Here is a 116,325-nt window from a genome sequence, read left to right as displayed (position 1 = left end):
TAATAACCCTCATCCACAAAGCTCTGCATAAAGATGCAGCTCCCTATCTCTATTCTCTGTCTGTCGCCCAACCCATGCTCTTCGATCTGCCAATGATATTAGATCAATTTCTACCTTAATTCTACCTCAAATCTCTCACACATCTCCAGGAATTCTCCCGAGTCGCATCAATTCTCTGGAATGCCTTACCCGGACTCTGAGACTAATAGCCACCCTCCAAAGTTCCAAACATTCCCCTAAAAAATCACACTCGCTAACGACATGAAATGTCAACTCTCTTTACTAGCTCTTCCTATGTCCTCTTCCTGTCCGTCATCTGGTAAACATCTGGTACATGAGGTACAAGTTACAGGTGTTAGCTGATGTATCAATATACAATATGGGGGATATTTATCAGGACTTCTGCGCCACATCAGTGACATAGAAGCCCTGAGATAATCACAAATGTTAGCTTATTGCTAGCACTTGCAATTATTCTCCCCAATCCGCCACCTTTATGCATGGGCTTGAAGAGAGGGGCGCAGCCTACCAGGAGTGGGCCGGCGCAGGGCATTACTGTCCCCATGCCTCCGCACTTGCTGCAGACTGCAAATTTTCACATGTGAAAATTCGCCGGCTGGCTGCAGGGCCTGGCGTAGAAATAAACGCTGCAGAGGTTTCAGCATCTTGATGTATTGTGCAGCGCAAAAGCAGCGGGAGGGCTTTATGGCTATTTACATTTTCAGCAGAATACCAAATAAGTACAAATGAGGTGTGGAACTGTATAAACATTTAAAAAATAGCAACAGTCTTATCTAAATGTCAATTCTTGTCCTAAATAATAAATATTAAATATGGCATCTTTCACAGACCCAGGGAGACATTATACATTGTAAGCTGAGATTATTTTGGAGACGGCTAGACAATTACAGCAGTGTTCCCCAACCACCAGTCTGCGACCGACTTCTGAAAAAACAAAAACAAATACTCACCTAATAATGCGCTGCTCTATTGACGGCAAGGGCCATGATGTCATCACATTGTGTCGACAATAGAACCATGCATTAATGTGGAAGAGAAGACTGCTGCAGGGGAATGAAGAAGGTGAGTATTTTTTTTTTTTACAGGGTTTGGCTGGGAAAGGGGACATCGGAAGCAAAAAGGACCATTTAAGTGGGGGTGTTTCTTCAGGAAATGGGACAATATAAGCTTGGCACACAGGAAGTTATGGTGGAGCATGCAAACAAACTTTTGACTATTAAACTATGACACCAGACTGGATCCCCCCCACCGGACCGGAGAAAATTTATGTTTACAGCCAGTACCTGGGCAAAAAAAAAGGTTGGGGATAACTGAATTACAGAATTAGAAGAACTGGAGATCCATAGATCCCGTTTGGCATTTGAGTTTACCCCTTTTAGAATTTCAGGGAGAGAGGGGATTTTGTCAGATCCTGGCTAGCTTTGATCTAGTAGCCTGTAGAGTATGTAAGCTTTTCCACTTTCCTCCATAGATCTCTAATTAACCCCTTCACGCTCCGCGGCGGATATATCCGCCACGAAGCGCAGTGACTTAGCGCTCAGTGGCGGATATATCCGCCACGGCGCTTATGCCGGCTCGGCTCTGGATCAGAGCCGAACCGGCATCGGGAAACACGGGGTGCCGGCTGTAACTAATAGCCGGCACCCCAGTGTAACACCCGCGATCGGAGTTGTCTCCGATCACGGGTGCCTAACCCTTTAGATGCCGCGGTCAGCGCGACCGCGGCATCTAACAAGTATCTGGGGGGTCGTTTCTTCATGTCCCATGGTATAAAAGTGAAAAAGTAAAAAAAAAAGTTATTCAATAAAAAAATAAAGTCATAAATCACTAAAAATGCCCCAAACCCCCAAAACATATAAAGAGACATATAACTCAAAAAAAAAGTCTAAATCATAACACAAACCCCACATATATAGTATCACCGCGTCCGTAACAACCCGTAGAATAAAAGTAAATCATTATTGAACCCCCACGATAAACGCCGTAAAAAAAAACTGTTATAAACCCTCCAAAAATTATGATTTTTACCTTTTCAATCCCACAAAAAATGCTATAAAATGCGACCAAAAAACCATATGTACTCAGACATGATACTGGTGCAAAGTACAACATGTCCCGCAAAAAACAAGCCATCAACCAGCTCCGTAGCCAAAAATGTAACAAAGTTATGCCACTTGGAAGACGGCAATACAAAAATTATAGATTTTTCCCCACATTAGGGTTTTGTTTGACAAATTTAGTAAAACGTAAGAAAATATATTCATGTCTGGTATCCCCGTAATCGTATCAACCCATAGAATAAAGCTAACATGATTATTAGTCTATACGGTGAACACCAAAAAAAAAAAGTCAAAAATCCAGTACAGAATTGATGCTTTTCTACTCCTGCCCTCAAAAAAAGTTCCTAAATTTTCAACAATAGGTGATACCAACCCCAAAATGGTAACAATGGAAAAAGCATCTCATCCCGCAAAAAAAATGCCGTCACATGGCCCCAATAACGAAAAAGCGAAAATTTTATAGCCTTCAAAAGGGGCCAATGAGGAAACTAAAATCCTGGCAGCTGCAGCGCCCTCCTTCCCTTCTGCGCCTTGCTGTGCGCCCATAAAACAAGTCACAGCCACATGTGGGGGGTCTTTGTACTCAGGAGAAATTGCAGAACAAATTGTATGGTGGGTTTTCTCTTTTTATATTTTGGAAATGTGTAAATTTTAGTGCTAAATGAACGTATAAGGGAACAGTATGACCATTCTAAATTTCACCGCCATTTTGATTCAATTACTATGAAGATCTCAAGGGGTTAACAATCTTCGTAAAAGCTGTTTCTGATAGCTTGAGGGGTGCAGATTTGAAAATGGGTAGATTATATAGGGGGTTTTGATGCTAAATATGTAAAATTTCATTCAAAACTGTATTTATCCGCAAAAAAGTCAATTCTGAAAATCCGGAAAAGCGATATTCTATTTGTAAGCCGCGTGACATCAAAATAAATTATCCAGACATTTCAGAAATTATGAAAATGTAAAGTAGACAAATGGGAAATGTTATTCAGCAACTTATTTAGGTGGTAAATCTATCTGCCTGAAAACGCAATGATTTAGAATTTCGAAAATGGCAAATTTTTCAAAAAATTTATCATATTTTCTTTTTTTTGTAAATAAACGCAAAACTTATCTGCCAAAATTTACCACTAAAATGAAGTACAACATGTGGGGAAAAAACAATCTCAGAATCGTTTTGATAAGTAACAGTGTTCAAAAGTTATAACCATATAAAGCGACGCAGGTCAGAATCCAAAAAATCGGGCTGAGCCTTAAGCTGTAAAATGGCTGCGTCCTTAAGGGGTTAAAGTGCAATCCCAACAAACGTTAAGTAAGGTTCCTGTCTTTTCGCATCTCCAGCATTGATAAGATGAGGTATAGTATCTTGACAGTCTATCGGGGATCAAGTACCGTTTGTACAGTAATTTTCTATCCACCTCCAAGTGGCTGATGCACTTAGAAACTGAAAACATGGCTGAGTGAGCCGAATACCATTGAGCGTCTGAACACTGATGGCCTCGGTCCTCTTAACACTTTGTTTTATATTTTTGTAATTCATGTGGATATGAATCTATTAACCTGTTAATATCCAAAAGGATAAGCCTTTGCTTAGGGTGCTTTGATTTGCCAATCAGGTTGCCAATTTAGATATGTTATTTGACAAGGGGTCATTGTGGGTTTCATTAGTTGGGATAATTGCAAATATGTGAAGAATTACAATCTGGGAATATTGAATGTCCTGTTTAAGGTGTCTAAATATTTCATGCAGTTATTATCGTAGATATCAGAAATAGTAGTAATATACCTTTGGATTTCCAGGTCCTAAGGTTTAAGTCGGGTATATTAGCCTCTATAACTTCTATGTTAGTTGAGGCAAAATCTTTACAGTATAAATGTTTAGGTTTTATGACTTGATCCCACACCTTGGATACGGTCTTTTTGCGTTAAAGAGGACCTAGGTCTGCAGCGAGGTTTTTATATTTAAAAGCAGAAGAAAATGGGATTCTCTTTCAAAACATTGTTTTGAGGGGTCAGCTAGATTATATGTCCAGAACAGATGGGCATGCTACCTCGCCGTCTGGGATTCTCCTAAATAGTACTTTTACCCTGAATAAATCAAAACTTTTTATGATGTAATTTATAGTCATAAAATAAAAACAGACAACAAAATGTTTCATTATCTAGATTCAATATAACATAATTGCAGATACATTCCCTTTAACAGCATATGTTTGGTTGACAAGTGTCCCAAATGTATTATCTCTATTACTCAAAAAAATATATATAGGAAATAGTGTGTTTATTATTTAGTATACGTATGTTATACTACTCTATAATTTCAAAATTAAAATGCTGAAGCAGATGTGTTGGGCAATATGTTTATCAAAACTCATTTCATGTGTAACGTGACACATCTGCAATAATAGTAATATGGAAGAGAGGGACTATTATGTACAAAATAATTCAGGGGGAAACTAACCCAAGGTTTAAAATATAATCTTATAGGTGATTGTAGATTATGGGATTTGTTATAAAATGTATGTTTTTCTTTTAGAAGCTTAAGGAGCATAACCAGTATAAAGTACATGTACAGGTATGTAGTAGTGATACTTCCGGTGAATTATAGTATTTACTACACCTTACCTAAACAAGACAAAATGTGGATGAGTTGGGTGGGCTGTGTACTACAAGGTATGTTTAATACCTTATAGTAGTACACCTTATCTTTAATGAGGAATCCAGATTACCTCTAAAATCTGAGGAGGCATCCGGAAGTCTTATCCTGCCTGAGCAACCATTGCATATGGCGGCTTGGTTACCCCTAGCGTTGCCTCTTGACCAGTTAATCATGTTGTGTGATATAAGACCTCACCTTGTATGCCAATTGCTCATGAAAGAGTTTGTTTAGATCAATTAGCCCCATGCCCTGCAGGATTTACCAATTAAAATTTTTTTTAAAAATTGTGTATAATAATACTGTACACTTATATTTGTGAAAAGGGAAGACAAAAAAACAAAACAAAAACAGGAAGCGCTGCCAATCTACAGTAAACAAGCATACAACACATGGAAAAGGTCACACCAAAGACTAGAACTGATGAAGATAAAGGGGAAGCAAGTGTTAGAAAGTCTAAATAGTAGATTTGCTAATCAAATATGAAAACAAGGATGCTTTGCCAGCAAAACTAACCACAATGCATTGTGACCATGCACCATGACTGTGCTCTTTAGAGCAGCTGCATCGGCAGGTGGACTGGGGATTGGGGAACAGGACCAACATGATCTGTATCATGGACATATTCTTCCCCCATTTACAAGCCCATGTCCCCTAAATGGCTCAGACAGGGAACATGTGTTAGATTCCTGGGGTCTGACTCCCGTGACCTCATGTGATCATGAGCAAGAAAAGAGCCCCTAGTTCTTGTGCGAAAGGGGCCATTACATGACCGTCACTCTATACATGTCAGAGAGCCCAACTAGTGGCACAGTTCTGATGCTGTGGTCCCATATGTGCATTTCAGGGAACCACCAATTCTAGCGACTGACAGGTGTATCAACAGATATAAGCCCATAACTCCCCTAACCTGTATATGAGCAGTGTCAGGGCCAGGTTTCTAGCTACCAATGTGCATTTGCAGAGCATTTACAGTCCGTTTCAAGCTCCATATATTGTGCAGATTCAACTTTAAAAATCCCTTTAAAACTTATAGAAGTAACAGAGGTCAGAAGCCCAAATACCAGAGTCATCGACAAAGACCTGGAAAAACCCCTTTAACTACATACAACAGTACAAGTGTCCAATAAACCCATCCGACACAAGGAAACTAGAAGGAAACAACTGTAAAACGGGATTCCTTTATTCACTTTGAACATAAGAACAATCCTGCCAAGATTTCTTGGAAAATCCCTGCATTTCCAAATAAATATCAGTGAAGCAGGAACACAGGTTTATATTAAAATTGTTTCAACATATATAATGGATGCACCAATATGTTAATGAAGGCAGCCGCGGGGGAAGCTTGGTCCATAAAAGGAAGGAACACACAACATTTGCCCTTCTTTCCCTCCGATTCTAAGATTTGGTTTTTTGGTTGTATATTGACATGTGAGGGTGCACTCCTATTATACCGCTATATCACTACTGGGAGTGGCACAGGAACACAATGGGGCACACACATAGCAGGTGCTTCTGCAGCGAGTGATAGATTGTTCACACGTGGTCTATGATGACAGATATGTTGAGCTGTCCTCCACATTAATTTGATCAAAACTAGAGGGTTCCACAGCAAACAGTCGCAGCATATCCAGTTCTAGGGGGTGCATGCAGCCGCTGATCACCAGCGAATGAAGAGGACCTCCAAAGTCTACCGTGCTGAGCTGCTGTAGGGTTCCTGCTGCTATATGTTGGTCTGGAGCGCCGACTCGGGCCAGTCCTACACAGATGGTGTTCTCGGTTAGAGCTGGGGAGCAGAATGAAAAAAGTAAGAGACAGTGCAGATTATATATGCAGATCACTAGCACAGCTATTGTGTTACCAATCCCAATGTAAGAAGGGTTACAGTTACTGTGATCATCACTGTATTCAGGTGGTGTGTGCATGTGTGGGAGGGAGTCACACTTTGTGGTAGAGTCTATACCTTGTGTTTTAGCTTCCCACAGGAAATAAATCAATGAAGGAAAGCAGCGACGGTTTCCTAGTCACTATGTGAAAAATACAAATTTCCTTTGTAAACCAAACATGAGGACACTGAGCCATCAACATGGAAACATGGGATTTTTGAAGTTTTTGAAGTTGCAAAAATGATCATAATATTACTCCGGAAGCAGAAAGTATCCAAATGAGCCAGGGTTGTAAGTAGAGAATGTTCATCTAGTCGAACCCCAAAAGCTTCTTCTCGGATGTTGGGAACATTAGCTGGTACCCACAAAGAAAAGTGGACATCTGCAACAGGCTTGTCCCAGAAGTCAATGGGGCTAAGGACCTGCATGCCCTGCACACAGTGGCCCCTATGGTACTTCCTATACACAGGACATTGGCAAACACACTCAGAGCTAGCGTTTTCTTAGAGATGTCCTTTTCGGGTTAATTGTACACAGTTACACGTCCGACCTAAGAGCAAAGTACATCCTTCTCCACTTTCATTATATTTAGCTGGAAGATTCTGCCTATACCCCAAATTAGAGATCAAATATGAAAAAGTTTGGGAAGAATAAAAGCAATGGACATTTATGATACGATACAGTCAGAGACTAGCACATAATATAGGAGGACATCCTTCCTAGTGGAGACGATGAGGGCAGACGTGTCAGCTCCCCTGGGTGATACAGAGGCGTTTATGAAAGGCCATACATTTTCGGCTGAGGTTGGAGGAAGCCCATCCTGTGGTGTCAGTCCGTCTTGAGGACCTGGGTGTGCCGTACACTTTGTGCAGGATGTGGCATTTGCACGGCAGAAGGATGTGAATATAGCATTAAATATAATGTGTCAGATGACCTCCTCTATACTGGCTGGATCCTACACTGAATAAATTGGGAGGAATATCCAAACAGACTGTTTAGATGAAAGGGTCGTGTAGGGTTTTTTTTTTAATATCATCATGGATGCAGCCTCCGTAGAGAATATCTACACTGCATATTATTGATTTACATGTCTGAGCAAGGACGTATTTTACAGGTAAAATGATAGACATCACAGAACACTGTTAAATACAATACTGTTTAACCCCTTCTCAACTGCCATACGGCTATATACGTCCTATTTGCACACGCCCCGTCCAGCGCGTATATACACGTCATGATAGTGTCAGACTTAAAAACTCATATATAGTGAACGTGGCACCTAGAAACACTCTTTTGGTGTGCTATTAGAATATTAGGATTGTGTTTCTACGTGGAACAGAACAGTCTCGCAATCCCCGATATGAGAAGTGTGTTTCTAGATGCCATAGTTCAGAAGATATAACCCTTTCTAGTACGCCCCCCTCCAGCTGAAGGCAGAATGCAGAAGTACATGCACCCCCTGTGTCAACCTGAAAATGGTTATAGCCTGACACTGTACATATTTTGGTGAAAGGTTTATGTAATTTACCAATGTTTATGCAATGTTTGCTAGGCCATGCAGGATTTGTATTCGTCTGAACCAATTGATCTAGTTTCATAAACATTTCAATTATTATTAACTGTGTCAAAAGCTATTGAAGCAATTATTTTTCTATACACATTACTTGTTCTCTTTCTTGCTGTAAGTTGAACACTTAAAGAGGTTCCTTAGTGACATACAAGTTACCCTTTATCCACGGGATAAGGGCTAACTTGCTGATCGGCAGGCGTCTCACTAGATCAGGGGTCCGATGTACCCAGAGGCAGCCGCTCCATTCATCTCTATGGTGCCGACTGAGACTGTTGAGAGTATGACGCTTTGCTATCAGCAATCTCCCTAAGCACAACCGGCCCCCCTCATCTCAAGGTACCACGGACCCCCAGTAATTTTGATTTGTGTCCCCCAACAGTCAGCAAGTAAGCCCCTATCCTGTATGTCACTGGAGAACCCCTTTAACCAGCAGGACACGCATGCTTGGACGGGGTAATGCGGTCCCAGATGTCACAGCTATGCCATACATACCCAGTTCTTCTCCCAGCTCCCTTCTGTTCTGCACAATCTGCAATAGCTGTTCTGCTGCTTGATTCACAGTCATGTAACGTGGGGGCTCGAAAATCTTTTTACCTCTGTTAGAAAAAAAAACAAACTAATAATCCATAAACCTCTCAACACACACACACACTTATATGTGCGCAGAGGTATAACCAATAGTACAGATCTTGTAAGCTACAGACATAAAACACTTCCCAGGAGCTCCTGGCACACAAAGGGTGACCCACTTGTACTACCCCTGTACCTGCCATTTACCTTGTAGTTTTACCAGCCGGTATCCAGCAGTATACCAGACATCACCCAAACTGCATCTCATTGTCCTTTAGAAATTAGTCATTTGATGTCTTGTGACATCAAATCTCTCAACATGAACCCGGGAACCATTCACCTGGCAGTCATGCACACACACATCCAGCAGAGGGCAGTGTCCAGGCGCGAGCATAGCCTCTCACCTCATCAGGTTCTCTATGGATTGCTCCTTCACCTTTATATCTGCAGCAAAACATAAAAAACAAATATGGCAAAAGATATCCATTGGCAGCATAGACTCATTCCCAAGACAGCAAGACAAACAAAGTAAAACCACAGCGCTGTGTATAGAGCCAGAAGTGAGAAATGCAAGGTAGACCCCCACCAGAAACTAAGTTATCACAAGTGGATATGAACCCTAAATTACAATGTCCCACATTACCTAATAAGCACAGCGTGTGCATGCCGCTTAGTCGGTTCCTCCTGATTTTGTCATAGAAGCTCTCAGGTTTCCATGCGTCACTCCAGAAGACTATGGAGACGGCCTCCCCAAAATTGTAAAGCTGCAAAGCAGAAAAGATCAGAGAGAGACTTCAGATTTATCTTTTGTTATCCTTACTAAGCTTGTCAAAGGGTTAAATAGTTTAAATTGGGTTAACAGAGTACCAGAGCAGGTATAGGGCATAGCCAATGGTGGCAATAACCCACAAAGCTTAATCTGCCCCCCTCTTTCTGCAGATTCTAGATTGAGATGCAAGATGTTCCGATATACGTAACATATCCACACAGAGGAAGAAGGGCGCAGCCGCAGAGACAAGCACAATGACATTACTGAAGATCTTAGGAAGTTTCTATGTCACTCCAGTGCTGGATCCACATCTATACTCTCAGTACTGCTGTATAATGTCACTCATGCTGCTCCCGAGGATGATCTATACATATGGTAGAGTAGGATCGCATCCTCTTTCTGTGTTTGGGACACTTTATATAGCGAGAGGTGATTATATATTCTGATATGAAGTACTGAGAAATACAATGTACAAGTCATACAGTAGGTAGAAATAATGTCACTAATCACTTGAAGTGACCATTACCCTGTAAAGCTTCTTATTCCATGAAATCAGAGTCTGTGACAGATGGACAACTGATCGATTTGTTGTCAGACAACTTTTGGATGGTGTCACCACATACACATTGGTGTGCTCACAGAGCTCCTTCACATGTCCACTTTATATGGCTCATCTGTTTGCATTAAAGGGCATCTGTCACCAAATACTAAAATGTCTATAATGCCGACTAGTGCCGAGTGTTTTTGGCCCATGAAGCCCAGTAAATGTAAAGGCGTCTGCTCCAGTATGTGTAAGTCTTCTGAACAGAGCCGCCTTTGACTCTGCCGCCTTCCTCAAGGAGCAGCAGAAGCTCCGGGCGTTACTGACCTCTGTGCAGACATATGGTCATCTTAACCTTACTGCGCCCCCCTCTCTGCAAGGGTATTTTTAGGACTATACAATACAATAAAAAAACAAGTATTTGAAAGATTGGGTAGTGAACAATCAGAGCTCAGAGCCAGACAGCTATATGTAGCACAGCTGCTTCCTGCACACAAGAGGAACACATCACAGATAAAATAGAGAAACCGCACGCTACACAGAAGCTGCAAACATGGCGGCCAAAACTATTAAAAGGGTGCTCACAGGAGAGTACATATCAACATCACATGTAGGCATGTTATCCTGTAGTAAAGGGTTAAGAGATCAAAGCATATTGTGCAATGTTTTAGATATACAAAATATAAGCTTTCCACCCAAATACTCTAATATTACTCCCCTGGGAAGTATACAAACATGTACCACAGAGTCCAGCACAACTAGGGACGTTTCCTTATATATCCATGGCCTTCCAATATAAAGGAATGTGGCTTTCCAGGCAGAATACAGGCTGCAGTGTGTGGCAGTAGACATTCTGGAGAAAAAGAATCCTACAAAACAACAAAATCCAGCACAGATAAACCAGAGACACTAAGGGTGGTGCCACACATGGTGTTTTTAACCCATTTTTGGTCCGTTTTTAAGCAGTCCAAAAACACATGCGTTAAAAAACGCATGCGTTGTTGAAAAAAAGAATGTGTTTTTTTGACCGGTTTAATTAGGGTAATTGGTAAACCTGTCAAAAACGGTTGCGTTTTCAAAAAATGAATGCATTTTTTAACGGACTGCTCAAAAAACGGGTTCCAAACGCCATGTGTGGCATCACCCTTAGTCATAGGTCCGGGCATTGTGACTCTGGCCAAATTCTTATACATGTTATCCTCCCTTTTAAAATAAACTTTTAAGCTACAAGTGGCGTTACCAGAGCCCCTTCAGGCTGCAACTTGACAGGCTGCTACACTGTGTAGAACTCCCCCCCCCCTTCCCCCATGGAGGGGGCTCTGGTAATTTATAAAGTTTTAGAAGGAAGGAGGTGGTAATCATAAACATAAGAAGATTATCACAGTCACGGTGCCTGGATCTATGAGTAAGTGTCCCTGGTTTATCATGATGGGTATTGATGGGAGATTTCTCAAATATTGAAAGGAACTAACAATAAACAGGGAATATAAGTAGTAAGTAAGACAGGATTGTTCCTTCTATGTTTATCATCTTCTGGGATATGGCAGAAAAAACAAAACAAAAAAACAGTAGTGAAATAAGCTTATAATTATAAGTAACCCAAAATGCTGTACCCCATAACACACCCAAATCACATTTCCCCCTGTAGTGTCAGACATATAGTAGGCTGCACTATGTTCCCTCACCACACCTCTATACTGTACAGGCTTAAAGAAAATCCATCACGATAAACCAGGGACACGTTGTACGTGCACACGCTGCGGGCACATCGGGCAAAATTCCTTCCTGAATGTATAAATGTTGTGACTAAAAACTCTTCAGGTCAGAACGTATACATGTATGTGCAGTAGTCTCACCCGATGCGCCTGCAATGTGTTTCCCAACACAACGTGTGAACACAGCCTTACAGAAGGCTCCATCATCATGTAGGCAGAGCCTTACTAGCATTCTCATCATATACTTTTTCAATTTGACCTGGTCTATTGGATTATATTTGGGCACTATGCACCCCATATGTTATCTATGTCAAAACGGTGGCTTAGCGGTTAGCATTACAGCCTTGGAGCGCTGGGGACCTGGGTTCAAGTCCTAGGGTCAACATCTGCAAAGAGTTTGTATGTTCTCTCCGTGTTTGCAAGGGTTTCCTCTGGGTTCTCCAGTTTCCTCCGACACTCCAAAAACATACTGATAGATTGATTAGATTGTGAGCCCCATTGGGGACAGGGACTGATTTGGCAAACTCTGTGCAGCGCTGGGTAATCTGTGTGCACTATATAACTAAAGAATTATTATCATTATTAAGGTAATGTCCACATAGCCCAAGTCAGGAGTATATATGTACATCTATGTATAGAAATAAAGAGGATAACAGGGCTCTGGACTGCACTTATGAGAAGGGAAGATCTCCTGACCTGGAACTGTCTGATATATTACAAGGGCTTTCTGATGCGTGTCCCTCCTGGTTTCTGCCTGTCTTGTGCAGCGCCTGGATGCAAGTATCTCTATCGCCTCTATCAACAGGAAACACATTTCCATTCCCGGGGACCCTGTATATAAGCTACTAACCTGCCGCCCCCTGTTACCAGATGCTCCCGCCATCCCGCTGCTCTTTTCTTTGGGCTGAGCACAGCGGCTATTACACTCGTAGCCTAATTTATGGGCTCACATTTTACATTTGTCTTCCAACACCGTGATAATTATAGAAAATCTATGTAAAGTGTGTATACTGTGCACATTCATCACATAACCTACCATGGCACGAGGCAGGAATCATCCACAACACTTCTATTACCATGCACAAACGTTATCATGTGTACAGACCAGTTATCCATCAACATGAAGCGGTTTGTCTCACAAAACTATGATATCACTAAACAGGAACTTTTGAGAAGTTGTAACCAAATCAATCATCAAGACAATGGAAATTTACTGTATTTTTTGGACTATAAGGCGCACCATCAATAAATGCCTGTTAAAACATCTAAGTTCATATGTAAGGCACACCTGATTATCAGGATGAATGACCAGCTGTTGTGCAGCTGTTGTCTGCAAGTACGGTTCATATATAAAGGCGCACTGGACTATAAGGCGCACCTTTGATTTCTGAAAAAAAAATCAAAGGATTTTTTTGTGCGCCTTATAGTCCAAAAAATACGGTAGGTAAATACAAAACACAACAGATTCTACAGGGTCATTATTTACCAATAATTATGGCAAAAGGCTGAATATGTGCAAAATACAAAACAAGTATACCCTTAGGGTACATTCAGTTTAGCCCTCCCCTCAGAGCAGTGCAGGTCCGCAGGGTAACACGGAGCATGGTCATGGTGCAATGAGACGACGTATACTCACCACACCGTGTCCAGGCACAATAGGGGCAGATCTAGGAGCCCTAAGGTTGATGCCGCATATGACGTTTTTGGTCCGTTTTTAAACGAATTGAAAATGCTTCCTTAAAAACCGACCAAAAACCCATGATGTGTGGCATCACCCTTAGGCTATATTCACACTGCCGTATAGGGGATGTATATACGGCCGATATACGTCCCCCAATGGACGCACAGCGCCCTACGGGAGCGGTACGTTACAGCACACGTGCGACTCCGTACCCCGTGACATGTCCTATCTTTTCCCGGAATACGGCGCCATGCGCCATATTCCTTTATAGAGAGGGGCGGGGATGAGCGGCGCTCACCCCCTCCTCCTCTCAACAGCGCCGCCGTGTGCACACCGTACTACGCTAGGACGGGCAAAGGCAGTGTGAATGCGCCCTTAGGCTCCTTTCCTTGGATTACGTTTTGAAACACAATCCAGCCACAGCAGGAGAAACTTTTCACCAAATCCATACAAGTTTTGACCCAAAATCTTGCGTTAGGCAACTAGCAACAAGTGTTTTGTCTTTTAACATGCATTAAGAAGGCGAGTAGCGGCCAGATGCTGCTATTCAAATGCCTTTGATTTGCAGAAGGTGTGACCTCCTCTATAAAAGTTCTGGCACTTGCTGGTATGAAGCAATTAGGCATGTGTAATAAGAACCAGAAAGACATTTGCACTGATATTAATTTGTGAATTTGCTTAGAAAATTAAGTTTTATAACTTTTGGCCAATAAAATTAAAATATTTTTATTTTTACAAAATTAAACAATCTGTGGTTAAAAAAAGGTCTAATCTTTGCTTTAAAACAATTTTCTTTTAGACCCTAGAGAGGGTGTCATAATACGATCATTTGACGGCTTCTATATGCCTCGTTATCTTACAAAATATTACAAACTGCTATTTGTAACCAGATGTGCCTCAGATTGCTCCTGATGTGCCCCTATAGGCATTCAGCCTTTGGTAAGAATCCAAGCTGAGCCCCCTCCTTATTCTTACTACTCAGATGCCACGGTCAGAACCGGCAGCAGCTTCTAAGAGGTTATACAGCTGAAATCAGTGAGAAAACAGTAAGCGTCCAGGCACAGCTCCTCTGTGTGCATGATCCTCTATACATCTGTATGCAGGAAAGGGTTTTTGTGTCATCCTATTGATAGGGCATGAATTTTGTAGCTGAAAATCCCCCCTTTTACTTTTAATATTTACTTTAAAATCATCAGCGCTTAAGAATTTAGCAGTAATAGATGTGGTTTATACATTTAATGTTGGTTTCAGACAGAATATGAGTTACATACAGATAGATATATACAGGTACATTTATGTACTCACCTGAAGCCCGCAGCAGCCAACAGCGCTCAGTATAGATGCATTGTGAATAACGCGGTGCTGGATTCCTGCCTTAGCTGCTCTTAGTACCAGGTCACTATGTGTTGTAGCCCTGCATAAAAATACATCATACAACAGCTTGAACATAATGAATCAGCAACATAGTATATAAAATAGCATACAATCATAGGCAGGTACATGCCACAGCCCTCCCCTATTCGCTGGTGGTCTTACAGGTCCACCACCCCTTGTACGTATCCCCTCCTTTTCACGCACCTTTCCCTCCCCCCCCTCTCCTTTTCGTTCCCTTTTTTCTTCTATTATATGCCTATGTTTATCAGTTTATATCCCCCTTTTTCTTTGTGCGGCCATATCGGCCATATTGTAATAGTTATTCTGTACGAGACGGCACCTTGGGGTTTCTTACTCAATGTAATACAAGTTGGTACCAACCCCTACTTTACAATTTATAATGAACAAATGCTCTTGCTATTTCTGATCCTGCGCGATCAGCCTTGTACAGTCATTATCTCATTGTATTGTACTGTTCTATATTTTGTCTTGTCCAATAAACGTTGATTATACATAAAATAGCACACAGAAAGTGTACATAGGCTTCAAGTAACTTGCGGTTCCCTATAAGAAATTTTTTTCTAAGTCACAATAAGATCACATTTATAGGATTAATCACAAGAGCATCAAGACCCAGGGAAGAGCTGTGCCAAAACCAGCAGAGGACCCTCTCCTGCTTTTAGGGCCACTCTGCTTTGGGTCCTGACGTTTGTCCATGCAACCAGTGCGAGGAATCAGGACGCAGAGCGGAGCGCCAGGAGAGGACCGGGAAACAGTGAGGACGCAGAGCAGAGCGCCAGGAGAGGGCCAAAAAGCTGTGAGGACACAGAACTGAGCGCCAGGAGAGGACCAAAAAGCTGTGAGGACACAGAACTGAGCGCCAGGAGAGGACCAAAAAGCTGTGAGGACACAGAACTGAGCGCCAGGAGATGACCCAAGAGCAGTGAGGACACAGAACTGAGCGCCAGGAGAGGACCAAAAAGCTGTGAGGACACAGAACTGAGCGCCAGGAGAGGACCAAAAAGCTGTGAGGACACAGAACTGAGCGCCAGGAGAGGACCAAAAAGCTGTGAGGACACAGAACTGAGCGCCAGGAGAGGACCAAAAAGCTGTGAGGACGCAGAGCGGAGCGTCAGGAGAGGACCCCAGAGCAGTGAGGACACAGAACTGAGCGCCGGGAGAGGACCAAAAAGCTGTGAGGACGCAGAGCGGAGCGTCAGGAGAGGACCCCAGAGCAGTGAGGACACAGGGCGGAGCGTCAGGAGAGGACCCCAGAGCAGTGAGGACACAGAGCGGAGTGTCAGGAGAGGACCCCAGAGCAGTGAGGACACAGAGCGGAGTGTCAGGAGAGGACCCCAGAGCAGTGAGGACACAGGGCGGAGCGTCAGGAGAGGACCCCAGAGCAGTGAGGACACAGGGCGGAGCGTCAGGAGAGGACCCCAGAGCAGTGAGGACACAGGGCGGAGCGTCAGGAGAGGACCCCAGAGCAGTGAGGACACAGGGCAGAGCGTCAGGAGAGGACCGGGAAGCAGTGAGGACGCAGAGCGGAGCGCCAGGAGAGGGCCAAAAAGCTGTGAGGACGCAGAGCGGAGCGTCAGGAGAGGACCCCAGAGCAGTGAGGACACAGGGCGGAGCGTCAGGAGGGGACCCCAGAGCAGTGAGGACACAGGGCGGAGCGTCAGGAGAGGACCCCAGAGCAGTGAGGACACAGGGCGGAGCGTCAGGAGAGGACCCCAGAGCAGTGAGGACGCAGAGGAGAGCACCAGGACAAGCAGTGAGGACTTCACCACAGCACCCGTTGCTACATGGCTTCCTGCAGCAACGAAAACTTCCATCAGTTTCAGGCTTAAAACATTGAAATATATCAGCTAGTCGGAGTATCCAGATAAGGCGTATTCAGCAGCGCATGCAGAGAATGGAGCAGAAGGAGAAAGCCTCACACAATGTATAATGTAGAGTTACAGACTTATAGATCTAGAATAAGGCCATGTGCATGAGAAATAAATTGTTGTCACAGATTAAGGCCTCATGCACAAATCTGTGTGCTTTGCCCTTAATTAGATGAAGAAACAGCGGTTAACTGACACCCTCACAGCCTTCTATAGGGCACATTCATGGTGCATCATCACGTGAACGTGCCATCTACCCACACCACAAAAAAATGAGATAAGCTCATATTCCTGCCCATCTTTTCGGTACCATCAGTGCTGCTCACAAACCGATGACAAATTGGTTCTTTGCTGATTCTTTTTTGAACCTTGCAAAATACACACGGTCTATGAGGCCTAAGAGAAAAAGATCAAACACAATTCCTAATGAAACCATAGAAGTTGTACTAAAAACTACAAAAAAAAACACCAAACACATATAACTTGCTTCGAACGCAAATAACTCTTCTTTTCATATGTAATACTAAGTAATATTTGAAGTAGTAAATATTTAAATTATTTTTTTGTGGATGAGATTTTTTTTGCATATTCTATACTCTACATCTAGATTTCCCCATCGTCCGGATTAAAATCCCTCTCAGCTAATAGTTTTGATCTTGCCCAATCTTTTCCTAAGAGACGCGACCACTGACCTCCACAGATGCCATAAAGGTCAGGTGACCACCTGTTCTCCAATGACAAAGAATCCCTCGTTACAAAATAATCAGATATGCAAAATTAAGATTTTAAAATAAATTTAAACGGGTTCAAAAATGTAAAAGAGTGGAAGCAGGAATGTGTTTCAGACACTAATAAGATGGATTTGTTTGAAGATAGATGATGATTACTCCTCCTTATGATGAGATGCCAGCCACGTGGAGGTGAGACCATGTGCTGACCACAGAGCGCCCACCACGGGCATCATTAATCACTGGATACACAGCTGCGGCTGAAAAATGCTCCTTTTATCTATAGTAGCCATCTCCTTATTCTGCATAGGTCACATTTTGTGCAGACAGATAACAAGCCTTCCCCGCAGCATAGTCCACCGGGAGAACCTCTTATCTACTACCATAATTTAATATGTCATCCTTCAATGTCCAGATATAAATTGTGGAGATACATTACAGGCTTATAGATAGAAACGGCTGAACGATTCAGTAATCTGTCATGTAAGGGTGCTCCGGGCCTACACGGCATGCTGGATGCAGGAAGGACCAGTCCATTACCCACCTGTGTGCCATACACTTATGTGTTCAGTCCTCGGCTTGCAGATACATGAAAATAAAATCCCCATAATCTGTTAGAAAACTACAGTGTAATATTGCCACATGTATGCACATGTCTGCATGGCTGCAGTTTTCTGGGAATAAATACTCTTGATATTGGGGTGTTTTATAGGAAGACAAAAGAACAGACTGGAAAATCTGTTAAATCAGCTCTGGACAGGACTCACATGCACTCATGTATATTTTCTGTAAGGAGTTTAAAACAGAGACTACAATATGACATCTAGTAACCAGATTACATGGAACGCCATATGAACAGAGATCACATAGGTACACAATTTTTCTCCTCTTATCAAAGAATTCTCTGTGAAATGTAACGATTGTGCCAAGAAAAAGAGAACATCCCCTAGAAACAACAGGAACCCTCCATAGACAAGGGGTTCAGATAGAAATCTTTACAAAATGATGGCTAATGAGGTGTTACAATCCCCCATGGACCTAAGGAGGCAGCCTGGGAGACCATTATACAATCCCCGCTCTGGCAATAAATAATGATATTTGGGGGTCACAGGTTACAGGCAGGAGGGATAATTTATTACACCGTGTTCACTGCTGATAATGTAAGGTCACACACAGAAGGACAATTACAATAAAACCGGAGTATTGTCCCTTCTCACATGTTAGGCGAGATAAGGAGGTGAACTTATAGATACACAAATAATATGTGTATGTATGGGGGTCTGACAGCACAGTAGAGAAGTATCAGGCAGGTTTATTTCAACATGCCCCATCCTATATGAAAGAGGTCTCTGCTACATCTCATTGGAAAGTAAAAATACATGTCGAGGCTCCGTGCACACAACCGCAAATGGTGGCAGTGAGCTAGTCACAAAATGGCAGCTAGCTCATGGCCGCCACAGACACAAAGGCTAGAGCAGGTCCTTTTCTTGTCTGGCAGAGCCACCCAGCTCCCTACGGAGAAAGGAAGGGTGAGCAGCACCCTTTTCAGTCGGCTTGCGGCTCACGGAACAGGTCCGCTCACACGCTGTGTGCATGGAGCCCGAGTCAGTATGGGGAAAGGTGGCCAAACAGACAACTTATGACAATGGATAGGCACCATTAACACCTCAAAAACACGTGCTTGTTAGGCATCACCTTGTCGCGAAATACCTGTTTTTTAATTATTCCTGGTATTGATCACCGTAATAGATAATTGCACCGAAATGTCTGAATCGACACTTCACAACACATAAAAATTTGAATTTAAGGCTTAAAGAGGACCTGTCACAAGATTGTGACCCCCCTGACTCACAATGCCTGCTGATAAAGGGTTACAAGTCCTCCCCATATCACCTAAAATTACCTGCCAGAGGGGCCCTGTACCTTAATTACAGCCATTTTTCTGACATGCAAATTAGCTTTTCTGACTCACCCCATTATTCTGACTGACAGCTCTGTGTCTCTTCAAATCACTACTCTGCCTCCTTGTACTTAGGGACTGTCTGCCAGCATATTAAACTACAGACAAAAAAACATGTATATTGTAAATATTGTGTCAATTTTTTTTTTTACACGGTGCCTTGTGTTACATTCACGTCATGTGACCAGAGTGACATCATCGCATGACTTTCCACCTTCTAACAACTGTACACCATGTATGAGATCACATGAAATGACAGCAGCCTGCATGGAGACTGGAGAGGAGTAGAAGTCAAAGGAGGCTGCATTGACTTCATGTAGTCATGTAGAGTACAGTACAGGTATAGTTTACTATCGTTAAGAGGCTAAAGGACCTGTGATGATGTCATGCTGGTCACATGACATGCTTAGAAGAGCCATGGGGAGGTGTAGATGGGAGGGGTGGCCAAACAGGACCAGCCTTTTCTGATGCCAGGGAATATAAAAGATAAAAGGTGATTTATGTGGATGTAAGGGAATATTTTTAAGCTAACAGAAGGGTGTCTTGTTATCTGCAAATGTGGTGCCATGTTCCCTTTAAAGTGAAATAGGGATATTCCTATCTGGATCATTTATCCATAGGATACACCATACATGTGATCCAGAACCAGAACAAGCCCCTCCTATGGGCTGCTGTTCATGGTTTGGTGGCAGCATATGCACATTTCTCTCCCATCTCTTGAGAAGGACTTCCAGCTGGGTAACCAGACAGATACACACAGAGAGTTTGAAGAAAAAAACATGCTCATATGACGCTGACCTTAGGTCCGCAGGTTTATAGGCTGCTCATACTTTCATTTTTTTGGTTAAACACCATTTTATGATATATTAGATGTTCATGCATCATATGTACTGCATGCTCTTACCCGAATGGATCACCAACCACTAAAAAGGCCACGTCACTAATAGCAGCATCTCGAAGGATTTCATCAGCTTCTTGTTCCACAGTCTCCCGGTCAGCAAGGATCAGCTCCCGACCATAGAATTCCTCCTGCACACAGAGCAGATACATATTGTTACCATTATTATTGGGGGTTTCTATTGCACTTTACAGAGTATAGGACCTAGAATCTAATACCGCTCTGAAAACACCCAGAAAACCTTTGATGCAGTTTTACCTGCATTGTCTTAATACCATTTACGTATATCTTTGGGATGGTTACAGATGTCCCATGTAAGGGATTACAGATTTATCTATGGATCTTAGTTTATAGTATTTAGTCTTCATCTTGTCTGATGACTCCACCCCCCCCCCCAACAAAAAGCCACACGAGGTATGGAATAAAAGATCAATGATGGATCCTAGTAGACTTGTGGCGGATCCGTAAGATATTTTTTTTTTATCTCAGCAAAACAGCTCAGACAGGGGACTCAATGCTCAATGGAGCCATTGGCAGAGAACGCAAGGTAACCATGACCTATTACACAAACATGTGGAGCCCCTGTGCATGTTATACTCACGATGCACAAGGTCACCAAAAATGGACACAACTGTAACACACATCTGTCTGAGAGGATAACAGCAAACATGCCCTCAAAATTTATATTAGCAAGTGTCTGTATTTTTTCTATACACATTGTAAAGCTTCATTACAAGAATGAAAAAGGTTAAACCCCATTGATCCACCTGGGACCCCTGATCAATCAGCTGCACTGAACCAAGAGTGGAAAGTCACTGCTAAATGATAGGGGTCCCAACAGCTGTTGGAGGGGGTCCCAGGCGGAAAGCCACTACTGCCGTGAAAAGCTAATGGAAGAGGGGGTCCTTAACGGCGAGCCACTACTGCTCCGAACAGCTGATGGGTGCAGGTCCCACGTAGATCACAGAGTCCTCGGTGGGTGCTCTCAACAGCTGATCAATGGGGGTCCCAGGTGAACAATTGGGGGGGTCCATGGTGGAGAGCCACTGCTTCTCTGAACAGCTGATGGATGGGGGTCCTCCACATCAGATCTGTGGGATTTCTCTCATCTATGTAACAAGTGATACCATTTATGAATAGAACAGAACAGCAAAGGTCTGAAGATCTGATGGCGCCGGCCAAGCAGCCGCCAAGTCACTGCCCCTTATGTGCCAGGTGCCAGTGCCTTGTTGATAAAGTGTGTGTCATGTAACCCTGGCACATCTTACGCTTCACAGCTGCCCACTGTGTGGCCGTGTCTGGTCCCCATTCACACACAGCCCGATCATACACTCGCAGCTATTCAGACATGGTGTAAACGCATCGTGTGTACAGTTGTATGTCAATGCCAAGTCCGTACCAAAGCGTCTTTTCCCACAGACAGTATGGACGTGTAGGCTTCCAGATAGACCCGGGAGCAGCTCCTGATCACCTCCAGGCCCCTCACTGACACGTCCTTAGCATCTCCCAGGCCCAGGCCGATCAGGTACAACATGGTCCTCACACAACGATGTCAGCAGTGTCCTGGCGTCTAATATCTTATATCTCACTCTCCATACAGACACGCTGACAGCTACAGCACCGCCGCGGAATACGGCTGTCGTGAGCAGCACCCTATGACCCCCGGTGTTGTCACGTCGTGCCGCCATGATAAGTACTGGCAGCGGGCTATTATCCTGGCTGTCTCCGTCATCTTTGGGTTAGGGATATGAGGAAGAGCAGCGGCGGCCATGTTTAGTGAGGGCAGAGGCTTGTGTACTTTGCTCGTGTGATCGCGGGGTCGGTGTCCAGAGAACGACTAATGTCCGTTTAGGTAAAATAAATAGAAAAATCTTTATTTACAGTTTTTGTTGTAAAAACAGACACTTTTCTAACACCCAATACTTTTTATCAGGAAGAAGGAACATGGAGATTCCCATTCATTTCCCCACTCTGCCTCTTCCTAGCGGCCAGAACATCCCTATCCTAGGACTGGGTGAGTCCAGTACTGAAGATGTGTATTCTGTAGTGTGATGTATCATGTATAACCACCAGCTCTGGTGGAACTACAACTCCCAGAATGCCCTTCTCACACCTCCACATGTGGCAGTAAAATACCCAACACAATTGTTCACATGACCAATTTGCACATTTTCTCATGTGCATTGTTTCAGTACGATCATATACCTTATATGCAATTTCAATCAAGGTAAACGCAGCACTTCCTTTTAAAATCTTTTTTTCTTCTTTATTGAAGACAAAGTTTAAAACATGATAGGCAGGATAAGATTACAGCTGACGCGTTTCGAGCTATTACAGCTCTTAGTCATAGCATGTAAATGTACAAAATGTTTCAGAATTTAAAGGAAGAATCCACCAATCAAAAACATGAGGGGTGTGTACAAGCCAAGCATCACAATATGTTACAGCTGGTGCTGTCTGAATGGATCGCATGTATTGCAGTGTTATACACATCCACATCAAATCAAAACATCTTAATATTTCAAGGCAAGAAGAAAACATTAATCTTAGATAATAAATCTGTAAATAACAACTGATATTTGAGAAAATTCAAAGTTATTAGATCTGGGAACAAAGACATGTTGGATACAGGTGCAAATCAATTCATGGTGATACTCCAGAATCACTGTAAACATTCTCTGTAAACATGGAAAAAGTTAACTACATTGCATCCCTACATAGCCAATAGGCCTAAATCTATAAATGATAACTCATTAGAAAAGGAGATATGAACGATAAAACCATGAATGACAGCTGCCAATAAGACACTTTCAATGTTGTGAGATTTGAAAACAAAAATATGCAACTAAAATCATGATGATGTTTTTAGAGTTTCAATAAACATTCAATATGAGTATTCTTCGTGAACGTAGAAAATTTCTAAAAAGAGAAAAAAGCTACCTCACTGTAAACATTTTTGACTGTAAACATACCTTACTGTAAACATTTTTGTAAACATTCACTGTAAACATGTAGAGGTTTGTTGTATTGTGTTTCTATAAACAATCTCTTTAACACATGTGGAAATTTACTCCATTATTACGAAATGTTCTTCGTGAATAGGGAGAAATTGACTAACTGTCTGTGAACATTCTCTATAAACATACAATCTAAACCTTCACTTTATGAACAAAAGTATGCAGTTACAATTTAGAGTTTGGTGACCAATGTGTATTGCTCAACCTTAACAGCATGAGTAACTTAGGTGAGAGAAATGTTGGTGTCCATACAGTTTCTATGCCAGTGTCTAACAAACAATTCTACCCTATTAATTCCAGAGTCCAAGCTATGGACCAATTTCAATCTACAGTGGAAAGGGATTTATTGAGTTTGTCCAATACCGTACTTTCTTGTCAAACCGACAACTTGACCCCCCGTCTACAACACGCCCTAAACACATTAAAACATAATGACTATATAATAATCAAAATGGCGGATAAGGGGGGTAAAGTTGTGGCTTTAGACAAGGACCTTTATAGATCTCTGGTTATGGACATACTCAGTGATACACTTACGTACAGAAAATTAGACATAGATCCCACTTCTGTGTTTTTGGAAGAAATTAAAAACATAATACAGGAAGGTGTAAATCTGGGCATAATTCCAGAGAAACACCAAACATATCTGTACCCTACCAATCCTGTCACACCAATTTTTCATGGATTGCCGAAAGTCCATAAAGGAACTCCCCCCCCCCCCTTTAAGACCGATCATTTCTGGAATCGGATCAATCAATGAGAAATTGTGTGAATGGATAGATTCCTTATTGCAACCTTTAGTGATTTCTCTTCCAGGCTATCTGAGAGACAGCAAAGAGGTTTTGAGAGTTTTTGAGAATTTCTCTTGGAAAAAACAGTATGTGTGGGTTACTTGTGATGTTAGCTCCTTGTATAGTTCTATACCTCATGACCTAGCCATTATTGCGCTGGCCCATCATCTATATAGATCTAGTCATTATTCAGAGGAATTATGCGAATACATCATAGATGCCACCAAATTTCTTCTCTCTCACAACTATTTTTCCTTTGATGAAACTTTTTATTTGCAGACCAGAGGTTCGCCAATGGGGGCACGATTTTCACCGTCATTGGCGAACCTCTTTACGTCATGGTGGGAAGAGGAGTTCATTTACTCCCATCACAATATCTACAGGGATAGCATTGTCTGGTACGGGCGGTACATCGACGACATACTCATTGTGTGGTCTGGAGGTGTGCCGTCCGTGCCAGACTTTGCCAAATACCTCAATCATAACAATGTTAATCTCAGTTTCACTTTTAACGTGGATGAGGTTGAAGTACCCTTTCTTGATTTACTCTTGAAGGGTTACCCGTTAGAAGGCAAAGTTGGCACTAGCCTATATAGAAAACCCTCAGCAGGAAATACAATTTTAAATGCATCGAGTACCGTATTTTCCGGACTATAAGGCGCACTTAAAAGCATTGGATTTCTGTGGAAATCCAAAGTGCGCCTTATAGTCCGGTGCGCCCTATGTATGGCGCTGGGCACAGGGCAGCGGACCATACTTACATAGGTCCCCGCTACCGGAGATCTCCAGCGGGAGATCTGCTGTCTCCGGTAGCGGGGACCTATGTAAGTATGGTCCGCTGCCCTCCTCCACCTCCCCCTCACCTTCCCCGCTCACCTTCCCCGCGTTCCCCGTCGCGTCTCGGCGTCGCGTCTCGTCGCCGCGTCCCGTCGCCGCGTCACGTCGGGTCTCCGCCACGCCCCCGGACCTCTGCCACGCCCCCGGCCACCGGACCCCGCGCCTTATAGTCCGATGCGCCTTATATATGTAATTATTACATATATAAGGCGCATCGGACTAATGCGCCTTATAGTCCGGTGCGCCCTATAGGGCAGAAAATACGGTAATCACCCTACACATACCATCAAGTCTATTCAGGCAGGAGAATTTACTAGACTCAAAAGGGCATGCACTGACCAAGGGGAGTTTCTCCAACAGGCCAATGCATTACGTCAGAGATTAGCCTCTCGGGACTATCCCAAATGGATGATAGACAGAGGTTTTGAAATTGCCAATAAGAAAGATCGTGACATTCTCTTATCTACTCAAAAAACATCTAGAGCCCACTTTGAAAAGTCTAAAATAACTTTTTCCACCCAATTTAGTTTGGATTTTCCACAAATTGTTAACATTGTCAAAAAAAATTTACCCATTTTATATCAGGATGATAAATTGGATGTCATCTTAAAAGACGGATGCAATTTTGTATCTAGAAAAGGACAGTCCTTGGGTGCTATCCTTTCCGCAAGTCTTTACACCAACATACAGCCGAAAAAAACCTCCTGGCTCAACATTTTAGGTTTTTTCCGATGCGGTACAACAAGATGCAATATGTGCACATATGCCAAATGCAATGATCATTTTTTTTCTTTTGATAGAAAGGAGAAATTTCCCATTAAGTCTTTCATCAATTGTGACTCCACTTATATTGTTTACATCATAGAGTGCATATTTTGCAACATCATGTATGTAGGTTCTACCACACGCAAATTAAAGGTTAGAATTGCGGAACATTTACGAGACAGCACTAAAGATTTCCAAAAAAACATGTCAGGGGCGTCCAGACATTTTGTCAACATACACAAAGGAGATTTATCTTCTTTTCGTTTTTTTGGATTCGAAAAGGTACACTCTCCTTAAAGCAGAAAATTATTACTACAGAGAGAAGTGTTCTGGATTTTTACGTTGGGCACGAGAGCACCACAAGGTCTAAACTTCAGAACAGATTTATCATATTTTTATTAATGGGATATCTGTTTTTGTATTGATTTACAGAACGTTATTGATTTTGTATATACTTCTTCACATCGATCCATGGAATGACATCCAACTTTCCTTACCTATAAAGGGTCACAGACATTCAGATTCATACATGGATATTCTCTATTTCAAATGAATTTCCATTTATGGACCTAAGTTTGTCGTTCATATAGAGATAACATGGAGCAAATTCCCCTATGTTTATAAAGATTGTTTACAGAGATACAATATAGCAAACCGTCTTATGTTTACAGTACATGTTTACAGTGATTGTTTACGGAGATGTGGTCAATTTCTCTACGGTCACGAAGAATTTCATGTAAAATGGAGTTAATTCCCCTATGCTTACAGTGATTGTTCATAGAAATTTAATATAACAAACTTTCCTATGTCTTATAGTGAATGTTCACATAGCATGTTTACGAAGATGTAGTCAATCCCTCTACGTTCACAAATAATACCCACAGGGAATGTTTATAGAGATTCTTAAATACCATTATGATTGGGAATGTTTATAGAGATGCTTAAATACCATTATGATTGTAACTGCATACTTTTGTTCATAAAGTGAAGGTTTAGATTGTATGTTTATAGAGAATGTTCACGGACAGTTAGTCAATTTCTCCCTATTCACGAAGAACATTTCGTAATAATGGAGTAAATTTCCACATGTGTTAAAGAGATTGTTTATAGAAACACAATACAACAAACCTCTACATGTTTACAGTGAATGTTTACAAAATGTTTACGGTGAGGTATGTTTACCGTCAAAAATGTTTACGGTGAGGTAGCTTTTTTCTCTTTTTAGAAATTTTCTACGTTCACGAAGAATACTCATATTGAATGTTTATTGAAACTCTAAAAACATCATCATGATTTTAGTTGCATATTTTTGTTTTCAAATCTCACAACATTGAAAGTGTCTTATTGGCAGCTGTCATTCATGGTTTTATCGTTCATATCTCCTTTTCTAATGAGTTATCATTTATAGATTTAGGCCCATTGGCTATGTAGGGATGCACTGTAGTTAACTTTTTCCATGTTTACAGAGAATGTTTACAGTGATTCTGGAGTATCACCATGAATTGATTTGCACCTGTATCCAACATGTCTTTGTTCCCAGATCTAATAACTAACGCGAGCACACCACAAGACGTGTTTATTTTTCACGCCACCACACTCCCCGAATGGCTGATCTTTGGAAATCATTGGAGAGGTGAGCTGCACGATATTTGTTTTTCTATACTGTATATATACCTTATATACCTTATATACTGGAGTAAAAGCTGGGTTTTTCAGCACAATTTTTGAGCTGAAAAAGCACCACTAGGGTATATTAAAAAAATAAACGTAGTACTCACCCTTCTGACGCCCCCCGCAGGTGATCTTCTTGATTCCTGTGCTGCCGGAAGCACGTGTGTGGAGCTACTAAGTTTATTTTTTTATGGCTGGGCATGCAGGGGCTGGCTATACACTGGGGGGGGGGGGGGTGGGCATAGGCTAGGTGACATGGGCTGGGTGACTATATAGTGGCGACAGGGGTTTGGCTGGCTGTATACTGGGCGCAGGGGACTGCTGGCTATATACTGGGGTCAGGGGGCTGCTGGCTATATAATGGGATCAGGGGGCTGCTAGCTATATACTGGGGTCATGGGGCTGCTGGCTATATACTGGGGTCATGGGGCTGCTGGCTATATACTGGGGGCAGGGGGCTTCTGGCTATATACTAGGGGCAGGGGGCTTCTGGCTATATACTCGGGGCAGGGGGCTTCCTGCTATATACTGGGGGCAGGCGGCTGCCTGCTATATACTGAGGGTGGGGGGCCGCTGGCTATATACTGGTGGGGGCAGGGGGCTGATGGCTATATACTGGGGTCATGGGGCTGCTGGCTATATAATGGGGGCAGGGGGCTTCTGGCTATATACTGGGGGCAGGGGGCTGCCTGCTATATACTGGGGGCAGGGGGCTGCCTGCTATATAGTGAGGGTGGGGGGCCGCTGTCTATATACTGGTGGGGACAGGGGACCGATGGCCATATACTTGAGGCAGGGGCTGGCTTACTATATACTAAGGGCACGTGGCTTGCTGGCTATATACGAAAGGGCATAGACTGGCTGGCTACATACTGGGGGACAGGGGGCTGGCTGGCTATATACTTGGGGCAGGGGGCTGGCTGGCTATATACTGGGGCCAGGGGCTGGCTATAAACTGCGGGCAGAGGATTGGCTGGCTATATATTGGGGGCAGGCACTCAGTGAATATACGGGAGGCATGGGGCTGCTGGCTATATACTGGGGTCATGGGGCTGCTGGCTATATACTGGGGTCATGGGGCTGCTGGCTATATAATGGGGGCAGGGGGCTTCTGGCTATATAATGGGGTTAGGGGGCTTCTGGCTATATACTGGGGGCACGGGGCTGCCTGCTATATACTGGGGGCAGGGGGCTGCCTACTATATACTGAGGGCTGGGGGCCGCTGGCTATATACTGGTGGGGGCACGGGGCTGATGGCTATTTACTGGGGCAGAGTGCTGATGGCTATATACTTGAGGCAGGGGCTGGCTTACTATATATTAAGGGCACGTGGCTTGCTGGGTATATACGGAAGGGCATAGGCTGGCTGGCTACATACTAGGGGACAGGGGGCTGGCTGGCTATATACTTGGGGCAGGGGGCTGGCTATATAATGGGGGCAGGGGGCTGGCTGGCTATAAACTGCGGGCAGAGGATTGGCTGGCTATATATTAGGGGCAGGCACTCAGTGTATATACGGGGGGCATGGGCTGGCAGGAGGCTGGCTGGCTATATTCAGAAGGCAGCAGGTTGGCTGGCTATATATATTGTGGGCAATGGGCTGCTTGTTGTATACTAACAGGCTGGCTAATTATATACAGGGGGCTGGTTAGCTATATACTGGGGAGTGGGAAGGCTGTGACCAATGCATTTCCCACCATAAGCTTATAATTGAGTGAATAGTTTTCTTCATTTTTTAAGTTAAAATTAGGTACCTTGGCTTATATTCAGGTCAGATTATATAAAGTATGTCCTGTAACTTTTAAATAAAACTTAGCAAAAAAATAATGTCTTTGTATCAGCTTATTGTATCAGTAACTTTTGCATACTTGTTTGTACGGGGCTGGGTAAGGTGTCATATTTGCGGGACACTCTGACGTTCTCAATTATTCGATTCTGGGGACTGTATAACCTTTTCATAACCTTTTATATACATTTTTATTGGTGGCAAAATGTTGAAAAAAGTAAAAATTCTGATGTATTTTTCCCTCCTACAGCATTCACCTCAAGAAATAATGGTTTTATATAATGATAGATTAGATGTTGTGGATGTAAAGATACATAACATGTTGATGACATGTTATGTGTTTATTTATATATGAGTTCTTGGGAAAGTGTGTGATTTCAATAAGAAAAATGTTTTTTACCTTTTTTTTTTTACATTTTTTTAGGCCTCCTAGGATATTGAACAATAGGTGGATAGGTGATCACCACTCATACAGTCTACCTTTGTCTCTAAGTCAGTGATGGCAAACCTTTTAGAGACCGAGTGCCCAAACTACAACAAAGACCCACTTATTTATCGCAAAGTGCCAACACAAATGTAATTTGTGATTTATACTCTCTTCTCTGTCACAGTTTTCATTGATACCAGCCCCTGAGGACACCAATAAAGCAGAAAATAGTCCCAGGTAGAACTGTCACTTTAAAATAGCTCTGTGCACAGTAAGTCCTGGGATGTCTGGGACTGCAGGAAGATACCTGGAGTCATCTCTGGTTATGTTCTGGGTGCCCACAGAAAGGGTTCTGAGTGCCACCTCTGGTACCAGTGCCATAGGTTAGCCATCACTGCACTATCAGCAGTTGACACCTGTCATTGTAATCCTGTCTGGGCCGATGATGAGATGACTGCAGAAATGAGATCTGCAGAAAACCGGGAGCGTTAGACTTAGTGGTCAGTGTGAAATAGAGATAGTGAAATTTAAATAAAGCGTCACCAAAATGGTTAAAAATGTTTGACGATGCTTTATTTATTTTTTAAAACGGCAAGAAAAAGTCATTTTCTTATGACTCTTCCCTTTAAGGTTTATTTTCTTTAGAGTAAAGCAAGTGATGGAATATCAGAAAAGGCAATGGCAACCTCTATCACATTCCCTAGATACATAAAACGATCGGGGAAGGAGGGACTAACAATAGTTCATGCTAAACCTGAATTTTGAGATTTGGGTGGAGTTTCTAATGAATGAATAGGATACTTGTTATTTAATCTGCTGTTAGCATCCAGTCTGTGTAGTCAGTGGTTGTAATGTTATGGTTATGGAGCACCGGAGCATCGGAGAGTTCTTATGGGAGCGGTCTTATTTAATCATTGGAGAGGAAGCTCTTTATCTGTATGGGTGTGGGGAGAGAATCCACTCTTCCTGAAACTTGTCACAATTTTACCAACTTCAAACAATGTTTAGAAGGAAACATTAGTGATGGCAGACCCCCAGCCCTTTCCGTGCATGCTGCCATTGGCATTTTATCTGCATATGACATACTACAAGAGGGTCAACTCCTGATAATTGGGGCAATAGGCTGTTCATGGTGATATTTCTGGTCCGTGTTTCCTGCTGCGTGTTTAAACTTTTTTTTATCATAGTGAGATACAGTTCAGGGAGATCCTAAATGGCTGGAGAACAACTTTAATGCTCTCATTGCTCAGCCAAAAGTAATCGAGAACCCTTCTAATAGTTATAATTCCCTACACAATGACCATTTATATAACACCACTGACCCATCATTACATCACTACTGACAATATATGATGTCACAGCTTATCTCCTCCCTGTACAATGACCTCTGTATAGATAACACTGACCTATCATTACATCACTACTGACAATAGATGATGTCACAGCTTATCTCCTCCCCCTCCCTGTACAATGCCCTCTGTATAGATAACACTGACCCATCATTACATCACTACTGACAATATATGATGTCACAGCTTATCTCCCCCCTCCCTGTACAATGTCCTCTATATAGATAACACTGACCCATCATTACATCACTACTGACAATATATGATGTCACAGCTTATCTCCTCCCTGTACAATGACCTCTGTATAGATAACACTGACCTATCATTACATCACTACTGACAAAAGATGATGTCACAGCTTATTTCCTCCCCCTCCCTGTACAATGACCTCTGTATAGATAACACTGACCCATCATTACATCACTACTGACAATAGATGATGTCACAGCTTATCTCCTCCCCCTCCCTGTACAATGACCTCTGTATAGATAACACTGACCCATCATTACATCACTACTGACAATAGATGATGTTACAGCTTATCTCCTCCCCCTCCCTGTACAATGACCTCTATATAGATAACACTAACCCATCATTACATCACTACTGACAATAGATGATGTCACAGCTTATCTCCCCCTCCCTGTACAATGACCTCTATATAGATGACACTGACCCATCATTACATCACTACTGACTATAGATGATGTCACAGCTTATCTCCTCCTCCCTGTACAATGTCCTCTATATAGATAACACTGACCCATCATTACATCACTACTGACAATAGATGATGTCACAGCTTATCTCCTCCCCCTCCCTGTACAATGTCCTCTATACAGATAACACTGACCCATCATTACATCACTACTGACAATACATGATATCACAGCTTATCTCCTTATTTTCTCTGTACAATAACCTCTATATAGATAACACTGACCCATCATTACATCACTACTGAAAATAGATGATGTCACAGCTTATCTCCTCCCCTTGCCTGTACAATGACCTCTATACAGATAACACTGACCCATCATTACATCACTACTGACAATAGATGATGTCACAGCTTATCTCCTCCCCCCCTGTACAATGACCTCTGTATAGATAACACTGACTAATCATTACATCACTACTGACAATAGATGGTGTCACAGCTTATCTCCTCCCCCTCCCTGTACAATGCCCTCTGTATAGATAACACTGACCCATCATTACATCACTACTGACAATAGATGATGTCACAGCTTATCTCCTTCCCCCTCTGTGCAATGACTTCTATATAGATAACACTGACCCATCATTACATCACTACTGACAATAGATGATGTCACAGCTTATCCCCTCCTCCCTGTACAATGTCCTCTATATAGATAACACTGACCCATCATTACATCACTACTGACAATAGATGATGTCACAGCTTATCAACTCCCCCTTCATGTACAATGACATCTATATAGGTAACACTGACCCATCATTACATCACTACTGACAATAGATGATGTCACAGATTATCTTCTCCCTGTACAATGACCTCTATATAGATAACACTGACCTATCATTACATCACTACTGACAATAACAGCTTCAGCCTTTTGCTGCCAATGGTCATGAGGCTAGTGGTTGCTTTTAGAGATCAGATGCAAGACTGCAGCCCCGATAATCCTTGATGAAGAATATCCAAAAAAAGACACGCAGAAAGTCAATTTAAATTTACATTTTTATTCTTCCCATTTACAAACTGGAACATAATTAACTACATAGCAAAGCTTTCTCCATAGACAAATATTGGTAGAATGGCTTGTACTGAAGACCTCAGGGATTGATGACCTGATCTCAATGAAGTGCAAGTGTTCTGGAGAGCGTCACTAGAACCCTTTCTGGGGCTCTTGCCATAAGATGCCCCCTGGAGCACATCTTGCTCACTTTCCTGCTCCCTCGGTGCTCTCACGCGACCCCCGTGTGCCACTGTTGCGCTCACCTTGATGCCAGTTATGTGTCATTGAAAAATGGCAATTCTTACTACAGATGAATTCCCCTCTGCAGGAAATAACAAACTGTGCAGAGGCAAATAATAATAACCCGATGATATCTTAAATGACTTGTATGGAAGGTTTATACATAGAATTATATATATTGGTAAGGGTAGTCTCATTTCTTTGAGATCCTCAGAGTAAGCTAGGAGTGTAATTCCTATTGCACAACCACTAGTCTCTACAAGGCTGCTGATTGAGTGTAGAGATTTATAAAAGTATACAGCGCTGCAAGTTCTATGCATAGTGTTTCTTATACATGCTACTATTCTAAATGAATGAATAAAGGGGCTGGACAATTTAATCAACTTGCCTTCTTATGGAATTCTCAAGCCTTATCCCAATCCTCCTGGGCTATCCGGCAGCATCTTCTTCATCTTCTTGTGCTTGCTGCGTGTACGGACCCGACCTCAGACAGGAGGAACATATCACGTTCCTCCCTTCCTGGGTGCACTTCCGCAACGTAGTCTGTCCTGTGCCATGAGTGGTCACAGCTGTGTTTTTATTGAAAGTTTTTTTTAGTTTTTCCATCCAGTAGAAAGATAGATATAGTAAGTAAATTTACTTACCTGGTCCTGTCGCGATCCCCGCTGTGCGTTGTCCGACAAGGATTCAGATCTGCCGCGATTCACTAAGGTGGTGTGTCCAATTTCCTTCATGTGTCGCTTCCCTGCTGAGGTCCACCGGAGTTCACCTTCTTCTTCCTGGTGCATGTAAGTGCTTGATCTTGCGACACAATTTCGTTTTTAAATTCCGTGGTTTGTCCGAATCAGTTGGTTTGTCCGACGGCACGCCAATGCACTACAATCCGAAATATTCGGGAAACCCGACAGAATTGCGGTCCGCGGACCCTTAATAAATGTGCCCCAATATGCCATTAAGTATAAATCAGAGTAGAAAGCATGAAAAATGGTAAACAACCTTAAGGGATCTTGCAAATTGCCAAATTAGTCCCAGTCCCCAATGGGGCTCACAATCTTATCAACCCACCAGTATGTTTTGGAGTGTGGGAGGAAACCGGAGGAAACCCACGCAAACACAGAGAGAATATACAAACTCTTTGTAGATGTTGACCTGGGTGGGATTCGAACCCAGGACCCCAGCGCTGCAAGGCAGAAGTGCTACCGTACCGCCCATATCAATTTTTGTGCTTCCGACAGGTACTGAAGTGAGACCAATATAAGAAGCCAATGCATCCCTTTAAACAGGTATTTAAGGAGAGTCTTACTTATCCTCCAATGGCAGGCACTAGTGCCTACTTGAGTATCTGAGAGGGCCAAGGTCTGACCATGTGATCGGACCTAGGTCAGATTTTTCCATGAGCCATAAGATTTGTATACACCCAATAAAGAGATCTATCCTTGTATGGGTACCATGTAGTGATGGGCATTTCTCGCAGGGTACCATGGACTATAACTTATCTACCCCGACTTCTGTTTCTGGTGGCAAGACATGATGTTTAGTAAACACCCTTAGCAAAACAGGAACCAGACAAAGCAAAATGGGTTTCCTGTAAAAAAAGCTATGTCTGCCCCACCGTGCTTGCATTTCCATTAGAGCCATGTGTTGCTTAGCATTAGAGTTCCAGCAACTGATGTTTAACATAATGTAACCGTTACAAAGGAAGTGCAGAAGGGAGGAGCACATATTAAGGCTTACCCCATCCTGAAGAGAGTCCCGCCAGGCTTCAGTCCTGGAGAGAACAGGAGGAGGACAAAGAGGTGACAAAAAAATTGCAACATTAATAACTGACTGATATTAAAAGAGAGAAAGACCCCCCCCACAATGTCCGCAGAGGTCAATGACGCTCTCCAGAAAGCGGGGGGCACACTCTGAAAATAGGAGTAAGAAAGAGGGTAAAGAACAGGGAAAAAATATAGGCTATAGGAGAGAATAGTCACAGAATTACACTAGACCCTCCGGTCACCATTGTAACTACTAAACCTTAACACTGGTAGGACAACCAGATCAATCTAACTACCCCTGCGGGGTAAAGAAGACTGAGGCAGCCACTCAAGTGTTTTGGGGAACGTTGAGAGGCTATGTGGGTCCTCTTCCTTTGGACCTGAGTGGTGGCAGTGCAATTTCCCGGTCAGGAATATCTGGGATCTCTAGATCTAGAGCCTCGGATAAGCTGTTCAGGTCTGAATATGCATGCATCTGCATCTTGCAGTAGTACCGTGGGACCCAATGCTACTGTGGACTCTATCAATCTTGATCTTATTAGTAGGCGCTTGGTCCAGGATTTGGTTGAGCCGAGACTCCAGTAATGCCTTAACATCCTCAAGGCCTTTTGGTGCAGGGATGCAGCAAACTCTCACAATTTTGTGGTATCCACGGTTTTCCAGATCCTTTATACGATTATTCAAGTCCCTCATAGTGGTGGCCTGAATAGCAGCATTCTCCTGGAGCTAAGCGACATAAAGTCTTGTGTCATTGCAGACAGACTCCAAGCACTCCATTAGGGAGTGAAAATCTTCCCTGACTGAGTATAGCTCAGCATGAAAAGTATCTTTGATCTTTTCAATAAGGCTTTGATATCAGCTTTAGTAGGTAGACTCTGAAGCAATAATTGCATCTCTGGAGGTATAATAGGTGAGGTTTTTGCAAGGGGATGAGGCAGAGCTACTAGGGGAGCCCCAGGGGTCATTCCTGGAGGCTAGTCCTATTATGGATGGAGTAGTACCCAAGTCTTCCTGTGAGGATCATTTCAGTCTGCCACACCAACGTTGGCAGAAGAAGCCTAGTGGTCCCAAGGCATACATGGAGACAGAACAATCTCCGAGACCCTGCCAGTGCCTGGATATCGATGTGGCAAAGGGTTTGCGGCTCGTGGAAGCTGGTTGCCGCATTCAGGGGGGGGGGCACTGGAGGCTGTAGCTAATCATTGGCAGGAGACGTGAAGGCCCTCACAGGCCAACCACTACCTTCCTGATCCCACAATGGAGAAAAAAGGGACCCACATCATGTCAGGGCCAGGTTTGCAGCAGATGGTGGGATACTCTGACAGGCAGGAGGGCTGGTGCCAGGTGCAGGAGGCAAACCACTCTCTCCTCAAAGATGATGAAAGGGGGATGATGGGCAAGGAGCTGTTGCTATGTCCGTCGAAGATGGCTCTTGGGAGACTCCACGTGACCACCAGCATTAACTGTGTGGGGTGGACTCCTTACTGGCCTGACCTGCATCAGGGATGACTACTGTCAAGAGTCAGTTTGCGGCTCACATGATGTGACAGAGGCCGTCCCTCCAGGCACTATGGGCATTGACCTCCTTGTGGCTTGGGAGCTCCATGTCTTAGGTGTTATGACTTGCAACGATGCAGAGTGGTCGTCCAGGTCAAGCTAGACAAAAAACTGTCCATTGTAGAGCCCGTATTGCCGGGTGGTCCAGGTAAGGTCTGCCCCTTTATATGACCATTTATAGGCAGCCCAGCCAGCTTGGGGTTGCTAATTTCGCCTGAGAGTGATGACCGCGAGTAGGAGCTACAGCTCACATGTCTGACTCCATGCAGTGTCCAGACCGGAAGCTGGTAGGTTTCTTTTAAATAATCTGATGTGAATCTGGGGGGGACAACAAATTCCACCTAATAAAACCAGACCACAGTGGTAGTCACATCTCCCTAATACATTGCTGTGGCCTAGTAATGACAGCTGAGAACAAAGTGAATTAAGGGACATCAACTAAACATATATCAGCTAGTTATAGTTCTCTTTGTACTGGTACCTTTATTGTAACTTTACTGTAACTTTTTGTTTTGTATGGAGAAGTAATTTTATGTACATGTTGGATGTCCAATAGGTTACTCCCCTTTTATACTAATACTTAAGGTGTTTTCTGTGCACTTTGAGTGTTTGCCCTGATGGATGTTCTGTGAGGAATTTACCATTCTGGGGGATCAATAGCTGTAGTACGGATAGGATATATGAAACAAGGGGGCTGGGTAGAAAGGAAGGGGACTTTGAAGTTGGTGAGGGCCTCTCTTTGTGAGTACATATAACCCTTTCACACTCAGGCTGGCATATTATTCTCCATAGAATGAGTTCAGTGACCCTAGAAATCGCAATTGATTTGTGTCAGAGAGCTCCCCCCAGCCCCTCGGTTGCCCTGGATTTCAATGGAAGAAAGCCATCTCTTTCAGCCGTTTCCAAGGAGACTTCTGGGAGCCGTGCATCTGAGAACAATTTGGCTGAGGTGAAGACTCGCCTGAAAATTGGTGGGAATGGAAAGAAGAAAGGCAACCTCTTACATTCCCTCTGGAAAGCATTAAATAGGGGTTTATGGATCGCAGATTGCTGTGTGCTAAACTCTTCTAAATGTGCTCCTGAAAAATATCAGAATTCCCTTCATTTAATCTGATTGTAAAAAAAGGTGAAATACATTGTAGTATTCACTTTATCTCTGGGATGGGAAAGATGTTTTTGTAGTGTTGAAATAAACACAATTCCATGTGTAGTAAATAAAAAAAAATATGTTGATTATATTTGAACACGCAAAATAATGAGGATGGTTAATAAAGGACATCTGCTGTACACATCTACAATGAACGATGAAGTGAAGACATGGGGGCGCTCATATATATATCTATATATCAGGACATCATCGTACTGTACTAAAATACCAGGCATGTGTTGTATGTAAGTGCATTGTCTTGTGACACAATTTGAAAGTTAAATCCTGCGCTCAGTCCAAATCAGTGGGATCTTCTGACGGCACACTCCCCCCCCAATTTCTGTTGCATGAAAGCCAGCGCAGCTTCCCCTAAAATCCGATTGTGTGCAACACTATGCCAGTGCAAACCCCTGTTAAATACCTGTCAAAGCAGTGCAAAACCTGAAAACGTCGGAAAGTCCAACGAAATAAGCCCCGGTATTTTATACTTATTAACTTTTGTGTCGATAGAGTGCTCTAAGAAGTAGTTAGTTATTTGTAGAATAGAAAAAGGCTAGGAATATTAGAAATGAAAAACAAGGGTTTCAGGAATTTAAAGGGGACCTGTCAGCAGAAATTGACCCAATAAACCTCTACCATTATACAGTGTAAACCACATTAACAGCTTCCAGATCATGTGTCTTTCATGGCTCAGTGTCCTGGTGTTGTCCAGAAAATCAACTTCAAAGTGATTTGGAAGTTGGTTTTATAAAGTTAATGAGGTGGAAAGTTTAACACCGAAGTCCAGCTCTCCTCTTCTCAGAATGCCCCCTTCTTTCTATCTGACAGTCCTGCATCCAAGGATATCATAACTGGCTCTCCAGAAGTCTCCTTCATAGTGGATTTGACATTCTATGGTGAGGAGGGCCTGAATTTGTTGCTAAATTCTCCTTGTCTTTATACAATCATTTTACATTTCTCACATCAAAGATCAATTGCTGGATGATGCCACTTCCACAGTTGGAAGGTGTTTAGCTGCTTAACTACATACTGGTAATTGCTTATTAGGTTGATTTCAGCCTACAGGTTCCCTTTAACCTTTTGCTGCCACTGCACTGTCTTTTCACATCCTAATTAGCTGGCAGTTTCTACCAAGACATGAATAGACAGCACAGGATTCACCCTAGGATCATTATCATGGTGCTCCTTCCTTTGTGCACCCTGCCATGTGCCTAAACAGCAAGCTGCATCCATATGTGTGGTGCTTCTGTGCTCAAGAGAAAGAGAAACCACACAACAAATTCTGAGATGCTTGTTCTTTGTGTATTCTATGTAGGCGGGTAGATATTATGGCTAAATGAAAATATTAATGGCACCATTTTAAAATTAAAAAAAAATCACACCAGTAATACCTGCTGGTAAAGGATTAAAAGTCCTCCCCATATCATTCAAAATTATCTGCCACTGAGGCACTGTACCATCACTACAGCCATTTTTCTGATATGCAAATGAGTAGACAGAGTCAAATTCTGAATAAAATTTTGATTGACAGCTCAGCGTCTCTTCATATCTCTGCCTTAGCAGACAGGAAGTAGTGATAAGTCGTTTGTGAATGACCCGGCACAAATAGCCGGCTCATTCATGTGAACAACATGAGCCTGATGGCTCAGTAAACCCTTTAGGGAGTTTCAATTAATAATACATGCAAAACTTCTGTAGAATTAAATGGTCACGCAATGTTGCAGGGTTGTGGCTCGTGTACAAGAATTCTCTGAGGGCATCGTGGTATTAGGCGATTATTTTAATTTTCCTTCTTTAGCCCCTTCCCAAATGCAGAAATTATGGAACTCCCTCTGGGACTTCAGCTGGTAGACATTTAAAAGGTTCCTTCACCCGCAAGCTCGACACTACACCTACTATTAACCTGCACGTTGGTCTAATAGCTGGTTGGAAATGTCCTCACTTGGAAGCCAGAATCTTCTATAACCTCCTCCTTATAGTCTGATCATGCAGCAGTCTCTCCCGCATTGGATGTTCCTGGCCCCCATTCATCACCCTGGTGATAGTGCTGGTGTCAATGGTGGCTCGCAGACATGCGCAAATAAATCTTTGAGTTCCTCACTGTCCACTCGGGAGAGCAACCGTCTCTTGGACTCGTCTGAAGTGAGACGGCCAAAACCATGGCACTCCTATCCATAATTGACTCCCTAGAACAGGACCATAAAGCCAGCAGGTCTCAGCCGGTCCTGAATGAGTTATTAAACACCTGGGTGGAACTAAGAGACACGTACCTGTGTTCTAGGATGGGAATAAACAATTTTTTCTATGAATATTCTAATAAATGTGGGAAACATCTGGCTAGATACCTTCACCCCCGTTCAATTGCCACTTACATACCACACAGGAGGCAAAAAAGAATATATACTGAGGGCACTACTGGACTCGTGAGTTTGAGGTAATTAAACAATGTCAGAATTGCGTTGGTTGTGTAGAAAGCCTTGTAGGAGTAAGGTGGTGCTCTAATTCCATAAAAGGTAGTGGTAGTAGCAAGTGGCAATATGAGAAAACAGTAGAACGGCACTCACCAAATCTTCTCCTTTAGTCCAATTTTATTGAAACATACTCACAAAAAAGTGGTGAAAGATAACATCTTTAATAGGGAGGGAAGACGCCAACAAACTCACACAAGGGTAAAATGCATGACAGCTGTTTCGCGCGTGGTGCTTGAGTTTCTTTGGTCTCTTAGGCATCACTACTTTTTGTCCTTGTTACCTCTTGTACTATTATGTTATAAGCATGAGGGTTCTCTTTTATTTCTTTAAAAGGGATATGCTTTTACACTAAAATGTATAGTATACTAGTGCCCTGTGCTGAGCTATATATCAGGGGTAATATTCCAGCTCTACACATTGTTTGATAAGTTGACATTATAATAGAGTTTTTCTTGCCCTGAGTGTTCTGCCAGAGTCATTAGTGCACAAGAAGGGTCTGTGCCCATTGGCAGAGCCTCTGAAAGCTTTTCATTCATCCCTCTCTGGGTATTATACAGCCAAACCATGAGAAGCAGCAGCTCTTGTGTCCAACCAGTCTAAGCCCAACTCTCGCTGCTGAGAACCTGTCTCTAAGAATAGAAGTGGTACAATTATATAATTCCCTTTTGTGCCATCCACCCTTTTACTGGCAGGGGCAATGGCACACACGCTTTATATGCTCCATATGTTCACACTTTCTTTTGATACACATGTAAGTTTTACATCTACAGTACATACCTTACCTATACAATCACACGTGCACTCAAAATCTAAAACTTCAGGTGTCACTCCAGAAGCCGAGATATGCACAATTGCTTGGTGGTTTCTTTAGACTTGAGAGAAGATTTATTAATGACTAACAAAACAGAGGATCCCAGTTGTAATTTGTTTTTTTTTTTTAATAAAGAAAATATTGTTTATTTCACTGATAATCTACAGCTCTTATTCTGCCTTTGCTACGTTCTGGTTCCTTTCAACCCTCCTTGGGTAAAAACCACTCGGGTAACCACTGGGCACAGAAGTCACCCACCTCAGCCAGTGATTGAAAGAATGATATTTCTTGAGGGCAAACCCAAATTAGAGACTGGTGTAGGACTCAGGAAACAACAAAACCTGAGTGTTTGGGGGACCAGTAAGCTGAATATTGCATCAGTTTGTTTAGTTAAGCATTCAGAGCCCTTTCACAAATGTTTTTATTTGTCTATCTTCTGCCATCTTGCCCGAGCTCTAGTAACAGCATTTAGTGATACACTCTAGCAGCGTTTAGCTCTAATTGTAATGAAGCAAGAGGATTCCCGGTGTATAAGTAGAGTTCCATAAACAGTTCATTAATGTGAGTAATAGAAATGGAATCTCTGGAACTGGATAAAAGTGTATCATACAAACAGTTATTAACAAAATGTGTATCTACCCCATTCTAATTGTGCAACTTACTCCTAGGGATGTCTCATCATGGAGGATATTCCCACAATGCAGTTCTTTATGCCCTGAAATCATGCGGTATTCGGCACATTGATACTGCCAAACGATACGGTAATGAAGAATTGGTGGGGAAAGCTATATGTGAAAGTGGTGTGAAGAGAGAGGACCTGTGGATCACCACAAAGCTCTGGCCAGGAGACTATGGATATGAACATGCCACACAAGCTTGTTTAGATTCCTGCAAGCGACTTGGAGTGCAATATATAGGTATGTACAACGTCTTGCATTACTATATATGCCATATGTGCTTGAAATCTGCATTCATGCGTTTAGTTTAGTTTGAGGGGGGTGGTAGTAGCATTTGGAAGATAAACATTGCTGCATTCTTGCCTAACCTATTGCTGCTCTTTGATATACTGTACTACTTCGTCATGGATCTGATGCTGGTTCAGCTCTTCAACGGAGCTGAAGCATCATTAGGAAACAAGGGGTGTCAGCGGTAAAACTAAGACCCCAGGGCTGACCATAGTAAATGTCTGTAAGGTCCTATCACAGACAGGACCCTACAGACAGTTGGTTAGCCTATGCATCAACATAAGCTGACAGTTCTAATATAATTGGTATTGCAGGGTATTATAAGGAACAAGCAATTGAACAATATTCTCATTGAATACTTTGTTCTATACAAAGTTGAATATGCTGACAACAAAATCACAAAAAAAATCATCAATACAAATCAAATTTATTAACCAACGGAGGCCTGGATTTGGAATCAATCACAAGTGGAAAAACACACTACACGCTGATCCAACTTTGATGTAGTGTCTTTACAACAAGTCAGAATGAGGCTCAGTATTGTGTGTGGCCTCCACGTGCCTGTATGACCTTCCTATAACGCCTCAGCATGCTCCTGATGAGGTTGCGAATGGTCTCCTGAGGGATCTCCTCCCAGACCTGGACTAAAGCATCCGCCAAATGCTGGCCTGTCTGTGGTGTGTTGGATTGATGAAGCGAGACAGATGTGCTCAATCGGATTCGGGTCTGCGGAACGAGCTGGCCAGTCCATAAATTAATGATTTGCAGTAACTGCTGACACACTCCAGCCACATGAGGTCTAGCATTGTCCTGCATTAGGAGGAACTCAGGAACAACCGCAGCAGCACATGGTTTCACAAGGGGTCTAAGCATCTCATCTCTTTACCTCTTTCCATCAGGAATCTCAATTTTACCCGATGACACGTCCCAATGGCCTCTCCCATGTTGATTTTAAAAATTGCCTTTATCTGCATTCTGGCTAGAGTCACCTCTTTTACAAGTTTTATTTACATTACCTGGCTCCCTGCCAACAGCATTAAGCAAGTCCCAGGGGAGGGAACTTCATTGGCCCAAGTCTCTGTCTCTTCTTGTATCCTCTCTTCCTCCATACTCACACCCCTCCCTCTTGCTCTACCCTGTTCACCTGTGCATCTACCTCACTGGGAGACATTTCTTTGGCCAAGGAACTATGAGATACAACCTGGATTTTAGGGGCCATTACATTGGATCCCTGGCAACTACAATCTCACCTTTCAGATGAATCTAAAATTGTGTTTCTAGGTGCCATTGTCTACCATGTAGGTGCCATCCTACCATGAGGAATCTACCTTCAGAAGTAGATCTCTCTGTCTCTCTGTAGATGCCTCTGTCCTAATCTTTAATTTAATTACCCTGGAACCTAACCTAACTTTTAAAAACTTGATTTCCATATTATTACAATAAACTGCAGAGGCTACTGGGGTGTAGAGTAGCCTTATCTCCCAGTGCGGGGCCAGGCTAGTACACACCCCAGTAGCCTCTGCAGTTAATTTACATATTACAAATAGTTTTTAACAATTTAGGTTAGGTTTCAGGGTAAAATGACAGATTAGGGCAGAGGCAGGCAGGACTAATCCACCATCAGATCTACTTATGTTCCTTTAAACTCCTACAATATATTTGTAGGTTTGTTGGGGTTTATTATAATTCTTTGTGATAAATAATTCTTTATGTAAAAAATAGTGCTGGCCAATAACACAACAAACTTTCAGAAACGTCTGGCAGGGAAAGGATTAAGCCATATTCCACATGTATAGCTCTCTCTATATATACCTTATATACTCGAGTATAAGCTGACCCAAGTATAAACCAAGGCCCATAATTTTACCACCTAAACTGGGAAAAACCTATTGACTCGAGTATAAGCTGAGGGTGGAAAATGCATTGGTCACAGCCCCCCAGTAGTATATAGCCAGCCAGGCAGCCCCCAGTAGTATATAGCCAGCCTTCCTCTGTAGTATACAGCCAGCCTGCCCCATGTAGCATACAGCCAGCCAGCAACCAGTAGTATATAGCCAGCCAGTCCCCAGTAGTATACAGCCAGCCAGTCTCCAGTAGTATACAGCCAGCCAGTCCCCAGTAGTATACAGCCAGCCAGTCCCCAGTAGTATACAGCAAGCCAGTCCCCAGTAGTATACAGCCAGCCTTCCCCCTGTAGTGTACAGCCAGCCCCAAGTGGTATACAGCCAGCCCCAAGTGGTATACAGCCAGCCCCCAGTGGTATACAGCCAGCCTGCCCCCTGTAGTATACAGACAGCCCCCAGTAGTATTAGTCAGCCTGCCCCCTGTAGTATACAGCCAGCTCCCTATGGTATACAGCCTGCCAGCCACCAGTAGTATACAGCCTGCCAGTCCCCAGTAGTATACAGCCAGCCAGCCCCCTGTAGTATACAGCCAGCCCCCAGTAGTATTAGTCAGCCTGCCCTTTGTAGTATACAGCCAGCTCCCTATAGTATACAGCCTGCCAGCCCACAGTAGTATACAGCCAGCCCACCCAGCACTTAAAAAAAAACCTCTGGCTGTCCCGATGCTCAGCGTGGCTCCCTGATGTCAGGGCGGATCCTCTTCTGTCTTCCCCGTAGCTCCTCTTCTTTCTTCGGTCTTCTCTAACAGCCGGCATAGATGCGGCCATGTTATCTGCCGGCTGGCTCATACTATGATGCGGCTGCTTATGACGTTACAGTATGTGCCGGACGGAAGATAACATGAACGCATCTAGGCCGGCCGACAGAAGAGGAGCCGCACCGATATCAGGGAGCAGCGTCGAGCATCAGGGCCGCCGGAGGGTGGGTATATAAGTTTTTTTATTATTATTGACTCGTGTATAAGCTGAGGTGAAGTTTTTCAGCACATTTTTTCTATACGCGAGTTTATACGGTACACTGTATACAGACAGGAAAATTTATTTAGACTTTATAGTTCATTAATTAGAATTATTAATGGGCTATCAGTTATTTTAGTTTCTGGTGTAAATGATCCATCTGGACACATTAGGCCACTCCCCTGCAGTTTACTCCCTCATGACCCCAGTGTGTTCATGAAGTTGTTTTACTTTAATGTAAATGAATCTAAAGCTGGACATCTATCACACTGTGCCAAGAGCGTTGTAGGAGTTTCAGAAAGCTGATTGTTCTGTGTAATGTATATCCTTTGCACCTGCGACCCTCAAGTGTTTTCAGATTTTACAGAGAAAGGGCCTATAAAATTCCACTTCCAAACAGGAATCTTACAAAAAAAGCCCAAATGATTACAATGTAGGCCTGCAAATCCTAAAATAGCCAGGACATTATGTAATTATATGTGGACCTTTCATCTCACTCTCTGGGGAGGAAGTTGGTCTTTTCTACCAGCTTAAATTTGCCCTATCCAAAGGAGTTAAATGTGAGGAGCGCTGGACTGCAAAATTCTTTCTATATAAAAAAATAGATGTTTTTTTTTTTGTTTTACTTGTGTAAACATCTTATGTTCAGCATCTGTTACATTCAATTAAGGATACATTATTTTGTCCTGGTAAAGCTGAATTAATTCATTATACAGCATAGCATAACCATAAAATAACGTAATATAAAATAATAATTGAAAATAAAAATCCTCTCATTTAGCAATTATGTAGGGAATTTGTCATAAGGATTTAGGCTCACAATATGCCCAGAGTGTGACAGGATAATCATGGTGTCCTTTTAAGACTATATGAAATGGACCAGTAGGAGTCACAGGGGCGGAGAAGAATCTGGGGTGTTACCTCTTGGCTTAATTCATATCCCATAATCCAAATGTAACACAAGTTGGGGGGAGATGCTGAAAGTAGCTTATGATGATTTACTTGTCTGAAATATTTGTGAAGCCAAAGATTTTTAAAGTTAAAAATAATATAGACATCAGGACCAAAATCCATACACATGGGGTGGTGGTCAGAGACATGCAAGTGACCGCAAGTTTACATTAATGTAAACTTATTAACTACAGGGCGAGCTTTACACCACAATCCAGCTCTGTAGCTTCCAAAACAACAAACCTGATTAAAGGGAACCTGTCATCAGTAAATGACCTAATAAACCATATATATATATATATATATATATATATATATATACACTTTCTAGTTTTTGTTTCTTTCATGATCTAATGTGGTGGAATCATCCAGAAAATCAACTTTGAAGTGAGATGTAAATTGGTTGTATAAAGTCAAGAAGGCGGAGAGTAACACTGAAGTCAAGGTGGGGAGCTCTGAACGCTACCTCCTCTGTGATTGACATCATGCATTGGAGTTCAGGAGTTCTGGTTAGTGATGTCTCTGGATGCAGAACCATCAATTACACTGAAGGGGGCTTTCTGAGGTAGAGAGAGATTGACTTTAGTGTTGACATTATACAACCAGTTTACATCTCACTTCAAAGTAGATTTTCTGGATGAAGCCACCACATTGGGTCATGAAAGAAACAGGATTTGGAAGGTGTTCAGCTGCTTGGCACCATACTGGTCGTGGCTTATTAGGTCAATTTCTGCTGACAGGTTCCCTTTTAGTTTAAGAAAAAGAGTTTTTATTTGTAATATGGACCAAAGATAAGTGCAGCCTCTAAACCTGACTTATCTCAGGCAAAATATGACTCTTCTCATTTTCAGATAACTTTGGTTATTTTTTTTTTATAGCTAAACAGGTGAAATTTTACATAAAAGAGAGAATCTTTGAAAGGACACTTTAAACGCTACCCGAGGGAATAGTAATTTACTGTAAGAGATGGTGAAAGGTGCACTTAAATATTGGGTAAATAACGGTTGAGATAGGTGTCAATTATCTTTTAAAAATAATGAAACTTTTTGGCTTTTCAGCAATTTAATTGTGTAAGGGTACAGTAGTATGTTTCCTACACGATCATGAGATGAGATGAATATTTTTGTACATATGATGTTTAATTGTAGTATAATGTAATGCCAAAATATGTGTCAGATTTCAGAGTAATGTAACAAAGAGCGGAAATTGTAATATGTGAACATTGATGTTAATGAACTCTCCATTGTCTGCAGTAGCTTTTTTAGCTTCTCCGATGCTGGACAAGTTATAGTTGTGCTTGATTTCTCTTTAACATGAAATTGTTTTCTCTTGAATTCCATTGAACAAGTCACAAAAAGGGAAGGATGTCTCCAATTAATCCTGATGCTAAGCTTTGTAGTGGGAGATGGAATTTCAGATAAATAAACTTTAGACAGAGCATCACCCATCAAAGTTAACAAGAGAAAAAATTTGGGCAGACTAAAGAAGAGAAAAACGGACTTAAGGCTAGGTCACATTGACCATACGCTCTTTGCATTATGGAATCAGTCTGTTCATATGACGGGGGAGTGCAGTGACAAATGACCGGCATGGGATGCGTTCATATGCCGAAGCCAACAGCATTCAAGAGCCAAAATACATCAAAGGCATTTTATAGTATTGAAGGGCTACAGGGTGTTCACGGAAAACAGCCGACATAGAGTACCTAATGTTACTGCACTATTATAACGATGGGCCCAATATTATAACTGTGAGAGCTTGGCAGGATTTGACGTGATGTGAGCGGTTGTAAATCAATGATTACTCAATGATCGTGTCCATTTATGCCATAGTCAATATCACCAAGTCCTCTAAGAGCTTCTTCTAACTTCTAAACACCATCAAGCACAGACATATTGCTCATTGCGTATTGCTACATCCATAGCAGCACAAATGACTCTATTTTCAAACTGCAGAGTAAGTTAGAGTACGATGCTGCTCCTTCTCCACCAAGAGCTACAACCACAGTCCCGGATGGATTCAGCAATCATCCAACACATAGCAATCCAGAAAATTCAATCTGACCGGAGCTCAGAAGTAATTGATCGATCTCTTATCCAGCACTGTATGATTCCTTTTTGTTTGTACCAAAAGGCCAACCAGAAGTCACTCTTGGGAATAAGCCACCGTTCAAACATGAAACCGCTGAGTTTTCTCTCTTATCCTAGTCTCCTCCATTAACTATATATAAGAGACATATCCAGACATAGCGTAGGCGGTTTTAGCAAATAAAAACTTTTATTTTCGGTTCTACTCACATAAAAACAGGGTGAAATGCGCATATCAAAACTTATCTTCGAGGAGGCCGGTCATTGCCAAGATGTCCTTTAAAAGGTTTTGACGTGTTGAAATCCAAATGCCTGATCTTATCTATTGTTACATCTTCCTCTGGCCCAGAGTCAACACATTAGAGCAGGGGTCGGGAACCTTTTTGGCTGAGAGAGCCATGGACACCACATATTTTAAAATGTAATTCTTTGAGAGCCATACAATATGCACATGCCCCCCAGTAGATAGGTAGCCATGGCACATGTGCACCCAATGCATAGGTAACCACAGCACATGGTCCCCCAGTAGATAGGTAGCCACAGCACTTCCCCTCTAGCATATAGGTAGCCCCAGTACATGGCCCCCAGTAAATAGGTAGCCACAGCACATGCCCCCCAGTAAATAGGTAGCCACGGCACATGTCCCCCAGTAGATAGGTTGTCACAGCACTTCCCCTCTAGTAGATAGGTAGCCCCAGTACATGGCCTCCAGTAAATAGGTCGCTCCAGCACATGCCCCTCAGGTAGATAGGTAGCACCAGTACATGCCCCCAGTAAATAGGTAGCCACAGCACATGCGCCCAATTAGACAGGTAGTTCTAGCACATTCCCCCAAATAGATAGCCACAGTACATGCCCCCCAATATATTGGTAACCACAGCACATGCCCCTCCCCCCCGTCGATAGGTAGCACCATCACATGCCTGCTAGTAAATAGCTAGTCACAGCACATGCTCCCCCAGTAGATAGGTAGTCATAGCACATTCCCCTAGTAGATAGTTAGCCCCAGCACATGCCCACAGCAGAAAGGTAGCCCAGGCACATACCCTCAGTAGATAGGTAGCCACAGCACATTACCTCCCCAGAAGATAGGTAGCCACAGCACATGCTCCCCAGTAGAAAGGTAGCCACAGCACATGCTCCCCAATAGATAGGTAGTCATAGCAGTAGCCCCATCACATGCCCCCAGGCCCTAGTAGATAGGTAGTCACAGCACATGCCTCCCAGAAGAAAAGTAGTGCCAACACATATTTGCCCCCAGTAGATAGGTAGCGTCCGCACATGCCCCCAGCAGTAGTCAGTCACAGCAAAAAAAATGGGAATATTCACCTACCTGCTCTCCTTTCTGCGGCTTCTCATCACTCTTGTCTGTGACCCAGGCTCCGCTGCCATCATTGCTTAGGCAATGACGCCTGGGTCATAGAGAGGAGTGGATGCTGCTCTATTCTATGACACAGGTGCTGTCACCTAAGCAACAATGCGGCGATGGCACCTTGGTCTCACAAAGGACGCCGGCAGTGGTAACATCCCTGCCTGCATCCAGTGATCATCGCTGTGTGTGTCTTAGATGTAGCCGATCGCTATTTATCAATTATTTGTCTGTGAGCCAGATGCAGCCATCAAAAGAGCCACATCTGGCTCCTGAGCCATAAGTTACCTACCCCTGCATTAGAGGTTCATTTGGACCCACCCAAATACAGGCAGTCCCTGGGTTACATACAAGATAGGGTCTGTAGGTTTGTTCTTAAGTTGAGTTTGTATGTAAGTCGAAACTGTATATTTTATCATTGTAATCCCAGCCAGAGCTTTTTTGGTCTCTGTGACAATTGGATTTTAAAAATGTTGGGTTGTCATAAGAATCAATATTAACACTAAAGCTTCATTACAGACACATTTGATAAATGTTATAGCTGTCTATTGTAGCCTAGGACTAAAGGACAATAAATTACCAATATCCAGAGGTGTGTTTGTAACTAGGGGTCGTATGTAAGTCGAGTGTTCTTAAGTTGGGGACCGCCTGTAATCAGTTTCTGCCTTGTCAGAGATTTAAAAACAATTGACCCCGGGGCTGGCTCTCTGATTGGTGGGGTCTCAGTGATGGGATCACAAGAACGTGCATCCGTTGTATCCCTGTTGTACACTAGATAAATCGAACAGGCACCCTACTTCTCTATTCATCTTGTCATCGGTCAAAAAAATGTATACAATAGGAATGCGTTTTTCACACGTGAAAAGTGTCTTAAAAAACACATTCTATACATTTTTACAACAACCCAGTCCAGGCTCAAAACGTCTCCGTAATATTTTTAAACTTATTGAAAGGTGGATCTATGTGCCCATTGACTATCTGTTTTTTTATAGTTAAATCTATGATCGCCATTGACATGGTTTTATGAGCTAGTCTATAGCTAAAAGTCTATATTGTATTTACTATACCCGACCCAAGGTTGTTTGTGAATCAGGATATTTCTCTAGCTGCCCCGTAAAAATAAAGCTGCTGATGTAGTTGCGACAATTTCGCACCCGGTCTCGTGATCAGTGGGGGTCCCATCACTGAGACCTTTACTATACAGCAAGTGAGCCCCTATCCTGGTCACTAGACAACCCCTTTAAGCCTACATTCTCATCACTTTGTGTGACCCTCTCCTGCTCCACAATTCAGAGAGCAAAGATTTTAAACTCATTTAGAAACTGAGCGCACCAGATACAATTTTGACTTAATAGAGATTTAAATGCAAACCAAAATTCGGTGGATAGCCGGAGGCATTGCTACTCCCAAATTATTATTTAAGACAAAGGGAGCACATATTAGGGATTAGCCCCATTAAGTGGGACTAATCTGTGTAATGATTATATAATGAGGGGTTACAGAATTCCTTACATTTACTTCTAGAAGACATTAAAAGTGCACCAAAATAAAGCAACATGTAGGTGATTTAACACCTTACTCCAAATATCTACTGGGAGCAGGCATGACATAAAAAACATGGCAGCAGATCTATTATGTAAGCTCTGGACAGCTCTATACAGCTGAATATAGTGGTTTATTATTTTTGGATTATGCTTGAACCATACATTAATTTAAAGAATTTCCTCTTATTTTAAGAATTTTTTAGGAATTCTTATGCTAGAAAATGTATATCTATGTATTTTTTTCGTGAACTACATAACTTTGAGGTTCAAGGTTACTTGTACGTCATCAGACATTCCATGAATTATTCGACCCATAAATCTAAGCTTCAGCCCACTTAGGATTTAATGAAGTGTGCTGACGAACACATTAATTAAAGTATTGCCTTATTGTCCTTAAATGGCCAGAGAGTGGCAGACGTACTTGAAGTCATAGAATCTGGAGAGCGTTCCCCGGCCGGTCCTATCGGACATAGCTGAAATTCTATAAGCGTCATTAAGAAAGCAGTTTGACTTCTAGATTGTTATCAATGGAACGTTACATTTTTTAATAAGTTGACAGTTGTTGGGATATATCTTTCTAAACAAAAACCATTCCCATAAAACAACCGCTTTGTCTACTATATTTAACCCCTTAACACTGCTGCCCTTTTTCGATATTCGGTTTCCTTTTTTTGCTCTCCACTTTCAATAATCCATAACTTTTTTTAATTTTTCCATGTACAGAGCTGTGTAAGAGCTTGTTTTCTACTCAACAAATTGTCTTTCCTAGTGAGAGTATTTAATATTCCATGCCATGCACTGAAAATCTGGAAAAATTGAAATAGGCGAAAAAAAAAACATCTGCATAATTTTCTTGGTGGCTCAGTTTTTAGAGTTTAAATTGTGAGCCCCAAATGACAACTCAGATTTATTATTTGGTTCAGAACTATCACAGCAATACCAAATTTATATAGTTTTTTGTGCTTTAATAGATTTTAAAAGATTAAAACCTTTTATAAAAAAAAAATTTTGGCCAATTCTTTCATACTTGCGGGATGAGATGATGTTTTATTGCTACCGTTTTGGGGACTGTAGAACCTTTTGATCACATTTTATTCAAAATGTTATATGATGCAAAATGGCGAAAAAAATGACGATTCTGACATTTGGTTGCTCTTTTCCATATGGAGTTCACCACTGTGAATAACCGTTTTTATATTACATGTTTATTAAATTTTATATAACATGTGTTATGATTTAACTTTTTTATTTATTTTTTATATCAGTTCTATGAAATGGGGTGATTTGAACTTTTACGTTTTGTTATATTATAATAATTATTATATAATTATTTCAATTATATTTAATTTTTTTTTTAGTTATTTTTAGACCATCTAGGGCAGGGGTCCCCAAACTTTTTACATAGGGGGCCGCTCACTGTCCCCCTCAGACCGTTGGAGGGCCGGACTAAAGTCTAAAAATAAATAGCGGTACATGTGACCGCATCCATAATACACTGGCACCCCCCCCCCCTCAATTAATTATTTAATATACCGGTACTGCACCCCCTTGTGAACTATTTTATATATTGGCCCAATTAATTAATTAATATACTGGGACCTCTCTCCAATAATTATTGAATATGCCTCCCCCCCATTAATTACTAAACTGCCCCTCATAATTAATTATTTCCTATGCTGTCCCTCATAATTAATTATTTCCTATGCTGCCCCTCATAATTAATTATTTCCTATACTGCCCCTCATAATTAATTATTTCCTATGCTGCCCCTCATAATTAATTATTTCCTATGCTGCCCCTCATAATTATTTCCTATACTGCCCCTCATAATTAATTATTTCCTATACTCCCCCTCATAATTAATTATTTCCTATACTCCCCCTCATAATTAATTATTTCCTATACTCCCCCTCATAATTAATTATTTCCTATACTCCCCCTCATAATTAATTATTTCCTATACTGCCCCTCATAATTAATTATTTCCTATTCTGCCCCTCATAATTAATTATTTCCTATTCTACCCCTCATAATTAATTATTTCCTATGCTGCCCCTCATAATTAATTATTTCCTATTCTACCCCTCATAAGTAATTATTTCCTATTCTACCCCTCATAATTATTTCCTATTCTACCCCTCATAATTATTTCCTATACTGCCCCTCATAACTAACTATACTAGCCCCCAGTCGCCACAATCTTTTTACTGCCCTTTAATAAAAAAAAATAAAACCCTGTACTCACCTAAGTCTTCTATCTTCTTGCCGCGTCCGGGCAGGAAGGGGTGCGCGGCCGCGTGATGACGTCATCGCGCGGCTGCGCAGCCTAGTTCATGGAGCGATGTGCGCCAGGGTTGTATTCCGGCCACATCGCTCCAATAATAGTGCTCGAGCGGCCGTTTCCGGCAGTGACGGGCAGGAGCTTCCTGTCCGGACGGACGGAGGCTCCTGCCCGACTGTTGCAGGCCGCGAGGGCCCGGCGCTGGCGCGCAAAGTGTCGGGGGCCGGATCGAAACGGTCCTTGAAGGGTACTTGAACCCTTAAGTGTCTGATCACTGCCATCATATACTGCAATACTAACTGTATGATTTTGGAGTGCATCTGTTACTCACAGACCATTACAGATACTATTTAACCCCAGCCATACACCCTTATGTATAATAGTACATCATATGATTTTATGGGGTTGAAGGGGCTCTCTCACCAGATTTTTCCCTCCTAGTCCTCTCAGGTAGGGTATAAAGTCATGTGAGAATGAGATGAGTCAAGCTTTGATGCTGCAGGGGAAACGTCACTTCAGATACTAATATCCGCATTTCTATAGCACCTGTAAAGATATTTTTGTGTCATATTAAAGATAAGAATTTTATCTTCCAGGCCTTGAGCTACAGAATACAGGCAATTAAAGAAATATTGCCTTTAATATTTATCTTCTGCATTTCCAACTATTTCTGGAATTCTAGGAAGGACATGTCATATGCAGGAACAGCTAGTTTAATGGGGTAAAACCTGGTTACAATGTACCTTTAAGCAAAACATGTATGGCCCAAGGCCATGACAAAAATAAGACTATTGATCCTCTTTAAAATCAGGCAAAACTGATTTATTAGCTGTAACATTAAGCGGCTAGAGATTCCTATCTTTATGGGACTGTGCCGTAGCTGTACCTCCACCAACAAACTCATGGTTTGGGAACCAATGTTCTTCATTACTTATACAGGCAGTCCCCGGGTTAAGTTGAATTTGTATGTAAGTCGGAACTGTATATTTTATCATTGTAAACCCAGCCAGAACTTTTTTGGTCTCTGTGACAATTGGATTTTAAAAATGTTAGGTTGTCATAAGAACCAGGATTAACAATAAAGCTTCATTACAGACACCGGTGATAACTGTTTATTGTAGCCTAGGACTAAAGAACAATAAATTACCAATATCCAGAGGTCCGTTTGTAACTAGGGGTCGTATGTAAGTCGAGTGTTCTTAAGTAGGGGACCGCCTGTACTTGATATAGAGTTTGACTGCAAAGTAGAGACACAGCAATTAAATTATCCAAAAGTCCCAAATTTCACATAGTGCATCACCCTGCATTGTCTATCCTACACAACTTACACGTTGGTTATATGACAGTCAGTGACCTGACAGAAGTGCCAGTTGTCTGCACCCCTACAAACCTTTTATGTATTTTACAGCTTATAATTGTGTCATTGTAAAAGAAAAAGAGGATTTAAAGACTCAGCCATATCAAGCTCCATCTACAAAGCGCTGTCTCATTATCCTCCAGAACTCGGCATCCCAGAATGATCCCTGACAGTACAAGGTGTAATTAGTCAGTGCTGGTAGATTATCATCCTATGTGTACAGGTCCCTGACATCCCTGGCAGGCAGCACCTGACACTTTGAAGTGGCCCGGCTAGTGGGAGATTAGAGAAGACTGCAGGGTGGGAGTTTATGAGACAGTCACACACCTACATCAGTACAATAGGCTTCATGTACTGATTGTCTTTATACAGTGACTGCAAGTAATCCAAATCAAATGGGGTTACCTAATGTCCTGAATGGAGAAGTCAAGAATGCTAAAAGAAAGCCGTATTCCATTATCTTGGTTAACACTTTATAATGTTATTACCTGGGGCACAGGTTATATTCAGAGGGTGCAGTGTGGTGTGAGTACGCCACATAAAACCTGCATTGGCGGCAAAACACATGCGGCACTATTTATGTCTGATAAAATGAACTAAATGTAAAAACTTCTGCTGCACCAAATTTACACAGGTCTAAGAGGGTGATGTCACACATGGCATTTTGAACCCGTTTTTGGTCTGTTTTTAAACAGTGCGTTAAAAAACGCATGTGTTTTTGGAAAACGCATCTGTTTTTGACAGGTTTTACCAATTATCTTAATTAAAACTGGTCAAAAATAGATGCGTTTTTGGACCGACTGCTTAATAACAGACAAAAACGAGTCCAAACGGCATGTGTGGCATCACCCTTAGGCTGCCTGCAGAGGAGCGTTGCTTTTGTCTACCTGCTATCTGTTTATTTTCACTACTAACTCACAGACAATGGGGAACATTTACTAAGGGTCGCGCTGTGCACTTTTGTCGGACTCTGCACCTTTCTCGGGGCTTACACGGCTTGCACGGATATTTAAGAAGTGTCTGCACTGGGATTGTGCGAGGGACTTCCATGCGACATAAATGCGAGCACCGTATTTAACTTTTAAATTGTGTTGCACGCACTATGTTTAAGATGCATCACAGAAAAGATGATGAACTCTGTCGGTTCTGAGCGGGGAAGTGCCCCATTCATGATTTCTGGCACACAATCTAAGTGAATAGCCGCAGGCTGCATTTTAGATGGACAATGCACTTTGAGTGAACTCCAGTGATCGGGTAAGTAAATATGCCCCTATTAATTTCAACAGGCACACAACTGTGGCCCAATGTGTGAGCCAACTAGCGAACCATAGAACTCAAAGCAGATCCACGGTTGCAGGTTGTACAACAGCTCCTGTCATTAAGCAGGATGACACACTGGCCACAACCCAATGAACCACAGGTACATTGTTTATGGCCTGTCAATAAAGATAATTTTAACCCCCTTAATTTACAATTTTTCTCAGCTTTATTGCTGTTTAAGCTCCTATAACCCGGTGATGATCAGTGTAAGATTCCAGAGTGTAGTCAGGGACTCTCTAAGCAGACACATCATGATCCCTCTGTGCCATGAGATGCTGTGTGCTGACAATGTGCTAAGGTTATCAAGTTCCAGGTTTATCTACACTTTTATTTAGCTTCTGCACATTCTACTAGTATCTGACACACAGAAAAAGAGAGATGAGACAGATCAGAGATGAGAGATGATGAGATCCATGAGATGCATATTACACACTATGACACTCTGCTAACTCACCTATAACACACACAGTCAGCTCTGCCACCGTCCCTTGCTAAAAATATTGAATCTTCCCTGTAGCTTATAGAATAAGTCTGTGCACACTGCTTGCCAAAAGGTAGTGTCTGTGTGTGAACTCATCTTACAATGGAGGGGTAGAGCTCACACTGCATCCAGCAGACAGGAGAAGCTACCGTATATACTCGTGTATAAGCTGAGTTTTTCAGCACAAAAAAGGGGTTGAAAAACGTCCCCTCGGCTTATACACGAATCAATACACACATATATAAAAAAAATATTTTAAAAATAATAAACTTATATCCTCCGGTAGCCCCGATATGCAGCGCTGCTTCCCCGATGTCCGCGCTTCTGTGCCCATCTTCTTTCTTCTCTAACTTCGTTCTGGGCGCCGTCATACTATGCACCTGCCGCCTGGGGGAGAACAATGGGGCTTATACTCAAGTATATACGGTATTCATGAGAAGAATTTGTATTGTTTGGGTATAGAAGATAGAAGATTTACGGTCGGAACCCGGTGCAACCAAAATTGTGTACACACCAGGACTGATAGAGACAGGTTGGAATTATATCTGTGAAATGCTGTATTTTTGTTAATAACAGTGAATTAGAGAATGTGTTAATTTGCTTTCCTGAGTATATTTAAGAATCTTGTCTTTGTGGGAAAACTCTAAATGCAATCCGTATACATATTAGCTCTTGCCATGCAGCCAAGAACCTCCTACAGAAAAATACATCCACATTTACTTACCATTACTACAACTGGTGTTCTCCAAATGAACGCTGCTCCATTCATTTCTATGGAAGGGCAGTACATTGCACACCAGCACGAGGACCCCAACCATCAGACACTCCTGTCTACAGTGTATGGTCAGATTTACAGTTTACATTCCAATTTACGGATAGGAAAACCTTTTCATTGCCTTCCGCTTCCACCAGGATTCAGTCACATATTTTTTTGAAAAACTCCTTAAGATTATGTTTAGTAAAAATAGGCATATAAATTAGTTTCCTAACTATTTTAGAGAACTTTGCGGTTACTCAGGTGCATAATCTGCTAATCCTGTGGTTTTATCACACCTGTCGAGGGTATTATTTAAGCAGGTAGTGTATTTCACATGTGTACTTATGTGTCTTCTGGGAATTTAGAAATACAGGACTTTACTTGTATTTCTATATTCTTCATGAAATGGCAGTGTTCATGTTCCTGTGGATATGGAGTGATATGCGTGTGACTAGGAGAAGACGTCAGCAGACACAATGAAGCCACTCCAGGCTGACCCCGCCGACTGTTCCTGTACTTCCCAAGCTTCTCCTACAGCTTGCCAGGAATTTGGACTTTGTGGAATTTAAATGACCTTCATAAAGAGGCTAGGGGGGGGGGGGGGGTCAACACTGCTTCTTTAATCTATACGCTTTAGTTAAAAAGTAAACTGTATAAATACATATAAACATTAATCTCCCATCAGCCCATAATAATAATAAAGCGGCGATGTACTTATCTATCTCGTTTTTCCTTTCAAATTACAGATTTGCCTCATATGCCTTCACACAATAGGCTTATTGATTTAGACATTTGTTTTTTGGGGAACATTAATTATTACAATTCCTCTCTTGGCATAAGATACACCAGAATTACTTAGATTTTTTGGTTATTTAACAATTTTGACAAAGCTCGAAAGGTCCCCTGCAATGAAATTGAAACTTACATCAGTAGTTCTGAAAGGATTAAAGGGGTATTCTAATCTGGGCATTGAATTCACCTGTCATTTATATACATTTCTTCAAGTGGATGTTATTAAAGAAAAAGTATCTGTGTTACTATAATTTCCCATAAATGTAGTCATTATGTTCCTCAGAAACGAGATTGTTGTTCTTGGATACAACCTCCTCTGCTGGAGGCATTGCACAATAAATAGTTTGAGCATATGAAAACATACGGGAATTACTGCATGACCTACAGTTGTCCTGTGGCAATTAATGCTGAATCCAGTTGGTCGGGAAGGGCTCAATAGTACATGTCTAACTACTGCTTCCAGGGTGCAGGGGTGGTCGAATCCAAGGACAGCTATCTCATTTCTAAGGGACAACATGGCCACATTTATGGAAAATTGGGGCACATGTACTTACCCGTCTGCTCGAGTTCCCTGAAAGTGCATTGTCCGACGACAATGCGCCCGATATCCAGCACATGACGCTTCACCACTCAGGTCCTCCAAAGCTCACCTTCTTCTTCTTGGTGCATGTAATTGCATTGTATTGTGACACAATTTGAAAGTGAAATCCACGTATCACATGAAAACCAGCTCAGCTGCACCTAAAATCGATTGCTGCGACACAATCCCAGCACAGACCCCTGTCAAATACCTGTCACAGCCGTGCAAATCCCGAAAGCAGCACACATTCCAATGAAAGTGCACACAGTCCGACCCCTTAGTAAATAAGTCCCATTATCTTCACACAGGAATTTTTTCTTTAATAACATACAATTGAAGAAATGTATATGGCAGATGAATTAAGGTAAATGTAAATGCCCAGGTGAGAACACTCCTTTAAGCCTCCTCTTGCATCTTTTTTCAACTTAGATTTTAACTCCCTGAATAGCAACTGAATTGGAAAAACCCAAAGAACTGGAGTTGGAAATCCTAAAGAATATTCTGTAGACAGGAACCAAGGGGGGAATTTATCATAAGTTGTATGCCAGTTTCCTGGCAGGTAAGCCATGAAAAAGTCGCAATTTCCCCTTACTCCACCTTCACGCCAAGTGGGCAGGAAATGGGCCAGGCTGTGGATGTCCTGGGCTGGAACATTTGCTATAGCTTACGTCAGAATCCTGGCATAGGCTATAGGAGAATTCATCCGCGCACTGGAGCCTCTTAGTATATCAGGTCCATCGAGTGCCAGTGGGGGTTGTCATGACTTCCCCCCAAGTAGTTACTTTTTTAAGGCTAAAGAGTTCCTCTGGGAAGATATCTTTAACAAGAACAATTTGTGGTCATTACAGATGTTTCAAAAAGAATTGAAGTTAATTTTACTCTTTTTAAAAGCTCTTTACAGGTCCCAGCTCTCCACCTCTCATCAAATGAGAAATTCTTTTCAGTGTAAGATCTCCAGGGCAGAATAAAGCTAGCCGGTGTAGAAATAGTAGAAAATAGGTATATGCATGGAGTTTGTGAAGGAGATTAAGCAGAGTAAGTTGTTAACCTCTCCAGAACACACTATTCACTGAATATTCCCATAATGGGTCAGCACTGTTGTCTTTTGGTGGTCGGATCATGGGTTTAAATTTGACCAAAGGTAACGTCAGTATAGAGTGTATGTTCTATCTGTGTTTACTTTCATTTCTTCAGGCTCTTTGGGTTCTTCCCATATGGCAAAGACATACTAATAGGACGTTTAGTTTGTATCTTAGAAGGGACAGTAAAAGATGTCACCTCCGTGGGACATGCTGTCTGTATATAACCAAAGAGAAATAACCTGTGGACTTCATAGTGAACTTGCATGTAAGGCATTGTCTTTTACATTTTTTAGAGAAAGCTTAGACGTATGCTCTATACACAGGCTAAAATACAAATACTCTTCAGGTAGAATATCCATTACCATGTGTAGACCCAAGGATCACAATATCAGGAGCTCACTCATGCAGAGGAAATCTTTTGGTGTAGCTACCTTGTTTTTATGAACTACTTACATTTTAGAGCAGGGGCGTAACTACAGTGGTAGCAGCCATAGCAACCGCTATGGGGCCCACTTTGTCAGGGGGCCCGCCATCCGACCTGACACACTAAAGAGTGGAGGATGTGCATCATTATATCCATATTATGCTGCACATTGTACATCATAATATGTATATAACATATATGTGATGTATATATGCTGCATCTGTGTATACGGTGTATGGTGTCTGCATATACTGTATGTGTGTATATATGCTGTGTGTTTGTAAATGTCACTGTATGTGTGTATATGTTCTATATGAGTGTGCATAAGTGTATAAATGTGTGATTGTAACTTGCATGTGTGAGTATACAAATATGTGGGAAGGGGGGCCCCATGCCGAAGCCAGCTATGGGGCCCTGCCACTCCTAGTTATGCCACTGTTTTAGAGACAAGATTATCTCTTTTTTTTTTCAGATCTGTACCTGATGCATTGGCCTGATGCTCATCTTCCTGGCAAGAGCTCCCGGGAGGCGAGAGCAGAGACATGGAAGGCTCTGGAAGATTTGTATTACAGAGGTAACTTATTTTATCTATTCAACAAATAAATGCAATCCCTAAGATAGTTTTTCACAGCAAACGTAATAGAACAGCAGGAATTAAAAAATTAAGGGAAAAACTTAAACCACCTTTCAGTCTCTCCAATGGACCTCTCCATTTTGCTGCAACATACATTCTTATGACTGCTGTAGCCAGTGTTTGTCGTAAGTGGTGATCCAGAGACTGCAGAGGCCAGTAACTTACTATAACAATCAATTGTACATATTTGATGTAGTTGGAAAATTGGCAGAAACCACCAGATTATCAGTGCTGAAACAAATGAAGGTTTAAAGGGAACCTGTCAGCATATATTGACCCAATAAACTTCTAACTGTAAATTATTCAACAGATTTACAACCCCCAAATATGTTTTTTCTCTAACAAATTAACTTTGAAGTGAAATTTAAATTAGTTTGTATCAAAGGGAACCTGTCACCAGGGACCTCATTTTCACTAAAGACAGGTTGCAGAAACTCATCACACCAGCATTGCAAATATGCCTTTCTCCTTCTCTAAGCATTTGTGTGTTATAACTTACCCGGCTTCCTGACAAAATCCTCTGTTTAGTCACAGGGGTTGGCTTTGGTTTGTATGCATTTCAAAAAACAACACATGCCTTGTGTGCTGCAGGTTCCTCATCTCCCAGCCCCCAACCTTTGTGCTCCTTTACAGGAACAGAGCTCACAGCTGATGAGCTGACATCAGTGGGGGAGGGTGGAGCTGTACAGGAGCACAATGGTGGGGGCTGAGAGTTGAGGAGTGAGCAGCACACACAAGTCATGTGTTGTTTTTTGAAATGCAGGCAAATCAAAACCAACTCCTGGGACTAAATGGAGGATTTTGTCAGGAAGCCAGGTAAGTTAAAACACACACATGTTAAAAAACATTTCACATTAGAGAGGGCAAAAAGGCATATTTGCAATGCATGTGTAATGGGCTTCTGCAACCTGTCTTAAATGAAAATGAGGTCCCTCTTGACAGGTTCTCTTTAAGTCATGGAGGAGGAGAGTTAAGCACTGAAGTCAAGCTCTCCCTGCCTCAGAATGCTACCATTGATATGATTAGCATAATGCAGCAGACTTCTAAAGAGCTGGTTAGTAGAGACGAATAGATCTGAACATTAGGTCCGGCGTCCTCTGTTTGTCAGCTCTGCCTAACCGGGTCATGTTACTTGATGAGTTTCAGAGCAGCCAATTGGGCAGCTTTACGTCCTAAGTTGTGATTGCCCAGGTGTGTCCACCAGGCAACATGTCTGGGTTAGGCAGGTCCGCTCATCTCTGCTGCTTAGAAATGTCCCTGGAATCAGGGCCATCAGTTACAGTTAAAGGGTTGAGGTAAACTCTCCTTGACTTCATAGAGCCAATTAATATCTCACTTGTTGATTTTCTGGATGATGACAGAGCACAGGGCTGTGAATGAAGCATGAGTGCTTTTATTTGACAAGTAGTGGACCATTAAATTGGAAAAGCGTGGTTTTTTTCTGCAGCAGAATGTCTGTTATAACCCTGTACTGAAAACACATGTATAGTACCAATTACAGAGAAATCTTTGCAGTGACTGAGGTGTCAGAGAATTGCGGCTTATCACCGCTTAGTGTGTGTATATAGAGAACCCCACCCCTTTTAATACAATAAGAGCTATGTGTTTTGCACACTTAGGTGATCTGTACACATTAAGGATTGTCCTGCGGAAATTCCATGTGGAAAAAAATGCATTGTCTACATGACTTTTTCCAAAAGCGCTGCTTCGCCCCCGGACCACCCTCCTACTCCATAGGCCGGCGGTGACTGCCGAGCTTCATGCGCCAGTCACCGCCCCTATTCCCGTCCCCTCATGAATACTCCCGAGCGCTTACAGCGTGGTCCAGCGTTTTGTATTGTACAGGGCAGCAGTGTTTGTTAGCGTTATTGGAGTGTAACACTCCGTGGTGTCTGTTCTAGCACTAGGAGCTGCTTACTTTAGTTTTTAGAGGTGACCGGTCCTCTTTAAAGGCTGTTACCATAATCAAGGCTAAACTACAGAGAGAAAAAGCACCCAAAAGCCCAAATAGGCATTTCTTCTGACCTTTTGTATATCTCGTGCAGATATCAGCCATTTACTCTTAACGTCCTCAAATGCTGTGGATGTTTTGATGGTTTTGTTTGGGTATTACCACGATTTCTATGAAATCTTCTGTGAAACTATAGCCTCAATGTGAAGTTGCAGATTATTGGTATAAGTCATTGTTCACATCTGTAAAATGACATAATTACTGCTGGTGAGAACAGATACACAGGACTAGAATTGTAAAGAACCTCAGTTTTTTTAGTAAGGAGTATTTTGTTATCTTTACAGCTATAACATGTGAAAAGAAAAGAATCCAGCGCTAACGGACCAGAGGCTGCTCCATAGAGATAAGACGGCTAATACAAATAATACCGTTTGACCAAGGCAGCCTCCTGCAATTGTGGTCAGTTTATCATTGGCTTCAGGGACACAGAATAATGTAGGCGATAGACATCCTTCACAACTGGACATGAAGAAATGATTAAGTGTCTGTTTTTCATGTTTGGCGATTAAGAAAGGCAGACGGCTGCACATACACAGTACAGGAACAGGTGAACTAAAGGAGGAAATTTTGACACCTGTTAAACTTAAGGAACTGTGTAACTAAGGATGAAGAAGTGAGAAACCGATATGTGTAAAATACGGTATAATTACGGTATATGATAAAATTATGTTTATTTTTAGTACATAATAGGTTCTTAAAGGGAACCTGTCATCAGAAATTGGCTTTATAAACCACTAGCAGTATATTGTCAAGCAGCTGAGCAGCTTCTAGATGATGCGTCTTTCATGGCCTAGTGTGCTGACATCATCCAGAAAATCAACTTTGAAATGAGATGTATATTAGTTTTATGAAGTCAAGGAAGCGGAGAGCTTAACACTGAAGTTAAGCTTCCCCTGCCTTAGAACACCACCTTCACTGTAATTGATGGTCCTGAGTCCTGGGACATCATTGATCTGGTTTTCTGAAGTTTGGCGCATGATGTAAATCACATGGGAGGAGGTGCTCCGAGGAAGGCAGAGTTTAACTTTAGTGTTAAACTCTCCGCCTTCTTGACTTTATGCATCTCACTTCAAAGGTGATTTTCTGGATGATGCCACCAAGCTGGGCCATGAAAGAAACATGATATAGAACCTGCTCAGCTGCTTGACAACATACAGGTCGTATTTTATTAGGCCAATTTCTAAAGACCACCTCCCCTCAAAGATGCAACCACATGTTCAGTTTTTCAGATAAAGTTTTTGATGGCCAAACCAGGAATGGAGTAAAAGTAGGAGTAGAAGAAGCACCTTTCAATTATTTGTCTCAACCTTTTATCATTCACACCTGAAAGACACCCAAACACTGCATCTGAAAAACTGAACGTGTGGACGCACCGCAAGGAAACTTACCATGGGAAAACTTAAGTAGTTCTCATTGCCTATTGCTGCAGCAGAAGCTGCATCTCGTTTTTGGCTTGAACTTGGATGCAGCTACTGCCTAAATAAATTTTAATACAGGCGGTCCCCTACTTAAGGACACCCGACTTACAGACAACCCATAGTTACAGACGGACCCCTCTGCCCACTGTGACCTCTGGTGAAGCTCTCTGGATGCTTTAAAATAGTCCCAGATTGCAATAATCAGCTTAAAATTGTCTATAATGAAGCTTTATTGATAATTCTTGGTCCTATTACAGCAAAAAAATTTGAAACTCCAATTGTCACTGGGGCAAAAAAAAAAAAATTGTCGGGAACTACAATGATAAAATATACAGTTTCGACTTCAACTTAAGGACAAACCTACAGTCCCTATCTTGTATGTAACCCGGGGACTGCTTGTACCTTAATTTGCTAATTTCATTCAGAGGCAACTGGTGTGTGTTGAGTATCCTGAGACAGCTCCTGGTCAAAGGCTACTCCATGATCCCAGTAGCTGGGTCTCGACGCTCTTCTCTTCAAACTAATGGCGCGTCTCCAACACTAACTATGCGCAAGCACAGTAGCCCCTTTACCTGTGCCAGAGACACGTCTCTACCCTGTAGCTCAGGGTCTTCGGCCAGCGGCACACCAGAATCAGAGGAAGCAATGCGCATAAGCTTCTCTGCTTCCTTTGGCAACTTGCTGGCATTACGGAGCTCAGGGTAGAGAGGTGCGTTTCCGGCACAGGAAAAGGAGCTACTTTGCTTGCACATAGGTCTGTTAATGCCGGAAATGCACAATTAGTTTGAAAAGAAGAGCGGAGAGCAGAGGGAAGGCGAGGGGAGGGGATAACTGCAGTCCTGGTGCCCCTGGTTTATCCATGCTTGAATTTGATTATAGATTTTCTTTAAACGAGACCATGCATGGTCTGTAATTGATGGACTTTAAAGGAAACCTACCACTTGAAGTGGCAGGTTTCAGATGGAAATACCGGGCACCAGCTCAGGGTGAGCTGGTGCCGGAGCTTATTTTTGTTAGTGTTTTAAACCGCGGTATCGCGGTTTAAAACACTTTTTAAACTTTATAGCCGGCACAAGGAGGTACGCGCTCGGCGCTTACCATGCGCGCGGCTCTCCTTCACTTCCTATGTAGCCGCGCGCACGGTCGCGCGCATGGTAAGCGCCGAGCGCGTACCTCCCTGCGCCTGCTATAAAGTTTAAAAAGTGTTTTAAACCGCGATACCGCGGTTTAAACCACTAACAAAAATAAGCTCCGGCACCAGCTCACCCTGAGCTGGTGCTCGGTATTTCCATCAGAAACCTGCCACTTTAAGTGGTAGGTTTCCTTTAAGAGGCACACATCCAGCTGTAGTGGAGCAGGGTATTCATATGTACCAGATATGAATTTTTACAAGACTTTTTCAAAATCATGTGTTGCAAATTTTCCCTATTGAGAGATAGAATATATAACAAACCCAAATTTTGGCAGCTTCTGCTGCTGATTATCCGACATTCTGAAGCCAAGCCTGTAATCCAACTAGCACTATGCTTTACCTACCCCTCTTGGCCCTTCAATGGCTTCAGCTTCATCTCATGTGATGACTTTGAACATTTGACCTTGGAATAAGTCACATGACGCATGACTTTATTGCAGGATAAACAAGTACAGGCAGTCCTCTACTTAAGGACACCTGACTTGCTGACGGCCCCTAGTTACAGACGGACCTCTCTGCCAGATGTGACTTCTAATTAAGCTCTCTGGATCCTTTAATTTAGTCATAGGCTGCAATGATCAGCTCTATGGTGTCTGTAATGAAGCTTTATTGATAATTCTTATTCCCATTACCGAAAAAAATTTAGAACATCCAATTGTCACTGGGAGAAAAAGTGTTTTTTTTCTGGAGCTATAATTATAAAATATACAGTCCCGACTTACATACAAATTCAACTTAAGAACAAACCTAAAGAACCTATCTTGTACGTAACTTGGCGACCGCCTCTATACAGAAACTACAGGGGACGGGATATCTGTTTTCTACAGGATAATTCCATATGCAGAATTTCCCATACATTTTTGTAGATTTGATACTAGAAATTCTTGTGGAATAGCTGTAGAAATTACCTGGATTTATGGTTGCCAGAAACCTTAAAAAGTTCTATCACATGAAGGTTTAGCATTGAACTGTACAGTAAACACTTCGTTCTGCAATGATCAGCTCAGGGCGATGGTACCATCTTAACGATACCCTAAGTTAAAGGGGGCATTGGTCATTTTATTAATATGATCTTGCATTGCTTGTAGTCTACAACCTGCACTCTACTTCTAGGTTACCACTCTGAGCTAAGTTTTCAGCAAAATGTCCCATTCACCTTAGAATAGATATTTTGCCTTCAGAATTAATGCTAAAATAGTACTGGTTATCTGTGAAGAATATTGTTTTGACCCATTATTAATTTCGACAGAAGTAACCTCAGGCACATGGCACTATTTAAACAGTGAAAGCAGAAGCCTGTGAGTAAAGACACAAATCCGCTGAGTTGAACAAAAGTTTAGTATTTTAGGAAGTAAGTGGTTTGTATTATAAAAGAATCAATTATGTATTCTACACACAGCCACATTTTACTAGTCAAAATCATGAAACCATGAAACCAGCTAGAGTAGTCCATCAGGCGCCAATGGTATGTGTCCTATGACAGATTGGCGCTGGATTGTGGTTACTCTTATGAATAGTAATCATAACTGAGATGTGAACAGAGTTGTTACATAGCATACAATCAGAACAGCCATCTTTGTTTTTCTGAAGACATTAGGGCTCATTTAATAAGGGGCCGAATTGCCGGGTTTCCCGAATATTACCGTTTTGCGCCATTTTTCCCTGAATTGCCCTGGGTTTTTGGCGCACGCAATCAGATTGTGTTGCCTTGGCGCCGGCTTGCATGCAACAGAAATCAGGGACGTGGCCGTCGGAAAACCCGACGGATTCGGAAAAAACGCAGTATTTAAAAAAGAATTTGTGTCGCTTGACACACACTTACATGCACAGAAGAGAAGAAGGTGAACTCCGGCGAACCTCAGCGCAACAGCAACACCTGATGGACATCGGGCGCACAGACCATAGTAGATCCCAGCAGAACCCGAATCCTCTTTGGAGAACGCGCCGCTGGATCGTGACTGGACCGGTTAAGTAAATGAGCCCCATTCTGTCAGGAGTATGCAGTTGGCAACTGTATATGACAGATATAGGAACCTTTGTTAGTCACTTGTCTTCCATGACAACCCATTGGCACCAGCAACAGAAGCAGTGGTTAAATGGCAGGGATCAAAGCTTTCTCTAACCCCTGCCATTAAACTTGTCGGTAAGAGCCATTCATTCAACCAGGATACATCTTATAGCCAAAAGAAGTGACCTTTAAAATTCCAATTGAAGGACTGCAAGCTGAGATCTGCCCTGGAGTAGAAGCATGATCAGAACATACCTAGGTGTCTTTGTGGATGTTATGTAAAGAATAAAGAGAAATGACTACTTGTTGATAAAATAAAGACCAAAAAACACAATTCAGCCAAATATACTTTATCTTGTAAACATTAAAGGAAACCTACCATTTGATTTCATGCATTATGAATCAAACATACCTTGAGAATGCTGTAGCTACACTGATGCTGGCACCTATCTTGTTTAATCCCTGAACTGAGTGGTTTTGCTGAAAAACAATTATAACATTCAGGACCTTGGGAAAGCTGGTTGCTTCGGCCTGCTGTTGATAAACACATTTCACAGAGTTTTTTAAACAGTCTAGAAATGACTTATCATCTTGAGCTGGATCACTCATATACAAAAGCTGGGGGATGGTGCAGTGATTGATTACTTCTGTCTCTCCATGATAACACTGATTACATCATTCTCTGGTGCAGTGCATAACTAATGTAAAGAAGGAAAGCACTGAGCCAGGGAAAGGATTGACAGAGCCTCATTATTATCCTGAATGTTCTAATTGTTTTTTCAGCAAAGCCACTCAGCTCAGGGATTAAACAAGATATGTACCTGCATCAGTATAGCTGCAGCATTCTCAAAGTATGTCAAATGGTAGATTTTCTTTAAAAACACATAAAATAAAAGGAGGAGAAAAATCCACATTGAAAAACAGACTGGCACTGGGGATATGTCAAAATCTAGGCATTCTCACATGAATGAATGAGGTGATACACATGTAATGTGTCAAGACTGTAAACATTCCTGGAATCCATATTATATACAGTATATGCAGTAACGCACCATGGGGGGATAAGCAGGGGATAAGGGGGCATAAGTGGGATCAGCAGAGGTAAGTGAAAAATATAGTACCAACCGTACAGTTTACATCACAGTATGGTGAAACAGCAATATCGAACCCTATAATAGTCAACCAGCAAGAAGTTTTTTATGACAGTTTATTATATGTATAGTAAAGGTTGTCCTAGTACTGTTAATATAAAATGCATAATTTAGGGCTCTTTCAAATGGGTATTTTTGATGTCCATATGCTATACATTTTTTATGCGGATGACATCTGGATTCATTGATTCCTATGGGTCTGCTCACATGTCAGTTTTTTTTTAATAAAATGTGCAGACATTGAGATAAAAATTGCAACACACACTTTTGTTTTTCTCACATGCAGACCATGGACCACAATAAAAGTCAATGGATCCGCTAAAAATCATGGATGACATCCATATGCAGTCTGTTTTTATCAGATGTTGCTAGGCAATCAACTGGACAGGGCAAAAAGTAGATTAGAAATCCATCCGTTTTTCTGAAGGTATAAAAAAAAAAACGATGACACACTGATGGGAAAAAAACTGATGCGGATACAATAGGAACACGTCCACGTTTTTTGCGGATGTGCAGCGGACATGCCCTTCTGAATCAGCACTTATTCTGTGTCTTTTATATTTGTATTAATTCAAATTAACTGTATTACGGTAATTATATACTTAAAAAAGAATAATGTAGTGATATAAAGGGAGATGTCTGAGAGCATATATCTATATCCATTGAGCTTGTGTAACAGTGTAACTCTATGGAAGATTTGGTGAAGCTCTTAGTAAACGCCTCCCATTGACAACCAATACCAGATACTAGAAATATAAAACAGGAAACATTAATGACCACTTCCTACCTGCACTGATCCAGTGCTATATCACCGGTGGTCCCCATTGCTCTTTGTTTAATGATGTCTTATGGATGGCTGCTGCAGCGACACATTGGCTGCGCATTTACGTGCTGTACTTCCAGCCATGATGGGTCATTGATGGAACCTAAAAATACTTATTACAACTGTGATAATTTAAAACCTGATGTTTCATAAATACACTGCTTATTTACCAGGAATCTGTCGTTCTATTGGCGTTAGCAACTTTCTCACACATCACCTGGAGCAGCTGAAAGAAGATTGTGATGTGGTTCCTCACCTCAACCAGGTAAAGCTATTGAAAACAAAAATAACATGGATATACAAATAGTAAAAAAGTTTACTTTTTACAGTTTTTGTTTGTTTTGTTCATTTGGTCAGTGAGATAATTTAGGAAAAATTGGTCCTCATTTACTAAGGCTCAGCATCTTTTTTTGGTGCATGTTAGTGTAGACAAATCCACTACTAGTTTACACCAAAAAATAACAGTTGTTTGTTCCTATATAGAGATATAGGGAGTTATGCCCTTATTACCTGTATTGTATTTTTATCTGTTAGAACTAAAACAGATTAAATCAAATGTGGAATAAAAGACATAAAGTCTTTTTATCATGAGGCAGGTGCTCAGGACAGTTCTTTGTCTATTTTTTTCGAACTCCAAACTCAGATTCATAAAAGTGGCTATGGCCCATTAATAAATGTTCTTATAGACTATTATTTTTTTCAAAAAGTCCCAAAAAAGTATCAAAATGCATAAAATGTCCCAGCACATACACCAGCAGGGGACTGGAGAAGATATTATACATTTTATGGGACTTTTTGTAAAAATCCCAAGTAATGAATCTGGTGTTGCACTAGCAGTAGTTCTATGTTTATGCTATATTAATGAAGTCGCAGAAATAGCCCTGTGAGACTTTTTATCAGTGAAAAGTCCCAGAAAAGCTCAATGCAAATTTTTGAAACTTTTTTGCACCAAAAAGACCAGAAAACTAATGATAAATAACCCCCATAGACATCTTTCTCTGGATCTGGTCTAATCTAAAGGAACCAAGTTATAGAGTAGGGAGGTTGACCAGATGGATGTCACTTTGTGCAGTATATTTCCTATCTCAGATTTCCTGTGATGTGATAGGGCAGTCTGGCTGGCAATATAGGAGCACCTCCATGGTTTCTTGGTTACTAAACTTAACTTTAGCAGTTTGATTCTCATAGCTGAATGGACAGTCTACTGCTTCATATACAATAGTGATAAGCACTAGGATACCTGGGCTAATTCACCAACTATAGACTGAGAGCTAGTAGATAAGAAGCTGATAAAGTTTCTAAGCACTTAATCGTTTTAATTACAATTACTAGATAGTCTTATCTGCCTACAGAGTTGAATAATTTAATACAATATTCTCTCTGCCTGTAAAGAGTTAATCTCTAGCCTCCTATTCTTATCTTAACCTGAAAAACACTGCTCACTACAGGAGAAGAAAGGAGCAAAGAAAAGAAAAGCCTTTTTAGGTCTGAAACTGGTATAACTGATGATCTCCCCATTTACGAGTTCTTTCTAGATGTCGAGAAATGTTGAGTAGCAGATAAAATTGGCCAAGAAAAATCTAACCTGTTCTGTATTAATTTAAATATCAATTCTGGTCTTTCTGGAGAGTATCTGGCAGAGCTTTGATCATATTTTATGGGAACCTTGGTACATTGATATGAATTTTTCTTCTTTAATAACTAAACCTTTTAATGTGAACATTACAAACAATTTAATTTACATGGAACAAAGATAACTGAAAGGTTTTAGAAACAAAAATAATACAACCAAAAAAGGTCAAGATTATGGTAAGGGCATCTCATTTTTCATTAGTTACTGATGAGGTGATGACTACTTCAGAGATATTGTTATGAAATTTTGTTGGACTTTTTGTGGCTCATTGCCCTGGAATATGACTTTCTTCCTGTTTAATATTCTTACGGGAGTTTTTGAAGTCTACATTACTAGGTTTCCCCTTCCAGGTCCTCCAGTTTTTCCTGATGACGCCAATTCTCAAACTCCTCCCAACATAGGAGAGTCCCCATTCTCCTTGAGTCCCAGCCAACTAATTGTTTTCACACCATTGTCGATGGTAGAGACAACTTGTACTAAAGATATGAAGCAGGAAATGACCAGCTTTCCGTATTACTGGGAAAGAAATGTTTAATGTTGGCTGCTCCTGATTGTTTTCCGCATGTTATTTTTTCTGTAAATTCCTTTGTAATTGCTCAACAGTGAGATCATTCCACAACAACCATCAAGTTCAACTGCGCTTATGTGCCCCTATAAAATGTATCCATTCAGGATATACTATAGTAAGGTGTTGGATATCTTATTTGTCACAACCATTTCACTGTTGCATTTGCCCCTCAGCAGCTTAAGAACAGAAGGAAAAAAGCATATTTATGAAGTATATTTATGAAGACCCATTAGTGCCCCAATTCTGGAGATGACGTACTTAAATTATGATGGTTTGATTTAATTAAATCTATAGCAACTTTGGAGGAGGCTTGATGATAAATTTGGAGATGGATTGTGGTTTTGCCATAACCATAACTCCTTTAGAGAAAGTGTGTGTGTGTGGTGGGGGGTGTAATGAAAAACCGCATACATGACCCAATCAATATCTCTATGCTATATGTAGCTTGCTGCAGCTTTTAGAGCTAACGCCATGAGTAGGTTCAGTTTAAAAGGACAGCATTCTTCCATCATTTCTATTCCTTGTTAAACCCCTCATACTCCTCATACGCCGTGCACCAATTATGAGGTTGGCCCCAATCCTCAGCTCCGATCTCTTGATATATCTGGCGGGGAGCTGCGGCAGGTAGACAATTCTATGCCAGGTCCTGTCTAGCATAGAATTGTGTTATATCCTGCAAACTTTCAGGACTATGGAGATGTTGTGAAGGGTGAAATAATCACAATTATTGACGGTTCACTATTGCAATTATTTCAGGGCATTATATATATATATATATATATATATATATATATATATATATATATATACACATATATATAGAAGAAGTAAAATCCAAGTCAGCACAATCTTATAGACTCCTAATAAGGAGGGGCGCAGCGCCCCCAAAGGTTCTGGCTTGATCCTCTTGTAGATTAATAAAGTAAAAAGCGGGCAGCACTCCATGGTTCAAATTTCAAAATAAAAGGTGAACTTTATTGAACAAGTGGCGACGTTTCGGTGTGTGACACCTTCATCAAGTTGATGAAGGTGTCACACACCGAAACGTCGCCACTTGTTCAATAAAGTTCACCTTTTATTTTGAAATTTGAACCATGGAGTGCTGCCCGCTTTTTACTAATATATATATATTTCTCCTAGCTGTCATATATCATATGTTGAATTTTATTTGCTAGCACATAATCAGTGGAGTAAGTGATGAAGCAATAGACATACCATGTCTACCCAGAACTCTTTCTTGACCTTATTAAATGTTCTCAAGAAGAACAAACAAACATGATCTGTTAAATACTTGGATAATTCATGAAAATGTAATCTATGAATATCCCGGTTATTTAACTTTAAAGGGGTCTTTTATGTTTAAGAAGATCAGAAAATTAAAGTACAAAAAGTTAAAAACAAGTTTGTATCCTCTTGCTCGGATGCAGAGAGTTGATCGTTTGAAGTTCGCTAATGATGTATTCTTAAAAGATTGTGATGACAACATTTCCTATTCAGATTTTTGTCAGGTTATCCTGAAAACCTATCCTGTGGACCCTAATCATCAAGCACTGTACAACAATATCTGCATCCTATCTGAATAGTGGCACATAGTGATGTGTGTTAATGTGGGGACATGTGTGTATTTGCTGATTATGAGCCTATCCATTCTTCATGGCAGCACTGCTCCTGACAGGAATCAGAACAGGAAATGTTGTCATCAGGATCTCTCTTTTTGTATGTAGCTTCAAGTTATCATATCTCAGGATAGACGTAAGACAAGAAAACTGTTTTCACATAATGAGTATTTCCAGTTCCTCCATCTCCTGCGTTGTATCCTTCAAGCTTGGCTGCAATATTAATAGAAAGTTGCATTATTGCTATTGGTTAAGATGGCCATTCAGAAAAACTTGGGCAACAAAAAAATCACTACAAAACTCGTAAACAGAGATAGAAAACTCCTAAACAGACATCTGAGGCATGCCTTGAATCCTAGGACCTAAACCTGGGACCTGATGAAGGCTCTCGGAGTTGATTTCTCTTTATCAACGAAAAGCATGGAACTGGATTGGTTGCCTGAGAGGCCACAGTCAGGATGAAGGATATGTTCAACCCTTTCATGGCGAGTTGTCATTGGTACCTTAATGTCCAGGTCAATATGTATTATCTGCATGGGCCATGTGGATATAGGATGTACATAGCCGTATGGCAGTTGTGAAGGGGTTAATTAAAGAGGCCCAATTTCCAGGTGTGTGGAGTCAGGAAAAATGCAAACAAGTTCCTGATTTAAAAATGATGAGATTCTTTTTTAAAATGTATTGTCAGCTTGACACACCCTTTACATCTTATACTAAAACTCTGCATTGTTTGAGCATAGGGTTGGCTGTTTTTCTTGCGGCAGCGCTTCTTGTTTCCTTGACCTTAGTCATTACGGATAATTCTTCTTGCTCCTGTTCCTGACAGTAGGGGGAAAGTTATTGTTATGGTTTGTTGTATAAAAGAAGAATATGAGCTAAACCTGGTGAATAGAGTCATGAGATCATGTAAACAGCAGCACAATGTATACTATATGTGTTGTGTTAGTAATTGTATTGTATCCTTCACAGGGGGAACAGATTGTACTTGAGTGAATGTATTTTTCCTAGCCTGCATTGTGGACTTCCTCTCTGTGGGAACGCTCTCTCTTTTCCCACTCCTTTCTCTTTCCCCCGTAATTCTGCTTTCCTCCCCCTAATCTTCTCGGTTGTCTTTCTCCTTTCTGACAACTTCTCATCTAGTTGTCTCTCTGTCGGCTTCTCTACTTGTTGTGCTCTCTCTTTTTTTGGCCAGCTATGGGGACAAACTGTGCTTGAGTTTTGTTTAGTGGCTCCAGGGTGGATGGACGAGACTTTTCAGTTTCAGAATGAAGTGGCTTCTACAAAGGACAAAGCATGTCAGGAGAGCTTGTGAATGGAGAAAGGGATGACCCGGTTGTCCCTTAACCTCTTTTCTGTAAGAGTTCTGCCCGGAATTGCTAATGTGAATGTGTGTGTTCTGCAAAGACTTTAGTCTCTCAGCAACTTGGTATTCATTCAATGCGTTCTTATATTCACTTGCTTAAAATCACATTTCACACTTTGAGAAGAATAGAGAAATTAGATATGAAGAAAGGAGGTATTTGCCCTACTTTGCTAAAAAAATGTAATTACCATCTTCAATAGCAAACAGACATGGAACATGGCACACAAAGCTCCAGAATTGGAAATATAGTTATTTCCAAAATTGTAGAAGTAGAAGCGGCATTCATGGTCACAATTTTGACCTGGATTTGGCCACTTGCTAAATAACATATTATGATTCCTTAAAGGGTTTGTCCAGGAACTTGTAAGTAAAATCAAGTTTTCCGCTATCCATAGAATAGGACAGTGATGGCGAACCTTTTAGAGGCCGAGTGCCCAAACTGCAACCCAAAACCCTGCTTATTTATCACTTGGTGCCAACCAAAAATTAAAGCAGTAACTTATTGCTCCCAGTTAAACAACTTTCAATCATATTGGCCTCCTGAGGACAGCATCACAGTAGAAAGATTGAACATTTTTATCATTTTAGCTTCTTTCCAGTTCCCTTCTGGGGCCAGTAGGAGGTCCTCCAAAAATAATTCGACCCTGTCTAATTCTCCCTCTTCCTACAGTCCCAAGTAGCAAAGTAAGTATCAAAATATGACTGAAAGCCGCATCTTTTAAGTTGCTTGGGACTGCAGGAAGATTCTTTGAGTTCTGTCTGGTGCGCTGGGGTGATGGTCCGGGTGCCCACAGAAAGAGCTCTGAGTGCCGCCTTTGGCACCCGTGCCATAGGTTCTCCACCACTGGAATAGGAGATCAGTGGGGATCCCAGTGGTGGAAAAACAAGAATGAGGGTCCTTTGCAACCCAGATGAACAGAGCAGCCAGTCATTCATCTGTATGGTGCTGATGGATATAGCCAAGGGCAGTATGCGGCTATCTCTGTCAGTCCCATAGAAAGAGATTGGAGTGGCAGTGTGCATGCCCTAACCCCCCATTCCATTCTTTTGGGGTACAGTAGGTGTACAACAAACTCTCGATCTCATAATCCTTGGGAGTACTACCACTGACACCCCCATCGAACATCAAGTTATCTCCTATCCTGCAGAAAATTTGTTGTGAATGGAAAACCACTTTAAAAACGTATGGATTTTTGTTGTGTTTTAAATCTCTTGACTTGATAATGGTCTTCACCTTGTCCTTTACTTTCTCCCTGCTCACTTCTTACAGGTGGAATATCATCCTTTTCAGAGGCCACAGGAGCTGGTGGATTATTGTAAGAGAAATAATATTGTATTTGGTGGATACTGTCCTCTGGCTAAGGGTCAGGCGCTGACACATCCAGTAGTTCTAAGGCTTGCAAAGCAGTATGGGAAGACGCCGGCTCAGATTTGTATTCGCTGGAGCATCCAGGTGAAGATGTTGACTTGATGATTCTGGTTTTCACATATTATTGGAACGACAATATAAAATATATATCTATGGGGCAGCATGGTGGCTTAGTGGTCAGCATTACAGCCTTAGAGCGCTGGGAACCTGGGTTCAAGTCCCAGGGTTCAACATCTGCAAAGAGTTTTTATGTTCTCTCTGTGTTTGCGTGGGTTTCCTCCGGGTCCTCTAGTTTCCCATTGGGGACAGGGACCGATTTGGCAAGCTCTTTGCAGCGCTGTGTAATCTGTGTGTGCTATATAAATAAAGGTAATATTATTATTATGTATCCATAGTGTATCCAAGATACTTAGATATAACAATGTAGTCAGTGAGCTGCAACACAGCAGCTTTTAACTCATATTGTGGAACCATCTTACATGTGTTACACAAACACAAGAAATTGTCCTAAGATGTTTAAAGACTAATAACACTGACATTATATATTACAGAACATACAATTAAATTACTTTTTTTACTCTCCACAGAATGGCATTGTTACCATCCCAAAGTCAACAAAAGAGAGCAGAATCCAAGAGAATTGTCAGGTGAGGCTGGTAACTACTCATATATACCTGCAAGTAATGTACAATGCACGATATATCCTTGGCAGTGATGGGCACGGACAGCAGACCCAGTGTATGGGCCCCATTTACTCACACAGGTTTCACATATGGTATGTCACCCAGTATCATGATGTCACCACTAGGAATAACAAAGCTGTCCATTACTAGGGCTGATAATATAAGATAGACAGCTCCATTCACAGGTCTAATCACAACAGGAAAATACACAGATTTTCTCATCTCGTGGCTCTAGCTTAAAACAACAGAAAGGGAGAAGTGTCGTATCACAAAATGTCAATCATTGTGGTCCGACAATGCAGTAGGATGAAGTATTTCATCCAAGCGTCCAGCATTGCCCCGCCATGGTCATGTCATTTATAACAGCTACCTTGGACATGTGAGGGGCTCTCCAATTTCTCAGTCTAAATAATGAGAAATGCCAAGTTCATCTCATAGAAAAACTGTGAGTTAAAGAATACAGCTGGTGTTAATAAAATGAGATTTTACTGGCCAGCTTAGTGGGACTTTATCATTATAATATATATTTAAAGCCATTATACAGAACTTCGCAATAAATGGCTTGCCTCGGATTGGCCATCAATATTTAGACCCCTTGCCTGTTAACGTGCTCGGTCTGCAGACTCAGAATTCTAGAACCAAGCACTGTACAGACAGGGACACCTTGCATCATGTATTTCTATGATGCAGGGAATCCCATCCACTCTACTGTGCTCCATGATTGGGATCCAGCTGTTTCCACTGACCGAGCCCATTTGTGTTAGAAGTTGGATCTGACTCCACATTAATCCGGTGTGTTAGGAAGCCTTGTGATAGGATATCAGTTTTAGAATGGGAGGGGTCTTTTGTTCTCCACCCTCATTGCTTACTACAACCAAGCACCACCATAAATACATGTACAGGCCAAGCCTCGGAAGACGTGAATGATGCTGGCGAGCAATGGAGCCGCTGCAAACCGCTGATTTCCTAAGACTCAGACATCCACTGATCTAAATAGATGAGGTTAAGTCTTAGATATCCTACCTTAGCCGTAGTTCACTGACCTTCATACACCTCTAATTGCTAATGACAGTTTAATGTTTATTAGTTAAACTAATTTTGCATGAATTCCTATAATAACTGTAGTGTTTGTCAGGAATATGAGAACACGTATTATCATAGGGTGTGTGTATAAAATAACCCCTGTTCTCCTTACACACTAACCAGCCTGCATCTCCTCAGGTGTTGGGTTTCACACTAGCAGATGAGGACGTTCTCGCCTTAAATTCCCTGCATGATGGGCGTCACGTGTCCTGGGATCCGACCAATGTATTGTAGCCATCCAAGGTTTGACTACATTAACACATTTTACTTTATTTCTTAGTTTAGTAATATGAGATAAGAACTTTTATGACATGCACATTTTATACTGTATATCAAAGCAAATATGGATTTTATGGAAGACATAAGCGTAAGAGATGACAAAAGTCCAGTGCAAGCCCAGGTCATGGATTGCCTGCGTATAGGAGTTGATGGGTACAGAAGACAAGGGAAGCTCTCATGTAAATGGTCATAACCTAAACTGAATAGTTTAATCCTTTACTCCAGGCGTCTACTTTCTGAATATAAATTAGTAAAGAGTAATTAGATTTATGTAAATACATTGGGGATAAAAAGTATTTAGTCGGCCACTAATTGTGCAAGTTCTCTGACTTAAAAAGATGAGAGAGGCCTGTAACTTACATCATAGGTAGAATTCAAAAAGAGAAAACCAATACAGAAATTCACATTGCACTGGCTTAAGCAGGGGGACACATTTGGAACTGCAGGATCTAAGTCCCTGGCGGTGTAGTGCGTAGGCTACATTCACACTGCCGTTGCCAGCCGTACCATAGCACGGCAGGCCCACGGCAGTGCCTGGGGAAAGGAGGAGGGGTAGAGCGCCGCTCACCCCCGCCCCTCTCCACAGGAATATATGGCGAAAGGCGCCATATTCTGTAATAAGATAGGACATGTCGTTTGTTGCTATGGGGTACGGAGTGGTACGGCGGCGCATGTGTGCTGCACCGTACAGCTCCCGTTAGGCACCGTGAGTCCATAGCGATGTATGGGGACGTATATCGGCCGTATATATGTCCCCCATATGTTTGTGTGAATATAGCCTTACTGACAGTAGCCTTTGTTATGTTGGTCCCAGCTTTCTGTAGGTCCTTCGCTAGGTCCCCCGTGTGGTTCTGGGATTTGTGCTCACTGTTCTTGTGAACATTTTTTACCCCCTCGGGGTGAGGTCTTGTGTGGAGCTCCTGATAGAGGGAAATTATCACAGGTCTTGTATGTCTTCCATTTTCTAATGATTGTTCCCACCTTTGATTTCTTCGTATCAAGTTGTTGCCTATTGTAGATGCAGTCTTCCCAGCCTGGTGCGCGTCTACAATTTTGTTTCTGGTGTCCTTCAACAGCTCTTAGGTCTTCACTATAGTGGAGTTTGGAGTGTGACTTTCTGAGGTTGCGGACTGGTGTCTTTTATACTGATAACAAGTTCAAACGGGAGCCATTACTACAGGTAATGAAAGGGGGACAGAGGAGCCTCTTACAGAAGAAGTTTCAGGTCTGTGAGAGACAGAAATCTTGCTTGTTTATAGGTGACCAAATACTTAATTCCCACCATAATTGCAAATACATTTTTTAAAAATCAGACAATGTGATTTTCTGGATTTATTTTGCCTCTCATAGTTGAGCTGTACCTATAATGTTGATTAAAGACCTCTCTCAGTGGGATAACTTGTACAACTGGTGACTGACTAAATACTCCCCCCCACCCCCCACTGTATATCATGTAAAAATTATGACATGCCTCTAGCTTTCCCTGACCCTATCTTAGTGATCATTACAATAATAGTTTGGAGAGAGTGGTTTTAGGGGAATCTCCAGTGTGGACAATAGTGAAGTTGTTTTTCTAGGATTAGACATGTCTCCTGAAAATATTGTTGAGGTCAAAATCCCAATGAGAAATTAATTTTCCATCCATCTGACTATATCTTTTGGCCCTGTGTGTAAAATTAACCTTCGCAACATATCAGCTAAGTTAACAATATTATTTGCTTTTATTGGCTTTTAATAATCGACCAAATCCAACTGAGTCTGAAATTTTAATAGCAAAAGCATAGCAATACCCTATGAGAAATATTTCTAAAAAATATATAAACATGCATCCACCAAGTTTCACATTTGCTTTCTGATAAACCGTGACACTCTTGCCTATCTATAGGCTCTGTCTGTTAATGAAATGAGTGAATTTCTTTTACATGTATATCAGTCTGCATACAAACATAGGTCATGACGCTTTTTAGTAAACCACACCTCCTTGCCAGATGAGCTGTAATAAGTGTCTAAATTTTGCAGGCTTTTGGCGAAACTTGCAAAGTCATCTACCAATTCCAAGACTGTTCTATCACAGAAGGCATGGAGCAATATCTAACAGCTAGTCTCACCCTATAATCACAAAAGTGATATGCAGAATTTATGTTTCCGTCAGGTAAATTCTGCAGGCACAAGGATTGTGTTGGTCATAACAAATTCACTTGAAGGCAATGGGCACAACTTTAAGGGGTTGTCTGACCCCTTAAAGTTGTAGAAATAGCGAGGGTGGCTGCTATGGGCTGCATTAAATAATAGCATGTATTTACCTCTTCCCGCACTCCTAGTGTCCCACAACGCAGTCCCTCCATGCCCCTTTGTGATTACAGGGTCGCAAAAGCTCAACTCTGATAACTTCCGACCTAGCATGTCCGCCCTACCACTGTCCCAGCGCTGAATCGGGTGCTGGAACATAGTGATGGGTGGGTATGCCGGGCCGCTGGGCAGTAGTCCAAGCCGAGCTTCGATGCCCCTGTAAACAAACAGGGGCATGGCAAAAAGGAACATGGGGAATAAATTATTTTATGTAGCCTCTGCTGGACCTCCTAGTTATTTTTCCATACTCTCAGACAACCCTTTTAAAACATGATATAGCAGTGAATTCAGGTGTATCAGCTGGACAGTATTATAATAGTAACATAGATAAGGTTGGAAAAAGATGCAGTTCCATCATGTCAAACCTATAAGAGGTTTAACCAAACAATAGTCCAAACCATGTGGATCGATGACACAAACTGCAGCAAAAAAACACTCAAATTATTTTTTGAAGTAGAGTTGATTATCCTATTTCCACCATGAATCATTATTACCATGAGGAGTGTTTGCTTTAAAGGTTCATACTTTTACTCATAACATAAAAATCTGTTATGTAATAGAAAATGATAACATTGTTTTAGACGTGAAGTCAACATTTTCCAGAATTTCCGCAAAGGCAATTTTAATAATTTCATCATGTGACTTAATTTCCGGGCTCCCTGGATCCTACAGACTATGTTATGACTTCCTCAGCACCAATATGTTTAATGATATCCTACAGTGAGTCAGGGATGTTGTTCTTCTGGTGTATTGTACTGGGTGTACGAGAAGGATTCTCCCAGGCTGCTAACAGAAAATCCATTGTTAATAGTTTGTGAATGGAGAAGAGATTTACTGACCTAATCCCAGGAATATAAGTAGCCACAAACACAGTATAGAATGAGATCCATGTAAATAATGTCATGTGAATGCGATAAGAATGTGCCAGGGTTAACTACAATATATATAGGTTATTGTCCGCAGTTCTGATGTGGTTTCAGTCTGGTTTTAACTGACAATTTGAGAGATTTAAAGGGGTTTACCATTTGTGATTACCGGTAAATGTATTTGTTTGTAGATAATGGGAAATCTTATATTTTTCTAAATTACATCTTTTTTTACACCTTAATCATTTGTCTACATCTTATCCGCCAGTGTCACGTTTTTTGTTTTTTACAGTTACCTTAGTTAAAAATGTGACTATATCACTAGGAGTCAGACATGTACTTGTCCTATGTGTGCTAACCAAGCATGTCATTACTAACTAACATGACTAACATCATATTTTGTCCTTTTTCACTTAGTCCATGGATGCATTACATGCTCCAGGAGGACTTATCCCTAGTTTATCCCATTCTAATGTGCGGACTTGGCTCACGTGTAGAACATTGTAGGGTTTTACCAATTCTGTAAGCAAAAATAAAAAATGGAAGTAGCACCTTTAGGCTTGACAAACACATAGGGGGGATTTACTATGCCTTGTCTTTGCCCAACCGCAAGCTACTTTAGTCTAGGCGGTAAATCCATCCCCTGAGACATTGCCTTTCAAATGCCTTGTAGAATATGTTGACCTGGCGTAGAGATTCCCATAATATTGTTGCCTACCACATTCATAACTGAATTGCTGTATTACTGTATAATCCAAACTTCTTCTCCTTCTTTCTACTGTAGTGGTGTCCTCAGGTGCCTATACAATTTAAACCTGTGAAAGAGCAGGGAGTAATAAGTTACTGCTTAAATTGTTGCATTGGCACCTTGCGAAAAATATGTGGGTTTTGGCACTTGTGTCTAAAAGGTTTGCCATCACTACTGGACATATGGGTAAGGGTCTTGCCTCCTTACATCGGGCTATATCTGCAGCTTCAGAGGATATCCATTTGCACATTTTACAAGTTTCTATAATGTTAAAGTTCTCATTAGGTGTAGTGGTAAAGTAATACCAAAGGTAGAAAGAGGTGTGAAATATGGTGAGAAAATGTGGTTTGTCAGTTTTCACCTTCTGTATTTAGTTTATACGTCTTACGGAGCCCAAAATAATACCACTAATAGTAGATATAGTGTACCACCAGCCTCTTACAAAAATAGTGAGAAAAAGTGGTTTTGGTGAACTTGCATATACCTTTGTAAGTTTTCACAAAACACATGAAGTACATTACAAGTCAGACACCTGTAGACCCCGAGTGACCAGGATCTGAACTAGATTATGGTATAATTCCATTGCAAACGTGTACCTAGGGGTAAATGTATGGTGAAAATAAGTATTTTTTGAACTGTATGTCTTTTTGATCACTTTTTGTTCAAATTTATAAGTGATATTGTGAAACAGGGGTGATTCAGAAATTTGTGCACTATTTTTCGTTACGGGGTTCACCACTGTATATTTTGATAGAACAGGCATTTGGGGCTGCGGCAATAGCTAACCTGTTTATATTTAGTTATTTTTATTTGTATTCTAAGGAAAGAGGGACCTAAAAATATTAACTTTTAGGTTAATATTTTTTGAAACAGTTTTTATTTACTGTATTTCTAGACCCCTGAGGATAATTGAAACCCTAGGGGGTCTGATCACTTATGCAAGTGATCAAAATCACTTGGGGATGGTGTGAAGTAGAGGAAGAATGCACGAGGAGACACAGGCACACACAGGCTGCAGCTTCCCCTGGGGACTCATCACACGCTGCTGGCAGGGAGCCAAGTAATGTTTATTAAACTATTCAGAATGCTGACAAAGGCATAGCAATCAGCATAGCATAGGCTATTGGAAGCTGTCCCCAGTTAAAAATCACATTTCTGATGACAAGTTTTGCTGACAAGTTATACAATGACATTCCCATAAACAGTGACACTATTTCAGACACTACTATACAATTGAATGGAACATCAGGACATAGACTAGACCTCTATTCATTAGTCAGAATGGGTCATCCACAACCTCACTGATCACCTTGTTCTCCCCTATCCTGTGAGTAGGGCATAACTTAAATAGTTGGCGCAACCCATAGCTTATTGTTAAAGTAATTAAAATAACTTTACCTGTCTACATTCCAGTGTCATCCCCTCCCCCTGTCCTACTGCTGGAACTCCGATTCGGCCACTATTTTAGCATAGGTAGCCAGTGTTGTATCTTGTGTAGAGGTCATCATGGAGGACAGTGATTGGCTGCAGAGGTGACCTGTCCATAAACAATATGTCACCTATCAGCTGCTGAATGGGAGCTCCAGCAGCCTGATCAGGAGGCCAGCATGTACAGTATTTTACTTAAACTATAAGTTGAATTAAAGCAGCTTTGTGTTTTAGGTGAACAACCCTATTAAAGGAAACTTACAATGAAACACTTACTCATTTGTCCAGGCACAGTGACTGTGGTCATCTTCTTATATTTGTTGGTTGTAGCCATCAGGCAGAGGGTGAGGGGGGAAGTGCTTAGCAGGAGTGGGGGGGGGGGGATAGTGTAACAGTCTGTGAAGTTATAGCACAAATAAGCTCTGATAACACCCCCCAGAGCCCTTCACACTCAGTAGCATAATTTTAAAAGTTTGATTTTTGAAGGAAGGAGACCATGGATAGCAGCGTTTGATGGTAAATTAGCTTTAGGGAAAACATATTACATAAAAGATCTTTTATCATATATTCTTTATGCAATTTTCAACTGTTCCTGCAGCTCAAGTGATGGAAAGAAGTTTTATTTATGCAATTGCCAGGGGGATAAACACTTTCTTACACATGGTTGTAGAAGAGATCCTGTGCTTAGGTTACTGTAGAAGCAAGATTTATATATCTGTCCCTATAATACCTACTTTTCTTCATCCTCCACTGCCCTTTCATTTGATTGCATTATTGATTGCTTTATTAGTTTTTTGTCTGCATTCTCCCTTCAGTTTCTTGTGACCTCTGTCCTCTGGTTTTACTACATGTAATCCGGCTCTGAGTGCCATGAAATGGTCCTCCGCAGGGGTAAACAGCCATAGAGAGTCATAATACTGAGCAATAGGGAGTCTGGTTACTTAAATACTAAAACAATATAAAATAGCAAAAAATATTTATCAATGTGTGAAGGATACAAAAAGAATAAAAACAAACAACATTGGTGTATGCAAGTTATTGACCGCATCGGGTATGAGCGACAAATAAAAGAAATGTTCTCACCTCAAACCCTGATACAGACAGACATAAATACAAGCTGTCAGTCTCCATTTATTTCACTTCTTTCCAATGGAGTAATTTAGCTCTACGAAGGTAGAAGTTGTCTTATCATAGATCAAGTGCAGTGCGATGAGACTGTATAAGGGAAACTAGACGTCAGACGACCTATAAGCAACATAAGGCATAACAATGTTTTTCAAAAATATTCTGTAAGAAGCAAAGGAATGTGTAAATAAGTTTTCTGGGATGAGAAAAGGAAAAACTAGGCCTCCAATGTTACCTTAAATATCTACGTCTGACTTTCAAGAAGTCTAGTCTTGTCATGGAATCGACACCCAACTTCAGATGTAGGTTAGGAAGGAATCTATTATTATCCTTTAATCTATAATTATCCTTTGCAGACCAAAAACATTTTTTTGCACAACTCTTTAAAAATGATAAAAATTATGATTATACATAGATAAGAGGCCACTAAAATGATAAGCTTCTACTTCCGCTCACTGCTTCACGCTGTTTTGCTGCCAATACTACTGGTCTGTAATTTTCTATACACCGTTTGAAGAGTGTGGACCACAATCCCTCCTGAGTAAAGCACGTGACTATGGGAGGTGTCTTGAAGCTGTCATCACCAACAAAATCTGAATTGCGTTTTAGAATTCTGTCATTTCTCATCATCACACATACCTTCATTCATGAACATGTGTGATTTGATAAGTCGTATGGGTTGATGTCTGTGCCAGTGTCGATTGGATGGGTTGTTACCAACATCGGGGCTCATTTACTAAGGGTCGCGGGCTGCACTTTTGTCGGACTGTGTGCGTTCTTCATGGCTAAAACGGCTTGCACAGGTATTTAAGAAGTTTCTGCGCTGGGATTGTGTCCACGAGACCCTTGGTGGCTGAGTGGGTAGCACTTCAGCCTTGCAGCACCTTTCAGCCTTGCAGTTTTGGGTTCTAGTCCCACCCAGGTCAACATCTGCAAAGAGTTTTTTTTTGTTCTCTCCGTGTTTGCGTGGGTTTCCTCCGGGTACTCCGGTTTCCTCCCACACTCCAAAAAAAAATAATGGTAGGTGTTTAAATTGTGAGCCCCCTGGGGAAAGGGACTAATTTGTCATGCTTTGTGCAGCACTGCATAATCTGTGTGCGCTACATAAATAAAGAATTATTATTATTATTCCATGCGTCACAAATTAGGGGGCGTGCCGTTGGATGGTCCGACTGATTCGGACCAAGCACCATATTTAATTTTCAAATTGTGTTGCACGCCCTATGTTAAAGATGCACCACAAAAAAGATGGTGAAATCTGTCGGACCAATGTGGGGAAGCGACAAATTCATTATTTCAAGCGCATGATCTTAGTGAATCGCCGCATGCAGCATTATAGACGGACAATACACTTTCTGTGAACTCCAGTGACTGGATAAATAAATGTGCCCCATTATGTTCCTTTAGAAATATGTTTACTCAGAACATTGGTGACGTGTTCAATACTCCTGTATAGATCCATCTGTTCTATGGCACACTCTCTGCAGCTCAATTGTGACCGGTTCCCTTTAAGATTTTATTTTTTTACAGTTGCACATGTTACTTATTGAATATATAACTAAAAATAAAATATGTCCACAAAGAAGCAGGAAGTTTGTAGTAAACTTATATCAACAATCTACACACCCAAATATAAAAATTACATTCTTACGCAACCTATAACTAGAAGTAACATCTGACTAAGCAACATACCATATACCTATATAGTATATCAAAATCACTAATTATAACTGACTTATGCATATTTAGGGTTACAGAATGCAGGATACATTTTATGTGACAGATCAAAAGATGTTGGTATATGGCCCTGATACTTACATCTACGGTATATTTTTGGTAATTACTGTATATACTCATGTATAAGCTGAATTTTTCAGCACAAAGCATGTGCTGAAAAACCTCACTTAGGCTTATACACGAGTCAATAAAAAAATAAACTTACATACACACCTTCCGACACAGCTCCCCGATGCTCCGTGTGGCTGCTTTTCTTTCTTCTCTCTGCTGTATTAGCCGGCAGAGATGCGTCCATGCGCTCTGCCAGCCTGTGCACACTATGATGCTGGGGGCTGGCTGGCTATATACTACTGGGGGCTGGCTGGCTGTATACTACTGGGAGCTGGCTGGCTGTATACTACTGGGGGCTGGCTGGATATATACTACTGGGGGCTGGCTGGCTATATACTACTGGGGGCTGGCTGGCTATATACTACTGGGAGCTGGCTGGCTGTATACTACTGGGGGCTGGCTGGATATATACTACTGGGGGCTGGCTGGCTATATACTGAAAGGCTGTGACCATTGCATTTCCCACCCTCGGTTTATACTTGAGTCAATAGGTTTTCCCAGTTTTTGGTGGTAAAATTATGGGCCTCAGCTTATTCTTGGGTTGACTTATACTCAAGTATATACGGTAAGTGCCCAAAATTCAAAGTATAATGTTATTTTGTAAATAAAATTTCTGATAGTGTCTCAACCTTGAATATGAATGAGGTACATGTATACATTGAGCTGCTAGAGAGCTGTAATACACAAGAGCCATGTATAGGCATTGCAGACTTGGAAATATTATGTAGTATGGAGCTGTACAGCAGCGCAAATTAACATTTAAGAGGCTCCAAGTTATGGCATTCAGTGTTAAGTATGGCATGCAGTCTTAAATTCCTTGATTTATCTTGCGGACTGTCGATCCTTAAAATAATAGGAAAAACGGTATTGCTGTATTTATAAAAAAAAAAATGTAAATAAATTAAAGCATGAATTAAATTTTTGTTAGATGTTTGAGCTTTAGTAGGGTTTGGTGTTACTGGGGCTGGTTTGGGATTTTATTAAACATAGTTGAGCTACAATATTGAGCACCAAGGAGGCTGTTTACTTGAATTATACTAAAACAGAATATTGGCTTGTTTTTATTCTTTAATAAAATGCTGTATGCAAATTATGGACCCCATCGAGAATAAATGACAAACTTATCAGTTTTCATTTTTTTCACTTCCAGTATTAGTAATTCAGCACTATTATGAGGCAGAGAGGTTGAAGTTGCCTGCAGTGGATAGCCAAACCAGTAGTTTCATCCAAAAAAACCATGGGATAATCAGGTTATCATGTAATAAGAATCACAGAATCAATATATGCACAGTCAGTCCTCCTGTATCTGTCTCCTGTATTGCCTATGATCTACCTGGTCATATTCCTGCCAACTGTTTGCTTTGGTAACCAAATTCTTGTTTACTTGTTTTCATGTGCATTTGATCCATATCGTATAGAAGACAAATTGAGCGGAATATTTGTCTCATACATGGGAAAGAGTCAGGGGCTCAACACATGGCACTAGCCTATTATGCCTGCCCATGAGTTAATCCTGGGACTGCTATGTCAGGCTGAGCACTATGAAGTCCGAGAAGAAAAGGGGGTGAGTGGGAAACACAATAAGAAAATCAAAATTAATTTGCATCAAAGTTTTCCAGATCTGGGGAGACATGTCAGAGACTGTTGTAGACAGAGACTGTTGATGTCTACTATTCATAGGTTTGTCCAACAAAAATAAATCTATTGTGCTCCTAAAAGGGGTTTTATTTTTTGTAATATGATAACAGGAATCGTCTTCTGCTTCCAGTCATGTTTTCTGTGTGTGGGAATACCCCTGCTATCCATGCCAAGCTATCTCTTACAACATGCAATGGCTAAATGACTGAAACCAAAAATGACACTTTTTCTAATACATTAGTTGAGTACATATAAAGTTAAAGTTTTCTTTTCAATATAGATGTATAGAATCTATAAAGAGAGGAGAATTATTTACATGCACCTCCCACTTAACCATCTTCTCTTCCCTTCCCTTACTGACCAGAAAGTTTCCTTAATGCCAGGAAGCTAACATCTCACTACTTGTGCGCTAGCCCACATCCATCGAAACCTCACCACTATGCTCATCCCAGCTCTATTATCGCTCCATCTCCCTTTAATCATGCAACTGTCACACCCATCCTAAAGAAGCCATCTCTGGACCCATCTACTCTGCTGAACTATCGCCCTATTTCAATCCAAGGAACCTATCTTGTATGTAATCCAGGGACTGCCTGTACTTCCATTTGCTTCAAAACTCCTGGAACAACATGTCCATCTAAAACTATCTTCCTACCTTACCTCCAACTCGCTCTTTGTGTCAAAAACCAGATTATAGTTTGTCAATAACTCCACCGAGACTGCCCTGACCAAAGTCTCCAATGATCTACTGGCTGCCAAGGCAAAACACCACTACTCTTCTCTCCACCTTCTACTACCTCTTCACGTCACCCCCTGTCGCGTCTCTCAAGGGTCTGTCCTGGGACTCCTACTCTTCTCCATCTACACCTCTGGCCTAGGACAGATCATTAAGTCACACGGCCTTCAATACCACTTTTATGCAGGTGACACACAGATCTATATTTCTGGTCCATCTATTTCCTCTCTTCTAGCCGGAATTCCGTGTCTATCAGCCATATCCTCTTTCTTCTCTTATTGTTTTCTAAAACTAAACATGGACAGAACAAAACTCTACATTTTTTCTCCACCTAATGCATCCCTCCCACCAGACCTAACCATCACAATTCATGGCTCCACACTCTCTCTGGTCTCTAAAGTCCACTGCCTTGGAGTCATCCTTGACTTTGACCCTCAAATCCCATCCCTTACTACAACCTGCTGCATCCATCCTCTATCTTAAGAACCCTTTCTTAATCTAGAATCTACAAAATTACTAGTTCATGCCTTCATCATTTCCTGCTTGGACTACTGCAACATTTTTCTCTGTGGTCTCCCAGCAAACTCTCCAATCTATCCTTAACAATGCTGCCCAGCTCTACCGTCTGTCTCCTCGCTTCTCCTTTGCCTTTCGTCTCAGCCAGTCTCTCCACTGGTTACCCATTGCACAGCAAATTCAATTTGAAATACTAACCATGACATACAAAGCCGTCCACAACCTATACTCACCATATATCACTGAACTAATAAGTCAGTACCATCACACATATAATCTTTGCTCCTCACAGGACCTTCAGCTTCACTCTATTACGATCCACTCTCACAACCGTATAAAGGACTCCTCCCATGCATCTCCCATAGTCTGGAACTCTGGATAAAACTTTGCTGGGGACAGCCCATGCGCCTACACAGAGCGCTCTGAGTGCTCCGTATGTTTTCATCCACTAGACTATAGTCTTAAGAAAGAGCAAACTAGGACATCTTCACTGAAAGAAAATGGCCATGTAACTAGATCTATATATGTAGACTTTCATTACATTTACTGTAAAGTCCACCTAATTTATGATTGATTTGCACCATTTTTGGAAACAGCTTTATCGCTTTTATTTTCACCCACACGGTGGGATTTGTTTATTCCTTAAACCATTCAAAGACAGATGTATCAATTGTGGCTTTTGATAATTTCTCAAATGTATTTAAAATTTTGCTAAAATTGGGCACAAAAGCACTCCACTCACCAGTCACGTTAAAGAAACCAAAAATATTCAGACCTGTTATCTAGGTACAACACCCAGATGAATGATTTCTACTATTTACTATCTAGTGAGAATTCCCCAAAACTTGCCATCTGCCAAATCTGACCCAGTTTTCTAATTATACACACTCCAAGTACCATATGCCCTTTCTATTTATGATACTAAACCCTCCCTAAAATCAAGTCATAGATGTGATACAGTGACCTGGGTGTAGAATAGCTCTAGTGACCTCAATATAATATTACTACATAAAGATAATCCACTCCATGTAGATATTTCATTCTCTATGCTGTGCCACGGTACATCATACATAATGCACAAGATAAGGTGAAAGACAGAAAAAAATTAATTTCATATCCTAGTCTTTAAAATGAGTAGGATGTACTGAATCTCAGGTTTCTGGAGGTCTAGGAGGTCCAGGTTTCATTGTACATTTTGTATATAATTGCATATAATTTGGACTGCTTTCTGCCCGTCTGCCTACTTTTCTCACCCCTTCTGGTAACAAGATGTTTATAAATTAGCATAAAACCATGCAACGATATCATGAGAATTCTTTTATTTATTGGGATTGCATCTTTTACGCAAACAAAAGTAATCATCATTTGTCGGCATGAGCTTTAGTTTTGTAAAGAGGCAATAAAATGGACTTGAAGAGTGGAGATAAATGTGCATAGATGTCAGGAAATTGTCACATATTTGCATCAGTCACCACATTTCTAGCAGCGGCCTTTAGGTTCTGGGGTATTACCATAAAAATAAAGCATGATAAACCAGTAACTCTTACTATACTAATAATCCAGATGTGCTCTGGGGAGTTACCAGAGCCCCTTCTTACTGCAGCTTTGTAGGCTGTTCCCTCCATCCTCTACTACTGTGAGATTACTTCAGGCACAGGGAGCAGGGAAGTGCAGAGGAAGCAGGGGGAGGCGGAGACAGTAAAATAACCTGTGTAGCTGCAGCACAAGGGCCTCCGATATCATCCACCATAGCCCTTCTGACTCATTAGCATAATTATAAAAATTGATTTTAGAAGAATATAAATTCTAAGAAGATTACCACAGTCACAGTGCCTGGTTCTATGAGTAAGTGTCCCGGGTTTGTCATTTTGGATTTTGATGGTAGATTTCCTTTAAGGGTTTTTTATGACCCCAAAGCTTCCAATTAAAGGGGTATTTTGTTTTCTTTTATTCATCATCTATCCTTTTAATTGTTATGGCTTCAAGCTGAGGCAGGATGCTTTCTATATTTAAGGGTTATTTTTAATTGATTGCCAACTGGGAGTTGAATTTTTATCTTCTGCTCACTTTTCAATACACCTCACTATGGAACCCCTGCCCCCACTGCCACGGCGTATACATCGCAGGCGACATTGAGTGTGCAGGATCCACTAGTAGAGGGTTCAAAGGTTCTATTTTAAACTAATGTAACTTTTATTTGCATCTTTAAAAAGCTGGCATTTCCTTTGCTTTAATCACAGTCTGGGAAGTCGTTCTACCCTGTACCAAGCTTTACATTGTAAATTAAGCACTTCTTCCTGAACTTGCAAAAGCAGAAAATCAAGGCGTGAATTAAGGTTAGAAAAAAAGTTTCCTTTGTTCCCCCTAGAAAACTTGTATTGCAGATGAGACTAATTCACCTGAATTTGCAGTCTTGGGCATCCCCCTTGACAGGTGGTATATCTCAAAAGGACACCCCAAAACAGCTGTGGAGCCCTCCCCATGTGTAATCCAGCAAACACCGGCCGCTGACAGCTGCAGTCGGTTCTGGTACTGTTCATGGCTGTTAACCTGTAGATGCTGTGCTTGAATGTGGCCCTGGCACCTTGTATGGGAGAGATTAAAAGGAAACAGTGCCTTCTGAGGTAGACACGTCCGTTCTTTTGTTTACCATCACCACACCGTAGGTGAAGCTTTACCGTAGTTTTTTTTTGTAGAAGCCTTGAAATCATCCTTAAAACGCTGCCCAACAGTCAACTGTGCGCATGTACCTGAAAAAACTTACCCTTCATTCAGTAGAGAGGATACCAGTGAGTGGAACTGTAACAGCGCCAGGGGATGGTTAGGAATGGAAAGGTTCTACACAATATACTTTCTTGACCAAATATTTATTTAAATAAATATTAAATAAATACTGGGGCACATGTGCAGCACCATACCAGTATGCTCCCTGGCCTGTTATTCTAAAACTCTACAAAGCTTGAAAAAAAAAAGTTTAAAAGCGTAAAAAAATGAAAAAATCTAAAAATTCTAAATTATTTTCCATAGAATACTTTTAAAAATAAACATATAAGCTATCCATGTGTCAAAAAAAACTCCAACCTGTTCAAACAGAAAAACCATCAACATGTTCAAATCATCAATTTTTTGGCCATAAAATTTTTGTCAATTCCACCTCATTTCCAGGTATAATTTGCTTTGCAAAATAGAAGCCCTGGTTCTGTAAACGGAAAAGGGCTGCAATGTTAAGTGTCAGAGCCCCATGTAAGTGTCACCTGCACGGGCTGCACAGGATAATAATAAAGATATTCCCAGAGACGACTTCTGAGGAAGGCAGATACTGTTTGTTTTTCTAAGCTTCTCCATAGCTGTGGGATCCGTGAATTAGGATTTATGTATACAGTACATCCTGTCCACATGGAGGAGGCATGTGAATAAACAATAGCAACCTCCACGGCTTAGGTCCATGAGCTCAATAATCACTTCAATTGCATTTTATAATGTTTTAGCAATTTACCTCATTATATAATTCTCATATACATTTATATACAGTACAGACTAAATGTTTGGACACACAACATTCAAAGAGTTTTCTGTATTTTCATGAATTATATACTTAACAAAAAAGTGTGAAACAACTGAAAATATTTTAGGTTCTTCAAATGAACCACCTTTTGCTTTGATTACTGCTTTGTACACTCTTGGCATTCTCTTGATGATCTTCAAGAGGTAGTCACCAGAAAAGGTCTTCCAACAGTCTTGAAGGAGTTTCCAGAGATGCTTACCACCTGTTGGCCCTTTTGCCTTCACTCTGCGGTCCAGCTCACCAAAACCTGGTGACTGTGGAGGCCAGGTCATCTGGCGTACCACCCCATTAATCTCTTTCTTGGTCATTAAGCCCTTACACAGCTTGGAGGTGTGTTTGAGGTCATTGTCCTGTTGAAAAATAAATGATGCTCCAACTAAACGCAAACCGTATGGAATAACATGCCGCAGCAAGATGCTGTGGTAACTAGAGATGAGCGAGCACTAAAATGCTCGGGTGCTCGTTACTCGAGTCGAACTTTTCCCAATGCTCGAGTGCTCGTTTCGAATAACGAACCCCATTGAAGTCAATGGGAGACTCGAGCATTTTTCAAGGGGACCAATAAAATGTGTCATTTTATTGAGAAATAAGGAAGTCAGTCCTTGTTTCTTCGATTTTTTTATTCAGTGGAATATTCGTGGAACTTCAAAAAGGAGAATGACCCGTGTTAAAAATCTGCAATGTGTTCTTCACACATATTGGGGCAGATTTACTTACCCGGTCCGTTTGCGATCCAGCGGCGCGTTCTCTGCGCTGGATTCGGGTCCGGCCGGGATTCATCAAGGCAGTTCCTCCGACGTCCACCAGGTGGCGCTGCTGCGCTGAAGTTCCCTGAAATGCACTGAAGTTCACGATCCTATCCTGGATGAAGGTGAGTGCAAGCTCCGCGACACAATTTCCTTTTTTAAATGCGGCAGTTTTTCCGAATCCGTCGGGTTTTCGTTCGGCCACGCCCCCCGATTTCCGTCGCGTGCATGCCGATGCGCCACAATCCGATCGCGTGCGCCAAAATCCCGGGGCAATTCAGGTACAATCGGCGCAAATCGTAAATATTCGGGTAACACGTCGGGAAAACGCGAATCGGGCCCTTAGTAAATGACCCCCATTGTTCTTCACATACTATTGTGAAGAACACCTTTCTGTACTCATGTCTTCTGATAAGTTAGCAGATGTACGGAAACATCTGCAATGTGTTCTTCACTGTTCTTCACTGTGTTTCCTTAAGTGAAAGCTTGTTCTCGAGCAGGCGAAATACTCGAGCCGTTTCGAGTACGCCAATACTCGAACGAGTATGCTCGCTCATCTCTAGTGGTAACCATACTGGTTCAGTATACCTTCAATTTTGAATAAATCCTCAGTGTCCCCAGCAAAGAACCCCCACACCATCACACTTCCTCCTCCATGCTTCACGGTGGGAACCAGGCATGTAGAGTAATTAATTATTATTATTATTAATATTATTATGTAGAGTCCATTAGTTCACCTTTTCTGTATCACAAAAAGACACGGTAGTTGGAAACAAAGATCTCAAATTTGGACTCATAAGAACAAAGCACAGATTTCCATTGGTCTAATGTCCATTCCTTGTGTTCTTTAGCCCAAACAAGTCTCTTCTGCTTGTTGTGTTCCCTTAGCTGTGGTTTCCTAGCAGCTGTTTTACCATGAAGGCTGCTGCACACAGTCTCATCTTAGCAGTTGTTGTAGAGATGTGTCTGAGGCTAAACCTCTGTGTGGCATTGACTTGGTCTCTAATTTGAGCTGCTATTGACCTGTGATTGAGGCTGGTGACTTGGATGAACTGATCCTTCGCAGCAGTGGTGACTCTTGGTCTTCCTTTCCTGAGGCGGTCCTCATGTGAGCCAGTTTCTTTGTAGTGCTTGATGGCTTTTGCAACTGCACTTGGGGACACTTTCAAAGTTTTCCCAATTTTTCAGACTCATTGACCTTCATTTCTTCATTGCAAGGTAATGATGGCCACTTGTTTCTCTTTACTTAGCTGCTTTTTTCTAGCCATAATACCAATTCTAACAGTCTATTTAGTAGAATTGTCACATGTGTATCCACCTGACTTCTGCACAAAACTGCACTGATGGTCCCTACCCCATTTATAAGGCAAGAAACCCCACTTATCAAAACTGACAGGGCACCTGTGATGTGAAATCCTTTTCTGGTAACTACCTCTTGAAGCTCATCAAGAAAATGTAAGAGTGTTAGGATAGGGTACACACAAGACAGGGGAAGGTGAGCCCTGAGCTTACCCCAACCTCTGTCCCTTCCTATAGCCCCCCCACGCTAAACCGTGGGGCGACTACTTGAAGACTCGGAATATACTGAGTAAGTGTGGATAAGGGCAAACACAAACAGACTGACAAACATAGAACATGAAAGAATAGTAAACAAGCCGGAGTCACAACTAGAGGGAACGTCAAAGGCAGAATCAGTAAGCAAGAGTCAAAGTCCAAAAACTAGCCGAGTTAACAACAATATAGATACAGATACTGAGCAATACAAACGAGCAGCAACCAGGGAGAAAGGGATTTTCAAACACTGGCACTGGGAACTAGTGAAGCTGCAATTTATGCAGCCAGAACTCCACCTCCAGAATCTGATAGGAGCTGGACAGTACCTGGGAATTAACCCCTCACGGTGCAGAATAACCAGGCACCCAGCAGAGGTTCAAAGTCCCAGCCCCTCCTAGACAGCGCGAGATCTTAGCAGCCGCTGCCCAGGACGAGAGGTGGAGTTTGCGCGGATACGCGCCGGGGTACGGAGAACGCTGCTGGCACCACCAGAAGAACCAGAAGTCCCAGCAATCTCCCTAGCGAACCTGACAGTACCCCCCCCCTGACGGGGGGCCTTCGGACCCCTAGATCTTAAAGATGGCTTCTGAGGGTTGGCCTGATGAAACAACCTGAGCAACCGTGGAGCATGAACATCTCTAGCCGGAACCCAAGACCTATCCTCAGGACCAAAACCCTTCCAATGGACCAGGTACTGCAGGGAGTTACCTACCCATCTGGAATTCACCACTTTTTCCACTTCAAATTCCAGATTCCCCTCCACAATAGATGGAGAAGGAGGGTCAGGAAGAGGCAACACAGGCTCCACATAGCGCTTAAGAAGACTTTTATGGAAGGTGTTATGAACCCGCCACCCCGCTGGAAGTGTAATCTTAAAGGAAACCGGGTTAACCATATGAGTGACAACAAACGGACCCACAAACCTGGGCGCAAACTTCAAAGAGGGGACCTTCAATTTAAGGTTTTTCGTGGATAACCACACTTTATCCCCCACCACAAACGTACCAGAGTTAGTGAGCCTTCTTTCAGTCTGTTGGACCATAGAATCTTGTGCCCTCCGAATACTCTCCCGAACTTGTGACCAGAGCGAGCGTAACTTGGATGCAATAGCTTCCGCTCGAGGAATGTTAGAGACAGGCACAGATGAAAAAGAGAAACGAGGATGAAAACCATAATTGCAGAAAAACGGAGATACCTGTGTGGACGAACTACAGTGGTTATTAATAGCAAATTCTGCCAACGGAAGGAATTTCACCCACTGGTCCTGACTGTCCGAGACAAAGAGTCGCAGATATTGAATCATCTCCTGATTCATTCTCTCGGACTGACCATTAGACTCAGGATGAAACGCAGAGGAGAACGACAGATTAACTTCCAGTCTAGAACAGAATGCTCGCCAAAATTTGGAAACAAATTGTACGCCCCTATCAGACACAATATCATCTGGTATACCATGGAGGCGTACAATATTCTGTATAAACAAATCAGCCAATTCTTCAGCTGAGGGTAACTTTTTTAATGGAACAAAGTGTCCCATCTTGGAGAAACGGTCCACTACCACCCAAATCACTGTATAGCCTTGAGATGCTGGCAGATCAGTGACAAAATCCATTGACACTTTAGACCATGGCCTGGTGGGAACTGGAAGCGGAAGAAGAGGCCCCTCAGGACGTCTCCTGGGAGTCTTTCCTCGCGCACAGACCTGACAGGCTTGGACAAATGTGTGCACATCTTTAGTCATGTGAGGCCACCAGTAACTTCTCTTTACGAGATCCAAGGTACTCCGCATACCCGGATGACCTGCCAATACTGAGCAATGCGTCTCCTCCAACACTCTCAAACGACAAGAAATAGGAACAAACAATTTGCCTTCCGGAAGGTCTTTGGGTGCAGATTTTTGTCCTGCTAAAATTTGAGAGGAGAGGTGGGAGGAGACAGCTGCCAACACAACACCTGGAGACAAAATATTACTGTCCGTAGTCGCTGGAAGCTCAGGAGTCCCAAAGCTACGGGACAAGGCATCAGCCTTCACATTTTTTGACCCAGGTCGGTAGGTGACCACAAAATTAAAGCGAGAGAAAAACAAGGCCCACCTAGCCTGACGTGAGTTCAAACGCTTAGCAGTATCCAAATATACTAAGTTCTTATGATCTGTGAGCACAGTTATCGGATGAAGAGCTCCCTCCAAAAAGTGTCGCCAGACTTCAAATGCCCACTTAATGGCAAGGAGCTCTCGATTACCAATATCATAATTCCTCTCACAAGAGGAAAACTTTCTAGAGAAATATGCACAGGGCCTCAGTCTGGTGAGAGTGGAGGACCCCTGAGACAACACTGCACCTACTCCTACCTCGGAGGCATCAACTTCCACAACAAACGGTAGAGAGAGGTCAGGTTGAACCAAAACTGGGGCTGACGAGAATGCCGCTTTTAAAGTTTCAAACGCTGAGCAAGCGGCAGGGGACCAGTTGTTTGGATCAGCACCCTTACGGGTTAGATCCGTGAGGGGTTTGGCGATCACAGAAAAGTTCTTTATAAAGTTCCGATAATAGTTAGCGAAACCTAAAAATCGTTGAAGGGCCTTAAGATTTGTAGGCCGAACCCAGTCCGTGAGCGCCTGAACCTTACTCGGATCCATCTGTACATCAGAGGGAGTCACAACATAACCTAAGAAGGAAACCTTCTGGACGCAAAAAACACACTTTTCCAGCTTAGCGAAGAGGTGGTTTTTGCGCAACCTGGTAAGTACTTGGCGGAGATGTTGCTGGTGAGAAACCATATCAGGAGAAAAAATCAAAATATCGTCTAGATACACCACCATAAACACACCGATGTAATCATGAAAGATGGAGTTCATAAAACCTTGAAAAACCGCTGGGGCATTACTCAAACCAAAAGGCATAACCAGGTATTCAAAGTGCCCCAAAGGTGTATTAAATGCGGTTTTCCACTCATCCCCTTCTCGGACCCGAATCAGGTTATAAGCCCCTCTGAGATCTAATTTAGAGAAAACTTGGGCCCCAGAAACCTGATTTAAGAGATCCGGGATCAAGGGGAGGGGACCTGAGTTTTTTACCGTTATCTTATTTAATTCTCGATAATCAATACACGGCCGTAAACCACCATCTTTTTTCTCAACAAAAAAGAACCCGGCCCCAGTGGGCGACTCAGAGGGACGAATATGTCCGATTGCCAAACTCTCCTCAATATAGCTCTTTAGTGCCTCCCGTTCTGGCACCGACAAGTTATATATACGACCCTTAGGCAATCTAGCATCGGAAAGAAGGTCAATTTTACAATCAAACTCCCTGTGAGGAGGAAGGACTTGGGACAAGGGTTTAGAAAACACATCTGAGTAGTCAGAGAGAAAACCTGGAAGACTCTGATCTTCCGTGACTACTGTACATAGTGAAACTCTGGTCAGGTGTTCCTTACAGAGAGGACCCCAATGAACCAGCTCCAGAGTTTCCCAATTAATTACCGGATTATGGATCCGGAGCCAGGGTAGACCAAGAATGACATTTTCAGACAGGTTTTCCATAACTAGAAAAGAACACCATTCTTCATGCATAGCTCCCACCATAAGCTTCATCTGCGGGGTTCGGAATTTGATCAACCCTGCCTGTAGAGGGGTCAAATCCGCACCCGACATCTGGATAGGAGTGGACAATGGAATCAATGACATGCCAAACTGAGAGACAAAATTATAATCGATTAAATTAGTCGCAGCACCTGAATCCAAAAAGGCGCGACCAGTGCAGGAAACAGACTGAAACTTAACCGTACAAGGTAAATACATTCTAGCCACAATAGGGAGTACCTGAGCTCCTAAGCAGTCCCCCCGACTACTGCTTAGGAGCGGAAGTTTTCCTGCTGCTGCCTCTTGGAACAGGTGTTGATCTGATGATCAGGACTTCCACAGTAGAAACAAAGATGGCGTCTCACTCGACGTTGCTTCCGGTGTGCGGGAGAGATGCTATCCAGCTCCATGGATTCCAATTCTGGACTACCCGGAGACGGACTGGCCGCTGGCTGACAGTCCGAGGACACCCGAGGTGATCGCCTGGATCTTAGGCGACGATCAACTCGGATGACCAGAGTCATAGCATCATCTAATGTCTGAGGCTCGGCATAAGCTAAGACTAAGTCCTGTACTCGGTCTGACAGTCCGGACATAAATTGGTCTTTTAGGGCGCAGTCATTCCATTGCGAGTCAGTCACATACTGTCTGAACTGGGCACAATACTCTTCTGCTGTCCGTTTTCCCTGACACAGAGATCTAAGGTGGGAAACTGCAAGTGCTCGACGGTCAGGTTCGTCATAAATCTGGCCTAAAGCAGAAAAAAAAGCGTCAAGAGAAGAACGGGATGGAGAGTCAGGTGGGAGAGAAAAAGCCCAATTTTGCGGATCCCCACGCAACAGGGAAATTACCACGCCCACCCTTTGAATCTCTGTGCCCGATGAACGAGGGCGTAAAGAAAAGTAAAGTTTACAGCCCTCCCGAAATGAAAAAAAATGCTTACGGTCACCAAAAAACACGTCAGGGAGAGGAACCTTAGGTTCAGGTATGGGTGGCAGTGGATCCTGCGGTGATGTCTGCCGTGGAACCTGCATAGATTCCTGAATTTGGAGACGGGAAGCTAGATCCTGAACAAACTGAGTTAGGGTCTGGACCTGAGCGACCACAGCTGACAAAGGCTCCATGGAAGGAGAGAATGTAGCAGGTCGGATACAGGATGCAGACCTATGTTAGGCCAGTGTTTCTGTTAGGATAGGGTACACACAAGACAGGGGAAGGTGAGCCCTGAGCTTACCCCAACCTCTGTCCCTTCCTATAGCCCCCCCAAGCTAAACCGTGGGGCGACTACTTGAAGACTCGGAATATACTGAGTAAGTGTGGATAAGGGCAAACACAAACAGACTGACAAACATAGAACATGAAAGAATAGTAAACAAGCCGGAGTCACAACTAGAGGGAACGTCAAAGGCAGAATCAGTAAGCAAGAGTCAAAGTCCAAAAACTAGCCGAGTTAACAACAATATAGATACAGATACTGAGCAATACAAACGAGCAGCAACCAGGGAGAAAGGGATTTTCAAACACTGGCACTGGGAACTAGTGAAGCTGCAATTTATGCAGCCAGAACTCCACCTCCAGAATCTGATAGGAGCTGGACAGTACCTGGGAATTAACCCCTCACGGTGCAGAATAACCAGGCACCCAGCAGAGGTTCAAAGTCCCAGCCCCTCCTAGACAGCGCGAGATCTTAGCAGCCGCTGCCCAGGACGAGAGGTGGAGTTTGCGCGGATACGCGCCGGGGTACGGAGAACGCTGCTGGCACCACCAGAAGAACCAGAAGTCCCAGCAATCTCCCTAGCGAACCTGACAAAGAGTGTTCAAAGCAGTAATCAAAACAAAAGGTGGCTACTGAAGAACCTAGAATATATTTTCAGTTGTATCACACTTTTTTGTTGAGTAGATAATTCCACATGTATTAATTCAAAGTTTTGCTGCCTTCAGTGTGCATCTATAATCTTTATAGTCATGAAAATACAGAAAACTCTTTGAATGAGAAGGTGTGTCCAAACTTTTGGTCTGTACTGTACAAGCATAGTACCCATTTTATACTGTATGTGTAGTTATGAAAGACATCATTGAGGACCATGGAACTTGATCTATACAGCGATGTGGAATAATGGAATGATGGCGCTATGTAAATAAAGCTTTATTATTCCTAGAAAGCTCACCAGATTGAAGGCTTTAGCTTCTAATATAACATTTCATTTGAGGCATCCGTGCCAACGCATTGCAGTCTAAAGCGCAGATACTCATGAGCTGATCATATGTGTGTATACTGTCAGACCCCGAATGATCCCAAAAATGCAGATTAGCTGAGTTGAATTTGTTTCACCTATTCCCCTTTATACAGAAGTTATAACATCCTTCTTAAACGGGTTGTGCCCTTTCAGAAAATAATTGTTTGTGTTAAGAAAGGTTCTACAATATACAATTTAATTTCTGTATCAATTTCTTACATTTCCTTAGATCTCTGCTTGTTGCCCTTCTACAGGAAGTTTCATAATTGACTTCCTTTGGATGAAACTAGTTCCTGGTCATGTGATAGCATCACAGCTGTAATCAGAGCTGTGCGATATAACGAGTCGTGGACTTGTGTGACAATGAGTCTCACACTTGTGTGACATCACATGACCATGGACTGGTTTCCATCCACAGGAAGTAAACAATGAAAGCTTTCTATAGAAGGACAGCAAGCAGAGATATAGGGAATTGGGAGGAATGGTTACGCAAAGTAAATTGTAGAACCTTTTCTTTACACAAACAATATCAATTATTTGCTGAAACTGGACAACCCCTACAGTAGTTACGTTATTTCTATGACCTGCCTATAAAGGGCAGGGGTAGCCCCAGCCACCTATGTGTCCTGTTTATGACGTTTCATAGCTGTACACCAGAATACTTTACCGTAACCCATATTACAGGTCTGCGGCTAGCACAGAGAGATCAAGAACATTGTGTGTAGCCCTAGGACTAGAACTATGATGGAAAAAATGACCATGTCACAGGAACGTTATCTCAAACAAACTCATCGCTAAAAACAATGTTTCAGGAAAGCTCGAAAAATAAACAAAGAGTGGAAGGGAGGGGACATTGAGAGTGACGAGAGTGCGGCTTCCTGTCTGCTAGCCATACAATACTCTGATTAATCTGTGTACCACTGGAAGGTGGCCAGATACAACTCTGCCCTCCAGGTTAGTATAAGGCAGTGCGAGAAACGTACAACCCAAACCACAAAGTATATGATTTTTATTTCATTACTAAGCCTATTAATACTCGGTTTTGTGTGTGTTGCCATTGTTATGTCTTCTGACTCCTATTTTTGATTTTGAGGCAGACAGCTAATGCCTGACGCCTTCAATGAAGATCTTTTGGAAGATGGTTTTGTTGGGATTTTGCTTCATCTTTTACAGTAACACTATTTCTGTCCTTTTACTACAATTTCTATACAACAACCCCCCCCCCCTACAATTTTTGTGATAATTTGTTTTAATAGTCACTTAGCTTGTAACGCACATCCTTTAAAGATTTCTTTTCATCTGCTCCTCTTGCTCTGTAACATTGCTCAGTGTTACACAGCATTTTCTATATGACAGATTCCCAATATATTTGTTGTCAGACTTTATTGTTTAAAATATGACTTAATGGGGTTGTCTGAAGGTCGGAAAACATAGCTGTTTTCTTCCAAAATCAGCTCCTCGTTTGCCCATGGGTAGTGCAATTAAGCTTCATTCTTTTCTATACAACTTAGCTGCAATACCAGCACAAACTAAGGTCACGTATGGCACTGTTTTTAGAAGCCATGTTTTTCAACCCCTGGACAACCGCTTTAAGGTTCTGGTAGATTTTTCTTCCATTCACCCTTATTGCTCTGTTCTTATAGATTTGTAATTGGGAAATCCACAAAATCACAGTTCACCAAACCTGCATTGCTATGTGGGTCAGCTGTGCTGCACTGGGGGTCATTCGGTCAATTTTTCACACTTTGTTTCATTGCAGCTAATTGGTAAGATCAAAAATGTACATTTGCTCATTAATGTACGCTCTCTACCCCTTGACAGAAAAAACTGAAAAGTAGATATTTATAAAACAAGAAAAACTAAAATATCACATGGTCATAAGTATGAGCTTGGAAGCACCTTTTGAGCTAGTACAGCCATGTTTTCACACCAGGATTTGGGGATCCTCCGCCATTCTTCTTTGCAGATCCTCCCCAGTTCGCTCAAGTTGGATGTTGAACATTGGTGTACGCCATTTTCACATCCCTCCAGAGATGCTCAATTGGGTTTATATCAGGGCTCTGGCTGGGCCAGTCAGGAATGGTAACAGAGTTGTTCTGAAGCTGCTGCTGTTATTTTAGCTGTGTGTGTACGGTCATTGTCCCGATGAGGTCCAGAGCACTCTGGAAGAGCTTTTCATCCAGGTTTCTGTTCTTGGCCGCATTTTTCTTTCATTTCATTGCACCCAGTCTTCCTGTCCATGCAGCTGAAAAACACCCCTATAGCATGATGCTGCCACCATGTTTCACTGTTGGGATTATTTGGCAGATGATGAGCAACGCCTTGTTTTCTCCACCGATATTTTCTTTCTCATAGTCTGGGTGTCCTTCATGGGTTTTTTTTGCAAACTGCTTGCAGGCTTTCATATGTCTTGCACTGAGAAGAGGCATCCGTTGTCAGACTCTCCAATAAATGCCTGGCTGGTGAAGGGGCTACAGTGATAGTTGACTTTTTGAAATTTTCTTCCATCTCCCTAATTCTCCTATGGAGCTCTGCCACAGTGATCTTGGAGTTCTTCTATACCTCTCTCACCAATGCTTTTCTCCCAAGATTGATTAGTTTGGCTGGACGGCAAGGTTGAGGAAAAGTTGTGGTCATCCCAAACTTCTTCCATTTAAGGATTATGGAGGCCACAGTGCTCTTAGTAATCTTGACTGCTTTAGAAATTCTTTTGTGACCTTGGCCAGATCTGTGCCTTGCCACAATTCTGTCTCTGAACTCCTTGGGCAGTTTCTTAGACCTCATGATTCTCATGTACTCTGACGTGCTCTGTGAGCTGTGAGGTCTTACTCTGACATGCACTGTGAGCTGTGAGTGTCTTTCCTAATCAAGTCCTATCAGTTTAATTAACCACAGCTGGACTCCAATTAAGGAGTAGAACCATCTCAAGGAGCATCAGAAGGAAATGGACAGCATGAGTTGAATATCAGTGTCACAACAAAGGGTCTGAATACTTATGACCATGTGATATTTCAGTTTCTCTTGTTTAATAACTATAACAAAACTACCTACATTTCAGTTTGTTTTATGTCAAGATGGGGTTGTGGTTGTAGAGTGTACATTAACAAGTAAATTGGCTGCAATGAAACAAGTGAGTGAAAAATGTAAATATTTAATATATACTGAATGTTTTCCGTACCTACTGTACATTCTGCTCAACTCAGGACAGGCAGGACATTAAAAGTGTCAATGTTATACTCCATATGTTGGAGCTGAATGAATATTAAGCAGTATATCCTTGGGGCAGAGGTTGAAACAAATACAAAGTGTACTTACCTTGCACCTGTTCTTGTGTTATACTGGTTCTTCGTCTCTTGCTCCCAGCCAGAAGTGACAGGGGTCATGGGACCTGCTATGGCTAATCCATAGCCTCTTCGGACCACATGACATTTTTTATGACATCTAAGGAGACCAGAAATTGTGGGAAGCAGGTCCTGTCACTTCATGGCACTTCTGGACACAATGCAAGGCAAGCATGTCGGTAAGCCAACCATCTTACTCCAAATCTGATTCCTCAGTTTTCCCTAACTCCATCTCCACCAAAAAGGACTCCACCACTACAGTCACTCTAGCAGTGTTGAGATAAATGCAGGCATCTCTACCAGCGTATACATAAAGTGCATCCACATTCATCTCAACTAAAAGCCTAGAATGGGATGCACAACCTGTGCCAACATGCTACATGTGGCCTGCCAAGCCATGAATTGTGTCCCATACCATGCTGACAGTCATAGAGTTCAATGAGCACTTCCGTAACTGAAGCATTCATTGGTGCAGAAGGCCAAGTAGTGCTGAGTTAATCTCAGTAGTCCTTACTGCTCCAGGTCCTCTCTGATCTGTGTCCTCACTCATGATGCTGCTTGTATTTGTCGGAGTGAGGACACAGCACAGGAGAGGAGCAGGAGAGGACACAGAAATGGTAAGTACTTACGTACTGTACTGTGCTGCTTCCTGGTCCTTTACCTTTTCTGGTGCAGCTCTCCTCTGGGTCCAGGTGCCGGCTCATACAACCAAGGAGGATTACATGTGTCAGGAAAGGAAAGAATTTATTCATTTTTTTTGTCTGTTCTGGGGTTGCCAGTATTATCGTCTGCTCTGGGGGTCTCCAATATAATTATTAACGGAAATTTAAAGGAAATTTCATACATATACTGTATATCAGGGGTCCCCAAACTTTTTACATAGGGGGCCGATCACTGTCCCTCTCAGACCGTTGGAGGGCCGGACTGAAGTTTAAAAATAAAAAAAATAAGAAATTACAGCGCTAGCCCCTCATAATTATTTCCTATGCTGCCCCCCACCATTAAAGGAAACCTACCACTTGAAGTGGCAGGTATAAGAAGGACATACCGGGCACCAGCTCAGGGGGAGCTGGCGCCGTAGCTTATTTTTGTTAGTGTTTTAAACCGCTGTATCGCAGTTTAAAACACTTTTTAAACTTTATGGCCGAAGCTGCTTCGGCGCAGGGAGGTACGCGCTCAGCGCATACCATGCGCACGGCTCTCCTTCACTTCCTAAGTAGCCGCGCGCATGGTAAGCGCCGAGCGCGTACCTCCCTGCGCCGAAGCAGCTTCGGCTATAAAGTTTAAAAAGTGTTTTAAACTGCGATACAGCGGTTTAAAACACTAACAAAAATAAGCTCCGGCACCAGCTCACCCTGAGCTGGTGCTCGGTATGTCCTTCTTATACCTGCCACTTCAAGTTTTCTATGCTGCCCCCCCGCCATTAGTTATTTCCTATGCTGCCCCTCATAATAAATTATTTCCTATGCTACCCCTTATAATTAATTATTTCCTATGCTGCCCCTTATAATTTATTATTTCCTATGCTGCCCCTTATAATTTATTATTTCCTATGCTACCCCTTATGAGGAAATAATTAATTATGAGGGGCAGCATAGGAAATAATTAATTATGAGGGGCAGCATAGGAAATAATTAATTATGAGGGGCAGCATAGAAAATAATTAATTATAAGGGGCAGCATAGGAAATAATTAATTATGAGGGGCAGCATAGGAAATAATTAATTATGAGGGGCAGCATAGGAAATAATTTATTATGAGGGGCAGCATAGGAAATAATTTATTATTCCCTATGCTGCCTCCTCATAATTAATTATTTCCTATCCTGCTCCTCATAATTAATTATTTCCTATCCTGCTCCTCATAATTATTCCCTATGCTGCCCCTCCATTATTATTTTCTATAATGGCCCATAATCCATAATTTCATATATTAGGGCAGCCACAATGTTTCTACTGCTGTTTTAAAAAAAATAAATAAAAACCCTGTACTTACCTCTGGCTCCCGCGTCTTCTTTCTTCTGGCTGCTGCCGGACAGGAAGCGGTGCGCGGCCGCGTGATGACGTAATCACGCGGCCGCGCATCCAGGTTCAAGGAGCGATGTGCGCCGGGGTTGTCTTCCGGCCACATCGCTCCACTTGCAATAATAGTGCTCGAGCGGCCGTTTCCGGCCGCATCGAGCACTATTCAGTGACGGGCAGGAGCTTCCTGTCCGGATGGACGGAGGCCCCTGCCCGACTGCCGAACTGGATACGGCCCGACTGCCGTACTGGAGCGCCAGCCCGGGGGCCCCCAAATAACAAATCCTTATCCCGGGGCTCAGGCCTGGATGGGACGGGGGCCGGATAGAAACGGTCGGCGGGCCGCAAGTGGCCCGCGGGCCGTATTTTGGGGACCCCTGCTGTATATACTCGTGTATAAGCCGAGTTTTTCAGCACAAAAAATGTGCTGAAAAACGTCCCCTCGGTATATACACGAGTCAATATACACGAGTCAAGAGTAAAAAATACTTAAAAAATAATAAACTTATATACTCACCCTCCGGTGGCCCCGATGTGCAGCGCTGCTCCCCCGATGTCCGCCCCCCTTGTCTTCAGGCGTCCGCGCCGCTTGTCTTCAGGCTTCCGCGCCCGTCTTCTTTCTTTTGCTGGGCGCCACCATGTCTTTCCCCCGGTCGGCGCCTAGTATGACGTCAGCAGTGGCGCGTCATACTAGGCGCTGGCCGGGAGAGAGCAATGGCGGCGCCCAGCAGAAGAAAGAAGACTGGCGCGGAAGCCTGAAGACAAGCGGCGTGGACATCGGGGGAGCAGCGCTGCACATCGGGGCCACCGGAGGGTGAGTATGTAAGTTTATTTTTTTTTAATGCTGGGGGCAAGCTGTATACCACTGGGGGCAAGCTGTATATCACTGGGGGCAGGCTGTATACCACTGGGGGCAAGCTGTATACCACTGGGGGCAGGCTGTATACCACTGGGGGCAAGCTTTATACCACTGGGGGCAAGCTGTATACCACTGGGGGCAGGCTGTAAACCACTGGGGGCAAGCTGTATACCACTGGGGGCAGGCTGTATACCACTGGGGGCAAGCTTTATACCACTGGGGGCAAGCTGTATACCACTGGGGGCAGGCTGTAAACCACTGGGGGCAGGCTGTATACCACTGGGGGCAGGCTGTATACCACTGGGGGCAGGCTGTATACTACTGGGGGCAAACTGTATACTACTGGGGGCAAACTGTATACTACTGGGGGCAAACTGTATACTACTGGGGGCAGGCTGTATACTACTGGGGGCAGGCTGTATACTACTGGGGGCAAGCTGTATACTACTGGGGGCAGGCTGTATACTACTGGGGGCAAGCTGTATACTACTGGGGGCAAGCTGTATACTACTGGGGGCAGGCTGTATACTACTGGGGGAAGGCTTTATACTACTAAGGGCAGGCTGTATACTACTGGGGGCAGGCTGGTCTGGCTGTATACTATAGGTCTGTGACCAATGCATTTCCCACCCTTGGCTTATACTCGATTCAATAGTTTTTCCCTGTTTTTGGTGGTAAAATAAGGGCTCTCGGCTTTTACTCCAGTATATACGGTAATTATTTATCATCCACAGCCTGGATGCAAGGTCAGGGAAAATACACTTTGTTTTGGTTCTTTTTGCCACACTTGCCCCAAAAGGTTTCTCACAATTCATAAAGATCTCCGTTATTGTACTATAAACATACCTCCCATTGTATTTTGTATTACAACATTTGGAAATATGCTGTCACATATTCTGCTTATGCGGGCCGCCCTCCTGCTTTAGCCTTTTCCGGAGCTAATGTATATGTTAAAACTAACTTAGAAAATTAAAATAAAGAGTTGATCAAAACACCGGCAAGCACACTGTGATGGCGTCAGATGCTTGGCGGAAGAGGAACTTTATTTTTGTTTAAAATAAGAGGAGCCATAAAACCAGGAGCACAGAAGGGGGCACAGTAAGAGGGGGAAGCAGAAGTGGGGACCATAAATAGAAGTGGAGCAGAAAGGGGGGCACAATAACAAAGGGGGCAGAGAGGGGGCACAATAAGAAGGGGGGCAGAGAGGGGGCACAATAAGAAGGTGAGCAGAGACAGGGCATAATTAGAGGGGGAGCAGAGGGGGCCAGAGAAATGGGGACTAATGAAAGGGGAGGGGGAGCAGAGAAAGGGACCATAATAAGAGGGGAGGGTGAATGGGGCATTGTACAGGGTGAAAATATACAGGGGCTTAATTACTAAGACCCCTTCCACACTTGCAGATCACGTCAGAGTTTGATCAGTGAAAAACTGACATTTTTCATCAGAGTGCAATCAGTTTTCAGTCAGAGTTTGTTCAGTGTTTCAGTTTTTCGCACGCGTTTTCAATGCAATTTCAATGCGTTTTTCACGCGCAGAAAATGCAAATGGACTCAGGGCTGAGCTCTACCTTTTCTATGGCAATTGATGCGTGAAAAACGCATTGCACTTGCATTGCACTTGCATGTGTCTCAGAGTGCAATGCGTTTTTGATGCATCTCCATAGACTTGTATGGTGCGTTTTTCACGCGCGTGACTTGCAAAAGTAGAGCATGTCGAGATTTAAACAGGCGTTTAAAAAAAACCCACGTGTGTGCATGAAAAAAAATGCAAGTCTGAAAAGACCCATTGGTTACAATGGGTCAGAGTGCAATGCAAGTTCTGCACGTCAAAAGCACGCGCGTGAAAAGTGTGAAAGGGGCCTAAGGGTCCGTGGATCGCATTTCCGTCGGACTGTTTATGTTATACCGGATTTGCCGGTACAGGTATTTAGTAGGGGATTGTGTTGCACGTGACAAAAATCGGGGGGCGGGCCGTCGGACAATCCGACTGATTCTGACTGAGCGCGGAATTTAAGATTAAAATTGTGTCACAAGCCATGCACCTACATACACCTTGAAGAAGAAGGTGAACTCCGGTGGACCTGAGCGGGGAAGCGACACATGCAGGATATCGGGCACACGATGTTAGTGAATCGTGGCAGAGTGTATTATCGTCGGACAATGCACTTCCGGACGGGTAAGTAAATGTGGCCTATAGTGTAAGAGCCATTATTCTAGGTATTATACTGTGTCGGCCTACTAGGGGGGCTCCTCTTTCTTTGACCCAAAGGTTGGGAGGTATGCTATAAATATAGCTTGCTGTACATTTCTTACCCCTCTCATGTTTCAGTATATATTGCAGCCTGTAGTCTGAAATGAATTAGGATGGATTCCAATGGAAAACATGTGTGTTTTTTTAATAAGGGAATCTTTAGTAGAAATGTGAACATGAACAACAAAAGTTCTCACCTTATAAAATCCTATCATCTTTTCTTCAATTAGTGAGACAACCAGGATTACATTAATCTATTGTCTTGTAGTGAGGTGATGATAAAACAATAGTGTACTACAGGGGAATAAAACAATTCACCAATTTTACCTATTCCCATTATTCAACAATAGAAATATACATGTGTGAAAGTGCTATTCAGGGAAATAAGCTATTCTCTGTCCATGGCACATGTATAAACTGAGAAGACTAAATGGGATTAGGGTTTTCCATATATCACTGTAAATGATATCACTGAAGACACGTTGTACCATAATGTGTGAGAGCCTTCACATTGCACAAGATTGCTTTCCATTGAATAAGCCAGGAACACTATCTCCTCGCACATTTCCGAATGGACTGATTGTATTCAGGACTCCCAACATGTCTACATAAAATATCAATATTCCCTACGTGAAAACTGAGATCCATGATACTGGAAAGTTTATGGTTTGGGGAGAGAATTTTGAATAAATCCTCAAATAACATATTCTATAAACCTGCATATTACAGAGCCTACCTCTCCCTCCTTCATCTTTTTCTGCTCTATCAAAGGCTAGGTCAGGTCCGCATGTATTTCTATGGGCATACACAGCTGTAGTTTCCACAATTCTGTGCATTCTGTGCCAACTACCTGAGCCTCAAATTATAAAGCAGGTCCTATTCTGGTAGTCTTTTATTTCATTATCGGTGCATGAGTGAACCTCACATATCTGTGGGCCCGTGAAAGCCCTAAAGCGTGTGCAGGTGGCCACAGACTGCAAATATTGCCTGGCAGGTCTAACATCTAACGTTTTAGTAGAACGAGTGTTGTTCTTGAACCGCTAACCACGGATCCATGTTCTGTTTTTGTGGCCCATGCGTCATTAGTGCTACTGAGCCATCTGCCATATCCGTATGCCATCCGGTTTTGTGGAAAGTTTGAACATGTCCTTAGCTTGTCCAAACCTATTGAAGGGTCACACAATTGTATTACCTAGCAAACTAGCAAATACAGTCGGCACACAGTGGACATCTGTATGGCATCCCGCATCGTGCCACTGTGTTTGGTCCGTAAAATCCGTCCAGCACATGGTCCGTGATTCATGTACCAACCAGGGTTGGTCTTTAGCCCTCTTGCCCACAAGCATTTTTCTTGTGCAAGTCCAATTCAATTCTTCATCGCCATCATAGACGTGGGTTTTTTTAACACTGTGCTTAAGTCGAGCATATACTACTTTCATGTGGTTGTGAGGAAAAACACATCCATTGAAGTCTATAGGAACATGAAAAAAAATGAATAGCACTAGGATGCATCTTAGTGCGTCAGTTTTTCCTGCATGAGTTTCAAGGAAGTAGCTGAGAGAAGAGAGAGTCTAACACACCTGAAAGATGGGCATGTGCTACCAAAAAACGCATTGTTCATGCTGAATGAATTCTGAACATAATCTTAGGAAAAGTTGTTGGATTACCCAGCTTTTCCAGAACCTAAGAAGAACCAAGCAATGACTGGATAGGATTTTGGTTGACGCTTGTTCCTATGCACAGCACACGACAAGCAGGGTATAAGTAACCTTGTAGTAGAACGTGATATTTCTGGGAGACCTTGCTCTGCTCCCTTCATGGCTCCCGCAGCCTTTCTGTAGCTTCTTAGTAGCCGCACTGGAAAATACATTGATTTACACTCCCAAGTATCTGATACAGTGATATACTGTGGCGTACATCGCAGGGTCATCAGTGGGAGGGGGATCACATCCCTGGAAGAACATTCCTGAAATATCTTATAGTACAAGCATATATCACATAACGTGCACTCTCAGCCCAGCTGCTGGGATACAAAATACAGAATTAGTGATACAGTAAGAAAGAATATGGATGAACTCTGCTGGTAATGAGACATTTTATGAAGTAAATGAATGTGCCAAAATCCAACTACCCAATCCCCATCTCACTGTCATTTACTGTCCAGAGAAGCCCATTGTCTGCGGGTCCCATTCAAATGCTTGGTCTCCAAGCATTTTGTAAGACAAGCTTGTATTTTGCAAACATTGTAGCTTCATTTACAAGCAAAATTTCATAATCCAATCATTATATGATCCCTTGCCACCCTCTACTGTACTGTGTGTCCCTTCTCACAAAATTGTATAGCACATTATTAAAGAAGTAGAAGATAAAAAGGGCTAAATGTTGTAATACACGTGATATTTTTGGTATGGAATGAATTGTTTGCATTTCAATTATTTCATTTGATATACAGTACGAGCGATTGGGATTACAAGCACAAATTCAACTTGTAATCAAAGGTATTCGGTCATTGTGGAAACAGTTGTCTTGGTATCAATGATTTCCTATGGGAAAACTTACTTTGATATACGAGCGATAAACAAATTATACAATGAATGTATACAGTGTAATTTTGGATTACGAGCATATCAGTAGCTAAGGAATCAATCTAATCAGTGTTTTCACAGTATACAACGTACACTGAGCAGAATGAGGCAACAGCTATGCCTCCATCCAGTATATGTCAATGGGTACGCTCAGTGTATATGTCCCGACGTAAATGCTGAGCGTATACTAAGACGCAGTCTTAGTGGATGTTTGACAACTTTTTCTTTACACCAATTCAGTTAAAGTGATCAATTGACTTTTTGTGGGCAGAATTATCAGGAGTCGTCCTAAAACTCCACCCATTAGTGAGAGCGGGACCCTCTATCCCGGATCACTGGGGTCCTGTGAACAGTTGGGAACCCAGACTCACTGATCAGCTTGTTATGCCCTAACCTGTGAACTTTAAGCTTAGTCTCTAATACCATTGTATAAGGCTGGGTTTTCACATTCTGGTTCTGTGGCAGTTTTGCAGCTTTTTTTATCTCTGAATTGCAGCAAACCAATAGTTTACGACCGGAGGAACTGCACACGTCTTGTGGGTAGGCTTATGCTGAGTATCCAAGCTTCAGAACCACAACAAGGAAACCCAGCTCTAAGATGCTTTGATTATACTAAAGTAACAAAACTGCAGCAGAATACAATAGAAAATGATTTTTGTGCAGCTATTATATATGTAACCTCTTGTACTTTGTGTTTGACAGGTGTTTGACTTTCATCTGCAGCAGGCTGACATGATGCGGATCTCCTCACTACATAGTAACCAGAAGCTAATACATCTGACATATCCATTATGGAAGGGATGAATATAGGATCCACAGACATCATCCAGAAGGCATTATCAATAACCACTAATATATAAGCCATTGATCACTCCCCTGTACAATGGCAATCCTTAGTATCTCCATCTAATAATCTACGTTCAAGATTGCATCTACTATGTGTGCCTTATGGAAGAGTGCAAGGTTTTCTTTTTTTTTTTCCGATTTCTAACCCAAATTGCAAGTGTGGTCTAAACATTTAAAAAGTTTCGATTCACTTTAGATTTTTGCTTTACTAATCGTACCCAACAACCTGAATGTATTAACACATCTTTAAAGGGGTTGTCTAGGGAATGATCATTGACACAAGGAGGTGTTCTTCTGGTCTACTTTCTATTTGGGATTTTTTTTTTCAAAAAGTCCCAAGTCATGAATCTGGCTTTGCATGGTGTTGCAGTAGCAGAAGTTCTATATTTACGCCAAATTAATGAAGAGGCGTTAGTATTCCTGTAAGACTTTTTAGCAGTGAAAAGTCCCAAAAAGCCCAGGAAAACCAATGATAAATAACCCCAATAGACATCTTTCTCTGGATCCTGTCTCACCTCCAGGAGATAGAGCAGAGGGTTGACCAGATGGATGTAGTTGTGTGCAGTATGTTTACTAAATAAAAAAAAACTCTGATTCCCAATGCAATTATTTCTTATTCCAAAAATACCCAGTAAAACCAATGAGAAATAACCTCCAAGGTGACAAAGTAATGAAAGCTGCTACAATGTAGACACCATACTGTAACCTTCAGGCAGCCTTTACAGAACACGCTGAGCAATCTCATTGCCTGGAATTCTTTGTGTAATAATTGTTTTTAAAGAACAATCCGATTACAATTGCTAAATTATGACAAGAGCGACATGGCCTAATGTACTATGTATAGACTCTCTAAACTAGCAATGGACATATTGTGCAACATGGTGAAGAATATATTGCAAAAACATTTCATGTTTGGTTGAACTGAGGTTGTGGTTGAACTGAGGATCCCATGTAAAGGAAGCTCGGCTAAGATATTAGAAAAGTGTCTATCCGATTACCTAATAGATGGTCACAAACTCAATCAGTTCTTTCCAATAAAAATATGTTGTATGTGCAGGCTGTATCTTCTGGCTGTGTACACCAAACTGGCAGAGACTGTACCCATCTTATTGCCTGAGGAGTTTCACCTGTAAAATTGCTAAATTGCACAAAAGCCACAACAAAATTGCACACATTTGGATGTTTTTGTCCTCTTTCTTTGTACCAGCTGAACTATACCTAGATATCACACGGAGCACCCACATTACAGAATTTCTATGGCAGCTGCTCACTGCAGGGTTTTCTCCCTTAGCTTTTCACCGTTAAAGGGGTTTTTCCAAGTTTGGTTGTTATCCCCTATCATTTCCCAATAGATGATGGATGCTCACCCTGCTCTATTCTATACAATGAAAGTGTTGGGAGAGCCAAGCACAGCGCTAACCTATCTCCTGCTCGCCCATTCATTGTCAATGTGCCAGAAATAGCTGAGCGATGTGCTTTTTCGACATTCCCATGCTAGGAAGCATCCCAGACCCACTGCTCCATCAGTAAGTCCGAATGGGACTCTCTTTACAGGCTGGGGTCCAATTTCATGATCACTGGTATCCCCAATGATCAGCTTGTTATCTGCAGGATAGGGGATGCAATGTTATGTAATGCAATGTTTTAATCTAAATGCTGTCCATGAAAAAAAATAGAACAGTTTAGTCGAAGAAGAGGTTCATGGTTCACTTTTATGGAAAGGATTTGTTGTATTACCTTTTCTCATTTGCATTCTCTTCCTGTCCTTTATGTCTATGTAGTTGTCAAAAAATGGACTGTACTAAAATATTATCCATACACCATGTCACACCAGTTTCTTTTTTACAGATGTTTTACACACAGACCAGACACAGATCAAAAATGTAACAAATGATGGATATAATAGTCCTTTTTCTACTGTCTGTAAAAGGGATGTTCATGTAATAGCTTCTTCACATTGCAAAGGATAAAAGCTTCAGCAGAAACATGATCCTTTTTGATGCGCTACTGATTCATTCCTACTCACTAGTGAGCTACATAGCACTGTATCAGAGTGTACAACAATTTCAGTCACCTTATCTTCAGTCCAGCTGGAGTAGCCACTTTTTGCCTCTCCCTTCTATTTACTGGCCATATGTACCCACTGCCTGTTTGATGCCTTATGGCAGTGGTGGCGAACCTATGGCACGGGTGCCAGAGGTGGCACTCATAGCCCTTTCTGTGGGCACTCAGGCCATCACCAGAGATGACTCCAGATTTCTTCCTGCAGTCCCAGACAGCCCAGGACTTGCTGTGCACAGAGCTATTTTAAAGTGAGAGCGCTACCTGGGACTACTGGAGGAGTGGGAAGGTGTGGACAGATCTGGATTATCATTGTAGCTCCTGCTCCGGCCCTGACAATTCTTCCTGTTTATGGGACCCTGGAGGGGAGCTACAATAATCATCCAAATTTCTCCTATTTTCTGCTTTATTGGTGTCCTCAGGGTGCTGATATGAATGAAAGCTGTGACAGAGAAGGGAGTTTAAATCACAAATTTAATTTCTGTGTTGGCACCTTGCAATAAATAAGTGGGTCATGGTTGTAGTTTGGGCACTCGGTCACTAAAAGGTTCGCCATCACTGCCTTATGGAATAGGATTTTCACTCATAGTTGGGATATAGATGAATTAATCAAATGTTGTATTAACTCACCAAGAACATGTTGTTCCCCAATAGCAAGAATCCATAACCGAAGACTTCACCACATGATAGGAGTATGTTCTGTTATTAGCAAATGACAGAATTGTAGCTCTCAGTGTAAGGAACCTCTGTGTGTACATGATGTGACATGATCTTTCTAATTTCCCGCAGCCCCAATCTCTGCAGCCAGTAGTTGTAATTTACACTCCTTTACGATGTGTTTAGATGAGACCTAACTCCTGTAACTCGCAGCTTCCCCTCCCATCTCTGATATTAGTTCAGCCCTCATTTCGCTGATAGCGCCACCCTAGGGCAGTGGTGGTGAACCTGCGGCACAGGTGCCAGAGGTGGCACTCAGAGCCCTCTCTCCCCAGCAGACATGGCCTCTACCTACAGTCCCAGACAGCCCACGACATGCTGCAGTTTTAAAGCTCCGCATCCTGAATTGTCTGAGACTACAGGAGGAGTAAGGAGATGTGGACAGAGCCTGATTAACATCAGAGCTCATGCTCTGGGCCCCACGCTTCTTCCTTTTTCAGGGGACAGTGGAGAGAAGTTACAATGATAATCTCAATTTCACCTTCTTTTTTATACTGTATTTGTGTCCGCAGGATGCCAATACGATTGAAAGCGGCAACACAGCAGGGAGCAGTAAGTTCCTGCTTAAATTGGCATGTTGGCACTTTGCAAAAATGAAGTGGCTTTTGGTTGTAGTGTGGGCACTCACCATCACTGCCCTAGGGGTAGAGCTTACATCCGCATAACTATAACTCAGGAGCGCAGTGAGATGGCTGCCATGAGCTGGACCATGGGCTGCCAGTCATTTCAATGGTGAATAAATTGAAAGAAGTTGATTAATAGCCTAAGCCAAAGTAAGGGGAGAAATAAGCACCAAAACTTTTAATTAGTCAGCATTTAATTGGTAAACTACTTTCAATAACTTCCAACGCTGAGATTGTGCTGCATCTAATAACACTAACACTATAATAAACTATTTAACATTATGTGAATGTATTATTTGCTCTGTTAATACATCCGTTTCAGTAAATACAAGTATTCCCTATAATAAGACAATTCTACATTGAACGGTTATCACATATTCCTAAATAATTGTCAATAAATTCCTAAATAATAAATCAATTGAGAACTAGGCATTTGTTTTTTTTTCAGGGGGGGGGGGAGGGGTTGTACTTCACAGTGAAAGGAAAGATCCCCAGAATTGTTCTGGTATGTAACATACTGTACAAGTATCTACTGCCATAGACATGTCATGGGGCCCCATGTAACACAACTTACCACATACAACTTACCACATATATTCACTTTTTGGTACCTTTTCTAATTCAATGCAATGATGTTGTAGTTTATTTGGCTTTTACAATGATAATATTACAGTATAAAAGCTTTTCTCAAATAAACTTTTGAACATTCTCATGTTGTGTAATTTAGTTACCA

At 42.0% G+C, this 116,325-nt stretch overlaps 2 protein-coding genes across 6 annotated transcripts; one reads left to right on the top strand and one right to left on the bottom strand.

Annotated features, from left to right (window-relative positions):
- Nucleotides 1-5,904: 5,904 nt before the first annotated feature.
- DPH5 (diphthamide biosynthesis 5) lies at nucleotides 5,905-22,013 on the bottom strand. Its single transcript, XM_072128653.1, has 7 exons — nucleotides 21,718-22,013; nucleotides 20,325-20,449; nucleotides 14,775-14,883; nucleotides 9,407-9,527; nucleotides 9,168-9,207; nucleotides 8,686-8,789; nucleotides 5,905-6,523 (listed from the first exon to the last, which is right to left on the bottom strand). Exons 1-7 carry the CDS (start codon nucleotides 21,850-21,852, stop codon nucleotides 6,285-6,287), a joined length of 873 nt encoding a protein of 290 aa, XP_071984754.1. The 5' UTR covers nucleotides 21,853-22,013; the 3' UTR covers nucleotides 5,905-6,284.
- Nucleotides 21,998-116,034, top strand: LOC140104889 (glyoxal reductase-like). 5 transcript variants are annotated; one of them, XM_072128656.1, is made up of 9 exons: nucleotides 22,010-22,170; nucleotides 22,252-22,332; nucleotides 41,341-41,589; nucleotides 59,995-60,096; nucleotides 68,933-69,024; nucleotides 75,210-75,392; nucleotides 75,896-75,955; nucleotides 77,213-77,317; nucleotides 112,048-116,034. In XM_072128656.1, exons 2-8 carry the CDS (start codon nucleotides 22,263-22,265, stop codon nucleotides 77,306-77,308), a joined length of 852 nt encoding a protein of 283 aa, XP_071984757.1. In that variant the 5' UTR covers nucleotides 22,010-22,170; nucleotides 22,252-22,262; the 3' UTR covers nucleotides 77,309-77,317; nucleotides 112,048-116,034. The 5 variants fall into 5 exon arrangements, with proteins under 5 accessions (XP_071984758.1, XP_071984759.1, XP_071984756.1 ...); XM_072128658.1 differs by lacking the exon at nucleotides 59,995-60,096 and having other exon boundaries at nucleotides 22,001-22,170; XM_072128655.1 differs by lacking the exon at nucleotides 77,213-77,317 and having other exon boundaries at nucleotides 22,005-22,170; nucleotides 22,256-22,332.
- Nucleotides 116,035-116,325: the final 291 nt, after the last annotated feature.

This window comes from Engystomops pustulosus, chromosome 10, assembly GCF_040894005.1.
Source record: "Engystomops pustulosus chromosome 10, aEngPut4.maternal, whole genome shotgun sequence".
NCBI lineage: Eukaryota > Metazoa > Chordata > Amphibia > Anura > Leptodactylidae > Engystomops > Engystomops pustulosus.
Note: the sequence above shows the minus strand (reverse complement) of the source record. Positions and strands in the feature narration are given on the sequence as shown.

What these genes read in the sequence shown, in the direction of transcription:
- DPH5 (XM_072128653.1), bottom strand. Translation starts at nt 21,852, where the DNA reads ATGTTGTACCTGATCGGCCTGGGCCTGGGAGATGCTAAGGACGTGTCA. An exon ending in CTGTGGGAAAAGACGCTTTG is followed by an intron (nt 20,450 to 21,717) that starts GTACGGACTTGG and finishes CTCTGTGTGCAG; the next exon opens with GAGGAATTCTATGGTCGGGA. An exon ending in TTGGCTGCTGCGGGCTTCAG is followed by an intron (nt 9,528 to 14,774) that starts GTGAGTACATAA and finishes TCTGCTTTGCAG; the next exon opens with CTTTACAATTTTGGGGAGGC.
- LOC140104889 (XM_072128655.1), top strand. Translation starts at nt 22,263, where the DNA reads ATGGAGATTCCCATTCATTTCCCCACTCTGCCTCTTCCTAGCGGCCAG. An exon ending in CATCCCTATCCTAGGACTGG is followed by an intron (nt 22,333 to 41,340) that starts GTGAGTCCAGTA and finishes ACTTACTCCTAG; the next exon opens with GGATGTCTCATCATGGAGGA. An exon ending in TGGTTCCTCACCTCAACCAG is followed by an intron (nt 69,025 to 75,209) that starts GTAAAGCTATTG and finishes CACTTCTTACAG; the next exon opens with GTGGAATATCATCCTTTTCA.